At 48.3% G+C, this 141,871-nt stretch overlaps 5 protein-coding genes and 1 long non-coding RNA gene across 9 annotated transcripts in view; 2 read left to right on the top strand and 4 right to left on the bottom strand.

The window, feature by feature from the left end:
* Positions 1-756, bottom strand: part of LOC104332256 (transmembrane protein 182) — a 16,676-nt gene extending 15,920 nt beyond the window's left edge. The window contains exon 1 of the mRNA XM_009937653.2: positions 155-756. Within this exon, the coding sequence (XP_009935955.2) occupies positions 155-307 (153 nt within the window). The 5' untranslated portion in view covers positions 308-756. The remainder of the gene's footprint in view (positions 1-154) is intronic.
* Positions 757-7,916: 7,160 nt separating this feature from the next.
* LOC104332255 (sodium/hydrogen exchanger 2-like) lies at positions 7,917-38,407 on the bottom strand. The gene is made up of 13 exons (XM_075435407.1): positions 38,242-38,407; positions 36,307-36,770; positions 35,685-35,935; positions 30,731-30,948; positions 26,937-27,133; positions 22,109-22,198; positions 19,932-20,002; positions 18,659-18,823; positions 17,886-18,000; positions 16,455-16,589; positions 13,611-13,616; positions 12,018-12,081; positions 7,917-10,017 (listed from the first exon to the last, which is right to left on the bottom strand). The coding sequence occupies exons 1-13, from the start codon at positions 38,405-38,407 to the stop codon at positions 9,881-9,883; spliced, it is 2,079 nt and encodes a 692-aa protein (XP_075291522.1). The 3' UTR covers positions 7,917-9,880.
* A 12,426-nt stretch (positions 38,408-50,833) lies between these two features.
* Positions 50,834-56,480, bottom strand: LOC104332245 (TLR adapter interacting with SLC15A4 on the lysosome). Of its 2 annotated transcripts, none has more exons than XM_075435479.1 (3): positions 56,378-56,480; positions 54,349-54,410; positions 50,834-52,481 (listed from the first exon to the last, which is right to left on the bottom strand). In XM_075435479.1, the coding sequence occupies exon 3, from the start codon at positions 52,432-52,434 to the stop codon at positions 51,511-51,513; it is 924 nt and encodes a 307-aa protein (XP_075291594.1). In that variant the 5' UTR covers positions 52,435-52,481; positions 54,349-54,410; positions 56,378-56,480; the 3' UTR covers positions 50,834-51,510. The 2 variants fall into 2 exon arrangements, with proteins under 2 accessions (XP_075291594.1, XP_075291595.1); XM_075435480.1 differs by having other exon boundaries at positions 54,349-54,407.
* Positions 56,481-56,781: 301 nt separating this feature from the next.
* On the top strand, positions 56,782-57,440 carry LOC142363124 (uncharacterized). The gene is made up of 2 exons (XR_012765510.1): positions 56,782-56,851; positions 57,133-57,440. It is a non-coding gene; the product is annotated as an uncharacterized LOC142363124 (long non-coding RNA).
* A 2,286-nt stretch (positions 57,441-59,726) lies between these two features.
* Positions 59,727-100,226, bottom strand: SH3BGRL (SH3 domain binding glutamate rich protein like). Its single transcript, XM_075435438.1, has 4 exons — positions 100,083-100,226; positions 73,819-74,004; positions 70,487-70,567; positions 59,727-66,488 (listed from the first exon to the last, which is right to left on the bottom strand). The coding sequence occupies exons 1-4, from the start codon at positions 100,125-100,127 to the stop codon at positions 66,456-66,458; spliced, it is 345 nt and encodes a 114-aa protein (XP_075291553.1). The 5' UTR covers positions 100,128-100,226; the 3' UTR covers positions 59,727-66,455.
* Positions 100,227-112,111: 11,885 nt separating this feature from the next.
* Positions 112,112-122,437, top strand: HMGN5 (high mobility group nucleosome binding domain 5). 3 transcript variants are annotated; one of them, XM_075435753.1, is made up of 7 exons: positions 112,112-112,193; positions 113,019-113,073; positions 114,201-114,230; positions 115,224-115,253; positions 116,167-116,217; positions 120,294-120,437; positions 121,747-122,437. In XM_075435753.1, the coding sequence occupies exons 2-7, from the start codon at positions 113,059-113,061 to the stop codon at positions 121,792-121,794; spliced, it is 318 nt and encodes a 105-aa protein (XP_075291868.1). In that variant the 5' UTR covers positions 112,112-112,193; positions 113,019-113,058; the 3' UTR covers positions 121,795-122,437. The 3 variants fall into 3 exon arrangements, with proteins under 3 accessions (XP_075291868.1, XP_075291869.1, XP_075291867.1); XM_075435754.1 differs by lacking the exon at positions 112,112-112,193 and adding an exon at positions 112,338-112,410; XM_075435752.1 differs by lacking the exon at positions 112,112-112,193 and adding an exon at positions 112,810-112,828.
* Positions 122,438-141,871: the final 19,434 nt, after the last annotated feature.

The raw sequence follows: 141,871 nt of genomic DNA, 5'->3' as shown, positions 1-141,871 counted from the left end.
GATTTTGAGGTCAGCTCAGGCTGCCATTTGACATTAGCAGGTCACTTTCAATCAGCATAAATATTATCACAGATTCCAAACTTTAAAAATTTTAGACTTTTAAATACTTAAACAACTCGATTCTTCCGAAGCAAGATAAGATCTCAGCGTTTACCTGCCCGGTCCGCAGAGTGCTATTCCCACGCTCGAAGACGCCGCAGGTCTCGGTAGCTAGAAGCCAGTAATCCGTCCCAAAAGCAACGAGGAAGAGCAACACGCCGGTGCCGCCGAGGATCCCGGCTGCCAGGGCGGCCGCGCCAGCCTTCATGGGGCAGCAGGTAGGCAGCAGAATTGGAGATCAGGAAAGAAGAAAACCCCTGAAGTTTCCTGGATCAGTGGGAGAGAGGGACGAGAGAAGTGCTATTTTTGGACATGGGTAAGAATCTTCTCCTGGCTGGTGTGAGTTTCAGTGGGTGGTGGGAACAGGACTAATAAAAGCAGATGACCTGGTGTAACCAAACAGCTGTGGCATTAAGGAACATGACAAATAGCTATTGAGACGGAGCAGGAAGATTTCCAAATAAATACACGGCTGTTCGTTTCAGCAGAGCGGTGCGGAGATCCCTTAGCTTCTGCCAGTCAGGCAGTGTCTGTAGGTCACGATGCAGAACTGCCCAGGACACTCAGAGTCTTTAAAACCCCATTTGTGCCTGAGATTTGCAGAGAGGCTGTGCACGGCTTCAGCAGATCTGAACTCAAAAATCTTTGCCGTGTCACAGAGTCCACAGTTGCCGCAGCCATCGCTGTGAGATACGCGGTACAGAAGTGGCATTTCTGGATTATGCGTCTTTGCTTCAGCTCCTGTTTGCTCTGAACAAAACACCAATGTAGCTTTTACCCAGACTAACTCCAACAACATTAAAATATTGGCGGTGTCTCTTAAAATCTTGGTACTCTCAGAAGCGATGTGATCAACCCATACAAACACATTTAAATCAGCTGGGCGCACGGCATTAAATTCAGGCGTACATACCATGGTATCTGGAGTGTCTTGCTATGCCGTTGTAGAAGGATTTTCTCTCTCCTGCCACAGAAAAGCGGTCTGTATAGCATCCACACCCCTCCCACCGCCCGAGCCCGCTGTGGAAGAAGTGTCTCCTGGGGATGAGGGCATTCCTGCATGGAATTTCACTGCCATTTGGTTCCCAACGTTTTTGTCTTCTGCTGGAGCATCTGCTGTAGATCACTGCCAGGAACGGGACGCCAGACTAGCAAAACTATAATTTCTGTAGGGCAATAACTGTATTCCTGTGACATGCCAGGAGTCTGGGGGAGGAAATTTAAATTACAGCAAAAATTCAAGTTCTGATTTTCTAACCTCAGCCTAAGTCATGACCTGTTCCAAAAAAGGGGGTAGATGAAGATGTTGACTTCCTTATCCTACAGGATTTTGTGCTGCCAAATTAATTTCAGAATGAATTTAATAGTTAACTGTGAGCAGATGGGTATCTCAGAGAAACTGCACGCTGGTTAGGGAAACTGGAGAGGGTTGGGCAAAATTTTGACGACACTTCTAGCCAACTGTTGAGGCATATGGACTGATGAATATCCTCGCTCTTCTCCTATGTGCATGATAGACTTAAAATTATAATAATTTATTCTGTCCTTTGCATTTTTCTTTCTTAAATATTGCAAGCTAGGATAGCTTTTCAATAATACATTAGACCTCTCTTCCTCACTGTCACAGCGGCAGAGCTGGGTTTTTTAAGCTGATGGCAAGCACGTGAGGCATCCGATAGGACCCAGGAAAGAGGTCCCTGCCCAGAGGAGGCCCCACACTGACACGTGGAAAAAGGAAAGGTGGGCCACGTTGCTGACTTACCGTCATGCAAGGTCAAAACACTGCCACAGTCCCATTAGTTAGAGCTAGAGCGGGGCTGCAAGGGGCAAGAGCACAGGGAGGGCAGAAGGTGTTGCACCCAGCATGGTGGGACAGGCAGTAGGTGAACAAGGCAACAGGGAGCTGCAGCACATGGCCAGGAGGTTGTCTCAAAGGTTAGGTTTATATCTTGGTTGGTCTCTAAAATGAAAGAATGCTTTCTGACATGAGTATAACGAGATGAAAGTCCCGCGGCAGGGCTGAATGCTGCTCTCAGCAGGTAGAGACATCACTGCGTAGCCTGCAACAGGGAGCAGTGGATGTGCATCTGATGGGAGAGCTGCAGTACAAAGGCCATTTTCAGGGAAGTAAAAATATACATCATGTCTTTGGCCTGCTTAACCGTCCCTTTTCTTCCAAGTAAACTATTTTATTAGCTAAGGGAGAGAAGAAATCATTCTGACACCATGCAGCCTCCCACCACAAGCCTTGGTGTGCCCGTGGTGGAGCAGTGAGCAGCTCCGCTCCTCCCACGCTCTCTCAGCAATGCGACCTGCGAATTGAGCGGTCCTCAGCCCTGTAATCCAGCATGAATAAACACACACTGTCCCTCCTCGGACACTTACTCGTCCTCCTACATTTAGCTGCTGTCTCTGCTGGAAGCATTCCCTGCTACTGCAATGGGTTTGCAGGTAGGTGCTTGTGGCCAACCCTCCCATCACCTGCACTCATCCCATTCCTACACGTATTAACCCTCTCCTCCCAGCCCAACCCGGGCAGCCCAGCATATCCACTTTTTTTCCATAGTTTTGAAGTGCAGTAACATACAGAATCACAGAATGGTCGGGGTTGGCAGGGCCCTCTGTGGGTCACCCAGCCCAACCCCCTGCCCAAGCAGGGTCACCCAGAGCAGGCTGCACAGCACCGCGTCCAGGCGGGTCTGGAATATCTCCAGAGAAGGAGACTCCACAGCCTCCCTGGGCAGCCTGGGCCAGGGCTCCGTCACCCTCAGAGGGAAGAAGCTCTTCCTCATGTTCAGACGGCCACCTCATTACTTCACAGGCAACGTTTACTGCAACGAGATGACCTGTTTGCATTGAACATAAAATGGTTAATTAAATACAAAGAACAATATATTTATCAGCTAAATAATCTTCACTAAGTGTCCTTTCAATCAGTTGCCTAACTAACATGCAATACTGGTTAAACCTGCCTGAACAGGCAAGGAAAATCTGTCCCCACTTATCCTCGTGATCTCTATCTCAAAGCTGAACACGGCCGAACGGGGAGCCTTGGCAATGCTTGCAGCAGCTCAGTGAAGACAAGGGTTTGTGCACCAAAACTGAGGACTTTTTTTTGCAGAATGCACTGCGACTGCATAAAATTAAAATGCAAAGTGGGCACTCGTGTATTTTAAAAAAAGGGATTAATGCACACTTCCACATTTGTGTGTCTGCTTTTTAGTCAGCTGTATTTGGCATTGCTGTATTTATGCCAGTGTGCATTCACAAGTTAGCGCTGTTTGCCATTTGGAAGGTGTCCTCAGCAGTTCTCGGTCCCACTGGCAGAAAAACCCCAGCAGGGCTGCGGCAGAGCAGTGCTGGTGCCCAGAGCCTTGGCTCCTCGCGGGCTGGTATGTGCCCAGCCAAACGTTTTCCAAATTCTTCGGCTGTGGAACAGGAATTGAGTTTGCAAGGTCAAAATGACTCTCCGTGCAATGAGCTCTCCCTTCTCCTTGGCATAGTCCCAAGCAAGTGCTTATCACCATTAGGATCTGAAAAATTCCTGGGCACGAAGGACAATGAGAACGTGCTGGGGCACCGGCAGCTGCAGGGACATGATGGGAGCACCCAGGCTTGCTGGGGACAGCAAATGCACGCGATGGGGCTACAGCCCCCTTACACTCCCTTCTCTTCGGCTTGGTTATTTTCTTCATTTAGACATCAACTCCATTGTGTCCAGCCAGCCCAGAGGTGCCGGCACCTCACGCCAGCAGGATGTGGGGGCTACCAGAGGAGCAAAGTCCTTCAGCCCTGCTCAGCCCTCTGCAACCCCCTGGCTTCTCTATTTCCCCATTGCTCGGGGAAAAAATCAGATAAAACCAAAATTCTTATAATAGGAATGTTTTTTCACAAGACTTTCTAGTCTTACAAACTAGACTAGTAGAAAAACTGGTTCCTTTGCTCTTCAGAAAAAACATCTTTATTAAATACAATATTCCAACCCTTTCTGGTTTCAAAGCATAAATTAGCTTTCTGGTTTCCTTTTGTGCAAGTGTTTTGTTCATATAGATTTTATACAATGCAACAGCCAGCCTTGTTAATAGACAGGACACACATCTATACTAGAAGAAAGGGGGAAAAAAATGAAGAAATGGCAAGAAAGCCACCAATAAATCATTCCAGTCTCTCTCCCTTCCTCTGCAGTTAGAAAGGACTAGGGATTTTCTGATGAGCTAATCAGAAAATGTGGATCTTAAAAAGCAAATCAGTTTCCAGGAAGGGCTGGGGTGAGTAAGTCCATCTGGAAAAATTTGAAGAAAGGCATTTCTTAATTGTGAATGTTTCATTTCACCAAAGAAAAAGTTCTGTTCTGTAGGTCAAAACACCTTTTGCTATCTATCAAAGAATGACAGAACTTCTGTGTATAATTATATATTACATACATCTAAATTGAAGTAAAAAAATTTCTAAAATATTTTTTAAAATTATGATTAACTCATCCATATATTTTCACCTTATTGTTTCCTGGACTGCTTTATGACATTGCCTTTGCCTCTGAGCAATGTGTGGAAGCATTGCCCCTGTGGAAAAAGCTGTAGAGTGTGCTGGGGGATGGGACCAGTCATCCCAGACTGGTCCACAGCATCTTTTCATCACTAGCTGGTGCCTGAATTAATATAACACCCCTGGAGCACTACAGCAAGAGGCTTAGGACCCCCATCCTGGGAAAAAACTAAACAAAACCAAACCACAAAAAAGTAATGTCTTGCCACACCTTCTAAGCCTGTAGAAACTGGTGATGATGTTGGGTTGTCCTTTGTAGCTTGCCTTGGGATCTGTGGAGTGCTACACCAAAGCTCGGTAGGCGTATCAACTGAGCATCACCGTGATCCGTGCAGCAGTCAGACACAAATACCATTTAATTTACCAAGGAGAACGACCATCCCTTTCCTCCCTTACCTCTCCTGGTGCCAGTGGGGAGTTGCCTTCAGGTTCCTCTTGTCCAGAGAGATGCAACAAGGGTGCCACCACAGACAGCACGAGAACCGAGGTCTAAGGAAAGGGAAAGTCGTGTTCTGGGCGTTTTAGTGACCTTTCTTTCCTGATTGACCCTGATGATTTTTTTTGCCCTGAAGCTTTAAAACTGAAATTGTGGAACTCCCAGACAGACGTACTCTAGCAAGGAGCTGGGGCTAGGCAGCTCGGATTTTTTACAGAGTCAGTGTTTTACCTCTGGATTCACCAAAGACTCCATCAGCACAGTCTGAGTTCTCTTTTTGTGTTTTGAGACATGCTCGCATAAAAAAATATGTAGATTGAGCTATCTCATACTGAAAGTAGAGGATTTTTTTCTATTTTGTAAACAGATGCGATTTCAGGTCTGTTTTCAGTGACTTCTCCGAGTCCCTTTGGAGATCCACATACCTTTCTGCACTGGAGCTTACCCTGAAGCTCTGCCACGCTCTGAAAGATGCCCCACGTAGAGTTTCCCTCGGTAGGTGGGGTGAATACCTCTCACGCGTCTCTGCCTTTACTCTTGATCCCACAAACCTCAGAACGAGAAGAAACCAAGGAGAACAAAGCCATCCAGACCATGAGAAGTGCTACCAAGTTTGCCTTGGAAACGCCACCAGCATCCCCAGACAGTTTTGCAAAGAGCAGCCTCCCCCAGTACGAACTGCGTGGGAAGGGAGAGGAATAGATACCCGTATTGACATTTGCCCCTTTAATTCCACATTAAAATTATAATCACTCGTTCATCTCCATCACATGCTCCCTTTTCATTCCTACCGTCTCGAAGTCTCATGGAAGAAGCACATAAGCCTGGACGTTGAAAGATCCTTAACGTTTCTTGTGAGGTTGAATAACCCCAGCACTCGATGTCAGGAGAGAAGAAAGAGCTCAGTTTGTCTCACCGGCTTTTTACGTGTTGCCAGTACTTTCCAGGATAAAGCCATTAAAATCTCCTTAAGCAGTCATGAAATAAAATAAACAGCAGCATGATTTTCTGGTCAAAATAAAAATAAAAAAACCACCCACGTGCTGAACACAAATGCTTTGCAGAGTTGCTAGCGCAAGGGAGATTTATAGCCCGAGTTGTAAATGCGGCTGCTGGATCTACGCACCCAGACTTCTCTGAGGCAGTTTTGGGGCTCTCACTTTGCCATTCAGCGACTCCCCATCATTAGCAACTTTTGCCTATTTTAACCTGAACTTTCAAAAGGCTCCTGTAACCTTCCAGAGTGAGCACAGAGCAATAACTCTCTGAACTACTACAGGAATCAGACTGATGCAATTTATTTCCACAGAACCATGCAATATTCGATGATACACTGAATCTGTGTCTTTAACACTTTTTAAAGGACTAAAACCCTGCAAAGAATTAATTAGGCATGCTCTGAAGCCTGCGCATTTAACAGTTTTCCACTCGGTTGTAGAAATTCAAGACCACCAACACCAGATACTGGCAAAGATTATCAAAGGTATTCTGGGCTGGAATACAGACTAGTCGGAGGGCTGGACCACTCAGCAACTGGAAAATACTTCATGAAAGCTTTAGCTGTGCTATCATATTTTGTAAGGAAACTCGAAGAAAAAAATCCACAGTATCTAGAAGGTTAAATTTGGGGCAGAGTGACTCACTGGGAAAGTATGTGCTGCACAGAATATTGTCTTCTCTGCAGATCAAGCAAAATGTTGATACGGCAGGGAGGTATTTACAGTCCCAGCGCTGCAAGGCAGGGTTGAAAGGGATTAGTGGGCTGGAATCTGCGCAGGATCAGGCCATCCATGTGCACAGGGACACGGGGACGGCTGGAGCCACCAGCGAGCCAGGAACCTGCTGCAGCCACCAGCCACCGAGCCACACACCTGGAGCTGAGCAACCTCTGGAATTGCTAGAAGCTGGGAGATCCTGGTATCAAAATGTCTCATCTTGTGCTGAAGTGAGATGAAAACATACGGTTTCCAAAAAAGCGTAAGCAAAATGTTTCTTTTTTCCCACATCAGATAAAATTTCAGTTTCATTTTCTAGAAGTTGCTGATTTTTCCAACCATTTCTGTTGCCCACTACAGTATTACAAAGAAATCCCCACGTGCTGAAGTAGCCACCGTTTGAGAAGGTCCTCAGTAACCCAGAACAATGCGGAGAACTCCTTTTACATGATGGGAAACTCAAAACAGATCATTATTTAAGTACCCAATGCCAGAAGCATGACGGATGCTGTACAAGACAAAGATGGTACAAACATCTAGGTATTTCAGACAAAAGCAAGAGAGTTCAGAAGTGAAATGTAAAAAAAAAAAAAGGGAAAAAAGGAAAAAAAGAGAAAGAATTGGCCAAGGGATTCACAAAGTTTCTATCCTTGACTAAAAAAACTTGATTAAAATCACTTTGACAAGGAACTTGGTTTCCCTTTTTGCTCTCCAGCTACAGAACAAAAAGGAACCACCTTAGTAAATCTTCCTACAGCTATTTACTGTGCAGAATTTCAGTAGAAATTTTAAGTACTGTGGACATTAAATTGCAGGCAAACAGTGGACACTTCAGCCCCAGATAGCCAAGAACCTCCAGATTCAGGGTTTTTTTTTTCCTCTCACTTGTGTGCAACTGCTGACGCCCATGAACAGACCGTTTTTCTCACTACAATCGCCTGCCTTGCTCGCGATCCTGCGCTCGCTGACCGAGGGTTGCGCGGGGCAGAGCCGAACGCGCCGCTGATCAGAGCGGATCCGCCAGGCTGGCCGTGCTGGACCGACGACACGCGGAGGGACGCCTCTGCGTGTCACCAGCTACCGCTGACGTCATTGGGAGCCCGTTGGGGGTGCAAGGAGGTAATAACTCTTAGATGATCTCATCACGCAGCGTATTTAATTGAGATAGAAACGTAGTACATGTATATCAAAATCTTCAGAGATGGGCAGTTTTATAAACAAAGTGTAGCCAAATCCACACGACTACCGTGCAAGATGGATTAAACTAAGAAACAAACCAAAATTCTAATAAAGTAACTGAAGATGACAATGAACTTATACTAGTATCAATTAAAATGTACATATATGTATATACGCACATGAAACACCTAAGGCTAAAGGTCTAATTTTCATTTGCAATGAGGTGAATTTCCAGTGACAGGGCAGTGAAGAGTGGCCTTCAAGTCAAAATGAACCACATCAGCTTATGTCAGGACACCGTAGAGGAGTCTGTTCAAATGAAAATGGGTGGTGAAACAGGGGCTCAGGTTGCCCAGAGAAGCTGTGGCTGCCCCCTCCCTGGCAGTGCTCAAGGCCAGGCTGGATGGAGCTCTGAGCACCCTGGGCTGGTGGAAGATGTCCCTGCTCATGGCACAGGGTTGGAACCAGATGATCTTTAAGGTCCCTTCCAACCCAAACCCCAAACCATTCTATGATTCTATGATTGTAAAGCAAATACACATCATTTTGCGTCTTTAATTTAAAATGAAAGCCCCAGTGTACCAGGCTGTGGTCTCCTAATGCAGTATTTCTGCACACAGAAGATTGGCTCCAAAGTCCAAAAATATCATGGAGGGGAGTATGCAAGTTCCTACAGTTTCTTTTCCTTTTGTTTCAGAAACAGCCACTTGTTCAGATTAAATACTCTTGGATCCTTCAACGCAGAGGAAGGGAAAGAGTAAAAAGAAAAGGTCGCTGTCTGCAATGCTAAAACTTACCCTATCAGGTTCACCTAAGGACAAGAATTCAAAGGCTTGAACACTTACCTGGACCTTCAAAGAAAATTACCCGAATGTGGAGATACCCGTCTTCCTCAGTCCTATCCCCGGAGACTACCTGCATCTGCTCCGCAAAGGGGATCCCACCTTTCCTGGCAGAAGAGCTCCACAGCAGCCAGGTTTTGGGTCCCTCTTGCTGCCGCATCTTCTAAGGAGACACATTCCAACCTCCTCTGACCCTGCAGCTCTCAGCTATGGCAGCAGAGATCATCTGAGAGAGTCTCTGCAGGCTTGCTGCAGACAACCAGCCACAGCACAAGGCTTGATCACCTACTGAAGGGGTGGCATGCTCATCTCCTGGTATTGCCACCAGATTTGGAGCTTCCCCATTTTATTTTTTTGCAGTGAAGCATTCCTTCAATAGATTTTTAAAAATCAGTAGAAATATACTTTCCCCTTTTAATGCAGCTGTTATAAGTTTTAATGAAAAGAACTGTGTCTAGGTGTGGGACAGTCCCTCTGGTAAGACACAACGCCTTATTTAACTATACAATTTAACTTGGGACTTCACATGATCGATGTTCATAGTCAGGACCCATCAGTTCCTGAGGGGCAGAAGAGATCTTCTGCTGTTTCTGCTGCCTTTCCTGGTGACACGCTCCATCTCCTAATAAAACCCTCCTTGAGATGACAAAGTTTCTCCTAATGTATAATCTAAACGCTCCCTGCTGTTCAGTCTATCCCTGCTGACTAACGAGAAGATCTGATATCTCACCTTATTAAAAATCCTTTCTTGCAGCTGTAGACAGTTTCAGCAATTTCCCCAGACTGAGCAGACTAATTTCTCCTAGACATTTCTTAGAAATCCTCTCTCAGACGCTGCCTTGCATTGCTAGCGCTCAGCTGTGCATCTTTTCCCTTGGTGTCCATTAAAAACCCAGCGTTGTGCAACACGAGCACATGTTTAGATGCAAACCACTCGGGGTATTTTGCCCTGTCCACGCCGTCCTTTTCAATATGCATCTTATTTACATTATCTACACGTGTAGCAACCAGCCCTGAAACAGAGTCCGACCCCTCACGGGGAGCCAGCGGCATCACTCGTGCTTCTACATCTCCACAGTCAGCTCTTTCTCCGTTCCTTTCTTCTCCCCCCAGGCGGTACCGCTGGGCTGCGGCGGTGGGATGACGCACACCGACTTCGACCGGTTCCGCTCCACTTCCCGAACCTTTTCCGCGTTCCCCACTGCGGGAAGAGAAAGATACCGACTGGTACGAGAAATATTCTCCTTTGGGGGTCAACGGGAACGACAAAATACCGAGAGCTACTGCGGTGGCCGTTGGCTCACTGGGGAGGAGCTATTTCACTGCAAAGACCACTTCTCAATTATAAACAAAAATCAGTGTTTCAATGGAAGAAAGAGAGAAAAGAGACAATCTAAGCCCTATTTTGTACTTTGAAATATGTTACACATCTGGATCAATATCATCATTCTTTGTCAGTCCTCACCAGCAACATTGCAGAATGAAAACTCCTATCTGTGACTACCTGAAAACCGCTTTTCAAGATGCAGGTGTCCCGCTGGAGCACCTATAATTTCACATTGCCACATTACGTGATTTTTTGGGGGGGATGTACACGCAATCACGATGGAAGGGTTACACCCTCCTACAGCCCCGTCGCCAGGGTGTGTCGGCAGCCGCTGTGCTCACATTTTCCCTGGGGCAAAAAAAGAACCAAACCCAAACACCCAGAAACACTGCTTTTTATCACTTTGCTCACACTCACATTTTTCTTCAGGAAGAACACAGTTTAAACATTTATAATAAACTGTGGATTAAAATAGCTACATCCCCAGCAGATTCCCATGTTACGAACTCATGAACGCCACATTTGAGTTCCTTCCATCTACTCTTGCAAACCTGTAGTAAGGAACGTTTGCGCAGAGAAAGTGCCAGCTATTCTACAGCTCTTTCTTTAGCAAGCTTTTCTTTAATTGCTTAGAGAAAATGACAAAAGAAGAAATCATTAGAAATAGGACACAAAAAGATTGAAAGGAAACAATACTTTCTTGCTTCTTAAATATTTTTCCTGTACATATATAATGAAAAAATATTCTGTATGTTAACGTTAGACCCAACCCCTTCACCTAACCCAGGCCATACTTAGAGGAAACGCTATTTTCAGGATCAACACACGCTAAATCTTTTCAATCATCGCTTTTACAGACGTGATGGTGCTAAGAGGTGCTGTGCCAAGTATTGTAAAAATCCAGCGCTCAGCTTCCCACTGAGCACCTCATTGCAGTTCAGAAGCCAAAAGGACTCTGTCCTCTGTGTTTTGAAGGATGCCTTTTACAGTTTTGAGGAGCTGCATGTTGTGTGAGGCTTCACAGATACTGAACTTTTTTTTTAATTGTGAAATTAAATTAATTAAGCTTTCAGTCATCTAAAAACTGAGCTTGGGCTTATGAAAACACATGGTCTTGAGCAACTGATCATTCTGTGACAGATATTCAAAACAGACAGTGCTGCTAATGGGGCGCTCGAAACGCGTTTTAATAATACTTCGCCAGCGAAAAAAATAGACCTGAATTTTTGGAAAGCGTTCGGGCACAAGCTTCATGTTTCAAAGTATCATTCATTTTCATAAGGTTTTAGTTTATGCATTAGTGTCCCCACAGGCAGAATGATCTGTAGTTATTGCCAAAGAGCTTGGTGGAATACGAGGAACGGTACTAGTGTCAAACGCTTGCCCGGCTGGACACAGCAGACAAGAAAACTCCGTGTAAATTCACGCACCCTTCCGCAGCACGCACGGGAATAAGGAGATCAGGCACCTGGACTGGGACACACTGCTGCGGCTCCCAGCACCGCTGCCTGCCCCGGAGCAGCTTTCCGGAGCCCCTCCACTGCCAGCCGTGCAGCCCAGCATGCCACGAACCCTGTCTCCGGCGGGGCTGGGATGGAGCCCCGATGCCGGGAAGGCTCTCGGCTCTGCTTGCTCGCCCATCTAAGGAGCCCCGCTCCGACCCTGGGGCTGGGGCGATGCCCCTGGCTCCCTGCCTGCAACGCACAGCCCCGGTCATCAGCGGTGCAGCGGGGAGGGCAGGAGGCTCTGTCTCCCAAATCCCAGTGTGGCAACAGACACGCCGTGGGCCTCGGAGCATCGTCCCCATCACCCGCTGGGCCATCCCACGGGGAGGCTGGAAATCACCACCAGCACCCAGCAGCTTCCCAACTTACCTGAGCAGGAGCGGCAGAGCTTGGGCTGCGTGGAGTCGTCCTGCGACGAGTAGGGCTCATCCTTCTGTGATTAAGGAAGAAAAGTACTTTAATGCATTTATGAAGATTGCTCGCAAGCCTGTTAATGATGCTCCTGCTTCATAAACGAGCCGTTCGCAATCCCCAAGGACTCCGCTTCCATTTGTTTTACTTTTGCCAGGAAAAAAACCAAAAAGAACTTGCTAAAAATAGACCATATAGATGTCAGGAAACATCTACGGATCCTGACTTGTTTCGGGTGGGTGGAAGAGGTCTGACCTCTCCAGGAGTGACTCGGCAGGTAGGATGGGCAGGAGCAGCCCTGGAGCTGGGAGGACAGGAGGAGAAGCCCATCCCCAGGACAGGGACAGATCTCACCTTGGCTGTAGGCCAAGGAGGCAGGTAACGAGCTTGCACTAACGAGCTCCCTGTCCTTTCACTACAGTGCTAATCTCCACCCCTCAGGGGGAGGAAGAAAAAAACAAATATATATATATAAATCAGGTAGCACAATGCTGCCTGAATTGTTCGATGCTTCTGTAAACTGGGAATAAGTCTCTCGCGCAGCTGCGATTTGGCACCCCGGTCCAGAAACCCAGGCTGCCAAAATAACTCTGGACAACTCCCAGACTGGTTTTCTGTTTTGTTTCGGTTCGTTCTTCTCCCTCCCCTAATGAGGACCAATGCCCCCCATCCCTTGTTCGCACTTTTATTGACCATTTTAATAACAATGCCTTCTCGGTTCTAGCAGCAGCCCCCAGCTCCCTGGAAAGCCATTCCCAGGGGCGTTTAACGATTCTCAGAGCAGGCTCCATGAAAGGGCTCCGACATAATTACCAAAGGCCGTATGTCATTGACGCACACGGCTCACAGGCAGCTCCAAATAAGCTCCTTCTGGGGGAGCGCACTGGTGTTTTGGCAGCAGAAAAGAGGACCAAGTTGCCTGGCTACAGGTGCAAGGATTTTCTGGGTGCTCAGTGGTAAATAAAAGCTCTCCTGGGTCTCAGAAACCGCCCTGCCGGGGTACGCTGCATTGGATCCTTGCCGAAAATACGGCAAGCCCAAAATCCGGACAGCGTTCAGAGGCAGCGCGATGCACAGCTCCAGGAAGCAGCAGCCTTCGGCAGGAATTCTGTCCTCAGGCGGAGGAAGGCGAGCTTTCTGCTGGAAATAGATAGTCTTGGAGTTAATCCTCTGGGCTACAATTCAGATCTGAAGTCACCTCGTAAGTCTTGCCAACGTTTTTCTGCCTGGTGTAAATCATTTAACCTGCGCCGCTGGCTTGGGAGGGATGAGGATTGCTCTTTTCTTACTTCTTGTCTCTGCCATCCCTATTCACTCCCCAACCTTTCCTCGGAAGGGCCTTCTAACCCAGCCTAAGAGTCATCCCTCACTACTGCAAAAGCAAAGGTAGACCACCTAAGGCACCTAAAGCCACCCAGGTTAGAGAGAAGAGGTGTTTTGTCCTGCCTGAAGACTGGTGTTGGCCATGGACCAGTGCCTGTCCTGGCCAGGGCACTGGTTTCTCCGCACCAACTGTGGAAGGAGACAGGTTGTCCATCAGGTGAGAACAACTTCACTCTTGGCTTCCTCCCCAGCCTGGTAGAGACACAGACCTACAGAAAAACGCTCTTCCATACATACCTTCTTTTTGTGGTGACTGATACAGGGGGAAAAGACCAACCAGCACCTGATGAATCACAAGATTAATCTAACTGAGCTACATCAGCTTCATATTTTAATGACAAAGGACTAAGCAACTTCACTAAAAAAGAAAGATACCTACGCAGACAGTCAGCGAGCAGAAAAGCATTGTTTCTACTGAACCAAAGGGATATTTTTAATTATTCCCCCAGCTCATAACACCTAACCGATTGAATGTGTCGCCAAAACTTTCCCAACAGACCAGCAACGGAAGACGGCGCAGGCGTTTCCCCAGCACCGGAGGGTTTCCAGCAGCCCTTTGCTGAAGTTTGTGCCACAGTGCCTTGATTTCCAGCTGGCTTTGCAAACACAGTTGTAATGCTTCCATCTCGTGGTGAAACGCAGAACAGAAGAGTGTCTCGTTTTTTCTTGCTGACTCAAAACCTGTAAGGCCAAACCCTCCCCTTTTGGACTACGAAAGATGGAGTATGTGACAATTAGAAACTCTCAGACACTACCTAGCTATATTTTTCATTCATCTCTTTTTTGAACAGGAAAGTGCCTTTTGCTTGTCAATGTGGCATGAAACTAAACCTAAGTGGCTTAATTTTTTTTTCCCCAAAATTTAAAATACTGAGCTGTTTTTAAGGGGCTGAAATCTACTTTTTAGCAGAGCGTTCCTTCCTTCTGCTGACAAACTCTGCAATCTGTCCTCCTACAGCATGAAGTAACAGCGTTCACCCACCCTCTCACCTCATGTTAATATTCCAGGGCTCCAGCAGAACATTATCCCATCACTTTCAAGTATTGCCTTATTTCATTTCGCAGTAAAATGAGGCAGCTATCTAAAACATTAGCAGGTAAGATGCTGATCACAGAAAGAATGCCTGATTTCTCCTTGTGGGTGTGGAGGGAGGCTTCTTGGGCTTAGAACCATCCTTACAGACGTCACTGGAATTAGTTCTCCATGTTTAGACCTGCTTCATTTGGACTAGCACAAAGCAAAGGTAGCTGTTGCAAAGAGGTGCAATGAGCACCAACAAATGATTCCTACGAGACAGCAGCGCTCAGCATCAAATTGGCATTTTGCATAATCCATAGGAGCATTCCCCCCCCATAGGGCATCAGCCACCATCCACAAGTCAGTATAGAGACAGTGAATCCTACTGCTTTTGCAGTTGCCCCCCAGATGCTCTGTCCTCTGAAAGGCCAGCTGTAAGCATTCAAAGAAACAGGAGAAAGGTGTTAAATTTCCTACCAAACGCACCACAACACCCCATGGGAGCAGCAGTGAAGGGGAAAGCAGGAGCACAAGGGTTAACAATCAAATGTCCTCAAAGTAAGTGACGCCGTGCTCAAAATCAGCCCTAGTTTGATGTTGTTCTTTTGAAGTCTAATTATACCAAATGTTCTACGGGAACATGCCATGTTCTTGCCTATCTATTTTGAATTGTAAGTACCAATCAGCATGTAAATGATCAAATTAAATCTTTTAAGTTGTTTGCAAGAGCCGGAACACCTTTCTGTGAATGAAGGGCTGAGAAGCTGCAGCATTTGGTGCGTTACTGCTGTTCTCGGTGGGCTCTTTACTGACTGGCATTTGAACAAAGAAATCAGAGTGGAAGCAAGCCTGCAGCAGTCCCGAGTTCTCGTGCTGTCATGGAAAATTATGATCTAAATAAAGAAAAAATAAATTATTTCTTTTTAAAAGGTCATTCTGTTCTCCTTCGCGATGGAGTCTTGCTGCCCAGACTAGCGACCCCAGTCTGCACTGCGGACAGTGCTCCAGCTCAAGCCATCGAAACCTAAGATGCAGAGAAGTGCATCAAATTTAGAGATGGCCCAGCAACTACTGCTGCTGACCTGCGGGCGTGGGAGCAAGATACGAGGGGGCTTAGCTGCTTTTTCTCTAGCATAAGAGTTACAGAGGGTGGGAGGAACTGAAAAGACCAAGCCTGCTCCTTGTGCACCATGCCTGGACCATTTCATCTTTCCACAGGGAAACGTTTGCCCAGCTTCTCTTACTGATTTCCAAACAAGCCAGCAAAAGCCGTCACCAGCCACAGACATTGTATTTACCTTGTTTCTCCTCTAATTCAGAATATGAACCGATGTGGAGCTGCACCAGCAGCGAATTCAGACACAAAGTGGTTCTCCCAGGAATCCAGTATGCCAACACTTCCCTCTATTTTACATTCTTCAAGTTTGCCCAGAACCGTAGCTGCTTTTAAAAACAAAACACTCACCTCCAGAATAAATAAGAAAGCTCACAATAATGCTTCTGTCCTTTCAAAAGAGTTGGGGGGAAAAAAACACCAAACAGTTTCAAATATTTACCGTCCATCTGGACGGCTGACAATAGGTGAACCAAATTCCTGCCTTCGATGAATCTCTCTGAAAACATGGGAAAAACAGACCTCTGAATCTGCAGACTGAAGCCCAATTAATAACATTTGCTCAGTAAATAGCTTTCCTCGCACGGATGGAAGCCTGTGCTCACAAAGCACTGAATGGCGCTGCACCCACGATGGCTCGTTTGTTTGCCAGGAGTTGGGTTGGAGGTCCCCCCCCGCCCCCTCCTCTGGATTTCCTACTCACTGGAATGCAATTTAGGATCAAGACGCCTTTTTTTTAATGTGAGGCAACAAACTTTGTCTTTAAAAGGAAATACCATCAACAATAAACAGCACTATTCCTAGCACTTGCTCTACCTGCATGGGAAAAGCAGCCTGTGCTTGGTCTCCTCAGGTCCAAGCCTTCCCTGCTCCCTCTTACCTCCTTCCTGGAGCTGGCCGTGTCGCTTCCGCTCACTTCCACCCACAGGCCCTTGTGCCGGAGGATCAGGAACTCCTTGGCGTGCTCCACAGGCTCAGTCTCTCCGGGAAGGGTGTGCCTGTTGTACGCCGGCCCCTGCACGTTGCACCAGAGAGATTGCCGTTGGAGGTGGGACCATCCCCACCTCCACAGCAGCACCCCTTCACTAGTGTCTGCGCCTTCCAGGGTCCTTCACCCCCTGTAACCATCCTGCCTAGTTATGGGGGTAAACTGGTCCACCCAAGTATGAGAGGTGGGGATGGAGGGAAAGAGCCAGAGAAGGAAGATGGGACTCCAAATTCTGCTTCTTTGTGCAAAATTACCCAAGCGATCACTGAATGACAAGACTGAGGTGGTTCTCTATGAGTCCAGGTGACACAGCAACCTAGAGCAACCACTACGTTCGAGGTGTCTTCATCCTCAGCACCTCTGCCCAGTGCTCCAATATCAGCCCCACCTTCACACGTAAATCACGCAATCAACTGGAACTATAAATCCTGCTTCAAAGCTGTAAACCAAAGTTAAATCTCCCACTAACACCAGTGGGAGTTGGGATAACTCTGTCACTACAGGGGGTGAGGCTGGGCTTAGGCAGGAGTAAATGCAAACAGGAGGTACGCCTTCTTCATCCCATTCACCACTTGTACAGGTTTCCTCCCAGCCTCATCTACTTGCTTCTCTCGGCTCAGCAAGGGGACGGGAGGGGGTGGTTGAACCCTCTCTGTGCTGAGCTGCCCACACCAGCCGCATCCCCAAGGACTCTGGTTCGTGCATAATCCATAAAACAAAGGCTTAGGTGGATTTTGAGGATAAGGCTCCACGTATCACCATGTGAACAGCAAATACAACACACAGTCCAAGGTGCTGGGTAAAACCTCAGACTGATTATTCATGAGTTATTCGGTAAACAGCAAGTGGTTTCTGTGCTATTTACCAGTTGTACCAGTTTCACGGCAAAACCACCGAGCGGCTTTAAAACCCCTGCAGATTAATTCCCACTTGCAGCTCACTGACTGCGCTCTCTTCTACGGGAAAGAAATGCAATGTGAGCACAACCCCAGGAGCTGTTGCAACTGCTGGATCTGCTAACGTGATGCCTCAAGATCCACGTGCTCCTCCTTTCTCCTTTCTGGTTCTGGGTACTAACGCCTAAAATACCTCACGAAATTATAGGCTGACTGGGTGAACCTTTCAAAAGCTGTCACGCTGCAAACAGAAAAGTGCCACCGACTTGGAAACTGGATCTGGCTTCACACAGCCAACTATTCTCTGCTCACAAAGAGGCATCGTTAGTAATTCTGTAAATATTCACAACATCTGCTCAGGCTGTTAGGATAAATGAGACAACTTTTGTTATTGGACACCTAAAATACAAATTGAGGGCAGTTATACCGTTCTCCTTATTCGGTACAGGTTCCTTGCCAATATTTCCTGTATATTTTCCAGGACATCCGGATTCAGAGTATCCTCCAGTTTTTTGTCCGCTGTGACAGTCCTGTCGTTGTTGCTGCAAAGAAAACCGGAACCCCTTATTTCAGAAGATGCACAGCACAACTACCAGTGCATCCCCAGAGCCCAGCATTCACAGCAGCCCTTTCAGATCCCACCACCGGTGGACACGACCAAGAGCTAACCCTTGCAGATGGAGCTCACTGCAGAAGGAGTGCTTGGTGTTTGCCTCAGAGCTGTGCCATCCATGTGCTCCCCGGCAGATAAAAGAGCTGTGGTGGAGCAGAAACACGTGGGAAAGATGAGATGGCCATTCTGACACGCAAATATTTGACCCTGTTCTCCCTGCCGATGCTTATTCTTGCTGTTGGTCCCTCCAGTAGGCGTAATGGTGTAAAATCATCAAGAAATGGTGCAAGTGCCTCTTCCCCAGAGCACCGTTTCCATGTAACTCTGGGAGGGATACAGGTGAGCCTCCATGTGCAAGAACAGAAACTGCGCTCATCAATGCCAACAGATTGCTCATCTACCTGATCACTTTTAATACCCACCTACTAATCTTTAAATAGCTTTTACTTTGCCTTTGTCTAAGCTATGCTCCTTCTTCCCACGGGACAGCCCAGCAGGGAAGAGCAAAGAAGTTTACAAAAGCTTTTCATAACTGTTCCCCTCCGGTGGGAGGGTTGGGAGGAGCGACGGGAAAGGAGAGCACTTACAGCAAGGACGGGTGAGACGGGGCATGACCCAGCTGCCCCGCTTCTGCCAGCTCGATGGCGTGCTTCCGCTCCAGCTTCTCGTAGAGAAGCACGATACTTGATTTTGGCTGGTCGTATTCTCGAAGTAGGATCTTCTGCAGGTATTTGCTGTTGAAATACTCTAATCTGTTTGAGAACAAAAAAAGATGTGCTCAGCCTCCTCCCACGACTCCCCGGGACCTACACAGACCTGAGCAAGCCAGCAGGTTCATAGTCCACGACTGCCCCATATCCCATTACATTCCATTACCTTCTTTCCAGAAACCAATGGCCCCAGAGGTCGGTCCCTAATTATTTCTGCGCTACATTACATGAGCCAAGATATTAAAACTTTGCCAAATACAGCAAAACCTCCCCAAACTGCCAGATTTCTCATGAATTCTACTCTAAGTGCTACAAGTACATGCAGTAGCCTCAGGGGATGCAATCGATTTAAACACTTCCAGATTCTCTCTTGAGCCATCTCCTCTCGCTTTCGGCTCAAACGTGGCACAACATTTGGGAAAGGTCCAGCTGGTATCAAATACCGAGGCTCAAGTTTGGCTGCTGTTGGCTGTTCCCAAGCTTGCTCGCAAGCAGCCAGGACGCTCCTCGGCAGCAGCGATTCCCATACCCTCTAGTGGCACTTCCAAGCACTGGCATTCCTAAGGAAACCCCTGCCAGCTGCATCTGTGTCTGCACAGTCAAGGATTTAAACCTGGAAGATTGCTATTAGTATATTTTATGATATTTGTATTTATAAAAAAATAAATTCTCCTCTGTGTACAATCTACCAGTACTTAATGAAAACTGAGCACTTTGCTACAGAAATCTGTAGAGACCGTCTGTAATTTGTCAAGTCCACAATGAACAGTTGTCCCTCCAATTGCTGCAAGCACATATTTGTAATGTTAATTGTGCACACACGGGGTTGGGGTCCTCAGCTCCCACATGGCCGGAGGGCATGGCCCTTTCATTTCCAGCAGATTTCTTTGGACAAGAAGGGGCAAACACAATAGGAGAGAAGAAAGGAGTCTTTTTAGGGTGAAGCACAATGCGTGACCTGCAAGTGTGGGGAAGCGCCCCAAGAAACTGGTCTCACCTTGCACAAGGAAAAGCTACCCCTTTGTCACCTGGGTTGTGCCAGAAGGACAAACAAGGCTCAGCTGCCCACAGTGGAAACTCAGGGAATAGAAACCAGCCTGATTTTTTTTTTTCTACACATGTACACAGTTGTATTTTGGCAAATCCTTACTTGTCTTTCCAGTAATACTGTCCCCAGTGTCCAGATATATCTTCAATGCCAGCCAGCAAATGATCCAAGAACTAAACAGAGGAGAGGATTTTGTTATACACCGGTCGCATGTATTGCATACGTGATGAACTCAGTCAGCAAACCTCAAAAGCCAGCAGACAGAACAGGGGATGCTGTCAGGGTGGTACATAACGCCGGTAAACAAGGAGAGGGGATGTTGGCCTAATTCCCCATCCAGTCATCCACGCATATCCCTCGGTTCTGGAACACAGTGAGTGGTTTGGCTGCTTGCTTTCAGGTCTGTGCGAGCGAAGAATAACGACTGCGGGACGTGGATCTGCTCTTTGTGATATGTATAGGACGGTTGATGCACGTCCAATATGCAGGATATGCATGTCCTGCATATCGGGCCTTGATAAGCAGGAAACGCTCATATTGGGGTTTTTGAGGACGATTTGTCTCAGGAGATCAGCATCTTCAGGATACAGATCCAGATAACATAAATGATGCTTCAGCTTGAATAATAAATACCGCTTCCCCCCAGACACTTCCCAGGGAATGAAATCGTTGGCCAGATCTCGCCTTATACAAAAACATTACTATTGTTTAAAATCATATTAAAAATCCCAGACAGGTTGATTTTTCCACCTGGAAGTTATATCTCTAATTTCCCAAATTGTTTCCCCTCCTGCTGGCATCTCTGATCTGGGAGAGGTCTCCGCTGTACCGCGGGTCAATAGCCCTCCACACTCAGGTACCAATGTCCCTGGAGCTTCCTCCTCCAGCTCGAATTTTTTAAAAAAATATTTTCCGGGGGTTCAGAGACAGAAAAATTTCAGCACTGTTCACACAGCTCTGCAGCCCGGTACAAGTTTCGAGTCCTCACACTTGCTACGAGCAGCTGTGTGGTCTGAGGACCAACAAGCGACCCTCTACTGATCATCACTCTTGCAAGCAAGGGTCTCCCAACTACCCAGTCGGAGAAATAGACTTGAGGAAGAAAGCTGCTTCTGGCTTCTGCGTGCCTGGCTTCCAAACTATCTGCATTGTTACCTTCTCCACTTAATTGGTACCTCGCCATTTTCAGCTCAGATCTCCTAATAAACACATTTCCAGAGACGACTCACTATTCATACACTAACAAAAGAAGAAAGTCTTCTCTGTTCCTGATAGGAAAAGCCTCTTCAGCCTGTTGAACTGTTCTGTTCACCTCAGACAAAGCTCTGTAATACAACCTAATTGTGAGGATGCCAAACAGTTTTTATAAATGTCCTCAGAACTAATGTCTTCATTCCTAGCTACCCAAAAAGAAAACAAAAATATTCCTGCAGGAGCCATACCTACTGAAATGTGACTAGGCACAAGCAATTAGATTCAGAAAAATTATTTTACACTGGATGCCGGGCATCGCCTCATTAAAAACCCCAGGCCACAGCTCCCTATCAGGTTGCATGTCCCAGGCTGAAGGAGACCTGGCGCAAAGCCTCTCTGATGTGTTCCTCAGCGCACTGACAGCATTGCGGTGGGTTCCAGCCAAGCTTACCTCCAGCAATGCAAAGCCTCACCTAGGTGTGCAGAGTAACTTGCTTTCTCATGGAGTTGACTCACTCTCTGGAGAAGTCTTCTCGCAACTAAAAAGGCCAAAGTTTGGATGTCCAGAGCAAGGCAAACTAAATTCCACCTTTATGTTATGGTGACTTAGGCGATTCCTTCCAATACAGCATTTTCCTTACCCTCCCTTTTCTAAACTCTTTTGCAAAAATATCCAAACTGAGGATGGTGAAGTGACTGGTGAACATATGGAATATCCCAACTCTGAAAGCAATCAAGTCTCATTTGCTTTCTTCCACTCTTACCAGAGAAGCTGAAAAGTTGGCATTGGGTTCGAGTATAAACTTTCGGGTGCGTGATTATCTTTTCCTGTCGTGTTTGTGCACCACCTAATGCAACACCAGCCTGACTGAGATGGTGGCTGCTATTCCAATGCAAATAATAACCCATGGTTAGGAAGGTGTTTAGGACTGCAAACCTGGAAAGGGACTGACCTGCAGAGGATTCATGTAAAACTGCAGATCTGCAGAGTCCCTGGAGGCACACCACATTTCAGAAGGACCATACTGCTGTCAACAAAGCATATTGGAAAGCTTTGGCCATGTGTTGATGGATGCGTCACTTACCCGAATATGGATCTGCTCTCCCACTGTAGGAGCACTCTCTCTTTTCCTCTTGACAGCCAACAAGTCAACGAGAGGACGGATGGTCATTCCCTGCAGCATAATCACAAACACAAAAATCAGCCTTTCTTCACATCAAGCATTTTTAGTGTCAACAGCAGCTCACATACGGGCTTCGGAATGGGGGTAGTGGAGGTTGTGGAGTCTCCTTCTCCGGAGATATTCAAGACCCGCCTGGACAAGGTCCTGTGCAGCCTGCTGTAGGTGACCCTGCTTCAGCAGGAGGGTTGGACTACATGACCCACAGTGGTCCCTTCCAACCCCTACTATTCTGTGATTCTGTAGGCAGAGAGGAGAAATACTCCACTCTCCTCATCTGGCATCTCAAAGACCACAAAAAGACAACCAACAACTCCAAGGTCAAGCCTATGGTTTGCTATTGCTTGTAGCCTACCAGATGGAAAGGGGCTCGAAACATTCAAAGTTCTAACGTCTAAAACGATGATAGCCCTTGATACTTCACAGCATGCAGCCTCCTCCAGCATTTGTCTGCTAACTTTTTGAGTATTATGTGTCACAGATCATTACTCCAACAATCTTTGATGGCTAGCCAGTGGCTAAGTTTACTAATCAAAGTATCCACCTGGTGTGAAGGGTCAAAGGAAGAGTTCTAATGTCCTTTAAGCCTCGTGAGAGAACTTCTAAAATGCTGCTGTGGTGCATTTCTTAGTCTGACTTCAGTATGAAATGACTTTTCTAGGACATGTTTACAGCAAAAGTGATGGAGTGGTTGATGTTTATGACTTCTGAATGTCACAAATGCTGGCACGGAGGAGAGTTGAACACATTTTTAATTGCAGAAACAATTAATGTGTCATTTTAATAGCTAATAGCAATAAAAAAATGCATCGCTATTCCAAGTAAACAACATAAAACTCACAAATTCAGAAATAACAGATACTACAAAAATTAAGTAGAGACTATGCAGTTTGGTTTCTTGCCTTCACTGGATAATCAGCTGCATTTGTTTTCATTTTAAAGTCGCATTTTGGACTTTTGTGACAAGGAATCCCAAATTTAGAGGCACCTACATTCCTTTGGCCCTTCCTGACCTTGGGAACATCATGGGAATCCCATGTGTCATTCTCAGGCCACACATCAATTCACAACATGCCTGTAGGTCCCGTGTGATGCTCCTCCACCCACCAAGGATAACTCACCCAAAGTGCATCACCTGATGCTGACGGCTCTATCACGGCTCACACAAAGTTTTTCTACTGCCAGCGATCCAGCAGCTAACAGGTCAGTGTTACAAACAAAACCTCTTCACAATTATTATATTTGCTAACACTTTCACAGAAGACAGAGGCCAACAGGCTGAGAGAGTGAACTTCAGATGGAGAATGTGGTATTTCATTTTTAAACCACACCAAAAAGCGGAACAATGAGGGCTTTTTGTGACATTCCAGGGAATCCCACAGCTCCTTGGAGGACTTTCTGGTCTACATGGTGCATACCCAGGCCTGCTTGGAATCGCTGAGGACTTGACAATTGTTCAGTCAACCTTCTCAAAATCATTAACTGGGCTTCTTGTAGGAAGAGCCTTATGCAACTGAGTCAGAAAGACCAAAACAGACGAGTTCCCTGGGCTGTATAATGCACTGATAGACCCACGTATGGAGGAGCCAAAATGCTCATATGTTGGTGGCTAGTCTGTGTAGCACAAGGCTTTTCAAACAGCATGGTCACGATTTCCAAGAAAATTAAGTGGGTTTGTGCTCCAACAAGACTCATTGTTGGCCTTCACCAGCTTAAAAAGGCCCAGATCACCTCTCCCCTACTTTCTGTTCTACCTTACCAGAGACCCACACCCCCAAGTCTGTATTAAGATCACTGTGAATACAAAGAAAACTTCTTGCACAAAACAACAACAAAAAGTCTACCATCCATAGACGTTGTAGCCAATATTTCACTTGTCCTTTCCACCCAACATGACATGCACCACGAAGGATGCTGGGATATCAAAGGTATTCACTGCTCAATCCTGCATCCGTCGGTGTGGCTGACTAGAGAAGCTGTAGGTCACATTTGCAAACCCAGGGTTCTGAACGTTCACCTTTATACCTGCTTCTGTTATTTTTACCGATGTTTTCTGTGCTGAGCTACAGCAATATCCTTCTGGTTCAGCTTTTAAGCAAGTTTACTTTTCCTCCACCTCGTGGTGGCCTCAGCTATACAATACTGCAGGTATCTGGAGCCCAGGCAAAGTCTGTCTTTATAGACGCTATGTTCCTGCTGAATGGCTGAAGGTCAGGGGGTCGCCCCGCCGACACATACCCACGGGAGACCCTGTTTAACTCTCACCCTTTAGCATGGAGATGACATCACCAGCTGAGCTTTGAGGTTAAACAAAAGGCCTTTTCCCAGTCCTGGGAAGGATTTTCCGAAGCCTCTGCAGAATGGAGCTGCTGCCTTAGAACAACCTTTGTCTGAGACTCAAGAGCGTCTCTGCATGAGCGGACGTGCCTAGTGACCGTGTCTTTTCAATTTCTGACCCACATTTGCATGTTAAAACTTGTCAACCTCCACCTAACTACACTCCCCCCACCCCTGGCCCCTGCTCTCTCCTTTCAGTCTGAAACCTGTGTCTGGTCCAGCTGCCCTGCGGGACTCAGCTCCAAGCCCATCGGCACATCACACTTGTTGACTGTTTCATCAGCTTGTGGTGTGGATTAGGTGGACGTGGGGAAGCAGAGAGTCAACCCCAACCCTCTGCATTGCCCAAGTGCCCTACACCTGATGGGTTCAGATAGGAAGGAATTTGCTCTCTTGGGGTGATGCTCAGCCATGGGGCAGCTGTCACCATGACCCTCCACCTCCCAAAGCCCCCGCAGCTGCTCTGCTCCCTCCATCCGATGGCAGGAAGAGGGCAGCCCTGGGTCAGCAGCTCTGCATGGACCTCATGCCCTTGAAAGGAGCTCCCGGGGAGCTTTTCTGCATGGCTTCTTTCCCATCCCACTTGCTTCAGCCCTGTGGAGACCCACTCTTCACTTTTTGGGACAAAGCACACCAGATAGACATCAGCCTCGCTCACTTTGGGACCAGACAACCCCTAATTTTTCCACCACATCCTCCTTCAAACGTGACAGCGTTTGCCAGGTGAACTAAAGGGTGCATTTCAGAGAAGACCCAAGGGGACCCTCACCCGTACAGAGGTGCTGCTGGGCAGGGGAGAGAAGGGAGAACACCCCCAAGCCCCGCACTCGGCTGCAGCAGTGTGGTTACCACCAGATGTCACAGCCATGCTGAAAGCCTCTGCCTGCTCCTCCCCAGCAGGGTTTCACCGAGCTCCGGAGCACCTCACAGCCTCCGCCTAAGCCTCAGGGAGGGGAAACCCTTTTCCATCACACCCCTGGAGGGGTGCTAGTGAAGGGTCCATGAAAAATAAAAACATCGTATTAAGGAGAGCAGCATCAAGTTCTGCCCCTGCCCGTTGTGCAACTGCAGGCAGGGGTGGGATGGGGCACCTCCCGCCTGACCCCCTCAGCACCTCAAGCTGCAGGTGCTCCGGCAGCTTTTCTATGGGATTGGGCTTTGCAAAAACACCCACAGCAGAAATCAGTCTTTAAAAAGAAAAATGATGTAGTATATTTGTGCATTAAGCAGTAAACCCAACATGTCAGAGCAACCAGAGCTGCAAGGGCCCACCTCCCTCTCCTACCCTGGCAGCGGGGAGTTAACACGTCCACAGCCACCCCGTGACACGGGCAGGTTGCACTCACTTGCAGCAGCTTTCCCGCTGGCTAGGAAACAACCCCAAAATCACTGGGGCAGAAAGGGAAAGCAGGAAGCAACAGGGCTGAGGGATCAGTTACAAAAGAAAAATTAGAGGCAAATAAACCAAACGTGCTATGACTTTTCTATTTGTTTCTGATTTTTCTTGCTTTTATAACAAGCAACACACCCAGATTTTTCCAGGTGGAAGAGTTAAAGCAATCCTCTTCCTGCTGCATCATCGTAAAATAACTGCAGCTGCTTTGCTGCATGAATGTGAAAATATCTCAGATATATATACAAAATATTTTGATAAACAGCTAGTGACTGTTGCTGCTTCGGCTGTTGGATGCCCCAATAAAATACATCTCGCTCTCAGAAAATGGTAAGAATCCACTTCCTCAAAATTACACCCCTTTAAATTGTCCCACTTATGAACTATCAAAACTGAGACGACCAAACCATAAACCTCTCTTAAAATTCCTGCTGCCCACGCTCAGAGGGCTTGGAGTACCTCCAGTACCTTCCATCTTTTCACCTTTGGGATCAGGAAAATGGACCTTCGTTACTGCATGCCTCAGGCAGCATTTCATTTCATGACAAGGCCTACAAGAACAAGTGGTTCCTACCTTCCTCAAACAGCAAAGTAGTTGTAGAGGTTGATTTGTCTTGGCTTCGCTCTCACATAAAACATGTAAAAGCTCTGCTTCAGAGAGGAAACCTACGCCAGCATCATTCTTCCCAGTTTTCACCACTGCTGCCCCAATACAGATGGACCAGATCGAAGATGGGACGAGTTATCATGGAAAATGCTATAGCACAGGTTGTAAGTCAACAACTGCTAGACCACCTCATGAATGTGTGACATTCTCACAACTTCTCAGTAATCATTTTAAATTTTTATATGCCTAGCCACTCAAAAAGCTGAAAACCCAGGGAAAGTTTTTATGACTGGTAAATCCTTGTACCCATCTAAAGCTTTAGCACTGGTTATTTGTCTGGGAAAAAAATCCTGCCCCTTCTTTACATCTGCTGGTGACACCGAGATTGTGTTTACCTGCACAAACACAGTGAAGAGGATGACAACAGTCGTTGCTGCAATGAAGAGCTTCTTTCTGTGGAAGTTGGGAAGCAAGAAAACCAGAGAGAAACAAATGGCTCCTCGGAGACCTCCGTACGCTATAATGAACTGGTCTTTGCTGGTGATGGTGTTCACGTGAAATCTGTTCACAAAGAAAGTCAGCACAAGAACCCCTGAAAAGCAGGAAAGAAGAGAGGAGCACATCAAACAAAAAGAGCAGTTAGATAAAACTCATGATCCTATGATATATTTTTACAGTAAAACATCACTGAACTCATAAACCCCAATCATAGGAACTGGGCAGAACCCGAGGTGGTATATTCCCAACATGCCATGGGAGAAGGGCTTTTCTTCCAGCCTGGTCCAACAGGTTTGCATTCAGTTTGTCCAGACAAAAATTAATCCCTAATGAATTTCTGATTTGGAGGATTACAAACATCCTTGACTGGCAACACTCCTGGGAGTTTGTACAACGACACAGTTTTAGGTAGCTCATCTTGTAGCAAATTCTCTTGTTTTTAACTCAGCCTTGTGCTTATTGCAGCCCAGCTGGGAAACCAGAGTTTCCTTCAGCAGGACTCTGAACTCCATGGGGAGTTTTAGTGTCATCCCGCTCCCGTGGCAGCGGGTCCCCAGGATGTAGGTTTACCTGGTGGCTCGGTGTTATGCATCAGCTAAGGACTGAACAGACAATAACCATCGGCAGCATGGGATGTATTGGCACGTTTATTTTGACAGTAGTTAATTAAAGTTTCTAAGGCAATTCTATGGTCATGTGTCAGCCAAAACTTTACTTGTATAATGATACAGATCCAGATTCTGAGAACGAAATTGATATTTTAAATGATTTATTCTAACTGGTGATAACAAATTATTGAATTGCTTGGATTATAAACGCTCTCGATGCAAATCATCAGCAACAACTTAGCTACAAGTTACCCTCCAATTTCCTAAAGTTCCCAAGCAGTAGCTTGGAGAAGTAGCTATATTCTCCCTGCGTTAATGTTGTTTCTTCACAAATCTTTCGCTCAAAGATTTATACTGTCTGAATCTAAGGCTATGTAAGGTGACACAGCAATGGATGTAATTTACAGTCAGTTGCAAATAGATAAACAGACACAGAAAGGTACAAAAAGTTGGGCCTTAAATCAGTAAGCTGTGATCTTAATACCAATGTATGTAATAAACATCATCTTTCCTGAAGATTAATGGCCATTTTGAGAACTGATGACACAGACTGTCATTGACCTTTGCAGGAATTACCTGGATCCACATCACTATTACTTTTCTAAAGGGTGTTTGTAATAGAAATAAACTTCAGAAATAGTGCACTTGTACACACCAAACATCTTCCCACACATGTACAACTAAAAATATCTGAACTTTGATTGTACATCAGACCAGTTTGAAGAAAACAAAAAGCTGGGGATCTTCAGGAATAGGGAACTCAATTAACTGAACCTTGCAACACCTTCCCCAGTTCTGGAGCTCTGTGGAGCTGGTGCCCAGACCAGCAGATGTGGAGTACTTTGGTTTCAAGGTTCTCTAACTTTAAAAAAAAAAAGCATACCTCAGGTCACATCTGCAGCTGCCACAAAGCTCAGGCAGTGCTGATGATCAAAGGAACAAAATTTACTTGAGCGCATATCCTGGTTTTTGTCTTAATTTAATCCTTCCTCAAACTGGAGACCTTAGAGCAGCCTTCCAGTACCTGAAGGGGCCTACAAGAGAGCTGGAGAGGGGCTTTTTACAAGGGCACGGAGTGACAGGACAAGGGATAATGGCTTTGAACAGAGAGGGCAGATTTAGATTAGATGTAAGGAAAAAAATTCTTCACCATGAGGGTGGTGAGGCCCTGGCACAGTTTGCCCAGAGAAGCTGTGGGTGTCTCCTCCCTGTCCCTTGGATAACAGCAGAATACTGGTGCTGACAGGCACTTAAGGCATTTTGCTTTTCAGGTGACCTCTCCTGATCGGATGTGCAAGATGATTTTCAGCCCTAGTTTGTGTGTTCTTCTTTAATTCAAGAGGGATTTTGAAGGGAAAGAGGGTTTTCTTTCCTGGCTGCAGCACTGAGCCCTTCTCTGATAATGCGCGGCATCATTTGAGAATCCAATAGCAGAGCTGCATTTAGAGAGCCTGAGCATTTTTCAGCATGCTTTTGTAATGTTACTATGTTCCCTATGTCTTGAAATGAAGAATTTTTGAACTAAAAAGAGTCTAACTCACTCAGAAATTCTTTTCATCTGAGCAAATAGCTTAAGAGAAAACCACTTAATTGTAATAAAACATTTGAATGCATGCACAACTCATTAATAAGCATGTTTCCAAGTGCATTTATGGTGCACAGTTATGAAAACAAACCTTGGCATGTATTAACAGCTAATAAAACCCATCCTGCTACGTCGTGCTAATCATGGCCTATCCTATTTAAGCAATTTCTTGAAGTGTCTATCAAATTTGAGTGCGCTCTGTTCGACTCCGCGGTTTGTAAACATAAATCCTGTTGAATGCTTTTTAGCTCTCAAATTCTTTGCCAAAATGCGTGCTCTGTCCTATTTGCAGACATAGTTCATATCTAAAAACTCCCACAAATGAGAAGGCAGGCATTCCACACTCGGGTGACAGCAACTGCATGCTACAACGAAGCAATGGAGAATCAGCCTCGCTGATCACCAGCTCAGGCAGGATACAACTGGGGACAGCGGTACAACAGTCCATCCATTTTCCTGGTCATTTACAACACGTGAAAATGGGATCCCAGAGTATTCTGGGACCAGGACTTGGGTTTTCATCGGAACCAATCTCCAGAAGTGTATCTTTAGCCACAGTTATCAGGAGAGTGTTTTCATGCATAGCTCTCTTCCTCTTGCTAGCACTAAGTCTTGGTCACTTTTTGACGGTGAGGTTGCTCAAACACTGCAATAGGTTCCCATGGAGGCTGTAGAGTCTCTGTTCATAGAGATAATCAAAAGCCATCTGGACACAGCCCTGCCGAGCCAACCCTGCTTAAGCAGGGGGTTGGACCAGATGATCTCAGGAAGTCCCTGCTAATGTCAGTAATTCTCTGATGCTGTGCAATTTTGTCATTCTCTGTCCTTATCTGCAGTTCTTGAGTAGGAGCAGAAGCATCCTCACATTTTATGTCCCAGTTCTCACCTACCCAGCAGTAAGCTGGGTAGATGCTCTTCTGCAAAGCAGAGCAGCATCTTCAGGGACAGCCGATGGAAGGTTCCTCCAGTTTCCCATTTAAGGATGCTGCTGTACACACTTCTAATGACTTAAATCCCTTCAATCTCTGCAATTCAGAACATGCAGTCAGAGGCCCCACAGCTGTACACAGTGCTCTGATCCCATGCCATGTTCTTACAATCTCCTTTCTATTGTGGAGATACCAAGGGACTAAGATACACTGAAATGGAAGAGGAGATCATAGCAATCAAATAAGGGTGTAAGACAGAGGTATCGATAAAGTAGATGTCATGAGAATTTCTGTTTAGCACCAGTGCTGTCTACAACCAGAGCACAGAGTAGGAAATTGCAGTAAAATGCAAGACTTGCCATTGAGCAAGTGATGGATGAGCAGGGAAGCATCGGCTGGCATGTCCCACCTCAGTCCTCGCATTCACATCTGGGATAACCACACACACAGAGCCAGCAGGAAAGGATGACAGTGGGGGCAGGAGCATTCTCTCATTTAAAGAAATCACAGTTTTCACTCCCATAAATAATAATACATATAAAATAATAAAATCTGTAATTTCACCGTACCTAGTGCTCTCCAAATGAGGCAGAAAATGACAGTGAAGCAAATGTACGGCCAGTTCCACTCGTGATTTTCTCCAATGGTGGAAACTCCAAGAAAGATGAAGATGAGGGTATCGCTAACGCTGCTCCACATCTTCATGAAGTATTTGACTGTGGTGTGAGACTTCAGCGAGATGTTGGCCTCCACGTAACGTTTCATGCCCATGGCACAAGCAATGATGCTGAGAAAATGAAACAAGAAATTTTTCCACTTCAGCACACAAAATTGACACATTGTCATTTACAAAAAGATAGGCTTCATCAAGTCTTAGATGTTCGCAGACATCTCACTGGGTAGCAATTCGCTTCCCACGTCAGTCCGATAATACCAGGAGGACCACCAGGACAATAAGACAATACACAGGTTTGACCAGGCAGTCAGAATCTGTTTTTCAACAGATAAATGTTGACTGTGGGTTATTTATCACAGCCACACAGCAATACCTACATTTAACCACGCCAAACTCTTCCCATCACAACATACTGTTTTCAGCTCTTTAACTTTGCCAGACTCTCACCACCTGGACTGCAGTTTCATGCTTAGGAGCCCACATTACCTATTTTGCACAGATGGGAAAGACATTTGAGAGAATGGGAGGTTTGTTTCTCAGCATGAGGAATGTGGAAATAGGACTCCTGTAAGTTTGGTTGATATCTGGTCCCTGCAGCAGATTCTTGTAGGACTCTGAAGCAGCGCAGTTTGAGAGCAGCCTGAATACTGTAATTCTTCACTCAAGGGACCAAAGCTAACCTAAAGTTGGAGAAACTCAAGCATATGACATACCTGACACCGTGTATTTCTAAGTCTGTCCGGACTTGCACTGTGTATTATTTGGACGCAGATAGGAAGCCATTGACTCCATGCAACCAAGAGACAATAAAATGCTCGAGCACACTCATAAGGCTGCGCAACGAGCCAAGAAATGCTGTCACTCCAGTCGGAACATCTGATCTCCTCAGGTATCTCCTATCTGAGGTCACTTCAGAAGTGTGCGGCACCAATTAGAACTTCTGCCTTGCAGTTGTTCACAGATAATTGGTTCTCCACGTTACGTGTGGTTAGCCTAATTCATCAGCTTTTCAAATCAATACATTTTCAGGCCAGCAATCTTAGAAGGTCAAAACAACTGAGTGCTTAAAGTCAAAGCTACATTTTTTATATTTTAACCTGGACAGAAACACTTTGTTCTAAATATTGTACCAGCGATAGCAAAAGGGCTTTACATTTCCAAGATCTGCATTTCCACCGGTATTTGGTAAGGCCACCCACCTGGAGCTTTATTGCACTAAAAATTCCTTTCACAGGGGACATGACAGTCACTCTCTTTATATTACACACGCAGACAAGCCCGCAGAGCAGCAGATCCTCGGCTTGCAGAAGCACACCTAGGTCTGGCAGACTGACTTTAATCACCAGCTGGGACCAGGGCAGGTAACCGACCCACGTCGATACAAACAGGCGTTACGGTAGGTGGAGGCTGTCGCAAGCCGTTATGCATAATATATCAGCCAGAAACTATTCATAAACTAGCTGTGCGACTACTGCTTTGCAGTGAAAATACCACGTTTAACCCCAGAATTTCACAACGGAGAATCTTTGCATTATTTGGGCTTTGATGGAAAAAAAACAAAAAACCAAACCAGGATTGTCCGCTTGCCCCAGCGAAGGGGACAGGTTGCAAATGGGCAGAGCTGACTCTGCTGTGCTTGTGGCTTTACAACCTGTTTGAAGCCAAAGAACCCAATTTCCTCTGCCTCAGCTATTCATTTATTTCAGGAAGACAGTCGGCCACTGTGTTGCTGCTCCTCATCTGCACCGCTGCTAACGAAGCAGAGTAAGGGCCACTTTCCTCCTGGGTCATCAGCGAATCGCTGACACAACCCAGCATCTGCTGTTGGACCAAGATGAAGGAATGAACTACAGCTACGTTCATTTCTGCTCTACTTAAAGCACTAAGAAAACCAGCAACACTATGGGAAAACACTCACCAGACATTCAGCCAGAACAACAAATAAGGAGTTACAAGGAAAAACAAAACCCCCCCCCACTTTTTCAGATGAAGATGCACTTCCACCCACTGTGAGTTACTGATTACCAGGCTTTGCATTCAAACAAAAGAACCCCAAACAGGCACATTTCACTTTCTTTCATTTAAAAATAATTGTTATTTGTTTTTCCTCACTGCCATGCAAAACCCACACATTTTTTTGAAGAAGAAACAAACATTTGAGTTTGTCTGAAATTCAAACCTCAGGGAGAGGACTTGCAGTAAAGGCACAGGATGCAGCAGGTCACTCCGAAAAGCCACGATACTCTTACTGGGGAAAGAGCTCCCGTTTTACCCAGCAGCGCGAGACCAAGACTCCAATCCCTTTTTCATCTAAAGTTGTTTGAGTTCACATCTTTCACCTCTTCAGAAAATGTACCAATACTTAAAAATATTCTGAAATCAGTCTTTTTTGATTTATCCTTTTTAGACTGACCCTCTTTGTATAAAGCACTGAGCCAGGAAGAGTAAGAGGGATTGAACCACAGGCTAAAAAGAAAATAATAAATTCTTCTGTTTCTGTATCTGCCTCAATAAACAGGGGGTAAAATAGTTCCAGCTAGGAACTACGAAATCCAACAAATATTTACGAGCAAGTTACTTCCAGAGCCGTGGTTTGGGAACACTTCTTAGGAAAAGGATATGGGTTCACAGACAAGGAATAAACTCGACTCGTTCCATCACGGCTTAAGCAATAGACACTACCCCTGGGCAAGAGGAAAAAAAAAATAAAAAAAACAAAACTAAAAAACATTTGCAGAACCGTTTAGCAGATTGGGTTGCATTCACAGATTTTTTTTGGACTATGCAGAATTGATTTTCTTGGCAATCAAATTATTTTTCAAAGCAACAAACTGCCAAGATCTGCTTCTTATAACGCAGTATTCCCTGGTCACAAACGAATGAATTGTTTGAAATCAAGATATCTAAAAGAGGCATTTATAATTTGGCAATTATGAGACCAGCAGTGCAGGAATCAGCTGCCTCTGCAATTGTTTTGCTTTAGAAGCGATGCATTATTCAAAAGAATAGAAAATGGGTTCCATAATGCGTACAGGAGATTGTGATTGATAGAAGGAGACACCATTAGGACTGAATGTTTTCTGCTCCGTGATGATTATGCAGCATATTTATTTCACTCTTCTGTCTTACGCTCCTATAAATAGGCTTCCTCTTACCTATTCCCAGAGCTAGAATTGTTTGCAGTAATGCCAGAATATTGCTCCTATTAGCCATTACGAGAAAACAAAATCGGCAAGATATAGGAATGGTTTACATTCAAAAGAGTATCACTAATTTTAAAATAGATCTCCCAGATACTTCTGTGTCTAGCTGGCACCTGACTTAATGAAGATAAAAAGAAAAAAAAATTATTACCAGATTACGGTTGTTTACACCGTAGCTATCAATGCAGTCTCAGCGCACTTCACAGTCTGCTGGGACATATTACATAGTCAGTTTTGATCCTCAGCACCAGCTGACTTAGTTTAGGTAGGGGAACCAAACGCAACAGATATCAGCCCACAGAAACCAGAAGGGCTGAATCACTCCATTTTTCAGCTGTCTCTGCTTTCCAAGGCGAGCTTTCTTTCACCATTAGGATTATCAGATCTATTTTTTTCTCAGCAGCTGTTCCGCAAGTGAAATGCACGACGAGGTAAGCCCAAAGCTCAGGTAGCTCTCTAAGCTGAAGGATCTGGCCCCAAATTATTCATTTCACTGAAAGACCTACCCAGTAAAAAGAAAAATTAATTAACTGTACTATCTATAAATTACAATTTGTGACAGACAATTTACAGAAACCACCAGCTTCTCTTTGCTGATCCGATAGGTTGCATGGGAATACAGGAGACGGTAACGGGTACGGCGCGGGACTCGGCTGCGGGGCACAGGCAGCCCTCGGCTGCCCCGTGTTGCCATGCCCTCGCTGCACAAAAGCTGCACGGAGAAAGCCCTTCAGTGCCCTAAAGTGGTTTTTAGGCTGAAGACTGTATAGGACTGACTGTGCTGGAGCAAATCACAAGCAGTTTGGGTTTAGTACCTTTGACACCTCGATCTCCGACAACTGTGGTCGAAATTGGTCAGCAGATTTCCAGTGTTACTGGAGACAGAGAGACGATGGATGAGACCCTCACTCAGGAGACCTGACAAACTCATGAGTTGTGTCTGAGCTTCTTCTGGTGTTAAGTCTGCATCTCCAAAGCAGAGGTTTCCATCAGAGCCCTCCACTCCCAAACTGCAGGAATATTTCCAGGCTTCTCCTCCGTAGGGGATACACAACTCCCACCCCATCACTCTACTCTGTCAGCGTAAGGTCTGCCTCAGCCCACCTTTGGGTCCATCACCCAAAGCTAGCTGGTAGTAGGGCACGCAGAACAGGAGGGTATTAGAACAGACGTGCTGTAAACCGAGACCAAATTTTCCGAGGAGTTAATTAAATCCTCCTTGCAGCTTTTCAAATGTTAGTTTTGACTGGGCCACACATGGAATATTACAAAATATGCCAAGAAAGCTTTTTCTGGCTCTGCCAAACCCACTAGACATCTCACTGCTTGAATGTTCAGGGTTTCCAAATGAAAAACATGGAGCTCAAACATTCCTCAGTAACCTACACAGACCGACCAGCTGTCCAAAGCCTGCCCAGCAGCGGTCACCTGGATCGCCTGCGACTTGCAGCTATTACCATTGACGTGTAATTGCCTAACACACAAAACGGGGTTACACCTCTCAGCTCTTCCACAGGCATTCGTACTCGCTGGTCGCTGCCGAGTCCCAACTAAGCAAACTTACGTTAAAATATGTTCTGACACTTTTCAGTAAATACAGCCAAAAAGCTTTCCCGGACAGATGAGACGCTGGGCCACACTTACGCCACGATCCCCGAAAGGTGAAACATTTCGGCGGTGAGGTAGGAAAGGTAGCTGTAGAGGAAGACAAAGAGCGGTTCGATGACACGGATATCCTTGGTGAATCGCGTCGTAAAGGCGGCGGTCATCCCAAAAATGAGACCTACTAAAACTCCTCCCAGCCCAACCACAAAGAATTGTCCAACTCCCGCAAAAACATCCACACTTTTGATGGCTGGCATTTCACAGAAAGATCGAAATAGCTTGTAGAGCACCTGGGTGAAAAATGGAAGAGAAAAACAGTCGTTAACAAGATATTCACCAGACACGGCCTTGATGTGGCCATGACATTAAAATATCCTGCTGAGATTTCTGCCAGTGTAGGGTCAGCATCCTGCTCTGGAGGGCAGGCGCCCAACGGGGGAGTGTTGTGCCTCTCGCATCCATTTCTGTCTCCAGACGTACAGTCAAAGAGCTGTTCACCTGAAAGCTTCTCAGGACCTTAGGTCAGAGAAGTGGACCAGGAGTCCTCTGCTAGAAGCAGCTGGTGATACCTTTTCCCTCTACAGAGCTCACATCCCACCTCTCAGCACCAGCCCATCCTTCCTCTGAACATTAAATACTCTGAATAAACGTTAGTCCTTACCACCGTCACCGCGTCGTTCAGGAGAGACTCGCCGAAGACCAAAATGTGCAGCTTCTCGTTGACGTGTATCTCTTCAAAGACCGCTAACACCGCCACGGGATCCACGGCGGCGATCAGGCTGCCAAACAGGAGGTTGTGGAGCAACGACACATCCTGCAGCCGAAAGGCTTTCACCTGGCAGATCCCGTAGAGGGAAAAACCGATCCCAAACACGTTCCATATCGTGCCCACAACCGCGTAGAGGAGGATAGTGCCGATGTTCTCAAAAAAGGGACGGCTGGGCATGAAGTACCCGGCATCAAGGACGATGGGTGGCAGCAGGTAGAGGAAAAAGATGTCGCTGTCCATAACAGGGGGTGACTTGTCGTTTAAGCCGTAGATGATTCCCCCCATGATGAGTCCTACGAATATCAGCAAACAGCTTTCGGGAACGACAGCAGGCAGCTTGTTATATAGATGAAACCCTGGAAGGGGATGAATAGGAAAAAAAAATAAAAACGTATTATCTCATCAGCCCAGACTGGCTGAAGAGCACCAGAGCCCAACCCTCGTTGGGGTCGGGAAGCTCCCCGTGCTCCCACCTTTGGCAGTCAACGCTTTGGAGGAGCAGTAACAACTGCACACAATTACGGTGAAGTCGCTCAATCAGAAATTGCCGAGAAAATCTGAAAGGTTACTGACAATACCAAGATTTCTGAAATTACTGTTGGTTCCGACTGCATTTCATCACAGCATAAGGTTAAAGATATATTTTTAGGAAATACACAAATAGGAAAAACCTAAATAAGCTGCATAAATAAAAAGGTATTTGGAATTATTTATGATATAATCTAGTTAGCACCCTGTCTTCAGCACTAATGTAAATGGCCACTGCTAATTTTAAACAGAATGAAGATTCTATACATTTAGAAAAAAAGCACAAAAAGCATTCTTACTAATCATGAATGGTGCCACTTTTAATATTATTTAATCATTAACATTTAAAGCTAAAGGCAACATCGAAAATCATGTAATCAAGCCAGCCTTGTGCACACTCAATGTTAGAGAGAAATGCTGACAGCCACTGCAAGTACTTGAGGTGAGTTATTAAAAGAAAAATATTTGAAACAAACCTAACTGGAATAGGAATAATAATTTTAAAACCCCTGTGACCATTATTATTTCTTCACACATGCAAATAAAGTAGCAATCTCATCATATAATATGCAAAATAGCAAAACAAAAAGACCATTTCCATCTGCAAGAAATCCTGATCTAGAAGAATCTGAGACTTCTCCCTTCTGAGGAAAAAAATAAAATAAAAAGTGCTATAAAATAACTTTTATAGCAGTGATTTAACAGAATTGATCAGATTTCCCAGTGGGAAAAAAAATGCCCAGTTTTGCAGGGGAGAAAAAAAAAGATCGGTCCAAGTCATACAAGATATAATTTCTAGGTGTCGTAATACAGACAATCTCCTTGATGCAGGGAGGTTTTGGTTTAGGATGTTTAACACCCTGCACACAGACCGAGTTATTCCTCGTGGCTGGCCAGATGCAGCACCCTTTTTTCAGGCCAAGGATTCATCTGAAGATGTAGATGTCACTGGACAACCAGCACGTAGCGTAGCTGGCAAGCTAACAGCGACGAACGCACACCTCGGTGCGTGCTACAGTTAAATAAAATTCCTGGAAACCCTGACAGTTTTCCCACTAATAGCAACACCATGCACTGGTGTGACTTTCTAGGTGGAAAACCATTATTTCCAACCTAAAATGAGACCTGGTAGTGATTTTCCGTGCATGCAGTATGTCTGGCACACAAGATGTGCATCCTTCGGACTTGGCATGTTATCTCAGGCTCCAAGATTGGAGAAGACGTGAAGGAAAGGCCACCTCTGCCCACAGCATCCCCACGGGGAACCCCATCCTTCTTCGCCCTCTCAAAATGCCTTACCTATCTTGGCCAAGGATGCAAGCATGATCCAGAGTGTGATCTCAAAGGGGACTTGAACATGCTGATAATCCAGCGAGAAAAACGCGTGCTCTGAGGATTCGTTGCCCTGGGCCTCCTCAGCAGCCCAGCTGATGTTCTCCGAGACCACGTCCTGCAGCAGCGGCATCGGTCGGGAGCCCTGCAGGGCTCTGACCCTGGTGGCTTGGAGGACGGAGGAGAGCAAGGACCCAGCTAGGACAGCAGCTGCAGCTTTGCCCACTGGCCTCTGCCCCTCCATTTGCCTGGGAAGCCGCCTGCCTTGGGGATTTGGCCGCTGGCTGCTCCTGGCCGGTAGCTCCAGGCAAGTGATTGGGAGCGCTGCTGGAGACACCGGAGCTCGGCTCGCCCTCGTTGTGTGGGTTGCTGCAAAGAGAGAAGCGACTGCCCTGCCTCACCCTGACTCTCCTCCCCGATCCATCAGCTTCCAGCCACGAGATGCTGCGGGAGAATCGCACCCGTTGGCACCACGTGCCCGAACAGGCAGAGGCTCCTCCTGCAGATGCTTCCGTGAAGAAACGCCTCCTGCACCCTTCGACCAACCGCACATCTGTGCGCACCCGAAGAAGAGACGAGCTGCATTCTAGTCCTAAATCATGACATATTTTGGCTTCTTGGAGGAGAAAAACCAAAATCACAGCCAGGCTTTGATGGAGCAGATCCCACTCAGAACAGCCCCATCCAGAAATGGACCCATCTTCCAGCAGGCTTCACGGGATTTCTCATCCATAGCCCAGTGCGTGCAGAGAGAACGCACAGCGGTAACGTTATTGATCACGCAGCTTCCACTTGGTAAATCGAGCAGAGCAACCAGCTTTCCTCTGCCAAGTACAGAGCTGCAGCCGTGCGCTGGGTGGGTCACCTGCGCCAGGAGAACGAGCTTCTTGCTTCAAAGCTTCTCCCTCTGATAAGCACTAACAGGAAAAGTTCTCTTCATCTCTTCACTACTTGAAAACAGCACTGAAAAGTGAGTGAGCTTGCTTGGAAAAGTTGGAGAGACAAAAATTTATTTGTAACAGTGTTAGACATAATACAGAGGAAAAAACCATATTGGGCCACATCTCTCCACTGTGGAGTTTCATTGATGTTTCAACAGGGATGAATTTGGTCCAGAGAACACAAGTCATTAAAATACAGAGGCCTCGGGCTGTCGCTCGACTGGTCGATGGCCTGTTAGTTTCTCTCCAGCTGCCCCAATGACGCCAAACCCAGGCTGCCAACAGCAAGCTGGTGACCCTCTGCTCTGCTGCACAGTCAGCACCCAGCACCACGCAGACACAGACCCGGGGTGCCTCAGTGCCACGCGAGCTCCCTATTTCTGAGCTGATCTGTACAGAAGGAGGAGGACAAACTCTGGGTGACAGGAAAGACGCAGGGATATCCTCCGAGTGACTTCCTTCTACTTTACCACGGTTAATTTGAATTTATAGTATGACTCTACCACGCTTGCTGGCTTTAAAGCAAAACAACACTCCTGCCATTAGAGCTGTCTTCTACCGAATTAAGTTTTTTAAACCTGGTGCCACTTCTCCATTTGTATATTCTTAAAAAATAAACAAAACTGCAGGGCGGACACTGGGAGGACAGAAATCCCACAAGATTTTCCTCTGTCTGTTTTCCATTGTTCACTTCCAGAGGATCTGGGGTAGGGAGGAGAGGAGCAGGCGAGGAGATGGGATCCCTTGTTACTCTGAAGGACAGAGAACACAGTGCTCTTAACAGCAATTAAGAAGTAATTAAGAAATTACTTAGCCAGAGCTAAGAGCAGTGGAAGCAGTTCTGAGCCTGGGCTCGCAAGCCAAGCCATTTTATTTCCTCTTCTTGCTGAAATATTTGGTGCTGAATTTGGGAGTTTGAAGACTCGTTCCGTTTGGTGCCATGGAAAAGCAGGTTTGCCAGCCTCCCAGTCATTGCCCTCCACCCCCAGACCATCCAGTCTGATTTTTGCTATTTTTGGGAAAACGGCTGTTAGCATTCGCTTATATTTAGCCAAAAACGAAATGTTTGCATCTTGGAGGGAAAAAGACCTGCAGCGTGGAGCTCGACAGCGCTGTCTGGAAGTGTTTTTGTGCATAGAATCAATATCTATTTGATAATGGAACCAGAAAAAAACAGAGCTGGGACTGCATCTGAGGAAGGTCAGCGGAGAGCAGAACATTAAAATATGCTCCAGTTTTCAAATAAAGCTAATGCATAACCAGGACCTTAAGGACAAAAAGATAACACTGGCATCTTCACCTTAACTTCTCACTAAGCATCTCTGAACAGAGCAAAACACCCCGCGGTGTGAAGAAAAAGATACAAAACGTTAACAGAGGGGAAAAGGGCCGGAGCCGGGACCCCGCGCAGGCTTCGTAACGGCACCGTCTCGCTGGATTCCGCTCTGCTCCTTCTGCCACGACGACACAGCACGCAGGTGGGTCTGGGTGAGCCAGCCTGCATCCCACCAAGCTTCGGGCACCTCCTTGGAAGCTCCACTGCCCTTCTCCGCTCATTTACTGGCTGGCTGTACCCAGGCCTCTGCAAGGATAAGGGAAGATTCTTTGCAAATATTTCGGATATCATATTTCATTAGTGAGAGCCTTCGAGTTTGCTTTCAGGATTTTGAAACTCCTCATTTTTCTGTGTGGCACTGTTTTACCCTGAAGTTCTATATAAATCAGCCCGTTCCTTCCCTTAAATTCGTATATCATTATGTACTAAATAAATGAAAAGACAAAGACGAAATGTTTTTCCAAAGTTCTATGATAACTGAATACGCGTTGTTCCTCTGGTAATGGCTATTGATGTTATCGATCCACTTCTTGATGCCAGTCCCATTTGATCCTATGTGTATCGACGTGCTTTCACCTTTTTCTAACATCATGTGCTTTCCCACATTTTTAGGTTTCGGGGCTAGATTCTGATCCCCATAGCTGCATTGATGGGCAGCTTGCTCCTGCTGGAATGAAGAAGACTACAAGAAGAACACAGTATTGTGCAATATGGTAACAGTGACCAGAATTCAGGCCCCTGCAATGAAAATGTGATGTTAAATTAACTGTGTTAACTCATTATACTCTTTTATCAATGGCAACAAATTATTTTTCTTACTTTCAGAGCGAAAGGAAGGACATGAAATCTTTTCTCTTACCTTCCTGATGTGTAATTACTTCTAAATATACTCTAACTTACACCTCCTCTTTTTTGCTATGAAAGCCTGTATCATTTAATGAAAAAATAACAGATACAGCTCTCCAACAAAAGCCGTGGGGGACACGCAGAAAAGCTCCAGTAAAGTCACCCGGCCACTCCATCCAATCAGCTTGTTGTGAAAAGCTGAAATAATCGTTAATGATGTCTATACTTGGCATGCAAACATGATTTTTCCCACTAATATCAGAGCAGCCATTTGTTTACATGCATCGTCTAAAATTTGAAGGAGAAAGCCACTCTCACCTACGAATGTGCAAAATCTGGGTTTCCCCCATCAGAATGGAAATTGCTCGTATTTTCCATGTATAATCACCTTATTGTTCAGCTTCTCCTCATTGTCTGCATTTTCCATTACATTTTAATAGGCGCAGTGAAGACTGTGCATAAAATACCGCTGCTCTTTCTGAAGAAGCCGTGACAGAAGAGTACATATTCCCAGCCATACGCAAGCCTGCAGGCAAACACAGACAACATGTCAAGCAGACGGGCAGTTTAGCAAGAAGCTTTCATCGGAATGGAAATTAAGACCAAGCCCCTCCTCACGCTTCCCTTGCCGGGAAGGTTCGCACTTGCAGCTCAGCTGGACAGCAGGAATGGAAAACCCCTTAAATGTCAAAGCCGTAGCGGGGTTTTCTCAAGATATCGCAGGCCGCGGACGTCTTGCGAAACCACCTCTGCGTTGCAGAGAGCTGGGTGAACCGATGAGCTGCTCAGTTCCTGGGCACCCCACGGAGCCCGGGCAAGAGCGTAGATTTGATTTAACATCAGGAACTTCATTCAAAAATCTGGTTTTAACAAGAATTTGAACAAAATTACTCTGAGCGTATTTCAGTATTAGTAAGAAATGAGTAAAGAAGAATAAATCTAAGGAAGGTGGCATCCTCTTCGCCCGCGCTCTCCCTCTTCGTCAGGAAGCCGCAGACGATGCGTACAACGCTCGATGGAAAATTTGCGGTTCATTGCTTAACATTTCGCCAACTTGAAAATGGCAGATTTATCACCGACACCTCGCCTAAATGGAAAGAGTTCAAATAATCCCTCTCGCGTCGATATTGGGAAGATCCAGAAGATCCATACTCTCCTCGCCTTGCCCCTACTCGTTCTCCATTCAGGTTCCCCACGGTTTCCATCCCGCTCTCATCGCAAGCCCAGCAACCCGGTCCCGCTCCCGGCCACGCCGCGTTCAGGCAGCAGACGTGCCAGCTGACCGCATCACGGCTTTGCATTTCACACCTGCCTAATTAACACAGGCTTAACAAACTCCCATAGGGCAATTCCAGGCCGAGTACCACGTTCATCATTCCTGCACTGACTTCTGTTTGGATTCTGCTTTTGTCAATCACAGCTTCAGCATTCTGAGCAATTGCTTAAATCATTTGTAAACTAAATGACCTTTAATATTTTTCTTCATCATTATAACCAGAGAAGCCTGTAACTGGGGCCTTAACAAAACAACTGATACTTGTCCTTTTTGGTAATCTCAACACTATTTTTCTGATTTAAGCTCCAAACTTAATTCCAAGAGACACACCCAGAACTCCCACAATTGCAAATCAAATTCGTATTCGAGTGGTGATATGAGATTTCTTCCATTAAATAATATTTTTAATACTCATTACTTTCTATGTGATCAAAGCCCTTAAATCTGCACAAAAACATCTCCAGGTCGCGGTGCTGTCTGGTGGGTCAGTCGGAGAGACCCAGAGGCTGAGTCCAACCAGAGGAGTCAGCCGTGCCATGGAAGCTGTTCCTCATAAGCAGGACCCCAGACCAACAGGACTTCCAAGGAGCCTTCAAGCCCTGAGAACACAGCTGCAGGGTTTTCCTGCTCTGGCCCTGAGCCTCACACATAAGCAGACTGGCAGGCATTTCACAGCACGAGGAACAACCACCCGCAGGAACCTGCCCAGGTAGGACAAGCATGGGTCATGGCCCTGGGTCACGGCAATGTTCGCACAAAGCTCCATCCTTTCTCCAGCTGTGGTCTGGCTGCTGGGAAGGGCGAGGGATATCAGCTGCTTCCCCTCCATTGCTGCTTTCCCTCACGCTCACACCAAGCCTCGGCTATGGGGGAGGGTGGAAGAAATTCTTCTCCTTCACCATTTTCTGCCAGTTTACCCAACTCTTCCTGCCCCCTGACCAAACTGCTAACCACCCACCGGGAAAACACACGAGCCTGGGCAGACCGAATGCTGAACATGACTTGTCATGGTGCACTGTCACGATAGTTACAGAATCACAGAATGGTAGGGGTTGGAAGGGACCTCTGTGCACCATTCAGTCCAACCCCCTGCCCAAGCAGGGTCACCCAGAGCAGGCTGCACAGCACCGCATCCAGACGGTTCTTGAATATCTCCAGAGAAGGAGACTCCACAGCCTCCCTGGGCAGCCTGGGCCAGGGCTCCGTCACCCTCACAGGGAAGAAGTTCTTCCTCCTGTTCAGATGGAACTTCCCAGGCTTCAGTTTGTGCCCATTGCCCCTTGTCCTGTCGCTGGGCACCACTGGAAAGAGTCTGGCCCCATCCTCCTGACACCCACCCTTAAATTAGGTAATTAAGTTCCCTTAAGTTCACCGTTAAGTTCTGTAATCCCAAAACAAAGCAAGAGCCAGAGAGGAAAACGTGCCCTGGGAATCAGCACGAGGACAGCAAGCAAAGGGCAGTGCCACCTGCACTAAGCCTTATGACCGTAAATATCTTGTAATAAAGCTGTAGTAGATCCAACATACACGAACACAGTAATTCTTCACCTCAGACAGGGGTGTGAGCAGGTGCTGCCTCCTGAAGTCTGTATAATTACTAGTAATATCATGGATATTTTAATTCAGGGATTTCAACTCAGTGTGGAGCTCAGTGCCCACGTATTGGCTCGCTGAGCGCCTCGCTGCTCTCTGGACACCCCACGCTGGTCCCACGCACTGCGGCGTACCCCGAGGCAGGCTGGAGATGCGCTGCCGGGAGATGTCTGCTCGCTCCAACGTCCTCTACCCGCTGAGCGCAGCCTTCGGTTTCTTTCTGTGGAATAAATACACACAGGTGGCTACGCCCTAGGCTGTATCTGTTACACAAAAACATTCAATAAATCTGTCCAACTGCCATTTTACCGCGATGGCGTCGCCTGCGATCGGCCTGGGCTTTATGTTCAACAGCCGGGCGCGAGCGGTGCGTGGTTAGCAAGGGGGAAGGCAGTTGTGCCAGCTTCCCTTCCGAGCACGTGAACACCACGGCTGGAAATATCCACATATATTCTCCTACAGCCCAACTTGCACAATTTTTGTGTATGCAACATTAAAGTTTTCACTTTCTATTCCAGGAAAGGCTTTTTGTAATTCAGCCTACAGGAAAGAGGAAGAAGCACGAACAGAATCTGTTAATTTAAAACCTTAAGCCAAGATTTTTTTCAAAATTAGTTTGCAGATATGTTCCCTCTTCAAGCCAAGATTTTTTTCAAAATTAGTTTGCAGATATGTTCCCTCTTCCATCAAGTTCATGAACGTTATTAATTTGAAACAAAGTGATATAGTTTATGTACACAAAAAGAGTGAGAGTGGGTGCAAGTGGGTTTTCTCAGACTCTTCTGCCTTAACTTCTGTTACATCTCAGAGTAGCAACTTGTTTTTGAAACGCCAGCTTTCTATGGGTGAGCAACGGACAGGGCAGGTAAACGAGCGGTCAGCGCGTCTTACAAATCTGGCGTGGGAAAGCAGAAGTGCGTAGTCACTACAAACAGGGAATAAGAACAAAAAGTAGCAACACAGCAGATTAAGAAATTGCATTATTGCACAAAACAAGAAACTTTGAGCATTGAGGACCTCTAAACAGTAAGTCAGAGCTTACCTGTCACGTCAGCAGCATTCTGTGGGTGCATTGCTGCGACAGGGGACTCCAAGCACACGCTGCGCCCTAGGAAATGGGGCTTCCTACAGCTGGGCACGGCAGGACCGAAGGGTTCGCAGAAAAGCCTAATATAAAAGCACAAGACGTGAATTAAAGCCAGACCGTGTGCCTTAATGCACAGCAAAGAACTTCAGCTTCGATGAACAAAACCCCACGTTCACAGCAAAGCTGGGGTTCCCACCCCACGTAACCAGCAGAGGGGAATCAAAGCCAGCAGCCCTCTTCGGGGTTAGTTCAGCGGCAGTGACGCTACCAAAATCAACTTCCCAGCGCTGCTGACGGACGGAGCAAGCAGAGTTTCAGAGCTCAGAGCCACGTATTTCAATTTTACATAACTGGAGCCATATTTCAGGATGATGCTCTTTCTACTTACCCCCACCGAGAAGCAGCATTAACAAGACATGGAAACCGCCTGTGAGTCTTGGGGGCTCTTCTGCAGCTGGTTTTGAAGACACAGCTCTCCTGGCCTCCTGCAGTTGTCATTCACCAGGTGAAGGTCCTCAGCCCCTTGCTCACCCATCTTTCCACACTTAAACATCACCAGATAAAGGCCCAGGATAAGTGGCAAGACACCAGCTTGTTTCCAAGAAACAGCAGCTTCACAGGGTCCTAACAGCAGTGCTGTATTTTTCTCCCTGAAAAAGAGCCCCAAACCAGCATCCCAAGCAAAATAAAGACCCGAGAGAGCTGCTCCACACGAGAGCCCCAGCACGATCTGTGCAGATTTCAGTAACTCGGCTCCAGCCAGCCCTGCTGCCGACTGACACCCAGATTTCCCCCAGCTTGCTCCACCGCCTCGGATATTCCTCCAGCTTCTCTGCCTCCCCCAGAGCACAGCCCTCAAGCAAAGGGGGGAGACCTGCAACCCCTACGTGGGACGGGATGGGAGGAGGAGGAAGGTCTTCAGCCTCTTGGGATTCACAGGTCAATACCAAACGCTGTTATTCCCACCTCGAAGCCTGCAGGCAGCCAGGAGGTAGCACGTGGCAGTGGCAGAGTTCATTAGCAGCCGGGCGCTCATTTACCAAGCAGCTGCTGAACCACACGGTTCATTTATGTTCTCAGGAGACTGATGTGGTTACCACATATAAATTAACTCAAAGGAGATGAAGGCAGGAATTAAGTGGTGAGGCTGTTCTGGTTAAAAAAAAAAAAAAGAAAGTTAGGTTAATTAAAATAAAACAGCTAAATTTTGGAAACCTGTATGTAAAACAGGAGCAAAGCAGAAAAAATAAATCAGAATTGAAGTTTCATGTATCAGTAGTGGAGAGAAAGCTGGATTACCATAATCCTAGATTGTAACCTGCAGAATATAAGAACACCAACTGATGGAAGCTGTTACTTTGCACACCTGGGCATCTTTTTTTACAGGAAATAAACCTCCTTCCACTGAGAGGTGCACTTAGATTTATTTGCAAAACGGCTGTAAACCTCTGGAAATCCTGAACTACAAGGTACTAAAGGAAACCACTACGAGATATCATCATCTGACCATTCAATAAATATCAGAAGAGGTTGTTAGTGTTGATCTGGCATGTCCAAACCCCTCTTACACACCCAGGTAAGTTAGGTCACCATCTACAGGGGCTGATTTCCCACCACTGGCAACAGGTGACAGCCTGGAAAATAACAGCTCAACTACAGGTCTCGGTTAGTTGGGCAGACTTAACTGCAGAGCCCAGCTTACTCCAGGGCCCCGGTCCCAGTCCCTGACGAACGTTTCTCTGTGGGAACACGGAATTAGAACTGGAAATGAAAGCAAAAAATCCCTGCCAGTTATTTCTCCTCCAATTTCAGATTTTCTGGCACATGGATAAGCATCACTGCCAGCCAGAATTTGGCCTTATGTGTCTGACCTGTAAAATACAGCACTGCTTTCGTTTGTAATAAAATACATCTGCTGGCCTTCAGCAGCCTGGAGAAGCACACCTTTTAAGCAATTTTCCCCCCATAATTTGAGTTCACTGAGCCATTTTTCCTGCTAGCGAAAATGGGCATAGCTCCAGGACAGCTGATGAGTTTTACTCACTTATATTCAGAATGGGACTCGGTATCTTTCAAACATAAAATAAATCCAAAGCATGTCATGGATTGAAACACGTCAATTAAAATAAAATTAAACTAAAATATAGTTTCTAAGTGAACAATAAACCTATTTGTCTCATCTTTCCAGAAATGATCAGATTTTCCCCCTAAAATGTATTCTGCAGCAACACTGCAGATATCTTTCTTCTTACAAAGAGAAGTGAATTTTGACAAGTTATTTAAATTTTGGATTAAACCACAGTAGCAAATACCAGGTGGAAAAAGTACAGAGATGATACCTTACCATGGGCAGAACTGCACAGCATCAATAACCAAATATACTCTGCAGTGCTTGACATTAACAACGCGCGTTTATCTCCACCTTCACTTGCACTGCTAAAACATGCATGACTGGGCTAAGTAGCTGCATAAATTAGATGAAAATTCATTTCTCTTTCCCTCCTCTAAACTGTGCATTCATTTAAATTCTAAAAGGTAAGTCAACTTACCTTTTTTTAATGTGCTTCTTGCATTTTGTTTTCATCCTAGCTATCGTCGTCTGCATGTATGATAAAACTCAAAAACGGGCTCTGAACCCAGGCCTGAAAAGGTGTGGGATGGACACAGCTTCACAGCAACCTCGGACTCTGCCAGATACAGAATATTCATTTCCACGTCGTCTTCTGCCACTCCTTTTCCTTAAAGCCGATGGGAGAAGCAGGTCCATCAGGGTTTCTCCCACCGTAGCAGCTGATGGTGCCCAACAGCTTCTGTTCACAGCAACACCGAAACCACAGTTAACACCTAGGGCTCAGGGTCCGAGGTTAGCAGGAGAACAGGGCTCCTCCAGCACATTCCCCAGGGCTGGGAAGGACAGAAAAACAAACAGAGTCTGGCCCTCAGCTTTAAACTCTGACTTTCACGCTTCCTGAGGAAGAACCTTATGCAATTAACTTCTTTCAAGACTTTGATTTGAACTATAAATACATCCCAGGGGAAATCAAAGGCTAGACTGAGGCAGGACAAATGCCATGGAGCACTTTTTTCCTACAATTAATTGCAAACCCTTTGGTACCTGATGTGCTTTGGAATGTATTTCCTCTCACCCTCAGTTAACTTATTGTCTGCACCTCTGCCGAGGAAGATTTCACAGTGCTGTCCGCTCTGCACTCCTCCAGGATTTAATGAAGTCACTTGGCCTCTTCCAAACGACTCCTGACTTGATTTTTGAATGTTGAGAAGGGGATTAACGAGACACACGTGGAATTAGGGCACTGCATAGTAAAAGCAAAGCTTCCTTTCCTATCACCCTCTCTGAAAACAGGGACCAGCGTCAGTATCGCTTGTACTCCTTGCACCACTAAGGTCAATGGCATTTCTGATCAGGCAAGGAACGTTCACTGAGGTCTTGGACATGCACAAGTCCAACTGTATGTATTTATTTGCTACATACTCGGCAGGAATTATCTTTGCCTGTCATTTTAATCAGGAAGGAGACGTTCTTGCTTTGGCCACCCAGATCACTTCTCCTGCAAGAGCAGACTATTCTCAGCTCTGCCAGTCACCAAACTACAGCAATCTCTCTTCTCTTTCATCCATCTGAAAACACTCATCCTACCACAACGCTGTCACGGAAACATCTATACCCAAGACAGAATACTGCCTACAAAAATAACACAGAAGATTGAAATTTGGGCACTCAGAATGAGGAACAACGAGCAGGAATGGGATTTTCAAAGGCAGCTAAGGGAAATGACAAGCCAGCTTTCCAGGCAATTCAGGAGGAGCAGAGTGCCCATCTTCCTACAGCTCCAAGACCAAAGCGTATAAAAAGGCTGGGAAACACCTCCAAATCAGGGGTATTCACTCTGCTCAGATGCTTACATAGGCTCACTCCATCTATCAGACTGAGTAGCCTTGTCAGCCAACTATTTGTTTTGAGTTTATTTCAGATCTTTGAGGTTTGATCTCAAATTTCAGTATACACACCGCATTAAACCCACGTGCTGGCATGTGTGTGCGTGCTAGACGTTACGCACGAGATCCACTGAGCCGGGCACTTTTAAGTTCCACCAATCCTAAACAACACTGCAAGGCATCAGCAAAGGTTCGAAATCTTCAGACACGTGAAAGTTTTGCAGTTCCCTTTCCATTATGCACGCTGCTATATTTAGCAGACTTTGACACCACATCCTCCTCCTCCAAAAGAAGCCCCATACCACGAAGGCGCAGTCTTTACATAGGTACAGCTTCTTAAGGGTCCACTGCACTTCCTTCCTGAAAATTTCCTTCTCTGTATAGGCCAAACCAGGTACAATTTTAATTCTAAGCCCCTTCTTACAGTTTCTACCACAGTAAATGCAGCTAATTAACAAGCTAGATTACTTGCATTCAGAGCTTCAAGATGAACCCCCTCAGTTCAGATCGTCTCAGTGTTCCGAGGCACTCTTTCAAGCCTAACGCTATTTTCATTACAAATGCCAGCTCAGGGACGATTTTAAAAGCAGCCCAACAACTAAAGATACTGATTTAGAAAAAAAAAAAACCACACACACATACAAGCAAAAAAAACACCCCAACAAAACCCAACAAACAACTTCGATCCCTTCAAAGGACTGATCAGATGTCAAGGTCCTTGATTTACAAACACAAGTATGATTGCTTTGATGTATTATTACCTATAGATCACAAGATCCCTCATTCTCTTACAGGGTTGACAAAGATTTTAAAAATGCACATTATGCATCAAAGTTTGAGAGATGCACCTCAGACACAGAAGGTTTTGGCTTATAGTAGTTGTTTCATGGCAAGTTTCCCTGAGAAGCTCTGCTTTATAACTTCCTACGCACTGGGTGGCATCAGAACTAGATAAAAGTGATTTTACTAGCACGCTAGTGCGCATTTTGGAAGCTTACAATTGTATAAGTACAGTTTGTTGCTAGATTTTGGAGTTGGGTTTCATGATTGCAAACCCAGAACTGCAGGTGTGTCAAGCCGTACTCCGTCACATCACTAGTAAAGAGGTTCCCCTACTAGAAGCAAACCTCTGCAGACCAGGCCACAGTCTCATCCATTCGCCGTTTCACAAGGCTGACACAGTGGTTAATTTCCAGTGGAAACAGTTCTTGACAAGAAGTAACAGCAAAGGAAGCAAACAGCTTTGAAAGCTAAATAAAAACATTCCCATATCAAAACCTGCATTTAAATTTCCAAACCAAGCTGAAGAAAGCTTGCACTAACTTTTCAGGAATGCTGCAGTCAGAGCTTGCTGGGCTTGCAGGTGCTTCGCTCCCAAGCAAATAAAAGCAGAGTCTGTTTACTAAACATACAAACAGAACAAAAAATAATAATATACTGACAGAAGGCTGTGTGGATTTCATCGAAGAGAAAAGGATTTATTTAAAAGAACACTTTTTTTAACAGAAAAGTAAATACTTCCATAATCTCAATCAACTATTTCCTATTCCAACCATATTTTCATTGAAACATCCTCCACCCACGCAGTACAAACGTATATATGCGATAAGATCAGTGCCTTGATTCATGCTTCATGTTGATGCATTTCCTATTTATGATAATATATGTAACATAATCCAGAGTCCTCAACATCTCTACCTGCTGACAGGCCTTTCAAAGCAAAGCTGTTTTTTTCAGCCACTGATCAAGCTTTACAGGAGCAGAATTTGAACCTGAATGTCCAAAACTTGGGCTTCAACTATACAGCCTAATCCACAGACATCTTGACCCTTTTACTTACTGGCTGGATCAGTCTTGTAGATCAAAGTTCTACCAGCAGACAGCTTCACTGATTTTTCTTGCAGGAGTAAGTCCAATGGTACATGTGTACAATTACTCATACAGCCAGAGTCTTAGGAAGAGGACACAGACATTATAAAAATATGGCTGACTAGCATTTAAGAGAAATTAATTTCAAATTCTGCATTACAAGAAAGAAAACAGTGACCTTTACTTCCTCTGCTAACAAAGTATGCTTTAAGTGTCAAAATATTTATTTGACAAAGTCTTTGTTGTGTAAATATTTTCATTTCCCAACCTTACCCTTAGAGTGAAATATTTGTAGCTGAAGAGGTGAATACGATTTGGACAAGTAGATCAGTCAGGATGTAAACTGCACCCTGCAGCTCTTTTTCCTGCATGCTGGGTTCGAGATTTGTAAGTTTGGAGTACTAAATTCAGAGCTATTTCTGTTGGTAGTGTTGTGCAAACTAAGCCAGGCTAAAGAGTGCAAGAGCACTTCTCTGGCTTTTGCTGTTTCTATATTCTGCTCCTGGGATATCTGGAAGCTTAACTGATCCAGGTTGTTCCTTATGAAACTGCAAGTGAGGAGGTTTGTTACAGAACCACATCTGGTCAAGTTTTCCTCCAAAACCTGTTTATAGAGCTCTGTCAGTTTTGTTTCCATGTACTTGTTGAGCATGGAGTTGGAGAGAGGCTCCTCACAGAGCATGATGCTCCGTTCTCCAGCTTCATCCCTGGACAGGGACATTGCACTCGGCTTTTTGGGCTGCTCGCACAGAGGGGACTGACCTAGGGGAATATCAGTGGACAGGAGAACAGGGCCATCAGGAAGTTCATCACACATGTGGTCCAAAACGCAGCCGGAATCACAGGTATGGTCCCCCACACGGTCTCCCCCAATCTGCAAGTCGGGGTAGTTTTGGTAAATGCTGTTGCAGGACCAGGATGTGTACAAATCCATCTGCTCGGTGTTCTGTTCTCTTCTGGGGATGTACAAAGCGGGTGAGACAGTTCCTTTAACAAGCACTTTCTCATCTTTTGCAGGTACCTCTTTTACGGATCTCCGTTGAGGACAACTCCTGTGTTCCATTTTGCTGCTTTCAGCAGAGATCTCACTTTGTTTCCCATGTCCATCAGCAAAGCCTTGAATTTTTGGGTTGTCTACAAGTTTCTGTCTCCAGATTCCCTCTTTATCCTTTTTGGATGCATGAGATTTGCGAGGCTTATCTTGATGATAGCTTGCTTTATATACGAGGCTAGTCAGGATGCCTTCTGCCAACATGACGACAAGCGTGAGCAACAGCCTAATCACCAGGGTTCCATGCAGCCCTGCGAGTGAAAACAAGACAGGTAGAGTACCTCAAACTTCTCTGGACAAAGAGGAATAATAATAAAAAATGAACAACGCACTTTTTACGTAAAGACTGATTTTTTTTTCCTCTAGAATATTTATTGTTAGTAAAGAGTAAACCGCATGCTTTTCTACAATTTTAACCTCTATCATGCAAACAAAATTCATTCAGAAGATACAGGAAGGGCATTAACCGGGTTTATCTGTAGTGTCACTTCTCTTCTGCGGTGTGGCTAGTTGAGATAGATCATACTTACGAGCTGCAAAAAATCAGCAAAACCATTTTACTTACCTATCTCACTACCATCAGTTGCAAATCAACTTTCTTCCATTGAAAGACAACAATTTCTAAGAACTAGAAATTCTAAGAACTAAAGATGTGACATAGGAAGGAAATCAAGATCAAGTTTAGACTTAGAGGTTGATTCCAAACTGGCCTGAGCCCTTCCATGAGATGCCCAGGAGCTTCAAAAGATGCTGATAGTTCAAGTATAAAACTGCATCCAAAATGCAGGTCACATACACAACTGTCTTTCAGAGTTCCTCCTAATGATGATTTTAAAGGATATAATTAGTTAATTTGTCTTCCCCAATAGTGAAGTGATGAGTAATATGTTTGTGTATCTATAGGCTCTACAGCTTTACTCAATACACACAAATAATTAAAATCTAGCCAATATGCCTCAGAATAATCTACCACATCTAATGAGTATCGTTCCTTTTCAACTCAGCTACTGCTAAAATCAATGGGAATCTTTCCATTTAGAGCCAAGTCTGACCTAAACTCACTAAGGAAAAGATCACTACTGCTCCTCTTAAGGAGGAATGGGAAAGATGAACCCAAGAAAATCCCTCTGTTCTTCAAATGTCTTTTTAATCTCCACATATTTCAAGCGCCTTCACACATCTCTACTGTGCTCGTGGTTTGCAATAGGGAGGAGAGGCAAGGGATGAGGCAGTTTTGTTGAAGATTACGTAGTAAGTCCCCAAAGAACATGACATACTGGCATGCTGTTTGAAATACACCAAAAACTCTATGCATATCACAGATGATTAAAGCTCAAGGCTTTTCACAGAGCTGGCAGTTTGCATCAGTAGCAAGTCACCAGATAGCTCTCCACACAAACAAAACCGCTGCAGATTTAAAATGATGTCTGATGTATTAACCCAAAGATCCTCCTCACTCTACTCATTCACTTCCAGCAGCGACCAAACCATTACTCTGGCTTATCTGTTCTTCAATGAAACTTGATGCACTGGGTCACTTCTTTTTAATCCCAGGCCTCATTCCAGAAAGCTACTCCATAACTCAAATTACTTGAGAGATGTGTAAATTTCAGAGGGAAGTCAGAAATTTTCATTGCCACAGTACAATCATTTGCTTTTTTCAGCTTGAATGGCACTGTTCCCCCCTCCCCCCAAAGCTGCAGGTACCCCTGGAACTGAGACACACCCACACGTGAGAACCAAGCAGACACAAAAGGCAGCACACCATGCCTCCTCCTGGTTACATTAGCATTACTATTTACTCTTACCACATACCTATTTACTAAGTGCCATTTTTGAAAGCCACAAGAGCACTTGGCAGCCTAAATCTTGCCGAATGTCAATGGAGTTTGGAATGCTGCGTGCCTCATTTGCTTCTGAAAAACAGGACACAGCTACCCAGATCCTTACACGCTTAAGAATTTTGATGTATTGCTTTGAAAACGCTCATAGTGCTAGTGTGGAGCTAAAATACTGTGATCTTAGCAAAACTGCTCTCCTTCACATAAAGTAAATGGTGCCTGCATTCTGAAACAAAGCATAAGGGGAAAAAAAAGGGCACAAAAAGCCCGCACTTACCAGTCCAAGCTGGGTAAGAGAGGTGGATAATCACATCGCCCAGAACTCTCCCAGTACAGCTGCTGCAAGAGAACAGATTCTTACATGCTCTTTCTTCACTGCTGTCTGCGTGGAAAAAAACCTGACACACACATGACTTAGTTCCCCTTTTTTTCTTTTTAATACAGAAGTCTAAAAGAGGATGTTAAAAAAGTGAATTGAGATGTTTGACTGCAGTGCAATGCTGATGAGTTGCTAACTGCCATAATACATCATTTAAAAACAAAGACTACTAAAGGATCAGGGTGCCTGTACTTCACCAGGCTGTTCGAAACCGAATTCCACCAAACACTTCCATCTACAGAATTTCAGTTTTGTTCTGCCATCCACCTGACTTAGAGACGATGCTATTTACACCATTTCCCCCTCTGAAACAAACAACTAAATTTATAGTCTCGTGACCTTCTTCTGGTGGCAAAGACATTGACAACTTCATTTCATCAAGATTTTGACGAAATATCACTTACCTACAAAAGGCAAATATAAGAATCTGCAGTCTGAAAGCAGTAGCCATCAGATGGCTGCAAACAGTCTTGCTGCTCACTGACCAAATCCACTTTCTCTGGACTTAAAAATGACCCCTGCCTCAGCGGCATGGCAGAGGGGCCCCTGACGGTGTTTTCAGTGTGTGCTTCTCAGAGGCTGAAACTGAGCTCATCCACTGAGCCACTCCACATAGACAGTTTGAAGAGTTTTCTGTTGCTGCCTTTTCTAAATCTCCTTTTGCTCAGAAGGTTAAACAGCAAACAAATCAGAAGCTGAATCTCATCCAAGTACTAGACAATAGCTCTTAAATACATTGTTCAGTGTAAGGATAGGAGCAAGACACAGATGTAAAATACAACTAGAGTGTAAAGCTGACATTACAGCAACGTCTTGATTGCAACCCATCATTCAACGTATTTTGGCAGCAATGATGCACCTTAGAGATGAATTCACATAAGGTTTGAACAACCTACAACCATATAGGTCCAATGAAGGCTCTTTAAAATTGTTCCTCTTCCCTCCCTACCACCTGTATTTCACAAAACACTTCAGGTTTTATGGAGACAGAATGAAAGTTATTTTCATTCCCACTGAATTTACACAAAACTCATTGCTTATTGAAAGGCTGTTTAAAATGACTTTATTTTTAAGCATCTTGCATAACTATTTCCTGCCATGGTAGATGCGGTTCTGACTCCAGAGCTTACTCCTGCCCCCAGTCTCGGGGGGGACCCAACCTCAGAGGAAATTGGGCAGTTCCAACTCCAAGTAGGTAAAACCTGGCCTCCTTCACTGGGCTTGCAATTCGTGCCAGCTGCAGCTGCACTTTTTGCACAGCAGTTTCAGCACAACACAAAAGTAACAGAGACGGAGAGGAAGAAATAGAGTCAGGTAATTAGTCTTGAGTGACTAAAAACAAATCACCTTTCATTTCAGTTGTACTGAGGTACCAAAAGCATCAATATCCAAGGGAGTTAGTAGATTTGTATCAATAAGATCTCACCTTCTATATTTACAAAAATAAAGCAAGACAGAACCAAAGCTATTTCAGAAGCTGAAAACAGACTGCAGTCAGGAGAAACGGTCAGCAAGACATCTGAATCCTAAGGCTAACCTTCAAGCGGAATTCATAAAGAAAGAAAAATAAATGTGACTGCATCATTCATCTACAGAAGAAAATGAGTAACGCAGCATTGCACATCACCATACACAGTTATCATATGGCATTAACTACAGCAGCATGCAGAAAAAAGTCCGTTATTTCAGCCCAAACTATGCATTTTATGCGCATATGCAGGTGACATAGAAGCTGACTGTATTAGCTGGGGTTTTTTTCCCCAAGCACAGCTGCAGCAAGGCTCCCTCTTCCCGCCTCAGCAGCATTTTCACGCCCTCGACCCCCCGGGGCCCGCCAGCTCCCCCTCGCTCGGCAGCCCCGGCCCACCTCCCCCCCGCGGCCATGCCCCGCGGCCCAGGGGTTCCTCGGCGGGGAGGCTCCACGTACCTGGGGTCACCGAAGGGCTCCTTCGACAGCAAGGAGCCAAGTCCCACCGCACGGCGGGGGGAGAGGGCGGAGCACAGGCAACCGGGGAGGCCCGGCCCGGCCCCTCGGAGGGCTCAGGTGCTCGGGGCCGAACCCCGGCTCTGAGGGGAGCGAGGGACAGCCGGGGCTCGGAGGAGGCGGCGAGGCCATGCCGGAAGGGGTGCGTGGCTGCCAGCGCGCCTCACGCTGAGCAGGGCTACCCAAAGCCGGTCAGGACCACCCACGGCACCACCGCCGCCTCAGCGCGGGTAGGCCTAAACACCGGAGGGGGCGGGTCTTCACGCTGATTGACAAGAGCAGCGGCCAATGGGAAGGGCGCGGCAGGCTCGCCAGCGTCGCTGCGTGGCGGTCGGTTGCCGCGGCAACGGCACGAGGCGTTGGGAGGTGAGGGGCGGCGGGCGCCATGACAGGGCCGGCTCCGGCGGCCCCGGGCGGGTGAGCGGGGCCGGGCGAGGGGCAGAGGCGGGCGGCAGAGGCGGGCGGCAGGCGTTAGCGGGCTGCGGGGCGAGCCGCTCGGCCTGCCGGGCAGTCAGGAGCTGGCGGTGGGTGCGGCGGGGGAAGGGCGGACCCCGCGGCCGGGCCCGGGCCCGTCCCGCCCCTGCCCTGTCCTGACGGCGGGCTGCGGCTGAGGGGAAGGGGGCCGAGCCGGTGGTCGAGCGTCCGTGGGCAGTTCACAGTATATTAATCATGCTGCTCTTTTCCTTTTTTTTTTGGAGGATTTCGAGTTGTTACGCCGAGCAAGTGAAGATGAAGATGTCTGCAGGTTCCTGCAGATGTCTCCAGGTTCCTGCAGATGTCTTCACCCTGGCACTCGATACTGCATGAATGCAACAGACTAAATACACGGTGTTCGCACGCTCGGAACACGCAGGGGACGGCGCTCGCCTCCTGCAGTAAGACAGGAGACACTAAGACAATTCCTACTTCGTCACCTTAAATGGGCTTTTAGAATCACATTTCCCAAAGCTCCAAAAGTTTACCAATACAGTTCAAGATTGCTAATAATAAACTTTTCAATCTAAAATATTCTACCAAGATCACATGATATGGATGCATGCTACTGCAGGAAACTCACTAAAAGATAATCACTTGGTAATTCTTTACTTGTAGAGTGGGATTATTTTGTGTAGGTACCTGACCTGTTCAGATGGGCTTCATGCATCAGCTTTTTTCTGTGCCCAGTGTAACCCATTTCCAGAACGAGCACAGATGCTGTCAGCATCTCTGCAAGAAAGGGTGAAAAAGGGAACGTGGGAGAAATGCTGTGCCAGTGCTGCGGTCTGGAATGGGCTGCGTGGACATAAGCAATGAGTAAATGCGTTCCTTTTCCCCTTACACCTTGATTCAGCTCGACATCAGAGTCTGGGGACATGTGAAGGCAGAATGCCTCTCTCTAGGCAGTACCGTACCTGCCTTCCCACTGCTGTTATTTACATTTACACAAAAAAATCCTGAAAAAGCAAGACTGGCAAAAGAGGAAAACACTGAGTCAGGAAATCGTAGTGGCTTGTTTTTGGGGAATGAGTTGTCTCCGTTTCTTTTTAAATTGGCTATTAAAATTCTCTTACCATAATGGGGAAAGCGCAGAAGAGATGACGTCTGATGAAGTTCTTAACACAGGTTACTGATCAGTCTGAATCTATTATGTTAATGGCTTTAAATTAGTGTTTTGAAAAAAAAAATTCATTATGTTGTTCTTGGTAAGTCTTATTTCTTGCATTTCTCAAATTGTGGGCCCACGTGCACGGGACTAGCTAATACCTTTTTCTCATGTTAAAAAAAAAAGAAGAGAAAATCAAGACACAGAACAGATCTTTATATACAGTGTGTGTATATATATATATGTGTAGACATACATCCAGTCTCTTCCCAGTCAGTGAGCTGCTCAGGAGCCACTCGTTTACTCCCCTGCGTCTGCTGATTGCAGCTCTACCTCAAGCCAACCCATCCTGGGCTTCGTCTTTGTGAAGCTGACCTGACCCCACTCTGGATGAAGACTCCTCAATAAGGGTCTGGCAGGCCCCTGCCTCCACTGTGCACACCTCCAGTTTGTATTGCAGGACACTCCTGGTATTGGAAACACGAGCTGAATGATACAATCAGACTTTGCAGAGTTTTCCATGACATACAGATTGAGACGTGAATGAAACCCCACATTCATTGGTAGAAAAGTTTATTATTACAGTGCACACCACTGTGGCCTGAAACAGCAAGTTCAGTAAACGTTCTGTGCACACATGAAGTTTGTTTTTTTAAACAGATTTTTGAAAACTCTTTGCATTGAGCTTTACAGTAGTGAATAACTACCACAGTTTGGTATTTGAAGAGTTTTTATGAACAAAGAGGAAAACCAGAGATCTTTCTGGGTTATACAAGCGAAGTGTATACACAGGGAAAGTAAATGGGGTTCATTGTAATTCGAAATGGCACCAGAAGTCCCTTTATCTTACATTATGGACCATTTTTTAAGATACTGAAGAAGGGCAAGTAAGTGAGAGAAGCAGTGAACACCATTAAAAGACATCAGTGTACCTGACGGGTCTCGGCTGGGCTTTAGTTGTTTAGACAGAAAAGAGTCGATCCTACGAACGGCAAGCAAGCAGCCTTCTCGCAAGCCACTCTCAAGAACGAAGTTACCCGTTTCCTTCAGAGGATGTGAACTCAAGTCTGGGATTTGGGCAAATCCTAGTGTGGTTTAGGGGCTGAGAATGCATCTTCTGTAGCTCGACAGAAGATCTTGGAGGTGGTACAAGCCTTCAGCGTGTGAAGCGTAAAAGAATTTACCTGCTGGATCTACCAGGCAAATAGCAGAGAAGATAAAAATGAATAGGTTTAGTTTAAAAATTTATCCTACACCGCCCTCTGGCAACACAAATATTAAATAACCTGGTTCCCCTGCCATGAGCAGCACAAAGCTAATTAATTACACGTTGCAAAGAAAGCAACTGAGACTGCTTGGCAAGCTCCACGGGCGCAGGGGGAAGGAGATCTGCCCTGTCCGCTGTCGGTTTGTAACTGCCACGGGGACAGAGCGGCAAGGCGGGCGAGTCAGGAAGCGTGTTCCGCGCTCTCCCAAACCCCCCGCAGCCCCCAGACCGCTCGGTGGGGGTGTTCCTAAGTCATTAAAACCCTCTCGTTGCAACAGGCGAGAGATCCAACCCAACAGAGCTGGGGTGAGCGGCGGCGGGTGTGTTACGCTCACCTGGTCGTGCAGACCCTGCGCTTTTAAAATAAACATTTGGAAACTCCACTTCTTCCAACTTACGGGACCACTTCAAACCGTGAACAAAACACGCAAACCAATCAGCCGTGTGAGAAAGCATTCTAAAACAACTTTATTGGAATGATACAGGAATGGTTAATATACAGGTTAAATCCTCAGTGCCTGCCTTCTACATAGGAAAGAGGGAAGAAATGAACAAATTCCATTCCCGCGCCCATCGTTAACCCAACACAGGTATGGCAAGCAGAAGAAGCGCACGTAGGCAACGCACTCCTAGCGCTCCTGAATTCATGCAAGGTATCAGCTGCACCAAAATGAATGCGAGTTTTCCACGCAGTCCCACAACAAAGAGGCATTCTGGGTGTTTTTCAGTTTGCCTTGGTGCCTCGTTCCCCAGACAAAGCAGGAATTCAGCCCGTCTAACGGAGCTTTCTTGGGAATGCTGATACGGCTTGAACGCTACCAGATGGCACGGGTGCGGGACCAGACGAGGGAAGTGACTTCGCTTTCTGAAACTGGGCAATTTTCTTGACCGTCAGAAACAGAGCTTGACCTCATTTCAGAATGTTTTGGGTCACTGAACTGACAGAATTTGGCAGCGACTTTCAATTACAGTTTCTCCAAAATAAGGACTCTAATTCACAAAACTTAGACCACACTCCCCTGACACAGGAAACACAGCAAACTGGCATGAGCACAGTGACTTTTGTGTCAGATTCCACTTTCTTCACAAGGCGTCACGTAGGAGTCTTACACACTTTCTCAAAAACTTGACCGCTAGTTTAGACGTAGGGAAAGATTATGCCAATATTAAGAAAGAAAAGTCACCTCGGTTCAGAAAGATAAAAACACAGTGAACAACAAAAATCGGACACTGGATATAAAACGTAACCTGACTTCCATCCCCAAAAGATGTGAAATAAATTTCACAAGATGGCATTAATTACTGATAAAGCTTATTAATGAGAAAGCACAAATGTGGGTGTTAATCTGGAAGGTAAGGCAACACTAATCCCCCCCATGCCTTCTGACACTGTGCTTGCCTTTGTAAGGACGAGCTTCCAACGGCCTCCCAGGCTCCCCAATCAGAGAAGAATAAACATCAATTAAGTATCATTTTAACTAACTTGGTCCCGTGGCAGATCCTGTGGGAGCTTCGTCCCGAGCTCTCTCGAAGCAGAGCTGCTCTCCAAGCGCAGCAGGCAGCCGCATGGCTCTCTTAACACATGTTCACAAAATCATCAGTTGTAGTGAACGGGACAAAAAAAACCAACCCCAAAAATGGTGGTGAGGGAAGTACTTCATGACTGCACTTCAGAACATCTTTGTAAACTAAGTTTTTACTTTTATCCTGTTCCTAATTTCAGACTTCAAAACTATGAGCTGTAAGCAGTTTCAGAAAGTATTTAAAAAAGAAAACGTATTTGAAAAGCCCCTCACAGCATGAGTGTGCTGGCAGTGGTAAGCTGCAGCCTCTTGCTGATCTGCGCCGCCTGTTCCCCTGTTTCCAGAAAGCCCGGACAGTCCCAACGTGCGTGTGCAGCGCCCTCAGAGTGATCCTCCAACTACGGCAAGGGCTTATTACCTTACTGTCGTTTGACGCTTTGGGGGAATAAGTACATTATGTGGTGCAAAATGTGTTTTAAATTACCCACACACTTTTAAAACCCGATTCTTATCCTTCGGGGCACTTGGAATTGTTTTTATTTTTGTGGAATATGGCCAAAAACCACAGGCTATCTCATGAGCACTGGGAGAACAGACAGGTTAACATCGCGTGCGGTGAATTCACCAACAGCAGACACTCGTGGTGTCCGACCCCCGCCCAGCCCTCGCAGCAGCTCCAGCCCCAGCGCTGCGCTGCAGCGAACGCTGCTGGCGCGAAAGCACAAAGCGCTTTGCTGTACGGAGATCAGCTCCAAAAAGACGCAAACCTAGTTAAGCAGGCCCTCTGCCTGTGGTTTGCGGTTTGCTTTTGGATCACAGCTGCTCGTAATTGCACACAGGTAAAGCAACTTTATAAAAGCTGTTTTTAGGACAGAACTAGTTGAGGATCTCACTCGCGTGGTGAGATCTGCCCGGGCAGTGACGCCTGACCATAGGACACCGCCAGTTGCCTTCTTTGCAGCCACGAGTGCTGTGTCGTTCTTGTTCTTGTTACTATTAGAGATGTGCTTTTATCCATGAATATTTGAATAAAGTCAGTTGTGTCAGACCTAATCTAACAAGCATTAGTGAATACTTGGATGCCTAATAAAACATACATATATTGGTAATCCTGTTACCTGTCAAGGTGCACAAGACCTCTGGACCTAAGGAATAACAGGCGAAGGCAGGTGGCGAGTTACTTCGTGCTCATGGGGTGGTCAGGAGGCGTCCAGACAAAATGGAGCCAGCAGCGGGAAACAGAAATCCTGGGACCTCTGTCCCAAGGCAGGATGGGCCTTTAACTGAAATGCTTAAACAAGAATGTGGAGGCGTCTGTCACAACCCTTTCATGCAAGGAGAGGGGAATATTTTATTTTTGCCCCTACAGGGAAACATAAAACTATACTTTCCTGGTGATAAATATCCATGATGGGTATGAGTGACAGTTATGGATCGTTTGTTAGGACTGGGAGACATTAATGGTGTCAATTTAATAGACCAAAAGGGACAAATGTGGACTTCTGGACTTAAATCTCATCAAATTAAAGTTAGCACCTTTAAAGCTTTGGGAGGCTTGCCCCGATCTCATGCAGTGAACCAGAAACTGTATTCATTATCCACTGCAGCTCTTTGCAGAATCTTGAGGGAAGATTGGGCTTCAGCTAAGGAAATCGGAGATGAAGTTATTAAGCATTCAGAGGAAACTGGTACGGAAGTCCCAGAACAAAAACGACAGGGACCAAGGACTGACATTACATTCTTGGGTATTAAGTGGACCCAAGATGGGGAACAAATACCAGAAAAGGTATTATTGACATGGAGAAATTACAGAATCCAACTCATGTTAAGGAATTACAGGCTTTACTGGGAACTCTTTGTTCCTGGAGGAGACGTACCCCAGGGTTCCCCGTTGCAGCGTGGCCGCTGTAGGACTGCTCGGAAAGCCAGCAGCGCGGCAGCGGGGATCAGCTCGGCAAGCCAGCCTGTCCGAGTTCGCAGCAGCAGTTCAGCAATTTGCAGTCTTGGGATTGGCTCCCCATGGTCCTACAGAAGGGCACCGGGAATCTTCTGAACATGGAAGTACGGGAGGATTGTGGCAAGAGAAGAGGCCTGTGTTATCTGACTCCTGTGCTTGGAAGCAAACTGAGGGAAAAAACACGCATTTAGAGAAAGGATTGCGTGCTTTGGAATATGCACTGCAGGTTGGTCTTAGCGCTTACACCACACAAAAGATTTCTTTAGTGGGACCTTCGAAATTATTAACATGGTTAAGGGAAGGCGGAGAGATCACTCAGAAGTTAACTATATATAAGACCACTACTGCCATAATAACAAATGGCAGATTTAATGAAGACAGAGAAAGATAGAGGTAGACAAAACTAACCCTCAGACTGGAAATGTCAAGATCTCTTCTGTTGAAAACTGTGAAAAACTGCATTCTCCATTTGAAGCAGCACGTCCTTATTCCAAGGAGGCAGGAGAGCAGCCACGTGTGTGGTTTATCGAGGCGAGTTCTGAGAGAGTAAAAGGACAGTGGAAGCACAGGACAGCTGGAACAGAAATTAGAACAGGGAGACAGGCAGTTACAGGGGGACGGTTCTGCTCAGCCAGGGGAACCGACGGCCCTTGCTGTGGTCCCAGAGGACGGGCTAAGCATACACATACCGATTCCTATGGGGCTGTAAAGGGGGTTTGGAGTGGGCTCCGTTCTGGGAGACGAAAAGCTTTGTAATGAATGTGGCAGTTAAATATGCTAAGACCAGAATGGCTACCAGATTAGAATCCTTTGTGTACTAAACGAGCCAGGGGAAAATGGGCTACGCAGCAAACAGACCACACTGGTCCCCTTACAGGGCAGTTTAAATACATTTTCGTAGCAGTTGAAATCTGTAAAGGCTTAGGATTTATTTTTCCTTGCTGCTGAGCTACAGCAGTAAGTACCACAGAATCACAGAATGGTCGGGGTTGGAAGGGACCTCTGTGGATCCCCCAGCCCAACCCCCTGCCGAAGCAGGGTCACCCAGAGCAGGCTGCACAGGACCTTGTCCAGGCCTTGAATACCTCCAGAGAAGGAGACATACACACTTTTACAGCAATTGTTACCGCATTATCCTAAACCAAGAGAAATACAATCTGATAATGGGGGACATTCTAAAGATAATCAGGTGGCACAGTGGGCATGGGAACAAGGCATAAAATGGGTATTTCACATTCCCTGTTATCCTTGGGCTTCAGGAATGGCTGAACAGTTTAATGGTTTATTAAAAAGGCAACTGAAACTCCACCTCTCATTACAGAGTGTGGAAGCGGTACGTCTCCTGCATTTCAAGTTGTAGAGACTTCAAATACTACCCAACACTACATCAGTCTAAATTTTATGGGTTTAAATTTGTGCGACGCCCACTTACGCTGCCTTGGAGTATGGCTGTTGTGTGGCTACGACGGGACATGTCCAATACTGCAGCAAAAGGTCAACAAAACTGTGTATCAGACCTGACAGACGAAGATGAAGAACTGCTACTCCTGGCTCTGGACCCTGATCTTTCTGACTGCAACCATTGGCAGGCTGATGCCTGCGATGCAGAGATGTTCTCTGAACCTCCAGCGCTCTCCTCGAGTTCCCCGGACTCAGGATTCGTTGGACAATGTAGTGCTACAGGCAACGGACCATTCTCACCAGCTCCTCGACACGGCCATGCCAGGTTCGTGGCAAACGCGTCTCACCGCTCCCATAGCCGCATCACAACAAACGCTGGGGGGTAACACTGACCCCGACCACTCCCCACACGGAACTCCTGCTCCAGGGCGCAGACGTACCAGTTGGAGAGCGGAAGATGGATCAGGCGACGAATTTACCTTCGTCATACTCTGAAATTAGTGGGACAGGTACACATCGGTGGTGAATCTCTAACGTCCCTGTGGAAAATGGGTGTTACCAGTGACGCTGCGGGAGGGGATCTGTACATATCGAGTGGGTAAATTCTTGTCTTGTTTGTGATTATCACGGCCAACTTGCATTATATGATAACTCGGGCTGGGCTGCCGACTGTATTAATGTAGCATCGTTTAATAATTCTTATGGTCTATATAGCTGCCAACAATCACCAGAAATTCAGGATAAGGGTGAAAATTGGATCATTAATATCACTGCCACCTATCCTAATGTATCCGTCTGTGCTCCTAGTCCAGTATAATGGCCTGTGTTTCCTTATCTTAGTAATGAGCTAACTGGTCAGAATCAGACAGGCATTCGGAAACCCCACTGGGTTTCTCCAAAATCTCCAGGGGGGACATATTTTCCTTTTAACCAGACTTGGATACCATACAACTGCAGCTCAGGACCTGAATTTCTGAATCCGACTCATGAAACCATTACGTTCTGGGGGTCCCAGAGCATGGCCAATTCGATCACTGTATACTGGACACATCATTTTATGGACATCAGTCTGGTGTTGTACCTATACCCACAGGAAACAGCTGGGGGGAAGCGAGGCGGCAGCGGAGGAATCTGGGGATTATTCTAACCCAGATCCACCCTCGACAGCCCGAACCTTTAGCAACGCACAGCCCCTCAGGGCAGTCGGGTTATGAAAACATTTCAAGAGATTTGCAATTCCTGTAATAGCTTCGTGATATGGCAATAACAACATAAAAAAAGTTTTTAAACCTTCAAAAAAAAGTCTTGCTTTATTACAATAGTTCTTGCTCTTCAAACATTTCCTCATTTGAAAAAATACTATATGAATCTAATGACTACTTGAACATGCAATAAGATGCCTAACGCTATAAGCAGTGTGAACTGGTATTTTTGTAGAGAAATACATTAAAGGCTTTCACCCTTACACAGGTAAGGAAATGCCATTTCTGGCCATTTTGGCTTATTTGCAACATTGCCTGGGAATTAGCGCATACTGCACTGAGGTGCACGGAATCTTGCACACAGATGTGTAACCAAGTCGTGCTTAGGCAGCTGTGTGATGGAATTGCCAGTGGAAAGGCTGTCCATTGCCCAAATCCCCTTTTCTTTGTCAAAAGAGCCCACACGGATCACTTAAATGAGAAATACATGGCATTATTTTGTTTTATCATCTGTACAGTGTGTTACAATACAAATCTTAAATACCCATTCTACAAAAGAACAAACACAACTTTCAAAAGTGACTACAATGGCTATACTACACGATACCACCTACAATTTCATCTGAAACCAGAAAAGACGCCGAAAAATTACTGTGTAATTCAATAACATTTTTGAGGCAACTCAGGCACTAAAGTTAGTATCTGACAAGGTTTTAGATGCTGTTTTCCGTATTTTAAATAGTTGGATCTCTAGGTATAACCCCCTCTGCATTATTAGTACTAAAGTAGTTTCTTTGAGTTTACACAAAATGGACGAATTGCCAAGACAGTTTAAACTACGTGAAAATCATTCAAGTCTGATTGCTTCAGTTTCCTACGTTTCCAACTTTGTAATAACACACTCTGTGCTCTCTACCTTTACGTTCACGTTCTCACCTTGTGTTCAGATTTGTATTATGTATGGTGAATGCTGCAAGCACCAATCAAATGTTAGAAATCACATCTACATTTCTTGAAGCAGAGACAATTGTACTATTTTATAAAAAGCCATGGAAATTCCCTTTACAGAACATTTAAGGCAGTTGAAATTCACGCTTGCTGCTTTGCCAGTGCTTCAGCTTCCTGAAACGACAGAACAGAAACACACACATTAGTACCTTATAAAAGGCGAGAACTCATGTACCTGTGTTAGCACATGGCGTAACAAAAGCTGCAGCAATACGTTAGGAAGAAGTGAGCAGCACTGAACCCAGCTCAAGAAAAGTCCCCACTGCCTGTGACGACATTATAAAACAAGTCCCGTACCGTGCTGGCTTTAACTCCAATTCTGAGCGAGCTCAAGTAGGACCTGCAGGAATATTCCAACCTCTGGCCAAGACCAGTTTTGACCATAAAAGTTTAAAACAAAAGAAGACAGATAAGAGTTATTCCCCATTTCACATCAGGACACAAGAACTATCTAGAGATCAAAGACTATCTGAAGAACTATGGTTAAATGGAAAAAGAATTCTTAATTAATTTAGCTTTTGCCTTCTAGAAGGGCGATCAGAGCAGCCTGCGAGTCCTTAGCCACAGCTGGGAGCTGCTCCAGCACAAAAGCCATCGGTGCGCTCCGTCCCGGGGCTGGCAGCAGGTCTGTCCTGGCACCGGCACTGCCCAGTAATCCCAGCTCCCGCCCCAGGGGAAGCGAGCCAGCGGGGACGTGCTCCCTGGGAACCGCTCTCTCCAGGCCAGGGCTCCCAACCCACACCTCTTCGAGGGACCTTCAGCTACACGGAAACATTCCTGTGAAGCTTCCGAGATGAAGGAACAGCTGAAGCAGTTTAGCAGACATCCCAGCTGAGCTCAACCAACTCTCAGTATGTTTCAGAAGGAACATTAGAAAACAACAGCCTGCAATTTTCAGTCTTCTTTCAGCCTTTGCAAGGTGGTCACAAATGGGAACAGAATGACAACCGAAGAAGTACAAAAGGAATTTTTTTCTGAAGATGGTTTCTACAAGTGTACTTTTGACTGAAGTTTAATTTAATTACCTGTTAGCAGCAACATGGCCTACAAGAGATGAGCAGTGGCAGTGCTCTCACTGCAGCACTTCCGGGCGGACAGCGTGGTTTTCTTCGAGGAAAAAGCTCGACATCTGCTAAACTCAACTTTTATGTAATGGAGTTGTTTGCTTTGGTGACTGTGCAGAAACACTGAAGATAACAGACTCCACAATATCACTGTTAACATGAGCCAGTATGCCAAACAAAGAAAAAACAAGAGGAGGAACGACTAAGCAGGGCATTTCCCAGAAGCCTAAGACTCGTAAGAGCGGGGACGCAGTGGGTGACCCCAGCCCGCGGAGCAGGAAGTACCACGCATATCTCCGTTATCTTGGACACGGGGGATCGCCTGGGTTTTCCTGGCTACCTGCCCAAGCGCCTCGCGTCGTGCTGCCTCTTGACTCGGGGGCGTGGGAACAGCCCGGCTCGGGTCCGCCGCGCTCCCGGGCTGCGCTCTGCTCTGCTGGCCGCACCGCACAGGTCAGGGAGCGGAGCTGGGACGTCACCGCGCAGCCACGCTCCTTGTCGAAGGGCATCCGATCAGTTCGCGGCAGAAGAGGCGGGTGAAAAACGAAGGAAAGATTAAAAAGAACTACAAAGCCTGGTGGAAAAAAAGGATGTTTGATACTCTCTAAAAGACAAGTGGTTCTTTGAACGGTAACAAAGAGGAGATGGCTCCCTTGGCTTTGTAACAACTCCATTAGCCAGTCGTGGGCACTACAGAAGTGGCATCTAGCTCTTTGGGATTTTGCCAGAAAATGGAGGACAAAGCACTTCTCTTCAAAACAGGCAGTGGTAAGCTGGAGAGGTGTTTCTCTCAGCTCCAGGAAAGGAGGTACAAATAACTCGGAGAACATGCTAACCTATTTGTCTTGAAAGTCAAACTCCACTTCCTTGGGCGCGGTCCTGCGAGGCACCTGGCTCAGCTTCTCAGATCTGACACTATCCCTCTGCCATCCTGCTCTGTATTTCTCCCTTGAGGCCCCTTACTGAGCATGCTCTCAGTCCTTAAATAACTAATCACAGCCTTTAACTGAGGAAATCCTCTCTCTTTAAAACCTCTGTTGCTTGAAGTGAGGACGCTTCAACTGGATGCCGATGTTTCCCAGGGTTTGTAGGTCCATTTGTGCCCAAAGCACAAACCAAAGCACCAGCGCTCAGTAAATAATTACTTGCATTTCCCATGCTCCCTTCTGAGCCCTTCTTGTTTAGCATTAATATTGGAACTTTGCGTTCAGAGCCAAACAACTTTCCAAATCTCTCACGATGACACTTAACGGAGGTTTGCTGTCAAGGGCCTCTCTTGCAACAGCACACAGCTTGCTCTCAGGCTCCTTCCATTTTATGTCGCAAAAAACGCAGACGCAATGTCATTACCCTACACAGTATCATACCCACGCTGCACGCAGCTATGCTGTAAATGCCAATTTCAGCATCTACAAATCAGTTTCTGCCTGCTGCTGAGGAGAAATCAGCTTGATCTGACATCATGTAATTGTGGGACGGATACCAAAAGTCAGACCAACAGCAGAATGCTCTGGGTTCAAGGTCACCTGCGCAAAGGTTATCTTCATCAGCTCAAATGCACCTCCCCATGCTGTAGCGAGCAACAGGAAAATCCAGCGGAGTACAAATGCATTCCGTTTCTCCTTTTTAAAACTCACCTTCTCCTCAGGTGAGGACAGAATGAGAGCAACTAACAGCCGTGCAGACTGCTTCTGCGATCTGGCAGGTTGAGCAAGCGGCGATGTTCACAGACGTTACAGAGACAGATGACCTGATTCGTTACGGCAGGAACTCCTCTCCAGTACCACCGCACTTCCCAGACCTCGGCCGTGAGGGGACACGCACGGGCTTTCCTGCGTCCCGTGGGCTCCCGGCTGCCTTCGCACCCCTTGGCTCCATCCTGCCTGCTCTTTTGTGCAGCACTGTGCAGATGTTCCAAGAAGCTTGAATAAGACCTACGTGACTATCGGACTGTGTGCAGCTGGCCTCCCGACGCCAGCGACGCAGGACGCGGGGGCACGTATCGCAGGTTTTGCTCTCTGCGCTTCTCTGTACAAGGCAGAGTTTTTCCTCGCGACACCATTCACGTTAGCGGAGCGACCGCTAGAAAATCGTTTGGCTCCCAAAACTGTTTCAATCTGACCCGTAACTTGTAAAGCTTAATACCGATGGACCTTTAAAATTAGGTCTCTTCGTGATGTGCACAGCATGACCTTCAACTCTTACATGAATACAGTTGAAAGGAAATAGCGTGTTTATTCACTGGAACAAGAATTCTGGAAGTGACCTGGAGGATCCTGCTGCTGTCAAGTGAAACGTATAAAGCAGGCTTGTCCTATCCTATCAAAATCAAAAGGAGAATTCCAGCCCATTGCATCCGCAAAGCAGCAACCCAGTTTGTAATTGCCAAAGGAAAACAAGGCTTCAGATAACAAGCTGGAGGAAAAAATTGCTCTGAAGCAAGACCACGTTATTTCAAAAACAGTGATTCTGGTCTCCAGGTATTTTCTATTACAAAAGTCTCATCAAAACTTCACATGAATTAAGTTTTTTCACTGAACTGAAATAATCCTTTGGTTTCGTGACACTTTTTTTCATCTAGATTTCTTGTGCATTCTTCAGTGCAAATATTAACACTCTTTCACTTGTTCCCATAGTGTACGACAAAAAAAAAATCCAGTGGTAAGAGACAATTATTACTAGTGAAGAACTTGAACCAGCTCTTCTTTCCAAAGCAACAAAAGCTTTTCCATTAACTTAGGAACGAGCAGGGTGGCTCTGCAGCAAGGATACCAGAAGAGCATCTGTACTGAACACTGAGCTTTTCTGGAAGGAGGGGCAGGAAGATGCCTCCGGGGAGCACAGCATCCTCCAAATAAACCAGCACATAACAACAGCGTGTTGCTGTGATGCTGAAGCCTGAAAGTTAGTCTCTGGAGACTGAGTATCAGACCAGCAGGTAGATTTCCTGGGGCAACCACAGAACACGTAAAAGATCCTACTACGAGCAGAGAAGAACAAGGTGTAAAACACAGGTTGTGACTTACTGTGAGCAACGTACACACCTACCTTTGAACCAGGCGGCGCAGTCAAGCCGAGAAAGGCATATACCGCGTTGTTCTCTCGAGCTTCAAAGAAAGCTTCGTAGTCCTTCGCCACGGGAGTCAGGGACGGGGGTGGAAACCAAAGACAGAAGTATGAATGGTCAGAAATAGTGGCAGCTCAGTTTGGTGTGCTACCCAACCCGCACCGAGCAAACTGCTTCCTGTGGCCGAAAGCAGAATTCGGAGCGTCCCCTCAGATGTTTATCACTAGCACTGATACCACAGAAACGGTACTGTCTGAAAAGTGACAAGCTGGAATTTCAGTATCTGCAGCACCAAGAGGCTGCTGCTCCCAGAGGGACAGCCTCCATAGCAAGGTAGTTGTCATCACCTGCCTGGCACGGACGTCCCTCCCGCAGGAGCGGGCTGAGCCCATACAGAAACACTGACGTCCCAAGACGTCATTGCTAATTACCGATTAGTCCTGGCAACTATGGACATTAACTCTTAAACCTGTTGAAAGTTAAATTTAAACCTGTACACCGAGAGTACATCCTTTCCCATCGAGTCTCCCATTAATGATTAGTCTATGCCAATGAAGGAAAGCAGGTGGGTGGCACTGTGCGTTGTACTCGCAGTGCACGACCGCTGCTCTAAATACACACCCAGCCACTGCCCAGGGAAATGAAGGTAAAAACAGTGAAATAATAGAAGAAATACCAATGCTTCCTTCTCTGCCCTTTTTTGTGTTTGAGGCAGAATGCAGTGCTGTATGGAGCACAAACAACACAGCTTGCTTGTCTGCTAAGTTAGGAAAGAGCAAGCACACAGGCCCCAGGGTGGCTCAGCGACAGCAGTTGCCAAACGCCGACCAAACGAACCCAGAAGCTTTGTGCAAGTCACTGCTGTCCGAGTTACCACATACCTCCCTCACTCCCATTTCCAAACCCAGCACACATCTGTCCTGTGACTTTCCTTCTCTCCCTCTTTAACTGCAGCAACAGTACCGGGTTCCTCCAGCTTTACTGGGGAATGTTTTGATGCAGGAGTCCTGGCTGAGATACCCAAGGCAAGGCAGCAGCTCCGAGCAGGCTCAATCTCGGGCTGAAGTCACAGAGAGAGCTGCCATTAAGGGCATGCTGCTTTGCATGCCTGTCTTAGGCAAAAGCCTAAGAAACAGCAAATGCTGTTAGAAAATAGCGCTGTGTTCAGAGCAGGAGCAGCTCTCGGAAGAGGCTGCTGCAGCTGGAATAGAAGAAAGTGCAGGGAACAGAGGATTCCAACAGCCTAGAGATCAAGGATGTCAAATTATTGTACGAGTAGCATTCGGGTGCTAGTTTGACAAAAACGTGTACGATTGTGTTACATCCTCCCTGAAGCCCTTCTGTGGACAGCGCTGGGGCTGCCTGATGACAAAGGGGCTGTTGATGCTGCTAGCGCACAGCCTGGCAGTCTGCCTCGCAGCATCGACCAGGACAGGAATGCCGGTGGCTAAGGAGCAGGGTTCGTGCCAACGTGCACGGCCTCGCCACTTACAGCCTCTCCGCGGCGCACAGGCCAACAAAAGCCATTTGGCTCATTCCTCCGCCAGCTCTGCTGCATCAGATGAAACAAACAGGGAAGTTCATGCTCGAGAGGGATCAGATAAAGACATAAAGAGGTTCAAGTACGGGGGCACAGAATTAACTTTTACCTTCCTGAAAGTTAAACTGCAGTAACTTGAATCCAGCTACACAAATTGACCAAACTTCAAAAGTTCAAAGTGGTATCAACCAAAATTTTGGAGATGAACCCACAGCAAGGACTAATCTGAAGCATCTACACCCCTCTCCCCCAAACTACTGTGCACAGAACTGTCACGGGCTGCAGCTGGGGATACATCAGAAGCACCTCTGATAAGCAAGCACCCCGATCTAGGTGCGTGCAGCTTTTTCTCTCCCTGTCCCCCAGCACTGTGCAGCAAAGCCCTGTTCCGCTGCACGGCTACAGCAACGCACCAGAAATCTGGCAACATTTCACTGAAAAGGACAACTGCGCAGCGGTCTGCTGGCATCCCCAAAGCTCTGGTACACCAAGGGAGAGGGGCGATACTGTCGCAACGGGACTTCCTCCTGCTACAGAAATATTTGCCTCTTTTTGTTGGTTGGTTGGTTTCTTTTTCAAGACAGACAACTGAACAGGGATTGATTTTCCACGCTTCGTGACCAGCCCCTTCTCAGCTTTCAGCTGCAGACAGCTATTGATCGGTACATTTGTCGCTCCAAACCAATCTTTCTCCATGTCACAACCAGAGTCAGTAGCATTTTAGAGAGCCCAGTGGTACATCAGCTTACTGTGGACATTATTTCAAGTTCTGCTTTTGTTACAAGCAAGGGAAGTTCCTGGCACGTTGAGAATAATTCCTTTCAGTAGCCACAGAATCGCCTCGCAAAGGTCCAGAACCGGCAGGTTCTGACTTGCAGACTTTGCAGGTCAGAACCAGACTGCAAAACAGCTTGGAAACCAACACACAGCACCAGAGGAATGCATGCTGTGAGCTCTTTTCAGAACACATTAAGTTTTAAAAATGAAATTAACAGCTAATCTAATAATCATTCAAGCATGGCCTGCTGAGCAGAAGTGCTGCAGGGCAACTTACTTTTGATCAAGCATTAAAATAATTACAAGCAGGAATTGTATCTGCAACATGAGTTTTAACCTGTTCAAGGCACTGGAGTACGTGGACCGCAACAGCCTTCACTTTGCAAGCGGTACACAAAAACGGACCCCAAGAAGGATCAAAAATCTAATTTATGACCACGGCAGACATGGCTTCCTATGAGCACTTATTTTGGAAGATGAACAGACTACAGAGTGACCTGGGATCCACACATATTGGCAAACCCCTCGTCGACAGAACAGCTCTCCGAACTCGCTACGCAACATCAGGCTGGTGCAACAGCGCCAGATTTCTGAGAAGTGTTGGCTCACAGTCCTGGGGAACATGAGAATTAACAAACCTGTAAACTTTCAGAGCCATAAGAAGGGGAAAAACCCACAGGGAAAAAAAAAAGTATATACACACTGCAAGGTAGTGGTAGGCTCATTCCAGTAAGTAGCACAACGATCTGAGAATCAGGAGATCCAAATTTTAATCTCTCCTCTACGGCAGAATGGGAATATTCAAGAATCAATTATTATTAACAGCCCAAGAGGAGGGGTAAACATCTAACACCTCCCACGCCCTTCGGAGCTGGCACGCTTGAACATACAGCTGGCCAAGTCCTTTCTTGCTGATCACAACAGCACAGCACAGACTATGGCAGCGAGTAAGAGGGGTGGGACGAGCAGAGCTGGAGGCCTGGAGCCCTGCCTTACCCCGAGGTAGCGGCTGTCGTTGAAGAGCCGGGGCGGCAGCGGGTTCCCGCTTGCTGGCCGGCTGTCTTCAGGGACGTTCTCCCGCATCCATTTCCGATTCTCCTCATTGGCGGCGATATCCTTTTCCTCAAATTCGATTTTGTTGGCTTCCAAGAAACCTAACACATCTTGTTGCTGCTTTTTAATCTGTCACAAAAGAGGGAGGGAGGGAGAGAAAGCAAGCAAAATCAGTCAAACGATTTTTTCTGCTGCTGATTATGCAGTTCCAGGGTTCAATGCAGAAACAAGGGGGTGCAAAACAGGTTGAAAACAGAAGCGGTAAGAAAATTCTTAGAATATAAAAGTATCTTCTAAAGAGCCGTATCTGAGCCTTGACTTGGCTCCTACAGAACTGAACAGGCTGAAGTCTAAAGACACTGTCCCCACACACGTGTGAGCGCTGTGAACCTTACAGCTCTCCAACCAAAAGCAGAGGCGCACGCAGTCCCCTTGCAGAGGCTGTGCTCTCCGGGCCTCACCATGAATTTGGGGGAACGTTGTTTTTTCAGGTGCGGTGCAGTTTGCTGGAGGGACGTCTGAGATAAAACCTGCTTCCTCCGTGCCCCTGGAAGCACAGGCTGAACCTCCCCTTCCCAGAGCCCAGGTTTTGTCCTCCTCACGTAGGCTACACACCTCGCTGTGGGGGCTTCCCGACAGAGACCTCATCGAGTCGTCATCAACAAGTAAGATCCCAAAGCAACTTTGGCTCATGTTTCTTTGGACAAAAAAAAACAACCCACCACCCTCTTCTGCTCTGCTGCGGGTTTCAGTGGCGGCAAGTCCGGTCTCTGGGCGAGCTGCGACCCCACAGCCCCCGTCCTTGCTCGTCTCGGGGGGCTGACTGCACAGGCTGGGTGAGATCCCCCACCTGACGCAGCCCGTCCTCTGTGTACTCACCCAGCACCCAAGTGAGAAGCAGGATCTGTGCGGCAAAGACTGTGCTGGCTATTTATGGGAAAGGTGGTTTTTATTACTGTCATAGATGAACGATTGGCTTGCAGAGATGTTCTGCTTATGCTCTGTTCTTCCTCTGCATGACTTTACCACCATAAAGAAAATTATAACCATGTGCATCCTGGCAAACAATTAAAAAAAAGGGATTTAATAGGAAATTTGTTCTCTTCAAATGATTCCCTTCACTACAAAACCAGTTCAAGGCCTGCCTTTAACCTAATTAGCTCAGTGCAACAAAAGCAGCGCCTCATACAGATGTTGGACTGCTGCTAATTCAGGTCAGCCACCCGCCTCCCCCGGCAGCCTCTCCATATACGGCGAAGGGAAAACAGGCAGCTCCCGGCGCCGAGGCCAGGGCACAGCCAGCCGAGAGCCAAATACGGTGCCTGCGGCCCGGCTCGCGCAGCCACGGGGCTGGACCCAGAGCTGGAGCGAGGGTGCCGGGCTTTCGTGTAAAAAAAGTGCCCTGGAAGGTGCGGTTTGGGAGCGCAGAGCCCGGCGTCCCCGAAGAGGGGACGGCCATGCCTCGGCAGCCTTTAAGCATCCATTGGCTCGTTCTTAAGCAGCTCCTCTGGAGCCATCGCTGCTGGCTGTGCGATGATTTGTGGCAGGGAACCAGTCCAGGTTAAACTAGATCTTGGGTGGGGTGGTTTGTTTTCAAAAACCCTGGACAGACAGATCTCCCTCTGCGTCGAGCTCAGCCTGGTGCAAAGGGAGCAAGCCTGCTCTCCCGACGGAGATAAATCGTGCTCCCAGCTCCAGCGGGGAAGCCGCCTGCCCAGGGCTGCGAGAGCCAACGTAATTCCTCCTAATATGTCGGCAAACTCAATTAGCAAGTACCCTTGTACCCTCAAACAGCAGAATCTTGCTGGGCACTAGCTAATTTCCATCATGGCTAAAAATAAATAAAAATGGACAAGTTAATACCACCCTGAGGAAATAATTCATGTCACAGGCTGTACAGAAGAACATTTCTCAGCAGACTCGAATCCACTGGTAAGAGATTTCTTCGCCCGCCTTTAATAACAGGGGTCACAGCAGGAGGGAGCAGTCAGGGGAAGTTTTTCTCCCTCATGCCATACAGCTCAGAGAAAAAAACCAAAAGCCAGCACTTCCTTTGTGAACTATTCTGTAGGACTAAAATAAGGGAAAGGTCTTTGTAATTGTAAACTCCTCTACCAGTGGTCAGTATCTAAGGCAACAGACTGACCAGAGAATAAGTGGAAATTTGCTTCCTCAAGTCAGTTATATTTTCATTAACCATTTTCCCACCATTTGTAAATTACAGATCCAGCTAGTTTTCATTAGTCTCAGGTCCCTAACTTGTCCAAAAGCTGCTGCTTAGTGAGAATATACTTTGACATGTCTCAGATTTTTAAGAAAAAAGAAAACTAAGATTTTTTCCCAATCTACTATTAAACTATACATTCTGCTACATAAAAGAAGAGCTCTAAGCTTGACAGTAATTAGCATTTTGACCTCCTGAGAAGTCTCTTCATTTTAAAAATTATTTTTACTATTAGATTGCCTCCTAGCCATGCACACATCCTCACATTCCTCACGGTATCGCAGCTCGGTCTCGCCGTGCAACCCCTTCACAGGCAGACTCCGCACGTCCAGTCCTTCCACACAGAATCACAGGTTGGAAAAGACCTCTAAGATCACGAAGTCCAACCATCCACCCAACACCACCATTGCTACTAAACCGTGTCCTGACGTGCCACATCTACACGTTTTTTAAACACCTCCAGTCTGATGGGGCTTGACTATCTCAGCCGTTAAGATGCCTCTTCAACATGAAGAAAATGCCTCTGGTCACCCTATGTTGCCATTATTTCATACGACGACATAAACAGAGTTTCCTTTTAGAGATATGTACGCGAAACATCCCTCTGTACACTGCCACATTGCCTGGTTTGCTCCCAGGTTCATGGAGCAAGGACAGCAGACAACCCTCTCTGCTTGTTTATGAAGAGCTAGCAAAGCTGGAAATGCATTTTTTCTGCTAGAAAAGGCACCATGTGGAAGGCAAGCACGGCAGTTTGGTCTCTGTGCCGCTCTCAGCCTGTCTGTGGCCAAAGGAGTTAACTCTCTGAAGAACTGTAAAGAAAAGCAAGAAGCTGGTGTTGATGCCTGAGTAATATTAGTTTGAAACTCTACTTTTCTGGCCAAAGAAAAAAAACAAGTCAGAAGATTAAGAGGCAACGTCTTCCTCCAGCTCCTACCGCCCGCGGTGACAAGCACTTACACGAGAGCATTAAACGCTCCAGAGAAACATGGCACCAACCGCTGGGCAGAGCAGACACCGAGCTGCCACGCTGCATTGTTTGATGGGATTTTATTTAAAAAACTTCTATTAATCTCAGGCACTGGAATACCACGGGAAGTGCCTAAAATAGAGCAAGAGACGCCTGCTGCCGCATTTTGTCTTACTCGAAAGGACATATGCTCTCCTCAGGACGAGAGCCTGGAAGATGGTTCCTGCTGCCCATGTTTGGGAAGGAGTGAGGAGCCTTTCTTCAGGATGCGCCTGTCAACGTGCAGCACTCGCTTCCCAAGAAAAGCTCTCCCCGTTGCCTAACCGGGCACGGACACCAGCCAGTGCCTTTCCAGATACCGCACCTTGCCCTACGCAAACAGCCGTCACGTCTAAAGTAATCTTGGCCGGCTCGCTGCAGCGAACCGCAGTTTGCAAACACAAAAATCCGTATTTATACCGAGTGCTCCTGGCACATTTTGTGGGGCAGGGAGTGCCAGCGGAGAGCCGGGACCGTGCGTCCAGTCAGCGCAGGAGCGGCACCGCTGCGGCAGGGTCCCGAGGCCGGGGTCCGGCACTGGTGAGGAGAGGCACAGAACAACGACGGAGAAATCACGGACCGGGACGCGCAGCTCGGGACGGGGCAAAGCCCAGGGGTGGAGGTGGGATGGGGACAGAGGGAGGGAAGGAGGAGGGCTGGGGTGGGAGCGGCAGAAGTCAGTGCTGCCGAGAGGAGAGGAATGGCAGTGTTCCTGCCAGAGCTCCCCGCTGCCCTGTGCGGGGAAATCACTAACGCCCTTGAGACAGGCAGTTGTGCTCACAGCTGGCTTCACCCCCCGCCCCAAGAGCACGTGCCTGCTTTTTCAGCCTGAACACACCGACTCGCGCTTCTCGGGGCATTCTTGGGGGGAAAAACAGCCAAAATTACTTAGGTGAGTGGAAAAGTTACACTTTTTGCTGAGGTCCCTAAGGCAATGCTGAAAGGAAACACTGAACCAAATGTATCGTTTTTCACTTGGTTTTGGCTTTTACTGTCTGTTCCAAAGACAGGAATAGCTTTACGGCAGGAATAGCTTTTTGCTTGGAGGTTAAGCAAAGTCTCACCACCAACCTATAATCTTCTGCGTACAAAATCTGCACAAGCAGCATTAGAAACTCGTGCTTCGCAGCCACCTTTTTTTTTTTTTTTTTTTTAAGATACCCTTGTGTATCAAGGTTCTCTTGCTTTCCAGGTACAAGCCAGCCATGAAACATTAAGTTTTCAACAGAGCAAGCGCATAGAGGAACGTTACGGAAATGAATAGTTCAGGATTATTGCCCCTCACCTGAATACACATCAGAAGTTAAATTTACTGTTCTAAGATCTAACTCACACTGGCAGATGATGTCAGCAACACAAGAGAAACCACGTCAAAGCCAAGAGTAGAGAAGGGTGACATCTTCCAACAAACTGCACTCCCTCAAAAAAGGAGCTTTAACCCTAAAGTGGGGGAAAGGAAACAGTTGTTTTAAACACTTAATTGAAATGAACTTCAAAGAAGTTTGTCTTATTTGGTATACAGAGGCATACACAGGACAAAAGAATAGTCTAGTCTGCGCTGCTGGCCAAGAGGGGTTTTGGGGTTTAAGTCTTGTTATTTTTTCAGTTTATAAATAAACTCCTTGTTGGACAATAGACATGTTTTGGAAATCTATTTATGGACTACTGGGACCAGAAGTAAGTTTAAAGTTTGAGCGCTGCTGTTTTGATCCCACAACAAACTTCCCCGTGCCGACAACGCAGCGGCAGCTCTGCCGTTCTGGCACTCGGCATGGGGTGTTCTGTGGGTCCTGCGTCGCGACCTCCACGCAGGGAAAAAACCCACAGATTTCCTCCCCCCACACACAAAAGATGCGACTAAATGGCTCACACACTGTTGTGAGGATTTAAAAGAACTTTAAAGAGATTTCCTATGGAGTTTGCAGCCATGGTTCTATCATCACTTCTAGCATCCAGCTCTGGCTGAACACGCGGCCTGAGCTGCCGCTCCCAGCCAGCCCCAGGACAACAGAGAAGCAACACCTTACAGCAGAACCAGGTCTCACACACTTCTCCATTTAGTTTAAAGACAAAACCAGCTTTACCAGGGTTTTTACCAATTCACATTCCAGCTTTACCAGGGTTCTAGATAAGAAAAAGCAACTACACCTGTAAAGCGGCTGAATTTTAAGCCACTGGCGATTTTAAACAACCTCTGTCATGGTTGGGGGGGCAATTTTTTAAATAACAGGGGAAATCTGCTTCATGCAGAACAGTGAAAAAGTTCAAACCCCCAGATGATGCTACTGTTTGTAGCCAGACGTGTAACCATCGGTTCTTCAAACGGTTCAGTACCTTTTGAAGGTTGATAAGCTCAAATTTAAACGGCGAACGGGAAAAGTGCAGAGGAAGAAATCTTCAGCAAAGCCCAGCGGCAGCCAGCAGCACCGTCCTTTCGCTCACTGCGGCCCAGGTGAAAACACCCAGAAAGTGGTTTTCTTTGGAGGGAGCGGGGCAGCACGAGGAATGCGGTGCTGCTGCCAAGACAAATCAACTTGCCGAGCTGCGCACCATGACTTCAGGGCTTGACCACCTCTGCTGCTCTGGTTGGCCAGCACCAGCAGCAACTCACAGCCACTTTTTGGAAATAAAAAAAAGTAGAGTTCTTTTTTTCACATTTCTTATCTAATTTCTAAAATGATAGCGTCTCCCTCATGCGAGGTGCTAATGCAGAAGCTAATACTTGCAAATTAGCTGCAAAATGCTTATAATTTCACCTCCCAGTATAACATAATTTGTAGGAATTAAACAGCAGGGCAGCTCAGCTACGCATTTAAATGTCACCGATTCCTGACAGCCCCCCAGGCTTGCTCTCCACCCCCCGGGCACTACAGCGGCACTCCCTTCAGAGACAAAACACCTCCGAGCAGGCTTGGGCCTGGCTTCCATCAGTTTTCTCTGGTTTTACCGTAATATTCAAGGAGCCAGTTTTTTGTATAAAGCGTTTTCGTTGGTTTTATTCGTATGAACAAGCCAGATCCTTCCTCCCCTGTACTAGCTTAAAATCCAGAGGTACCAGCTCTGGTGCTGCTGGTGGTCACCATCCACTGTAAACGGGGGTCAAAGGGTGGGAAACTCGTAGGCCCCTCCAGCGATGACCTGCTTGATCAGAGCTTTGCAGGATCTCCGAGGCGTCTGAGGCGTCTCCTGGCAATCCGTGTCTCACACTACCGCCTGGTAGAACATCTACCTATTTTTAGGTCTGGGCAATTATCATTACAGAACTCAAACCACTTCTTTGTTCTGGCTATTTTAAGCTGAGCATTACACGTAGCAATGTCATCATTCTTTCTCCCAGTGCTTGGTTTCTGGTCTGTAAGGAATGCGACTGAGGATAAATACAGCAAAACCACCATGAACTTATGCGACCTAAATCAAACAGAGGAGGCTGGAAAAGCTCACGCTGTACTTGTGTGGCTTTTCTTGCAGAAATTCGGCAGCGTCCAGATGGGCTCCATATGTGCTCACTCTCTCCCTCCAGGGCCCTCTGGGAAAGCCCATGGCATATCAACACGCATCCCGCACCGCTGCTACAGCAGCCCTCTCTTGATGAGGTTTGCCCCCAGCAGCACAGAAGTTGTTTATTTGGACATGGTTCCCGCCACACGCCAGCCTGAGACCCAGGGCTGGAAGGAACGGGCTCCGGCTCGCCGTGAGAGCAGCAACCCAATTCCCATTTCTCACGTGTGGTTCTGGAAGACACTTTTTAAAAGCAGGCAACAATCCTGGGGTGAAAGGAAGCAAAACCACCATTCAGAGCACAGCTGGGGGAAAAATCCAGGCTAGTGAAAGCTTTTTGCAACCTAACTCGGAGGTTGCATCAGGTCTGGAAGCACACAGTCTGCTGCAAAGGGGCATTATCCAGGCATGAGGTACCACACCGCAGATCAGATTTTGCAGCACAAGCCTAGAGTATAGCTAGAACAAAGGACAAAGTCTGTACTGCTCAAAACAAGACCACAACTTGCTCTAGAATCTGTACAAAGTTACATAAATGGAAAAGCTGATTCGTGGGAACAACAATAAAAGCTTCTCTTACGGATTATAATGCCACTGTAAGTGCATTCATCCAATAACCCAAGGCCTAAAAACTTGTTAAATCCCACACCAACAAAACCCAAGCCAAAAGATCCTAGTGCATTCAACAAGTTTTTTCCTACCAGAAGAAGCAAACACAAAAGTTAATGTCACCTCCATGCGCTAACATCCTGGGGATCAGGATTCTCAATGGAGCCCAAGCCCCTTACGGACCCAGCTCCCACTCACTTTTATTTACTCTTTGGCACAAACTGCAAAGACCACAAAATCCCCAGCCGGAGTCTGACTTTCAGTCCCCTCACCGCTTTGCAAAGTGCAGCCAGTAACGCAGGCCTGGCTCCTCTGCTCGGTACAGCCCAGTAAAGCCGCCTGCTGAGCGGGTTCCTAACCCCTGCGTCGCTGACTGGCGACTGAAGTTCAAGGAATGAGTAAGAAAAATAAGAAACCTTTTCTCTATTGCTCCAAAGCAAAGAGTAAAGTAATACAACCATCATTTGGAAGATACTAATTTAGAAAACTGATCTCAGCCTAATTCTGTTCCGAAGCACAGGAGAACACTAAATATGGGATCTCAGGCATGCACTTACGCTGTGAAGCAGTGTCGGGAGTCGAAGTAACCCACGCAGGCTCACTGTTCCAGGACAGCTCGCTTCGGCCCGTGCTCGGCACCCAGCTGGAGGGTGCCTCGGCACTGTGTACGTATGAACATGCCCCGTGCACGCCTCAGCGCTGGGACAGCACACACTGAGTCTGCTCAAGGCAAGGAAATTTGCGCCTTGGAAAGTACGATACACATTTAGTAAAGGTAATGGTGTAAATACCGCCAGCGCCTGGTTTCCCTCACCAGTGGATGCAGGCGGGACAGCGTCACTTCCCCCCCAAGAGAGATCCAGATGGGCACCCAGTGTCAGGGGTGTGAACACAGTGCTGTGGAAGGCAGCAATGGTTGTGCAAAGCAACTGCTCAGAAACAGGATCCAAAGGCTCTTTACAGTTACACCACATGGTGATGTGGAGTATTTGATCCTCGGTACCTACAAAAGTAGACACTCACTAGCAAAACTCGAGGCTGGAGCACATTAAGCCACCCCTCAATCGTGTTGTGGGCATAATCACACGAGCAGTTGACCAAAGCAAATCTGTAAGAAGTTCACCTTTGTTAGTGTTGCGTGATATGAAATGTCAAAAATATTCAGACTCGAACGGCATCGACTCTTTCATTTAAATGTACACAGGATCCAAGCTTCATGCTGCAGCAGGATTTTTGAATGTCAACAGCTTTCTATCAGACACGCAACACGGCCAATTCTACCAAAGCTCTATCACAGTCAAATTCTAGTAAGAAAGATACTAAAAGGCCATAAATAGGTCAGAACCGACTTGCTGCATTGCATCAAATGTCTGCTTAGCTACTTTCCTCCAGCAGTGGCCAAAAGCAGATTCCTTTACCCATTAGTCAAGTATGAGGACAAGTGACATTCCCTTACTTCTATCTTCTCAGCTTCTGGCAAACAGCAGTAGCAGCACTGCCTAATGAAGGCTTGATTACTTTTTAATGAGTTTTAAGTTTACTTTCTATGAAGGCACCTTAAGGATCAACATGTATTATCACAGCTTAAGTCAAATTCTTCTCTTAACAAACAACATCCAAGCACTGCAGGAGTGTGTGTGTGGGGTGAAACCATTCATCTTTTCATACCTGCTTGTCAAGGACTACTGTGGTGCTACCAGGTTTCTAACACTGAACATCTTATCATCGGCAACACCTGAAGACCTGTATAAAAGTACCATTTAATAAACCTCAGATTTTGTCCCAGCACATGAAAATGGTGCTCCACCAACTGAAAACCCACCTCTTTTCCCACCAAAGCCACCCAATTCAGAAGCAAATCTTTCTTCTGGCTGCAAGAGAAAGGAGGGTGACACTGTGCATTCCCCTTTAACCCTCCTCCTTACTGGCTGCTCCCCAGTATTTTTTTTTCAGTCTCTCATCTAGCATCTCCTGGCCCGCCAAGGTTCACGTACCATACGGGCAGCATCCTGCCCAAGAGTCCAGCTCAGCCACCAGCCTGCCAGCTGGATGCACAAGACTCACAAGAGTGTTTTGGATGGCTGTGCAGATCAGACACAACATGCCTTTAGTCAGGAGATCTGTGTTCTCACCAAAAAAAGAAATTAAATATCCCTCTACTGTCTGCTTTAGATGCTTCTATCAATTCTGTACAGTGCTTAAAAAGAGTCATTACTGCCAAATCCAAGTTATGCAGAAGTCAGGATGCCAACGCTCTTCTCCATGGCAGTCATGGCCTGTTAAAAGACTAGAAGCAATACAAAAAATTATTTCAAGGTTTTATCACAAATACGCCTTAACTCATTCTGCTACAATAAACATACATGTCTCGTGTTTTAAGCAAAGGTTTTCCCTAGTTACTTGTGGCTCCTCAGCTGGGAACACATTCAGAGCTCATCCTGCAGCAAGGAGCAACACGGTTAAAAAAGAGAACTCCAATACAAAGGAGTTAATTGACTGTCGTGATCTGGTTCATGTAACCAAAGACAGTCACTCCAAGTGTGCTCATCTCTGCCCTTTGCTTATAAGCCTCGTGCCCAACACACTGAGTTATACTGACAATCCGGTTATTAGTTGTGGGAAAAAGAACCACTACACATTATACAACTCCAAAGTGATCTCTTTCTCAAACCAAGAGCAAAAAATACAGATCTCTCTGTAGTCCACATCATGGTTCTCGGTAACCTGGATTTACTAAATCCTGCACGACACTACTTTTCAATCGGCTGGTAAGTGGCACTCCTGCAGAAGGCTTGACATCTGGCCAGTGACTGATACTAGTGACTGAAGGGCAGCAACTAAAAAACCTTGGCTGTGCCATATGTCTGAACAGCTCCCACTCCCCACCATGCAGTTCAGACAGTTACCATAAATTATCTGGATTTTTAAACTGTGATGTTCTTGGCACACCGACGCCTCCGAGCACTTGCCTGCACTGGCTGATGTACAGCGCCTGTGAGGACCACCAGTCACCTCTCCAAACACAGACCCCTCCATACATCAAGAGATTAGCTTTTTGTTTGTTTGGGTTTTCCCTTTTTTAAAAAAAAAAAAAAAGTTACGTGAAAAGTGACAGGAATGCCCAGCTAGATTATTTATCTGCATTTCAAAAACAAACAATCCCCATACAGCCGAAACTTCCATTTTCAGGGATTTTAACGCAAGATTTTAACATTAAAAATCGCTTTTCATCTTCAACCGAAAACCCAAGACGTTTGGTCGTGGGATGGCAGCCAGCCTTTTTACGCTCTGTATTTCTGAGCACATGAAACACAAGATCTCTGGCAGTTGGGCAAGGAAGGTGTGAAAACCCAGGAAGTGGCAAGAAGGGGCTGGCAGCACCAGAGGCACCAAACCTCACCGAGCACATGCTTTTTGTAGACAACCGAACAGCCTGAACACAGAAAAACACTGAATGCAAATGAAGTTTCCGACTGCCGAACACCGGGCGAGGTGTTTCAGATCCGGAGAGGTGTCAGACTTACTTGCCCTCTCCCGAAAGGAAGGATCTGCACTTGATTTAAAACAGGGGGGACGCCTGACTGCCGCTCAGCTCTGCTCACACTGGGCTTCGGGCCCCTGTGCGCCGGCAGGAGCGATGAGCAGCACAATGCTCCCCTCCCTTCACGTGATTTCTGCAAACAGCCCCACCAGGAGTCCTGTTTGATTAAGGATGGACTTTGCACTGGAAGCAGCCTCGTGTCTCTGGGTACGGGCTGGCAGCAGCGTGCAACTCAGATGCCCAGAGCCCTCCAGCATCCAAAACCTGCCCGTTCTCGTGCAGGGGCTCTGCCCAGGCTGCTCCCAGACCTCACCTCCTCAGCGCCGGGTCTGGGGATGGCGATCCAGGAGGGACTGCTGGGGAAGCACGGCTCATCGCTGGGACTGTATACATTTGACCTGCATAAATCAGGGTTATGGAAAGACACCGTCTCCTTGAACCCCAAAGCCTTGTGCCCAAGCACATATTCGCCCCTCCTTGCCCCAGCATATGCCTTGGTGTGGCTACGTGGAGGTCTGAGCTGGAGAAACTCTTCCAGTCGCACAGCAGTCGTGTTTCGGAGGGCCTCACCCCAGCTCACCGTGCTGACATGCAGATACCTGTGCTGTCATGATGAAAGGCATGGGGCAGGGAAGGGAACCAGCCTGGGGTTGCAGGACTGCCGCTCCCAGCAGCAATACCGACTGAAAGCATGTATCGAACCGTGGCCTCAAGCCATTCCCATCTCAGGCCTTTGCTCCAGTCAGTAAAAAGAAGGATTTACAACTGCAAATACTCACGTATCAGGATTTTTCCTAGTTTCCTTTGTGACTAGACTACTGAAGTTAGCCAAAATAAATGTATCTTGCAAAACCAAGCTTCTAAACCTAAGCCTCCCCTTATCTTGCTTTAGATGGGAATGTAAAGAAATGGTGATGTATGGCAAAGGCATAGCTTTAGCCACACGCACCGACACCGCCCACGAACCATCGCGGCACCCGGAACCGTCACAATCAAAAGGAAAATACCCCCACTACTATACAAAATAAATTGACCCTTGGCAATTTTCTAAGTCACTTTTGTGGCATTTAACTTTCATAAGCCTGAAAACTGCTTGTCTGGTCCAAAACCAACAGAGAAACAGCTTCCTACTGCAGGAATACAGGCTCCATTATCTCGGTTATCCGTTAACAAAGCATCAGCAGCAGCAGAATATGAACTCCTCATTTGCTGCGCCCAGTTGTTTCCTGCAGCAGACTTGGGGCTTGGCAGGCTGCTTTTCCATGGACATCTAACATGCACCTAGTCACAGCATCCAAACTCTGCGCAGCGTTCAACAAAAACAAACAGATCTGCTCCCCCCAAAACCCAGCATAAAACTGACTTAACTCCTGAACACCACAAACACGAGAGCGGCAGAAAAAGCAGATACAGGAACCCAATGCACATTTGCACTACCCTGCAGCCAACACCAGGCTTCCAAAACTACCTGCGAGAAGGAAGCACAAACTTCAGCGCCTGCTTAACAAAAACTGCCCCAGGGTCTGGAATGAACTCGTGGTGTATCAGCCAGTGCATCTCCAGCACACCACTTATCTGAACAAGGTTTATGGCTGGCAGAAAAGTAGAAATCTATCAACAAACCTGTTGTCACATCTTCTGAATTTTCCCTCATCAATCATTACTGCGTCCAGCTCTGGAGCCCCCAGCGTAAGAAGGACGTGGATGTGTTGGAGCGGGGCAGAGGAGGGCCACGAAGATGATCCGAGGGCTGGAGCACCTCTGCTACGAGGACAGGCTGAGGGAGCTGGGGCTGTTCAGCCTGGAGAAGACAAGGCTGCGGGGTGACCTTAGAGCAGCTGCCAGTGCCTGGAGGGGCCGACAGGAAGGATGGAGAGGGGCTTTCACAAGGGTGCGCAGTGATAGCACAAGGGGGAACGGCTCTAAACTAAGAGAGGGCAGATTTAGATTAGATATTAGGAAGAAATTCTTCCCCATGAGGGATGTGAAACACTAGCCCAGGTTGCCCAGAGAAGCTGTGGCTGCCCCCTCCCTGGCAGTGTTCAAGGCCAGGTTGGATGGAGCTCTGAGCACCCTGGGCTGGTGGAAGATGTCCCTGCTCATGGCGGGGGGGTTGGAACCAGACGATCTTTAAGGTCCCTTCCAACCCAAACCATTCTGTGATGCTATGATTTCTGACATTCACAGAGTTAGCTGTCTGGCGCAACTCAGGCAGAACAGCAGAGAACTGCAAGCTTCCAGAAACCTCGTGTAACACTCGTACACCGACAAAGCCTTCCAAGTCAGTGCTGGTACTCAGTGTCTGTACCTGGTCCACCCTGACAGGGAGGAGGATGTCCTCCCACCACCATCGGATCCGGGAGCAGCCCCACAGCCACCCATCAGCCAGCACATGGGATCTCTGCCACCACTCCACGTTCCCCCTTCCCAGCAGTGCCGGCTGGGGTAGCCATGACAGAAGTGTGGTTTGTGCTCACCCCCTCCTTCAGCCCTGGGATGCTCCATGGGCAACTCGGAGAGGAGCTGAGCAGAGGGCAGCCTCCAGCAACAGCCTCTTCTCCTGGCACGACTGCTCAGGGTATTGCCAGTGCCTCTACAGCCTCTCTTATCTTAGGTACTCTCTTATCTGAGGCACGAAACAGTCTTGGGAAATGGGAGCTTCTGCTATGCGGAAGAAAAAAAATGTTCTTAAGTCTAAGCTACCTCTGTCACAGAGTCCTTGAACAATTCCAAATGCACTCTTCGCCTCTCAGAGCTTCCTCTCCTACGCTGTTAGTTGGCAGGAATAATTGTTTTTTTCATATCACTGTTTATTTACTTTGTTATTTGGGTTAGGGATCATTCCTGGCTGTTTCTACAAACAGTATCAAATACACCACAGCCCAGCTTTATAGACAGGCTTTATGCACTGACTACAACGCCATTTATCGCCAACAAGATAATCAGGCTCAGTATCACATGAGATGCAGAAAACTCTCTATAACTTGACATATTCCTAGATATTCAGAAGTTCTCAACATGGCTGAGAAAAACAGCGGAAAAGGCATTGAGGGTGCCACTGAAAACCTGACTACTTGATCCAGAAGCTTTAAAAAGGGCTTTAGTCTTCAAAGTTCGGACCTCACCACTGTTGTCAGGTTCTGAATCTGTTTTTTTCAGCCAGGCTCTCTCTGAAAGCCAGAAGAATTATTCCTGCTTTATCTTCTTTTTCACAGAGGGCTCCAGGACAGGTCTTAGCAGTCCACGCAATGTCAGCAGCAACTGCACTCCATGAAAACTGCCGGCCATTGCATTACATCAGTTAAAACAGTGCAGGTCTCACCTCGTTCCGCCCCAAAACTCCAGTCTCCGCGGTCTGCACAGCACTCGGCGCGTGTTTGCTGGGGAAGAGAGCCTTAGATCAACACGCACCACAGACAGCGGAGGGCTACAGTCTGGGGGCTTTAGTGGAACAGCTGCTACCATCATTAATTTTCAGAATCTGTGGATTTATGCTGGCTTTATGCTGGCGATGAGGAGCCCTGGATGGCAAAGAAAGTAGAGAGGAAAAACATTTTTTGTTTCGTTCGTCTGAGGAGAGCTGAACTCTTGTTAGGAAAGGAGTTAAACGCACAGACAAGTATTGCAGCAGGCCCTTGCGGTCTGCAGTAAAAAAAGGGTTTATTTCCTGTATGGTTAGCACACAGACTGACAAGACTAAAAGTTTACAGCGCTAATTGTTGTTTCACTGCCTGTATACTGCCAGGTATTTGTTATCTTTAAATAAAAAACTACCTTAAGAAGAAATATAACATGACCTCAGGGATCATATGCTAAATCCAGGTGCTTCTGATCTGTATTACTTTCTGTCTTTGAATAACTCGTATACCAGAGACATTATTTAGCAAAAGAGATTTTTTGACAACTGCTATTCTAAAACTAAGCCAAACAAATTTTTCAGAAGACAGCTTTTTTCCCCTCAACTAAAATACCTAAATATCAAAATACAAAGGAAGAGGGGAGTAAGAGAAAAGCTACAGATGAAACGCAAGTTTTCCTCCTCTTTCCAAAAGAGTCAGGCTGTACGGAGATAGAACAGCAGGTCAGTAGAGCCACACCCAAGCACCCCGGAGACGAAGGGTTTAGCAGATGACAGGCTGTATCCGCACCAGCTTTCTGACAGGTTAATTTGCCTGGGTAACATTTCAAGTGCATATCATCCTGGGGGCCCCAGATCTCCTCTTTATTTTAGCACAGACTTGGACAAAATATTCTAACTTCAGAAACTGTGTCTTTAAGTGGAGGGGATAAATAAAAAGCTGACAGAACTGGCCACACTGCAGTTCTGAATACTTTCAGTAGCTGAAGCAATACAGGAGTTGGCAAACTTCTGCTTGCTATAGCCAGGAAGGCCAACGCCTGCGGGTTTGCTCTCACGAGGACTTCTCAGGAGATATCATGAAGTCCCTCTTTACAGGAATGTTTAGAAATGGAGCCTTTTCCAACACTGTAAGGTCCTTCCCGTCAGCAAGCTATTCTCATGCACTGCAACACCGCAGCCCAAAGGGAAGGGCTGCCTTCGACCCCAGACCAAGGGCACTAATCCAGATGCTGCCCAGGGCTGGGCGGCAGGCACGACCACCGACACAGTCACGACCTGGAGGCCACTTTGCAACCCCCCATTGTCTTCTCTAAGTTTTTTAGACCACTCTTGTCACCGTGGTATCTGCTGCCTCCCCCCCCAACCACAAACTTCCTTCTGCCTCTGTGCAAGCTAGCATCTGCTTACCACGATCAGAAACTAAGATCAACACACACTGCATTTTATTTTTTCAAAGATTAAGTCCCCCGGCTGTTTATTTGCTGTAGGATGGAGTTCTCCAGGCCTGGGCGAGCAGCCAAAATAGCTTCATTCCCCTGACGTTCTTCAGTCTCAGCCCAATGCTCGACGGCTGGCAGTGTGAGGTGATGGCTGTCCTAACGCCTTCCAAGCTGCTAATTTTGGTCCCAAACCATTCAATGGAAGACATAGCTGCCTGTCCAGCTGCTCCTCGTTTATACAGGTGTAAATTCCTGGAAGGAATATTCCCTGAGACAGCTTCATGGATGTACTTTGATCTTTTCACAGCATGCACAGCTCAAACCTCAGTCCTCCGCAGGTGAAACGGAGGCTCTCACAGCTACCTCCTGGTACATTTTAAAATGGTGAAAGGGAACAGAAATCAAGAAAAAGACTGCTCAAGTACAAAGCTTTCACGGACTTCGCCACCAGAACCATGATACTCGCTTATCTGCATTACAGGGTAGAAAGGAATTTCCAGTTCTTAATCAGGATTATCAGGTGACTAACAAGAAAGTTTGCAAACCTGCCCCTTTTTATCTTTTTATTTCTATTCACATCTATTGTATTTCCTGCCTAGCGAAGAAACAAAACAAAACAACAAACTCACTCCTACATCTATTGCCTATAAGTCAGCTTCACTTGAACTTCATTTCTACCCACGTCCAGTAAGAATGTTTTGGGATGTATTTTTAATTAATTCACTCAGCTTTTCTGCCCCTCACCCATTTTGCCAGTTGCTCTGCAGCTGCTGCTCCGGCTGCGTACGTTTGCAACATGTGCACAGGAATGATCCTGGATAAACGGCAGTAGGTATTTCCTGAGGAGTAGAATCTTGTCCTGCTGTAACCCATGGCAAAACTCCCAGCGACAGCAGCACAGCCAAAGGTTGATCCCATGAGATGAATACAGATGTGCTGTTTAAACCTGCCTGGAAACTATTGCTGTCATAAAAATGTGGTTTTATGTGAGAACTATTATTATTTTCCCCAGAGGCTGCCTGTTTTCTGTCTACACTGGGCTTTGCCAGTTTGTTCTGACCTATGCCTAAGGCAGGAGGGGCTTCGGATACACCTATCTTACTGCTGAGGTCTAAACCGGATGTATGTCAGCGTCTGCTGTTCATGCTGCAAAACCCTGTTGTTTCGGGAATCACCTGCTGCCCACATCACCAAACGCCGATGTTCTGTATTGCAAGCAACGCGGAGATTGCGACCGGCGACGAGACACACGAAGAACAACGGTGTTCACTCCTGCGAGCTCTCACTCACATCTCCCTGGCTGCCCAAGAGCCCAGGAAAACAGCGTGACATTTCCACTTTGATTAATGGAAACCTTTCCCCAGTCACAGCCGAGCACAACGCCCCGCGCCGGGCAAAGAGGCTGCTATCACCTGGCAGAGCTCGCCTCGGGCTGACTCTCCCGGTCACTAACACCCCAGTCCCAACCCGGAGCCCACGGTGCATTTCATTACATGCGAAACAGAACCTCTCACGGCAAGTCTGCCCTACGCAAAGTCTTACTCCGTGTCCAAACCTTGAGATTTCAGTGTTTATCTCTCAACAGAAAGTTCTGAGCCTGCCAGCAGCTACTGCATAACAAATAGCTTCAAACAACATTTCTTACAGCCTTGTGCTCAGCTCCTGAACTGAACTGCCGTTGTTCAGAAGGAAACCAAAAGAATTATCACTAACTTCTTGGGTTTTTTTTCTCCCATCTCTGGTTTCTAAGATATAGGGGACAAATACAGTTAAAAGTTCCTCTCATTTCTAGTCCCTCACAGCATCTCAGAGTTTGCAAAGCAGACAGGGTAAGACTTCAGTCGCATTGGTATGTCTGAATGTAAAACAGATACAGAATCTGTTTACATTTCAGAGGAAATGCCTAGTTACACCTGACTGCCCAGAGCCGCCTAATGCTTCCACAACTGCAGGCGTTTGTAATAACCACCAAATTACAAACCAACACATCCCAAACACACACATGTACTCTTTTCCATCAAACCTTTTTCCTGGACAACGTGTTCTTAATTAAATGCAAACTATTAACGCAATTTGGGAGAAGAGCCAACTTCATCCCACAACAGAAGAACAGCTTTATTGGGTTACATCCAACACTCGCCTACCCCAGTGCTCTGCCTCCACCGGCCACAGATCCCAGGGAAGAGCACGCCAACAGACTGAGCGCAGAGGGCTACACCACATTCGACTTTCCCAGACTCCAATAATCTGCAGTTTTGAGTCAGAGGTGTAGTAATTATGTTTAATAGCTCTTAATAGACTTTCCCCCTTCATTTGTCTCACTGCTTCCTGTGTCCATGCAATTATTGCCATACGCCACGTTCTCTGAAGTACTGGAATAATGGAGATTAAACTATGTGTCATCAAACACAGTGCTTCATTTATTCTGAACCTGCCACCTGCCAGTCTCACTGGTTCTCCCCAAGTTGTTGCACTAGGAGAAGTTATGAATAATCACTTCCTATTTGTTCTCCCATGTCCGACATGATTTTATCACTTTTCATACTTTTTCAGCTCTTTCTCCGCTGCAGAATTCTACCTTATTTGGTTACTCCTCGTACAGCGTGAACCTCAACCTCCCTGGCATCCATGCTAACTTTTTCATATCGTTTGAAGACAACTGTTCCAGTCTACTATAGATACAGACACGCCACAGATTTATACAGTAGTATTGGTTTTTTTCCTTTGCTCTCTCCCATCCTAAAAATTCCTGACATTTTGCTTGCTTTTATGACTGCTAACATGGTATTTTTGTAGAAATTACCTAGTACAGCTCGAAGACCTCTCTGCTAAACAGTATCGGTTAGTTTAGACTTCATTCTTGCACAGGACGATGATTGTTTCTTCCCACCTTCCCACCCGGGACGGGTACAGGAGGCTGCTCTCACACTGTGCAACATCACCAACAGCCCTGTCACCGCACTCTTCCTCTGCATTGTTTAGGGTACAGCACAGGTCTCTGTAGGATCTCCTCATAAGTTCTGCATATTACAAAAGCTGCCTATGTATTCCAAAGTCTTGATTGTTATCTGGTTTATATAACCGGTGTGGAATCAATTATGTAAGCCAAAAAGGAAAAAAAAAAATTAAAAAATCCTTCCCTCTTATCCCACAGCAGCTCAGATTCTTTATGAAAAAAAGATTTTTAACCTGACCAAAGCTTGCCCAAAATTTTCTGGAAGTCCAGGGATTCAATATGAAGTGATCACCCTTATTCGCGTGCTCAGTGCCTGCTGCAGGTAACTCAGCTGTGAGGCACAGCTGCCTTCTCTGACAGTGTATTGATCCTGACAGTGTATTGATCCTGACAGTGTATCGATTCTGACAGTGTATTGATCCTGACAGTGTATTGATCCTGACAGTGTATTGATTCTTCCCCCTGTTCCGTCCCTGTCCACGTGCCTGCTGGGAACAAGTCTAACAAAGAGTAACATCCATTTGCCCAGCACAGGAAGATAACTTGTAGCTTCCAGATTTCCCTGAGATGCTTTTTTAAACCACTGCTGCCTTTGGCTCCTTTCTTCACTCCGACACCACAGCGATTCAAACAGTAAGTCCCTCGACAGGTAATAGTTAAAATTTTACGCTTGAGCGCCTTCAGAATTTAACGCAAAGCAGTATTCACGCACGGAAAAAGAGCCCCGATAAAACTAAACTTCAGATAGCTAATTAAGGAATCAGATCACCACATCCACGTCTCGCAGGGGAAATTCAGCCCAGCAGGAAGAGGTTGTAAGCCAGGATACGAAGGCCACTTCAGCTGTATCCAGACAGCACTAACTTTCATCCATCCGCAGTTTGGTGTTAACCCTTCACGTTTTCTTCTGGTGGCTCAAACCTCAGTCTCACTTTACTGCCTTCTGAATTTCAGAGAACAGGTCTTAACAGTCAGCTGGAGGGGCTGTCCTGGAAGTAGATAGGCACTACAGTTAAAACTCTTTCAGGCTTAATTACATACCTGACCAGCCAAAGTACTTCAAACTTAATCATAAACTGAAGGTGTCCCCTGAATATGGCTGGGGTTAAACAAATTTTGTTAACATCGTATTTTCATGTTTGAGTAGAAACATTCTGGAACAGATACTATTGATCAAAGTTGTGGATTTGGTTCGGGTTCCCAGATCACTGGTTAGTGCTGGGAGCTAAGATCAGCAGTTCCAGGGTAGCAGCTCAAGTGCTGGGGAGCAAAAACAGCTACATAGGGCCGAGCTCATCTATCTCTGGCAACGACCATGACACGTCCTCAGCTCTTCTTTTTATCATATACAGGAATCCTTAAGCTCTGTTTGAGCTTGAACAGCTGAAATCCATCAATGTTTGTTTAGTTCCATTTGTCTCCTCTCTCCCCAATCCCTCCTCTTCTGGGAGGAACAGCAATAACCTTACAGAGACTCTTGTTTTTGGCATCTTCTGCTCGTTACACGCATGCCAATTCACTGACTTCTACAGGAATGTTCCAAGTGTAACTTTAATGCCTCAGGACAAGAAAAGCTCCTTGCTCAACTTCACAAATATTTATTAAAAAAGCACAAGTGCTTAGCACTGACATGACGCTGTATGGATTGTATGTCAAGAAATGCTGAGGTTCAGGGTTCCAGCAAAGCCAGTGCAAGCTGACAGCATAAAGTTCTTCCCAAAGTCAGCCTTTTCTCCCCAAACAGTCCATGAGAAAGACATAATCCTGACGCATCATCTCAAAATAAAGGCTGTCATACCTGCAAATACAATCTACAGATATTCTCAGCAAAAAGCCTTTCCCAGCCTTAACTGGGGAGTATAGTTTCCCATCTTTCTCATGCTGTCAGAAAACTGCTTTTATTTAAGCACAGTAGCACGGTTTTTATTTTGATATATTGAAACTATTGCAACAACCGCAGTCAATTTAATCTCTGGCTCTATTAAATATTTCAGTGTAATATTTTAAGAAAAATATTTGACTTATCTAGAGTTTGGAACAATGGCTTTAAACAAAACCCACGAGGCAGATGGAACACATCCTAGCTAACTGCCTCGCTAGATTCGCGTTACGTATTTTGTCTTCCACCCTTCAGTTTGGTTAACAGTGGGTATCCAAGAAAGTACTTCATGTGCATTATGTTTACACAACAGACGGGTTTAAGAATCAATACCAAGCCTACCAACAAGTCAGATCTCACCCACAGCATATAAACTGCATGAGCCAAGTATCACAAAAATATATATACACTTGTGAGATTGTTTCTAAAACTATAGATGCAGCTTATTCTTCCCATAACACATGGTTTTACCTAAACTTGCATTGTATTTCAAGACTGTTTCTAAAAGATTCGCATCAGCGTATTCTTCTCGTGTTAACTGCAGTGAGAGGCAGCACCATTCGGGGCTGAAGGAAGTTCATTAGCAGCTCCAGAACGTCTGCTGCCACTGCTCGGGGCTTCCAGGACGACAAACGTGACCGCACGCATCCGGGCTTTGACAACACATTTGCAACCTTGAACGCGACCGCAGAACAAAGCACACTTCCTACATGCACCGACAAAGACGCCGGGCGCGAAGAACCACCCCGCTGTAGCTGCATTTGCCCTCCGCAAGCCCCCGCACAGGGCCACCCCCTGCTCCGGCCCTGCACCGCCCGGGTGTTCACACAGCAAAGCCCCAGCCGCTCGGAAACCCGAAGGCAGCCACACAGCACAGAAACACAAAGCAAGCACAGGAAAAAGACCCTAGAGGGATGTAAATGCAAAATATGATTTTTTTTTGCACAATCTCCATCTCGCCACGTATTACATCACTGGGATTGCTTCAGAAGGATGAGGCAGCTTCACCTAAAGCCCAGAGTTGTTGAGCAGGGACACGAGCTGGTGGCTGCACCCAACTCTGCTCGTTTCCAGCCGCTCTTATCCAAAACTGTGTTCCCTCAACTGCAACCCGTAACGCTCCAGAGAGCACCTGCCACTGGCCATATATCCCCAGCAGCACCAGACTGCACTCCTGTGCCTTACTGGGTTGCGCTACGTGGGGGAAAAGCAAAGAGTACTTGGGAGCAAATGTTTGCTCTCCAGACCACGAGCCACTTTGCTCTTCATTTCCTGGTGGGTGGGGAGGAGAAGACCTAGATCTTTTCCCAAGCAAGAAAACAATACAAGAAAAACATGAAACCCCCCCACATCCCTAGATTTGTGAATGGAAAAATAAACTAAAATTTCCTTTCCTCTCTAAAACCATCCCTAAACAGCAGGTCTCATGTGTAACATGGGACTCCGACACCGATTCTGGAGATGATCTCTTTCTTTTGTCATGTCTGCATTCGCTGTAGGAGGCGAGGAAGGAAAACCACCCACGCAGCCACCAAAGCAAGTGAGGGGGGAGAGCCTGGAGAGACGGAAGCGCGGGCTGTAGACCACAAACACGAAGTTCCTGGCTCTGAGGAGCGGTCTGGACACCAGGGCTTCAGGGCAGCAGCTTCCAGGGCCCACAGCGCTGGCAGCGGCACGTGGGAGAGCTCAGCCCACCGTCTCTCTTCACTGCCATAGCCACAGCCTCCAGGTTTCATCCATCCTCCTGGAGCTTGTAAGGGGAGGTCAAATGAACGAACACAATTCTCTCGGACAAAGTCCGTAGTCAAGGCCAGTGCAGTTGTTGGCAACAAATGCATACTTGTAAGACCGAGAAGAATTTAAACAGCTGGCTCCTTTCCACACGAGATCAATAAAACTGGTAATCCAGCTGCCTCCAGGAAGACGCACACAAGTGCTTCTGGCGCTGCAGGAAAGCCAGAGCAATCTCTTACCCAAAAAAAACAACAAAATACCTAAACGCCAATGGAGGAAATCACAGACTGGACTTGTGCAATTCAGCTTCTTCCCTCCTGCAATTCAGCTTCTTCCCTCCTTGTATCCTTTTTCTTGCAGGAGCAAGAGTCTAATTACTCTTTGGCCTCTCCTCATTTCGTTTCTTGAATTACTTGAACAGAAGTCTACAGTCAAATCACTCTCACAGCCTGCACAGTCCCTGCTCGAGTCAACGCTTGGGTGCTGCTGAATGCGGCATCTGCGCCTGCCATTTCACGTTTGTAGCCTCCAACACTGTCTCACATGAAGTGGCACTGTTCGCTTCAACTGTACGTCACGCAGAACGACTCCTGGACAGAAGCTAGGCACACATACTCCTGCGTTTGGTGTCTAGAGCTCATCTTCATCACTACAGTCCCCCGTGCGTCCCTGCCCCAGCCCACGACTCACCAGTACAACATTCACACTGAGAAAGATGAAAGGGCAACTTCCCATACGAGACTTCCAAACACAGCAGGAAACTGGTGCTGAAACTCTTGCATTACGATTCCTGGAGTGAAATTCAAATAGGAGGCCAGACCAAGACTGCAATCATCATATTTTGGCCAAGCCCTTAATTATAAACTCCCAGTATATTCAGTTATCTCTGCTTATGAGAACCATGGCAATGAACCACCTCAAACCAAAGCCACCTCTACCTTTACCTTTACCACACAGAGCATAAAGCAAACCCCATGATCGAGTACAAACACAGGACTTTGCAACCCATGAAACACACCAAAGATAACACCGAGCACTAACTCCTTGTGCTGCAAAACCCGACAAGGGCCCTTGCCCAGACTCTGACACATAGACACGGGAATGAAGCGAACTTCACCAGAAATCCCTTGAAACATACTGGTAAAACGCCTTTGCTTAGACCTCAGCTTCACGCGGTATTTTTTCCTTACACATACTACTGAATATAAACTTTATGGAGAACGGTGCCTTGGGGAAACATTTTATACTCTATGATGTGGCAAATTATACTGCATAGCAAAGTATGACTTTGCCAATAAAAGACCACAAAATTTGGGCACCCTCCAAGACTTACAGCCCCAGGCCATGAGGTGTGAAGCAACCTCAACCCCTTTTCCCTTCAGTGGGAGAAGATGCTTTCCCGAGCCTCACAAAACCTTTGCCAACTTACAGAAATGGGGCAGCCGTGTTCCAGGAAGGAGGAGATTTTATGCTTACCTCTGTTTTGCTTCCACCCAAGCAAATTAGCCTTTTAAAAACCAAAATAACACAGTGCTGGGCGTCGCTGACAGTACAAAGCCGACGAAGCAGGAGTGAGAGCCCTTACAGGGCTGACACTAGCCAGTTCAGTTACTTTGCTGGAAACAGCTTTGACTCTGTTCCATCTCTCTGTGGCAACCTCCTCTGATGTGGATTTTCCATTCCCCGAGTGGATTATTCCAAATTCAGCACCCGGAAAGGCTCCTCAAGTCCTCCAAGCAAAGCCTGTCTCACCAACAGCTTAAGACCCACAAAAATGACTCATTCCCATCGAGCACATTTCCCTCCGGACAGGTGCCACTCTGTCTCACTTTAGGTTGAAACATCAATTAAAATTCTTACACTAGAAAGAAAACAGCCACGCGGTGAGGTACTCGGCGGACCCCTGCCAACAGAAACACCCTCGGTGTACTCAGTAAACCGAGAACGTGCAAGCCCTGCTCCCGCAAGATTACTTGAGCTGCAGTTTAGACACAGGCATGAGTGTGTATATATATATAAATCTGTATAAATGTATAAAACTGGAAATTATGTGCATCTTACGCTCAAATTCCACAAAAACAGACTACGCCAACGCCATACTCAAATTCCACAGCCAAGGACGCACAAAGGAGCCTAAAAGGCAGCAGTAACTCAGAACTGAGCCTTGTAACGTGTACAATCCACACAGGGACGAGACGGCATCACAAAAAACACTAGGCTGACAATTAAAAACCTAATTTAAAAACAGCAAAACATAGTCAGGATTGAGATCAGTGGTTGCTTAGTATCACCACACAGACAGAAATCAATAACTGCCATTACGAGGTCACTGATAAAAATCTATAGCAACTGAATCAGTCAACTTGAAACCTATTAGCAGCTGTATCAGAAAGAAGGAAACACTTTTTCAATCTGCTAACGACAGCTTCTTTCCTTCGAGATGATCATTTTGTATAAACCCAGCAGAAATCCCTGTGGATCCCCCCTCCCCCCAACAAACAAACTACTCGGGATTTCAAGACACTCTCCAGATCAGCATCGGATAATCACCTGCTTTTCACAATCACCACCGGCACGTCGATGCCAGCACTGACATCAAGATTAAGAAAAATGACACGGGAAGCGAGCGACAGCAGGGACACCCGAGGCACATGCTCCTGTGCCATCTGCACTCCATCACTACAGGGCTCAGCCTCTGTCATTAGAGCTAAACGAGGGGTTGCAGCATCACAGCCCGCAACGGCAAAGCCTACCAACGCGGGGCTTTATCTGCTGAAGACCGCAGATCAGTCACCGCCATCAACCAGAGGAGGAGAATTCAGCGAGGGCTTTTTTGACCTTCTGTACATCACCGACCTCTGAAAGTTTGGGAACCCGCACCTGAAGCGCACAGCCTGACAGCGGCACGAAAGGTCAGCCCAGAGCCGCAGCTCAGTCTCTTCATCTGCCGGCAGTAAAAGTCACTGATCATTAACTGCAATAGCTGGCATTTTCTCAGCCTCTGGAATTTTGCAGCTCTTCACCACACTGACACTAAAGTGCGACAAAATCCCCTGGATTTTAGACTCGGAGCATCTTTCACGTGTATAAACTGAAATCGGAAGATCCTGAGGATGCTGCCGCTCTGAGCTACATCCAAACCTAGGCACAAGCCCTCAATGTTTTTGTTTGGCTGTTTATTTTCCTTCTGAAAAATACAGTCTTCTGACCGAACTCTGCCTACACCACGCTGGGGCCATACGGAGCGAAACCCGGTGTTCCCGCAGGGCAAGCGACCACGGCTCCTCGGGCAGCAGCCGCAGACGCCTGCCACCGCTCACCAGCCGACCTAAGAGGAACAAACTCACCCAAACCGAACGGTGACACAATCAGTGACACAATTTAGAAACAAACTTCAAGAACAACTACAAAAAAACCCCCAAGACTGTTGGCTTTGCCTCCCCAGCGCGGGACGCGGGGTGCGACAGCGTGCCACCGGCTCACGCCAACCCGGCCGCGGGCGTGGGAGCCAGAACCCACCCCGCCAGCCGCGAGAATCACCAAGGAAAGGACATTTTCTCCTCGATGGCCAAGCTGCAGCACAAACGCTTCTCCCGACGAGTGCTGGATGCCCGGCTGCCTCAGCTTCTCCTCACGCTGCCCGGCTAGAGGCGGGCGAGGGGAGCTGAGGGGGCTGAGGGGAGATGAGGGGAGATAAGGGGAGATGAGGGAGATGAGGGGGGATGAGGGAGATGCGGGGGGATGAGGGGGGATGAGGGGGTATGAGGGGAGATGAGGGGAGATGAGGGGGGATGAGGGGGTATGAGGGGAGATGAGGGGAGATGAGGGGGGATGAGGGGGGATGAGGGGGGATGACGGGGGATGACGGGGGATGAGGGGGGGAGATGAGGGGAGTTGAGGGGAGTTGAGGGGAGCCCGCACCCGCCCCGGTCCCCCGCCCCGTACAACTTTCCTTACCGCCGTGGAGCCGGAGGAGGAGGCGATGTAGACCTTGATGACCATGCTGGGAGCTGGCGAGGCGGTGGGGTGCGGAGCCGGGCGGGTGGGTGGGTGGGTGTGTGCGGGCGGCACGGCGAGGCGCGGGCTGGGGCTGGGGCTCGGGCTGGGGCTGGGGCGGCGGCGGCGGCGGGAGGGCGGGAGGGATGGAGGCGGCGGGAGGCCTCGCCCCGCCTCGCCGCGCTCGCTGGGCTGCCGGCCCCCCGGAAGAGGGAAAAATGTTTTTTTTTTTTTCAAAAAAAAAAAAAAGGGAAGAAAGAAAGGGGCGAGGCGACTTCTCGACGAACCACGCGAGACGTGCGGGGGAGGGGGGGCCATGGCGGCGGGAAGCCCCGCTGAGGCGGCGCGGGGGTCCGGGCGGGGCCGCCGCCGCCTGAGGGAGGGAGGGAGGCAGGCAGGGACGGGCGGGGGTGAGGAGCGGCGGGGCGAACACCCCCCCCTCATCCCGCCATGGCTGCCGCCTCCTCCCCTACCGCCACGGCCGTCCCCCCCGCCCGCCATCGCCTCCCCTCACGCCGGGGCTGCCCCGCTCCTCGCCTCGGTGGCGGGGGGAGCGCCGGGCCGCGCCGGGGGGCTGCAGCCGGGCACCGCGGAGGGGCGGCGGGAGAAGCTTGGCGTGGGCAGCCGCTGCTGGGCAATGATACTTAGAATTAACGATTTCCTTTTGGAAATGTGTTCCAGCGTGAAAGTTACTGCCCAGGCGATGCGTCGGCCGTGCCCGAAGACAGGCCGCGTGGGCATCGGGTCGAGTTCTTCACCTTCTCGTCATCACCGCATCGCGCACGCAAATGAAGCGGCCAAGAGGGGTGCTGGGCCCCCTGCCTCCCTTTCCTCGGCGGCTCGTGGCCGTGCAGTGGCCGGGGGCTTCGGGCTCTGCTCGGCGGGTGCAGGGTGCTGGGGCTGCGCCGAAGGGCGACGGCCAGCTGTCATGGACCGCGGCGGCGCCGGGTGGGTTAATGAGGGCCGACGGACGAGGCCTGGAAGAGTTCTTAATTGTTACAGCCATGGTGAGACGTTATTTAGGGAAATTTATATTCAGCACCTGTCTGCCACTTGCCTCTGGTACTCCAAATATCACCTTATATATATTTCATTGTACGTTCTGATAGCAACTTCAGAGAAAACGGGAAATACCGACGGTGATAAACACAGCGAGCTGAAATTGTACCACCTACAAGCGAAGATGAAAGAAAGATGTTTGTTCTGCTCTTGGCAAAAAGGGGGGAGGTATTTCTGAAATGGTTTTTCCAAACAAAACAAGCCTTCCCGTTTTGAATTATCAGGTGCTTTTTCTAACCGCAGACATGAATTTTAAAAAAGCCTGCTGAATTAAAAAGTCTGTTGAATTAAGTCACCTATATTCATGTTACAGATTTGCCAATAGTAAAAGGAAGGAGAACTATTTTGAGGGTGACATGCTTCATTTTTATATTACTTACGGTACGTATCTGAAAAAGATTTCTTTGAGACTGTCATGAGATTTATGTATGTTCTGAAAAAGCAATAAGCCAAAATTTATTTAGGAGGATGGTACCCAATAAAAATTTCCTGGTTTGGGGAATTTCAACATGTAATAAAAATGAACGGTGTGCTGTTTAATCTCTTTAAAACAAACAGAGTGAAGTCCAGGAGATTAAAATTCTTCAAGAAATGTTTCTTCAGATGTGTTTGTACAGCCCCCTTCGCAGCTGCGTGAGAAATGCACTGGCAATTCCCGTTTCCCCCGGCGCACCAGGCTATGTGCCAGTCTGCAGCCTGACTTGGGGCAAGGAACACTACGGGCAGAAACAGCAGCTTATCAGAAAGAACAAAAAAATGCAGGTGGAGCCCGGGATAGAAGGGTTTGCTTGAACTTTGGGCTCGCTTGTCGTCCTGCTGGCCTGCCGCCTGCTCTCTGGCTAGCTCTCCTCTTGCCTTCGGCTCCTCGGAGTTGAAATTCATCTGGAGTGAGCTGCACTGTGCCTTTCTGCCTACTAAAAAAACTGGTGTAATCATTACTCTCAAAAGTGCACTTTAGAAGGCATTTTATCGTCATGAAAGAAGATTTATTAAGAGCAACATATGAATTGAGTATTATTGAAACGACTCACTTCTCTTGACTCATAATAGTAAATTTTCTACTCCATTGGCAGAAAAGCACAATGTTTTCTATTCCCCAGCTACTTGTGTAACATCCATGGTATTATTTTTGTTTTCACTATTAAACAGTTGTGAAGTGTTTAATTACCCTTCTCAAGGTAGACCAAAATCTCAAACAAAATTAACAAATTGATATTCTGCCTCGAAGAGGAAAATCTGCTGTTCTCGTGCAGCCAACAAAGTCATGCGTATGTAGTACCTAGCGATGCTTGCTGTCGCCTCGATTCCTCCGTGCGCTTGCTGTAGCGTGTGTTTGCACAAGGCCATCTTGCCAGGCTGCGTCTTTGATTGCTGTCACTGGAAGGAAAGCGAAACGGTTGAATTTTGGCTTGGATTATTTTATATATTACGCAGCAGCAATACGGAGGAAGTGGCAGCGCTGGCACTGACTTCAGCGGCAGCAGGAACGTAAGTGCTCCCCGATGCGGAGCCCAATGGTTCGCCCACCCCAGAGCCACCTGGGGATTTCAGATAAAAATGTTGACAGGGATGGCAGAGATCCTCTCGCTTTTTTCTTAAACCACAGGCAAAGATGGGGGCTTCTGAGTACTGGCAGATGAAGCCATTTAAAAAAAAAAGAAACGTAGTAGAATCTCACAATGAAAGACATTACAGTAATCAACGGCAAAATGGTGTTCTCTAGACCCCTCCCGGTGAGGAGTCTGGAGAACAAGACTTATGAGGAGTGGCTGAGGGAACTGGGGCTGTTTAGCCTGGAGGAGGCTGAGGGGGGACCTTCTCGCTCTCTACAACTACCTGAGAAAAGGGTGTAGTGAGGCAGGTGTTGGTCTCTTCTCCCAGGTAACCAGTGATAGGATGAGAGGCAATGGCCTCAAGCTGCGTCAGGGGAGGTTTAGATTGGATATGAGGAAAAAATTCTTTACTGAAAGAGCGGTCAGGCGTTGGACCAGGCTGCCCAGGGCAGTGGTGGAGTCCCCAGCCCTGGAGGGGTTCAAAAAATGTGTGGGTGTGGCACTTGGGGACATGGTTTAGTAGGAATGGTGGTGTTGGGTGGATGGTTGATGGTCTTAGAGGTCTTTTCCAACCTGTGATTCTATGATTCTATGAAAATCTCTCTTATACAAAAGGTCAGGAAGCGCGCGGGTTCCAAATGCTCCAAGGCTTCTTCGCAGCCATGGAGAGCAATCCCTCCAGAATCCTGCTGCACAGATTTGGCAGGTAATGTGAGACTGTGCCGGGCTCCCCTCTCTGACCGTGCTTGCACTGTTACTAGAGCAGGTGATTCGCGTCTGTCCGAACTCCTGACATGGAGGAAGGTGTGATGGGGAGGAAATGTCAGCTCAGCGTTCTCCATAGCAAATGAGAAATCTACTCGTTGTTCCCAGTCCCGGCCTGCCAGGCTCACCAGTGATGGGAGCCGAAGGCAAACTGCGACTCGGAGCACGTCGCCTACTGTCACCCAGGCTCTGCCAGAGCCTCATCCCGTGGCCGCCTGCACCGGCGCGCTGCTGATTTACGGCTCCGCTGCTCCCACGTGCTCATGGAAGGGTGTGGGGAGCCCAGGAAACCTGCTTCTCCTCCTCCTCCCTCTCCTGGTCTGGGAACAGAGCAAGGCCATGGCTCCTGTTCTCGCATGTCATCATGCAACACACGTGGAGGCTGCACAGGACGTGCCGCTCGGCATCACTGCCTTCTGCCTGTCCAACCCCTCTGCGACGGAAGAGCTAAAATCCCTCGTGGCACACAGGCGCGAACCTCTGCAACGTCAACCGCGACGTCACCGTCTGCTCCTGGAGCAATGCCTGCAGCAACGCAGGTTCGAGCAGGCTGCGCGCCGCACACCCTCAGCATCCTCACGGAGAGTGCGGCAGGGCAGAGCAGGCCCTGGGCAGGCAGGGCAGGCCCCAGCGGGGCAGAGCAGGCCCAGGGTGGGCAGAGCAGGCCCGTCGCAGGCAGAGCAGGCCCAGGGCGGGGCAGAGCAGGCCCCGACGGGGCAGAGCAGGCCCAGGGCAGGGTGAAGCAGGCCCGGAGCGGGCAGAGCAGGCCCGTGGCAGGGCAGAGCAGGCCCAGGACAGGGCAGAGCAGGCCCCGGGCCCCTCGGGAGACGGCGGCCCGACCGCGAAGGCAGCTCCGCGTGGCGTGGGGGCAGCCCGCGCCCCGCCGCGCGGCCCCCGCGCGCCCCCTGCTGGCCTGCGGCGCGCCCCGGCCAGGGTCAGGGGGAAGAGGAGGAGGAGGGGGGGAGGCTGAGGAAGCTTCCCTTGGGGCCACAGAGCACGGCTCACGCCGGGGCAGTGTCCTGGGTGCGGGGGATGCAGACGGTGACCTCCAGTGGGATCCCAGACCGTAACCTCCAGCAGGATCCCAGACCGTAACCTCCAGTGGGATCCCAGACCGTAACCTCCAGCGGGATCCCAGACCGTAACCTCCAGCAGGATCCCAGACCGTAACCTCCAGTGGGATCCCAGACCGTAACCTCCAGCGGGATCCCAGACCATAACCTCCAGCGGGATCCTAGACTGTAACCTCCAGCGGGATCCCAGACCGTAACCTCCAGCGGGATCCTAGACCGTAACCTCCAGCGGGATCCCAGACCGTAACCTCCAGCGGGATCCCAGACCATAACCTCCAGCGGGATCCTAGACCGTAACCTCCAGCTGCCAGGTGAGGCCACTCTTGACAGCACCACCCGCTCTGCCGGCGCTGGGAATCTGCAGCCGGACCCGAGATCCTGCTCCGGCTCCCTGCTGCTGCCAGCAGAGCCAGCTGGGCTGCCACGCCGTCACTGACAGCAGCAGCACGGGGCTCGGCCACAGCAGCCGGCGCGGGGATTGTCACCGTTCCCTGCCCCTGACACCTCCCCGTCCCTCTGCTGACTTCTGTCCAGAGAGGGGCTGGCTGTGCATGACTCCCCGCTTCGGGTTTAATCTCGCCTTTTCCTCGTGCTCTGGACCGGCTGTTTGTCACGCCGGCCCCAGCTAGCCCTGGCTCCGACAAGCCCTGCGCCGGCTCCCGAAGTGCACTCAGTTACCCTGAAGCACCTGAGGGAAGTACACGGAAGGGGATACTACGGATACCAGGATTTCAGCCAGAACAACAGGAACAGTCACTCTCTTCATGCCGTGCTAGGCCAGTTTGTCCAGCTGGGCGCTCTCGGAGGGCTGCTGCCCTGAAAGGCAGGAGACAGAATCCAGCGGTCTGCCAGCACCCTCGCCTCGTCCCTGGCTCCTGCTGACTCAGGACCCGGGCTGGACAGAACACCTTTTTGTGCTCTGAACGCCTTCCCTGAGCCCGTCCAGCGAGTTCCTGCTTGCTGTGAGCTCAGGGCAAGCTGAAAGAAGGGGAAGTGGAGCTGCAGATCCGTGTGCGATGCCTGCTGTGTCACTGTTTGAAGTTTTTACATACTTGGTGACAGCCCGTGCATTCGCAGTTGCAGAGGCCCTGGGGTTTCCCAGGACCAGGTCAGCTGCGGTGAAAGGGCCCGCTCACAGGCTTGCTCTCCCTCTTCCCTTTCGTGTTCTGGGCATCTTCAAACGGCTGTTGGAAAGACTTGTTAAAAAAATAAAAGCGCTAAAGGTTGTGTGGCTTCATAAAACTTTGCCGTGCTTACTTGGTCACAACGCTCTGCGGTGCTGAGCCTCCCTGGGGACGGATTTCGAAACCTGGCGGCGGCAGCCCTCTCCTCGGGCTTTGCGTGGAAGCAGTTTTCAAGGAAGGACGACGCGCTTCTGCGGGTGCGGTGGGGACCATCTGGCAATGGTTAGGTTGTTATTATTCGCTTTGTTGATTTATTCTAACCCTTACCGATGCCTCCGCGCGAGGCAGATCCTCAGGCAAGCTTGTGAGTTCCTGCCTGGGAACTTCCCCAGCCTCCTCCACAATAAGCGCCGATGTAAAAACTCATTTGGGTTCTCTGCGCCAACATTGTCTTTTCTGCGTGTTCCTTTTATATCTCAATAGCCGATTCGTTCTAGAAAACGCCTTTCAGGCTTCCTGCTCCTGACGAGCCTGAAAAATGACTTACTATGCTTTTTAAGTTTTTTTGCAAGTAGTGTGTCAAACTCTGGTCTTGACACAACGGTTTTGACATTCCACTTGTTCATGATCTTTTCTGTTTTCCTCATTAGAACACAAGTCCAGCTTTTTGAAGGATGCCATCTCGCTTCCGATAGCCTCCCATGTCCTGCCTTTTAGCCACATTTGATTCCTTTTAGCCATTTTTTAACCATGCTTGATCCTTCTATCCACTTTTTTGACAGGTGCTATGCATGTGTTCCACGCTTCCAATGTGATGTCTTTCAGTGGGCTCCATGCTGCATAAAAACCTTTTACTCTTTTATCTACCCCTTTCAGCTTTTTTTCCAAGCAGCCTTCTCAGTGTTACAGAGTTCTCCTTTCCAAAATTAAGAACAGGGGATTTCTTTGGCTTTCATTGCTCTGATCAGAGTGGTGACTCTTAAGCATGTAACGGTCACTGCTTCAAAGAATGGTTAGTTAGGTCCTGTTCTCTGCCCTCAACCAAATCGAGAGCTGCTTCTCCTTTCATGGCTTCCCTGAGCAGCTGCGCCAGAAGAAGTCATTAACAGTGTCTAACCTTCACCCTCAGACAGAACAGCTATGCGGTCGACATCGAGACGCTGGACATTGCCCACTGCAGTTGTGTGTTCTGCCCTTGCCGCCTCCCTCCTCTTCATCATCTCTGTTAAGTCAGCTGATGGAGTTAATCCTGTGTTATAGGGATTTCCACTTACTTCTATGTCGAGAAGTCACCAAACCTGTTAATAATCGCCCTTGTGTTAGGTGAGGAACTATATTTTCAGGTTCATAATGCCAGATTGCACATCTGTCCGGGAACGGCATGCAGCAGACCCCGCAGGTGCCTGCTTTTCTCTGCTGACCATAGAGGGAGTCCAGGCAACTAACTCCAATGTAAGCGTCTGCTTTTGGATAGATGAATCCTGCTTGTAGGCCCCTGGAAGTTGTCCTCATTTTGCAGATTATATTATTTATGCATCCCGGTCCGGCATTTGCATTTTCTGCCCCTGTGTGGTATCCCTCTGACCCTGCTCCCAGGCTCGATTCCAGGCAGTTTTGGGGACAGGACTCCACGCAGTGCTTCATGCAAGGCCAGGAACCGGCAACACTTCACCCACACATGTGACTCCTGCCGCTCTTCAGACCTGCCTTTCCCTTCTCAGGCGCTCTACCATCACTGGTATTTTTGAAGAGAGAGAATTGTTACCGTAACGGCAGTCATCATGCGTTGGAGACCTGTACAGCAGTGCGCGCCACGTGAGAATTGTGGAGGAAAAGGCCAGTAACAGACAGTGCTGGCAACTGACCAGCTGACGAAACTACCCATTTTCCTTTTGTGCTTTTTCTGGCTTCATTTTAGTAGCAGCCTGAGTTTTGACTGCTTTTCCAAATTACATCTTCTTTTAAAGAACCAAAACTGGAAGAAAGCAATAACTAAAAGACAAACTTGCTGCTGACAGTCAGCTTGTCTGACTGCAATGGATTGAAATTTCTTTCTTAAGGAAAGGCTGCGTTTACTTCGGTGCTTGCAGTCATCCCCTTTACTGTTGAGGACTATCTAGGAAGCTGCAGCTACGCCAAAAGATTTTGCTGAAGTAAAGAAAACAAACAGACTCAACGAGAATTCTAACCCAACCAACAGACTTACACCCTCATGTTTCCAAATTAATAAGCGCTACATGTTTCATTGCAATCAATAGCAAATTTAATACATAAATCTTTACCTAGGACAAACCACAAAATTTCCCAGGACAAACTACAAAATTAACCAAGCACAAACATCTTCTGTAGATCGATAATCCACTCATCCCCAAAGCTGTAAAAAACAAGGCCAGCGGACACTTTAAAAGCCAGGTACATAACATGAGAACAGGTTTGGTGATATTTTGCCACAAAACAATGTATGCATTAATATTACTTGTCACACGTGCCATGACTATGAGCGCATACAGAATCCTAATTTCCCTTGCCTCCGAATTCGTGGTCATGGGGCTGTTGCAGTTATGCAAACCAGGCTGGGAGCTGAGTGTGTGCAGAGCCCATGTCGTGCTTGCTTCTGGTTTAACAGAGGTGGTCACGGCAGGCGTCAGCAGGGTAGTCAGGGCAGCTTCACCACGCCACCGCCACACTGTCAGCACCTGCGGCTGCATCTCTTCCACCCCTCTGATTCCAGAGGCAGCGGTGGTGAGGAACGGCATCATCCCTGGGCCTTCAGTAAGACCGAGCCTTTATGCATTAGAGACAGACGAATCAGGGAATAAAATGCCTCGGGTCTGAACAGCACGACCAGGAGAGCTGCAAGACTACTGTGATCCCGTGATCTAAAGGAATCTCCTAATGTTCAAAACCAACATGAATTTTAGCACAGAGGAATGAGAAAACAACATATTATCTAACAGCCCGTTTGGGGAAGGCTCGAAGTCAGTCACCCAGGAGTGACTTTGATGTATTTTGCCTTTATTCAGGAATATCTTAATCTGCTTCAGTTCAAGAAGGTGATCTAGGAAAACATTCATCAAGTCCTGCAGGTCTTCGCTGACATCAGGAGCAGGCTCTCCTCCTCTGCAGGCTGCTCCTGCCTTGGGCAATGGCAGGAAAATCTACATGAGATATTGGGAACCGGCAGACATCTGCAGAACCATCTGATGTTGAAGATGTGGTTACCAGCACCTTGGAGGATGCTGGAGAGGTGTAGATCCCCGAGATGCCTGGTTAATGGACACAGAGCAGCCAGGAGTAAAGACCACCGGGGTATCAAAATCGAGTTGACTGAGTCTTGCCCTATTTTGCAAAGATTAGGGGGCAAAAACTGAACCCAGTTGCCATAGTTTCAGTCTGAAAGTCTTTTCAAGCACTTGGGTTGTCTCTAAGTTCCCAATTTTCTAAATATTACTCAACACTTGAGCATTGCTCTGTAAGTTTAGCGTGGGCCATTCAGAGTGCTGGCTGTGTTGGTCAGTTTTGTTTTGACACAGATGTTACTGTTTGTAGGCTGGATGTTTTTACCTCCAGAGTCAATAACCTAGTTACAGAAGCAGAATTAAAATTTTAGCATGAAGTTTTCTCATGGAAACAGTAGCACAAAAAAGATTAATTTCTGGTTTGTTGCTTTGATTTACCCTTGACATTGTCCCGTGATATCATATCATAAATTCAGATTTAGGTCTTTTTGTACTGAATAAAAAGTGCCAGTTTTGGCAAAAACGCCATAGAAGACCATGTGGTTCAAGCCAAATAAACTTACTCTCCTGGGCTGAACTTACCAAAAAGGTTTAACCGGTTAGCTTTGTACCGGCAGTCTGTGTTCCAGATCAGTTCATGCCACTCTAACACATCCTCAGATCCTTTTTGTCTTTTCACGCCCGATGCAAAGCTACCGTACAGCCACGGAGCTCCCGTGACCTCCATACCGTGTGCGGTGACCAACGTCATAGTGAGCCTGCTCCCTGTCCGGGTCGGATTCGTGCTACTGCGTGGAGCCATGGTCTCCTCTGCTTGAACACTGAGAGGGAACAGCAAGGACGGACGGTCTTCATCGCATGGCCAGTGCTTCTTTTACCAGCCGCTTGGCTTGGTCACAGGTAAACATACAGTTGCTTCTGCCATTTAGAAGAAAATTCAACCAGCCATGGCCACCTCCCCACTGAGCTGACAGGTGACTTCCTGTTCTTTCCAGTTCTTATTGCATAAAGGAATATTTAATTGCTCCTTCCACTTGGCCTGAAGGAAGGGCGTTTAGAATATCCATAGGCTACAACCAGGTCTGTCATTTTCTATAGGTCTGCAGAGTAACAGCCATTCACACTTCCAGTGTAACAGCATTGTATCTATTTATAGTTTATCATATCTATCCAGAGGCAAGTGATTTTCTAACTAATGACTATTAAGGTCGGTCTGTGGTTTAATGAGCATTTTTAGAAGAGTCAAAATGTTTCAAAAAAATATAAAGGTGAAAAAGAAGGCATAGCGAATATAATGCAAAAATTAGTAGTGAATTTTAAATCTGTGCTTAATTTCCAGTGCAGATTTTGATCCAAGCTTTCAACCAAATTGCCCATCGTGCAAGTTGTTCAGGAGAAAATGTTCACAGAGTCTTCAACAAATTCCCATTCCTTTTCCACAAATGTACAAAGACTTCTCATAGAATACAGAAAGAGTGAAACAATAGCTGCAGGGAGACAGGCGAAACCTTTCAACGCAACTGACAAAAGCAACTGAAGCACAAACCTCGGTGGTAAGGGAGAACTTCTGTTATCGGACACAGACTCTTGAAAAAAGACCAAGAGCTCTTGAAATGTGTTTCAGACAATTTTCAGTTCAGAAGATGGAGAAAACTATCGGAAACGCTATTTATAATCTTGGTTAATACAAGAGAGCTTGAAGGTGGCATGATTTACAGGTCATGAGAGAGAAAGAAACCCATGGACATAGGAACACGTTCTATTTATACACATTGCAAGTAAGAGCAAAACAAAAGAAAATCTTATTACTGACAGAAAAGGAGAACAAATAAAGCAAGGCATATACACATAAAAAAAAGCTGTGCCTTCTTTGCTTCAGCCTTCAGATAAAAGGAATTGCCACCACTTACTAAACACAACCTTTTAAAGAAGATGGCAGCAACAGGTAGCAGCAGGGAGGAACAGACTAAGTTGCATTTCGGTTATGTGGTTATGACGAGGTCGGCAGTGCCTGGGAAATGCACTTCCCAGTATTTAGGACGCCAGTCTTGAATAATTGGTGTGTATCTACAAAAAAAATCATGGCGTGTGATGGTTCTACATTGACTGGAGGAAGGGGGAGAAAGTTGGACCCGTGGATGGAAACCTGCTCAGCGTAACTCAAAATCCAGGAAGATAACAAACTATCGACATGCGATCACTTTGAGGCAACGTAAAAAGGGACAAATCAAAAAGTCGCCATGAATTTGTCAAGAATAGGGGGAACAGCTGTTCAGAGAGCAGCACTGAAAGGGATCCGGGGATTACAGGGGATCAGAAGAAGAATCTGAACCAACACGGTGATGCTGTTGCTAAGTTGGCAAATGCCATGCCGAGATAGGTTCCCTAAGTAACCTCATGATTGGAGATAGGTGCAAGGAGGAATGCAAGAAGGAAAGCAAGGAGTCTGGAGCAGCCCAAGAATGAATGACAAAAGGTTTAGACGGCCTATGAGATCATGAGACCTATGAGAATTTAGTCTAGAAACGTGACCTTTAAGGGAGAATATGATAATATTACATGAAATGATACGGTATCTAAAATCTCAGTGTAAACTGATGCTTATTAATTGCTCTATCTGCTAGGTGCTGGGCAAAGAAACTCAAATTCACAAAGTACAGTTTAGATGCCGGGCAAAAACTTTGTGGTTTGAAGGACAGTCGAGTGCTGAAACGGGCCACCTAGGAAGACCGCAGAATCGCCCTTATTGAAATCGTGCCGTGAAAAGCCTCACTAGTCAGCAGGGTATTAAGCAGGTATTCCTTATTATGGCGAATAAAAGTGAATCAGTAGGTTTTCAGGAAGAGATTAGACTGGCTGTCGGCAAGAACAGTCCCACATGAGAGCAGAGGTGACTGCTGCATGTCTTAGTTGCAAAGCGCTTTGGTCCTAAAGGCAGCATTAATGCACACCTTGTGCCTTCCCCAAAGAAACACACCAAACAGATGGCGGAAACCCTGACAGCAACTGCAGTTGGTTAGGATGGAAATTTTCCTTAAACCACGCAGAAGCCTTTACGGCCTACCTCACAGGCCCAGCTCCAGGAGAGAGCTCAACAGGCTGTAGCTACGATCTAACAAGACCGAACGGCAACTAAGGAGCCAAACCAGCTCCCGACCCCTCCTGCCCGGCCGCCGCCCGGCCCCGCAGGCCGTGACGCCCGCTGCTCACCCCGCGGGGCCGGGCAGGACAAAGGCCACAGCCGCCCCCGCCGCCTGAGGTAACGGGGGGGGGGGGCGGATTGAGGGCCCTTTCCAACAGGTACCGCCAAGGCGGGAGGAGACGGCGGCAGCCCCGATCCCCCCGCCTCGGGCCCCGGCCTCTGCCGCCCACCGCCCCCGGCTGCCACCCCCGCGGCATGGCGGCTTCCCCCCCCCCCCCGCCGGGAGGCCCGGAGCCGCCGCCGAGGCGGCCATGTTGTCGTCCTGCGGCCTGTGGTAACTTTCGGGGAAGTTTCTTTCCCGGCCTCTGGGGGGAAGGAGGGGAAGGGGGGGGGGGGGGGGGGGCTGGCGAGGAAACCCGCGGCCGCCGGAGCAGGACGCGGCGTGGGCGGAGGGGCCGGGGGAGGCGACGGGCTGGGGGGCCGCCCGCGCTCCGCTCCCCGCCCGCGGGCCGCGCCGGGGCGGACGGCGGCGCCGTATTCACCGCGCGATTTAGGCCGGCTCGGCTGCGCAGACAGCGTAGAGCCGCCGTCCCTCCGTCTGCGAGCGTCCCCGGCGCCGCGGCCGCCGCCCCGCCTCCCCCGCGCGCGGCCCCGCCTCCCGGGGCCGCTGCCCGCGCTGCCATTGGCCGCCGCGGCCGTCACTCGGCGGCTGGGCCCATCTCGCGCTCCCCATTCATGCAGTTTGGTTGCGTGTTGGTGTATTTTACTGTTTGCAATAAAGAGGGGGGGATTTTTTTTTGTTCAGTTTCTGCTGCAATTAACTCTTGGTCCCTTATACATCTTTCTTTTTTTTTTCTTTTTTTTTTTTTGCAATTTCGCAGAACGGTCGAAACAGTTGTTTTTTTTTGGCGGTTGCATTTATTTTCTTTTTTTTTTTTATAGACACCTATACGTTTTGCAATCAACTACTAAGGTAGCAACTATGCCCAAAAGAAAGGTAAGTACGAAAAAAAACCAACAAACCAGAAAAAAAAAAGAATAAAAAATAGGGGAGACAGGCGGGGGAGAGGGAGAGGAGCGTTGGCAAAAAAATTACCTGTAAAATGTTTTTGGGTGTTTTTTTTTTTTTGCGCGCGCGTGTATGGATGCGGAGTTTTTTCTTTTTTTTTTTTTTTTTTTGCATTTTTAATTTTTTTATCTGTTGTTCCTAAAGCGGAGCTGGGAGCGGAGGGGGTTTAGGGGCTGCCGGGCTGGGCGCAGGGGGAAGACCCCCCCCCTTCCCCTTCACAGCCCCCCAGCGCCGGGAGTTCCCGATCCGGGCTGCTCGGCGGGGAAGGAGAAGGCGGCTCGGAGCGGCCGTGTCTCCATGCTGGATTCCCAACAGCCATGGTGCCGCTTTGCCGCTGCCCCTCTGGAGAAGGCGGGCGGGCACCCGGGGCTCTGCCGCTCACCCCCCCCCCCCCCTCAAAAAACCACCAACCTCCCCCCCCACCCCACGCTCCCAACCCTCCCGGCCACCTCCGGGGGCATTTTAGGGTGGATCGAGCCATTCCCCGAGAGGATTTGAGCCTAAACGGTGCCTCTTTTCTCCTACGTTTGCCTTTGTTCTCTCTCTCTTTTTTTTTTTTTTTTTTTTCGCCTTTCCCTTTCCCTCCTCCTCTCCCACTTCTTGTCATACCAGATGGTTGTGCAATGGTGATTCGGTGCCATTAGGCGGCGCAGAATTTGAAAAGCGGCCTTTGGAAGGAAAAGCTGGGGGGGGGGGGAGGGAAAAAAAAAAAAAAGAAATTTGTACCAGCGGAATTACGAACTTTGGGTCGAGGGTACCACAGCGGGTGTCGTGCTCCCCCCCCCATCCCGCCTCACCGCGGTTGAGGCCCTCGCTCGCCGCCATTATCCTTGCGAGGGGCCGGCGACGACCTTGTTGTGTGTGAGGTAATTTGGCGGGAACTTTTTAAACGCGAGGACGCCTCGGCGCGGTGACGTGCGGGGGGGGGGGCGCCCCGAGGCGTTGTGGGAGTTGTAGTCCTGAGGGAGGAGGGGGGCGCTGCGGCCTCCCATCGCGCTCCCGTCCCGCTCCTGCCTTTCCCGCCTTCTCACCTCGGTCTCTCGCTTCCCTTGCAGGCTCCAGTGGAAGGCGAGGTGAAGGAGGAGGTAAGGGCTGCTTCCCCGGCACCGGTTCCTCTATAAAATATCGCTGAGGTTCCCACATAAATGACAAGGCGTGGGGTCTGCGGCCAGGGTTCCCTGCCCCTTTACTCTACTCTCGTGAGACCCCACCTGGAGTCCTGTGTCCAACTCTGGAGCCCCCAGCGTAAGAAGGATGTGGATGTGTTGGAGCGGGGCCAGAGCAGGGCCACGAAGATGATCCGAGGGCTGGAGCACCTCTGCTACGAGGACAGGCTGAGGGAGCTGGGGCTGTTCAGCCTGGAGAAGAGAAGGCTGCGGGGTGACCTTAGAGCAGCTGCCAGTGCCTGAAGGGGCCGACAGGAAGGATGGAGAGGGGCTTTCACAAGGGTGTGTAGGGATAGGACAAGGGGGAACGGCTCTAAACTAAAAGAGGGCAGATTTAGATGAGATATTAGGAAGAAATTCTTCCCCATGAGGGTGGTGAAACACTGGCCCAGGCTGCCCAGAGAAGCTGTGGCTGCCCCCTCCCTGGCAGTGCTCAAGGCCAGGTTGGATGGAGCTCTGAGCACCCTGGGCTGGTGGAAGATGTCCCTGCTCATGGCAGGGGGGTTGGAACCAGACGATCTTTAAGGTCCCTTCCAACCCAAACCAGTCTGTGATTCTAGGGTTCGTGGTGCCCATCTTTGGGCCGTCGCCTGAGGTGGGTGCTGGGTGTCGCGACTGTGCCCCACTTACAGACAGCACCTCGGCGACAGAGCCTCTGTGGTGTGGCTCCTGGAAGTAAAGAAACTTGCTAGCTTGCTGCCGCAGTAGCGGGGTAAAACGTGGCGGTGTAGAGCAAGGACTGTTAAACAAAGCTGCGCTTTCGGGAAGCTGTCGCTGTAATGCCTGTAATTTCATAAATTCCTAGAGTTCGCACGGGGCTTCGTGGCGTGGGGTGTGTGTTGTGTTGCTCTGGGTATCAGTTCTGAGAAAACACACTCTGTGAACTTTAGTGACACGTCTTTCTTTGCGCAGCCAAAGAGAAGGTCGGCAAGACTATCCGCTGTAAGTATCTTTACTTTTCTAATATGGCATTGTTGGATACTAAGTTCTAGAGAAACTATTATTTTTCCCCACCAGCATTGTGAAAGGCACGATTAGAGTGTCGCGATATTTAAAATTCCTATTCTGTGTTTCCAGTCCTTGAGTATCGCCACAGGACAGGCTTGCTTTCAGACGCTTCAGGTGCGATACGACGTCTGTGTTAGTTAGCATCCCATCTGGACACAGGAGTATCCAGAGTCAGGGAGTATTGATTTCAAGATGCATTTGTTCTCTGTAGGTCTTCCCCGTACAAATACCTGCTCGTAGCTCCTTAAATTAACTGCGCTCTCCTTATACTTGTAATTTGCCCATTGATTTTGCGGGCCCAACTATTGGGTAAACTAAGACCTAGAGGGTGTAAATCTCGGTCACGCAGTCAGGTTCGGCCCAAAGTCACAGCCTTAACCAGGCTCTTGGCATCCTTTTCTGCAGGTGCTGAGGGCACTTAGCCCTTTTTTAAGCCATCTCGGACATGCCAAGTGGATAATGGTTGCTGTTTAAAAAGGAAAGTACTTAATTTTAGTGAAAGCTAAGATGTGTGCTCATACATAGAGTTATGTCCAAATGTACCTTTGATTTTTGATGACCCCTTGCCTTCACAGCAGACAGGAACACCCAGCCATAGTAATGATCCGCTTGCTACTGCTGTTGGCCTCTGTACCATGACCACTGTAACATAACATACATGAGGAAACGTGGGTTTGGATAACGAAGGGTACTGATGTGTCTCTGCCATTTACTCCTGTGTACTGCAGAGTGAAGCAGACAGCTCAAAACTTATTTTTTGTTTGAATAGTTTTCAAGAGCTACCAACATATTGCTGAAACAGGTGTAGCATTCATCTGACTCTGATTCTTACGTGTGTTTTGTACAGAAACCTGCTCCGCCTAAACCGGAGCCAAAGCCCAAAAAGGCAGCACCTAAGGTAAGTGAGATCTCTTGGGCTGAAGCTGTGCTTTTCTTTCTCAAGGTGTTTGGGGGGGGGGGGCATGCGAAATCCACAACTGACCCATTTTGTTTTTTCATAATTTTCTTTAACGATTTTATTAAATATATATTATTGAAGGTATTAAGTTATATTATAAAATCATTAATGATGTGAGTTAAAAGCACGTGAAAGATGTAAAGATAATTTTATCTGATTCCTAGGGAAGGAGTGTGGTGACCTGAACAGATCTTACATCAGTTGTGGTGAGGCTTTACTGCTTGCCTTGCAAGGCCATGCTAAAGTTTCCTACAATGCCTGGTTGGGAAAACGATGCTTTGAATAGAGATCAGAGGCTCAATTAGAGAAGGCATTGAAAATCATGGTTTTAATTACAGTTTCTTACTATGTTTTCATGCAGAGGCACTCTTTGCAGTTGGTTATCAGTTGATCGAATTTTAATCGCTGGAGATGAAGTTCTACATGCCTGCTTCTCTAAGCTGGATATTTTTGGAAATGTCAAAAATATCGGCATATCTGACAGTATAGTTAAAAAAAGAAACTATTTAAGGCTCCCTTTTGCTTTGGAGCAACAGTTTGAAATTTAAAAGGGGACAGTGCTGCAATCCACGAGGTATTTTGTTGTACCCCCCTCCTATCACAGACTTCCCCAGTGGTCACAGTTGGCAGTGCTTTTTTCAGATCTATCAGGAAATATTCACATTGTATTAGGAGTTTGCAGCTGGGGAAAAAAACCAGCAACAACAAAACTTTAGTGTTCTTTTTAACCTGTTCCCATCATACATTTTCCATTGCGGTTTTGGACGGTCGTATGGGCAAAGCATGGGTGTGAGAGATGCGTTGGTTACAGAAGGGGATGACGGGCTGGCAACCAGGGACCCTTTTCTGGACAGTTACAAGGCCTTGCCATTGCGTATGGCACAGCAGACTCCCAGATGACGAAAACTGTTCTGCCTCCCGGTCCTGCTATGTGAAGCAGCAGAAATGTCACAAGAAATGGCCAAGAAGGAGAACCCCACTTCTTGTTTCGGGGACCCCACATCTCTGCTCTGTAATTGCGATGGTGTGCCGAGCAAATCTTACACATCTGTGTCTTGATCGTGCAGCCGGGTTTCTAGATCCCATTCCGGAGTGGCGAGGGAACCTAGGCACCCTGCTGCCCTGCATTCCTGTGGTGCCAGCGGCTGGCACGCTCTGGATCGCATCTCCCCCTGAGCCGCTGGTCCCCGGGAAGAGCAGAGCCCGCCGCTGGTGGTTGCTTTTCCAGCCCGAGAGGCAGAGAGCTGCCTTGGGGATCTGCAAGTCCAGGGTTCAGCCTCTGCTGGTGACCCATGCAGAGGTCAGTGCGGCTGTATACGATGCACGTTGTTGGTATTTTCTTTTGTGTCTTTTTCAAGTTCGCCTTTTTTATTTTTATGGAAACATCTTACACACAAAAGCTACGTTAACTGAAGTTGAAAAGTTTCAGAACTAAGCGTGAAGAAGTTAAGGACTGTGAGTGATTGGCAAAACATGGTTTGGTCCCTTTCTGCGCAAGCTGTGCGGTGCGGTCTCCCTCCAGGGTCACTTTGTTCTGCTGGGAGTGGTGCCTGGATGGTTGCTGCACACCCTGGCTGGCCCCAGTTGGACTGGGAAGGGGTTGCTCCTCTTGCTTCAGAGGTGCTGGTTTGGAGCCAGGACATTTGAGCTGCGTTTTTATCTCCCTTGAGCGCCTAATTACCGGATCAATATCTGTGTGAAGGGGAATGTAGTAAGAATTGTGCAGGCATCTTTAGTTCTCGTTGAGCCCAAATGCTTAACTTTGCAGCCTTCGGGTTCTTTGAATGTTTTTTGTGTCTCAGAACAGGTTACATTGAATGTTGTTGACGTTTGTGTCTCAGAACACCTTTTAAACTTAATCCGTATAGAAAACATAGAGCTGGGGAAAAAAGTGAAACACTTTATAAAATGCGTGACCTTATTGCTGAATTGATGTTGCCATCTGTATGGAAAAATTATTCAGGAAAATTGATACAATGGTATTAGCTCAGAACTAGAAACTTGGAGATGGAAAAATAGGAGTATCTCCTTGGCTATTTTTTTTCCTGGACTCGCTGGCTTGTGGAAGGGGGCGTGATCCCTTACAGAACAGTCGTTAGCTTGTCCCCAGAAGCCAGGGATCTTGCAGAGTGGAGCAGAGACCCCAGGATCCTCACTCACAGCCGCGTGCTGAGGGACACCTTCTCTCCGGTCAGAGTCCAGCCTCGGAAGTCAGTTTCTGTGGATGCTCCTCAAGTGCTTTCTTAAGAGAGGCTTTACCGGCAAAGGGTGGGCTACAGAGAATTACAGTTTTAGCTCCGTTACTACTTTATTGTCTTTTTTTCATGGGGTGGGGAAAAAGATACCCTTCTTCACACAACCCCGAGTCTTTAAAAATCCTTTATGGCTTACATTGGGAGAGCAAGTGACCAACATGCCTCTGCTCGTGAGTCTGGAGCATACTGGTACTGCTGGAGGAACCCTTTGCAGTGGACTACTTATGTGTGCTTCAGAGGTCTGATGAGGTCTGTTGAAGTGACAGAGAGCAAACCGGTGCCATAGCAGTACCACAATTCTAAATCTTACTGCCAAACAGCGCCAGAATACTTGCGTGCTGATATTACTGTGATATTTGTCTTTCTTCTGCCTCTCTTGAAAGTTGGGGGACTATTCAGCCAATGAAGGGGAAAAAGAGTGAGCGGAGACGTTCTCTTCTCTTTCTTCCTCTGGTGATGCTCTTCCTGCTCTCAGAGAGAGCCACCACATATCTCTGATAGGTGAGTCCCCGGAGAGGCTTCTTGAGAGTGGGCACAGCCCAGGAGAAGGGGACTCCTAACACCCTAACGTAGCAGAGTTTCTCAGGTGGGCTGAAATCCCTCAGCAAGGTCACGCCGGGGACTGGGAGGTTAGAGAGGGAAGACACCCTTGCCCATTTGAGTGCTACTAACCCCCTGTCTGAGATTTCCTGTGTTGTTAGAAGATTTGGTGTTAATTCTGGTGAATTTTCCAATCATCAGTATACTGAAGAATCAGGTGACTTTGCCTCTTAAGCTCCGTATCTGAGTTTACCCTTAGCAAGCAGCTCATTTTTAATGTGGATTAATTTTGTACACCAATAAGTGAGGTGTTGAAATAAGAAAGTATACATTTTGTAACTTCTGGTTGCTGAGACAGCTCCATCTTCTGAGTAGAGACAGAGAGAGAGAGATTTTCGGTAATTATCTGTTTATCTTGACTTACCTGTTGAGTAGTAATTTTGCAGATATTTATGGCTCCTTTGTGGAACTAGGTTAATCAAGTGAGGAACTCGGCTAGTTTGCTTGGTGCAGTTACTTATTGGCAGCAAGAGGCAGGTCCTCAGAAGCGAAACTAATGAGAGTCGTGCTTGTGTTGGGGTCGGGATGTGACCTTGCCCTATAGCAAACCATTACTGCACAAGCTGTAGCATCAAGTTTTGTTTTGATTTAGCCTGATCCACATATAAGAAACACGCTTGAATAATAAATGCAAACTTCTCGTCATTATTGAAGTGCTGAAGTTGAGCCCCCAACTTGTCTATCACTCCAATGGTTTATTATAGAAAGGAATATTTCTGGCAGGGAAGGGGGAAAGTCCTTTGACTACAGCTTTGTTACAGTTTTCTAAATGGGCATTAATAGCACATCTGAAGTGTTCTGGTATTGCCACTAGTTGTACATGTTCTTTTTGTTCTGTGGTATGCCTTTCAGCAGCACAGCAGAAATACAGGCCAGTTCAACTCCCAACATTTTTTAGCTAATTTAATTGAATGCCTATTTAAAATTGGAATTCTTTTAACCCCAGCCATGGCTGCTTTTGTATTACGTGCTTCCCAGTAGCACATTCAGGACAGAACAGGAGAGCACTTCTCCGTAGAAACTTTCGTCTTGGCTCTGTCACTAGGAAGTTCAGCGTGTAGAAGCAGGTTGTGTCGACACTTCTAGAGCTGAGAACGTGCTCGTGCAGATGTGCAAGGTGCAAATCGGCGTTTACCGTATCGTGGTCTGTTTTCTTAACAGAAAGAAAAGGCAGCAAATGATAAAAAGGAGGACAAAAAGGCAGCAACAAAAGGGAAGAAAGGAGCCAAAGGCAAAGACGAAACTAAACAAGAGGATGCTAAAGAAGAAAACCACTCTGAAAACGGAGATACCAAAACTAATGAGGTACTTTAGCTACAGTAAACGTGAGAATAAACACAGATGTATGGGTAATACATCTGCAGGAGCTAACGATCGGGCCTCCTTGTCAGAAGGCGGTGGGTGTCACTGCCGTCCTGTAAAGACAGACCAGCTGCAGTCTCTGCACAGGGCAGCTCCCGGGGAGAGCCTGAAAGGATAGCGCTCTCCTGCAAACTCATTCCTGCTATGCGGTAGAGCCCTTCCACAGGTGGCCTGTGCTGTCGTAGTGTCCCCCTCAGGGCTGGCACAAGAGCGATGCAGAATGTTGGGGGAACAAATAGAGCTCAGTAAGATTGCTGTCCAACCCTGAGCTGACTTTGCCTATCCTCTCTGGACCGCTGGATCGCCTCTTCTGCTCAGCACAGGTTGGTGCTGTGCCAGAAATCTGGTTTTAAGTTTTACACAATTCTTTAAAGCAATTCTTCGCCTCAGAACGATTCAACAAGAGATCTGCAAAATAAACTTGGTCTTGTCTCTTGATCTGCAAGCCTCTTTCTTACAGGTTCTTACTGTATCAGCTACTTACCTAAGAGCTGCCGTTTGCTAGGAGTAGCCACAAGCTTCCGTCAGCTCCTGACGGCCTTTTCCTGGCAGATTTCTTGCTGACAGTAGAAGCGCAACCTTTGCTGCGGGCTGCCTGTGCCCCTGTAGGCACAGACTAGCCTGTTGGGTTCTCTGTGGCTTTTGGTTTACCGTCATCTCTCTTCATGTGTCGAGTATCATTGTCCAGTTAACGGGTCGTTTATTCTTCCATTTTGAAAACTAATTCGGGAGCTTCTTTGCTAAAAAATTAATATGGGGCTGATGTACTTCAAAGGGTCTTTGGCAAGAGCTTTGCAATTTTGATATGTTGACTTAAAAAGTAATAGCAGACATTTTTATAGAAAACAGGTGAGAACCAATTTCCCCGAAGCTTGGACAGCAGACAAATATTGCAGTTTTATGTGTAATTCTTACTCTTCCCTCTGACTTAGAGAGATGAGGACTTGAACTTTCCCGAGCATGCGGTTGATCCTAATCTGAAATACGTTCTAAAGGCCTGCCTCTTTGGAGGCCCTTCACATTCCAGAATTAACTCGATAATTAATTAATACTCACCCATGTTTTAATTTTTAGAATGATCAGCTGACATGTTGTTGTTTTGATACTTTCTGTAGTAGCTGTGCGTTCTTGTCTATCTGCACAAAATGTTGTCCATGTGTGTGCTAGCAAACTAGTCTCTCTGATGCTTGTTTGAATGGAATCCGATTAGCGTTACAAATAATATTTTTATTCTTCCCAAACACTTTTATAGGCACCAGCTGCTGAAGCATCTGATGATAAGGAAGCCAAGTCCGAGTAATGTTAACCCTGCCCTATATCTCCATCATTTGGTATCCGTACCTCCATGCTGTATTGTTAACAGAGAGGAATATTTTTATCAACTATTTTATAAATGCAGGTTTTTTTAGCATGAATTTAATTATGGAACATCTTCATCTCGGTTACTTGGGAATTAAATCCCTAACAAACAAAACAAAACAAACAAAAAAAATCATTGTTTTTAAATTTTGTGATTGTAATAGTTTGTATGGTACATGGAAAGAATAAGTGGTGGTAGCTTTTGACTTCTGTCAGTGTGTCCCTTTTTGTGTAAGTCATGCTTACAGACTTCAGATTTTAATTTTTCCCTTGTATGTGTTGTATGGTTTCTTAAAGTGGGGAGGTCTCAAAACAAATAACCGTGTTAAACATTCCAGTGGTTCTGTGGGTTGCTTTTATAAAGAAGGTGAGCTATTTTCATGAAAAAAAGAAGAGCTGGAAATCTGTTGTTTCCCAAATGTAATTTTATTTTGTCAGTTTTGAAAAAAAATAAATAAATAAAAGTGTAATCATGTTTTTAAATGAAATACAAACATTTCTTTTAAAAGGGCAGGTTGGTTGTATGTACCCACTGTTAGGAATTTTGCTGGATTTATCTTAATAAAAAAGACTCCTCAAAAGCTGATTGTGGTTTGTTGCTTGTGCTGCAGACGTACTGCTGGAAAGCTGCCGAATTCCACAAGAGTTGCAGTGGCGCAGGGCTTCAGGCTGAGAGAACCTGCAGAGCTGGGGAGCTCTGGGCCGTAGCACGACGGGGGCTTGAGCCCCTCTCTTCTTCAGCCATGTAAAAAACCAAAAAAAGAGACTTTACGGGCCAGCCTCTCGGCGGCCGAAGTGGGAGTAGATGGTTTCAGAGGAAGCGTGCTGGCAGCCAGGAACTCCGGCCAGCGCTTCCGGATGAAGGCTGGCCCGGTAGACTCTGGCACTTGCTCAGGTGAACGTGGGGGACTTGGTGTTGCCTTCAGCGTGATAGATGACGTCACGCGTTCTGAAGGGTATCGTCTGGCTTGCTTGCATGTGCCTGTTAATTGATCATGATTTAGGGGAGGGTGCTTTCCTCTTAGAAACACTGCAGAAGCTTGGAGACTCCCCCGTCGACACCGAACCCTTTGTAGTATCAGAGAGTTCTCTGTTGATGTAGGAACATTCGCAGTCCTGGTTAAACTCCATACTTCCATTACCGTTGTTTATTGTTTTCTTCTTTAAACACATATTACTTACGTGAACATTACTTACTTGGAATGTTTTCTTGGACGCAGTTCGCGTCTCCTAGCGTGATGACGTGTGCGTACAGAAATGCTTTCTGCTAATGCAAGCTTCTTGATTCTGGGGAATGACAGCTAGTCCAGACAGCGCTTATCTGGGGGCTTAGTATTGGTTTTACTCAGCCTCAGTTTTGTTGCTACAGCTATTCTATGCGACTTTATCAAGGATGCTTCAAATTTTCCTCTTAAAGCCTCTTTTTATATAAAGTCTCTTCATACTGGTGACCAAACACATTATATATTTAATACCAAGAAAAATGTCTGCAATGCAGAAACCTTATCTTCTGCATTAAACTGTTTCACAGCCCAGAAATGTGAAAATCCAAGAGCTTGCATATTTTATCCTGTATCCAGAACCTAACCCGGCCCCTCTAGGCGTAGCGTCTTGTATTAAATGCGTGTTTCAGGAGCCGTACCCAGGGCACTGGCTATTAGGTGATGTTTAATGCGGATTTAATTCTCAAGGTCTAAAGCACCGGGGGTTTTTCTTCCTGCTGCACCACCTTTTGCTCAGTAGAACTGCTCGATAAAAGCATCAGGGTTAATGAGCTAGATCCTCCTCCGCAGTAAGCGCGAGCGAGTGTTGAGGGGCCTTTCCCCTTGCAGTACACTCCCCCAGCCCAGCACGGCCTTGGTACGTTGCTTTTCGGGCGCGCTCCGTAGCCTGTCCTGCAGTGACAACTGACGGAGAGGAGTAGCCGGAATCCCTTGCCTGGTGGAAGTGTGGTGAGATGTGGGCAAAACCAGGGAGGTTCTGAAAGTCCCGGTTTGAAGACGATCCAACAATAGTTCAAATGTCACCCTGACACTTTTACATGTGCAAATTCCTGAATTTAGCCTGCTTTTGAATAAGAAAAGATGGCCAACAAGCACAGCAGCGTGCTTTGGACACATGGCACGACCTTTTTTACGGTCTGACCGAATGCTGCTTGAAGTCGATGAGAAATACCAACGGGCCCGCACTGCTTCAGGGAGAAACTGCGTATTGCAATGAAGTGTTTTACACCTGCGTATTCCCCCCGCCCCTGGTGGTTTCTCTAAAAGGGCTTAAAATGGCAAATCTGGTTCTGCAGCGAAGGTGAGCTCCTTCTCCAGAGCTTGGTACCGTTGAACCATTTCCCTTTGGCTTTAGGCTCCAGTCACTGAGCGGTTCGAGCATTTTTATTTAAAAATAGCAGAAGACACTATAAATATGGTTGATATTTTCTTCTTAGCAAAGGGCTCACCCGTACGGCAAGGTGTAGTCAGCCCGTCGTACGCTAGCTGAGGTCGCTCTGTATGTCAAGTCACGTTTCTCCGTTTCAATACGGAGGTTGTTGCACAGAAACGTACAATTGAGCGTTTGGTTTTGTTTATTCCTTCCTCTTCTAGTGCCAGGGCGAGAGTTGTTCTTCATTCTATAACTGTTGTTAGATTCCTGTTTTAAATAACTACAGAAAATTGCTTCAGAGCTTTTCAGACAAGCCGCCTCGCTCCGATTCGTAACTTTTCTGCGCAGTGGGGTACTGAGGGGGTTGCACAACCGAACGGCTTGCCTGCCTTCTGCCAGGTCCTCCTCGTCGGCTGGTCCTGATGTCTAGGCACCGCGTCAAAGGCTGGCTCCCTGGCAGCTGGCACGCCGCGCCGGGTGTTTGGTCGTCCGAAAAGCCGAGGTTTCGGGCTGGCTGTTCAGCGCTGCGCTGGGGGCAAGCAGCACGTCTTTGCCTGTTCCGGTGCCGATTAGGGAAGATCGGTAGAACTGCTAGGCAGGCAAAGTCGGCTGCGGGAGTTTGATTGTCGTTATTAATCATAACGATTAAGGACCTTAGAAGATGCGAACAGATTGATGAGTCCAAAGATAGTGATGGTTCCGAGGTGGCATAATGGCATTTTTAGCTAGGGGAAGAGATTTAAAGGGAGGTCGGCAGCAGTTTGTGATGGTGAGGTGCCCGCGTAGCTCGTCGGTTGTTGGGCAAGGTACGTGTCCAGCTGTTGGCTTGGCTTTTGCAGTGAAACCTGGTGCAAGGAGGCAATACTGATGTTGTTCCTTGCTAAGCAGGAACCCTGCAAATCGCGAAGTCTTCCATGCAGAGAAAACGGCCGTGTGGAGGTGCGTACGGTCTGTGGGTACGTCCCGCTGCGCCGAGGAGCGTTGGGCATTTGAGCAACCAGTGCCAGGCGCAGACGGTGTTGCGGTGTCGAGAGGACAGGAGGGTGGTTTGGGTGGGAACCAGTGGCTGGGGCCACGTTTTCCTGTCCAAACAGAAGCACTGGAAGGTACAGCTGTAGAGTCAAGGTCAATACAGCGCGATGACAGCGAACAGCGACCCAGTTTTGGGTGCAACACTGGAGGGGTTGCGTTAATGCTTCAGACCTGTCTTACTGCTGAGGAGGTTCGTCATCATGATTGTATTTGGGAGCAATCGTGGGGCAAAGCAAGGCTCTTCACTGGGATTTCTGTTTTGTCGTTCTTTCCAGCCTTGGTGCATTAATATGACTCATGCCAGAACTTTTGGTGCAGGCTTCTGGCGCAGCACGGGGCTGAGGTGACTTCAGGGTGCTGTTCAAGTTTAAGAGCAAGCATGGAGACTTCCCATTCCTCACAACAACGCATGTTCTCACAGCATCTTCAACAGAACTCGGGCGAGCATTGAGCTCACACGAGGAAGAACTTCTTCCCACTGAGGGTGACGGAGCCCTGGCCCAGGCTGCCCAGGGAGGCTGTGGTGTCTCCTTCTCTGGAGATATTCCAGCCCCGCCTGGACGCGGTGCTGTGCAGCCTGATCTGGGTGACCCTGCTTGGGCAGGGGGTTGGGCTGGGTGACCCACAGAGGTCCCTTCCAACCCCGACCGTTCTGTGATTCTGTGATTCTGTGAAGCATTTGCTTATTGCTTTTTCAGAACAACGAAAGGCTTAGAAAAACACTGCTCACCGTCCTGGAAAGCGAGGGCTGGAGTGGAAGGAGGCACCTCGCGACTTCTTCCTGGTGTCCATCGTCAGCAGTGTGCTTGAGCAGCACAGGGGGAGCAATGGGAGGAAGCGTGGCTGCCATCAACAAGCAGAAAACGAAAATTGCAATGAGGTGCTTGGGATTTGAAAAAAAACACGTTTAAAATGGGGGGAAAGGAAAAAACCCACAACCCGGCCGAAGCACATAGAAGGCTGGCTTTTGTAGGCACCTCCTGCATCCACCTTTGCTCCTCTGAAGGAAGTGACTGCACACAACGCCCAGAAAATCCGGCAGGTCTGATTTTCAGACCAAGATCGACTTCCCTGGTAGTTCATGGAGTTACGTTGGTGTTAATCTGATGGAGCAGGAAGAAAATTGAATCCCCCGAACAGAAACGGATGGCTCTTCTTTCCGATGTCCCCGTGGCGATGTTCCTTCCCCGTGCAGCTGGTGTGGGAGCCCCTGCTCTGAAACCTCACGCCCTGGATGGGCTCCAGAGAGCCGAGAACACCCCCCGGGCCCCACCGCGATGTGGCTTTCGAGGAGCCCCACTTGTTTTGGGAGAACAGTATCGACATGGCTTCTGGCCAGAGACTGTCCCTGTGCCCGAAAGAGAGGGGAACTGGCCACAAGCGAGCGCGGAGCTGGGTGACAGAAGCCACCGGTGTCTCGTTTGGCCACCGTCCCCTGCTTTTGATGGAGCGTGATTAGGATTGGGCTTGGGGCGACTCGAGGAGGGGACGGGGAGAGGACAACTGTGCTGCTCCCACAGCCTTCGCCTGCCCCGATTTCGCTACCTCTGCCAACGCTGCTGGAAGAGGACGGCGAGGGGCTGGCGGGAGAGGGTCTCGGAGGAACGGAACACGGCCTTCCCGCTGTGGCACCGGCAAGGGACTCGCTCGACACGTGTCAAATGGAAGTATGTCAGTGATGTCCAAATGCATTAGCGCGGGTTTCAGACTGACACAACACCTGAAAGCAGTGGAAGGGAGAAGGTGCTCGCGTGATGTAAAGGGAACAGAATCGCGGCTGAGAAAGCTCGGTTTCTGAAAGAGCGGAAATGGGATTGACACCGTAAAGCTCTCAAAGGCATGCTAATACGATTGGACACATCTTAAACGTTTCCAGATGTTCTTAAAAAAAGGGGGGGAAGCAGAAATAACAGAGGCAAAAATGCTGTATTGAAACCTAAAAATAGAGCGGTCAAGATTTAAACCAGGTTCGTCTCACTGGAAATGGGAAGTTTGTCTCTCCAGAGGGGAGCCCGGCTTCGTTCCTCTCCCCGGCCAGGCTCCCTGGCACGGCGATGAGCCCCAGGCCCCCTCTGGAGCAGAAGTGAGGGGCGTGCAGTGCGGAGGCCGTCCCAGAGAGGTGCAGGCTCTCCGGCTGGGGAGTTTCCAAAGAATTGTCCCAAATTGGAAACGCCTCGCAGTGCCGAGGCCGAAGCCGCTTCTCCCTCCGAGCGTCGGCGTCCGCAGCGCGCAGCCGGCCGGTGTCCGTGCCCACCGCGCTCCCGCGGCGCGGGTTTTTGGTGGGCGTTTTGGCGTGGCTCCCTCCCGGCCAAGCGAGGTGCGTTGCTGTGGTCAGGGGTGTAGGGGAGCACAAGCCTGGAATTCGCACTCGGAGCTGCTTGTGAGCTACCCGAGAGCCGAAATCCAGAAGAATCGCCGGGGTTTTGTTTGTTTGACATGAACAACTTGGGGAGGGGGTGGAAGTACGTTTCTTGGAGCTAAAACCAGATGTGAGACCTCTTGGCCTCAAAGCTTTCTGGTTCTCTGCTGTCTGGTTTCCCCCCCCCCGCCCCAGTAAGATGAAAGAAGCTGCAGAGAAGGTTTAGATGGCGGCAACGCTCGGCTTTCCCCCTGGCGACAAGGATGCTGGCAGATGCCGCTCTGCAAAGCCACAAATGATCTTTTTTGTCTTATGGGGGGCTGCCGTTCCCCTGGTCTTGTAGTTAGAGGGAGGTGGTCACTAAACCTAGGACCGAGCCCCAGCTTTCCAGCTGGGCTGAAAGTTTGCTGCTTTTGATCTTTTCTTTCGTCTCGCCGGAGAGGGGCCGGCCGCAGCTACGTCGCCAAGTCGCCGTGCCGTTGTGCACGGAGAGCATCGTCTCTGCTGAGGAGGGAGAGGCTGGAGCGGCCGCTCCGAGAGGATCCCGCAGGACCTGCCTTCCCCTGCGGCCGCCTCCTCGAAGTCTTTCCGTGGTGCAAACGGACGTTGGCAAATCTGGGCCGAGCTTTCCCTGCTCCGGTCTCGCCACGCACGCTGTTACAGCCCGGGCGTATCAACGCAGGAGTAAACTCTGACTTCCCTGCTCTGCGTTTGTGCCTGTGTAGCCCAGCGGGGTCCACCTCTATACCTGGACCATTACCCTGGGAGTAATTAAAATAATTAACAAGTGTAATTAACTGTTGGAGGGTAAAGGAGAGTTTTAGGACATTATATCAGCAACAATTAAATAAATTACCCTTTTTGTCTTGCAAAGAACCGGCGGACCGTGGGGGGGGAGAAAGGAGGAGGGAGATGTGTAGACTCATGCAGGGGCACGGAGAAAGTGAATAGGGGTCGGTGGCTCTTGTGTTGGAAGACAAAGCAAACAAAGGGGCACCAAATGAAATTACCAAGCGGCAGATGCAAAACGACCGTACTTCGCACAATGTGTAATGAAGCCGCGGGACTCGTCGCCCAGATGGATCCCCGAAATCCTAACGGGTTAGTAAGTGATTAGGCAAACTCTTGGGAGACGACCAAGGTTTGCTTGGCGCTGCCCTTAGCTGCTGTTGCGTAGGCTGGCGTTGAGATTAGATATTAGATTAATAGATTAGATGTTAGGAAAAATTTCTTTACTGAAAGAGTGGTTAGACGTTGGAACAGGCTGCCCAGGGAGGTGGTGGAGTCCCCATCCCTGGAGGGGTTCGAAAAGCGTGTAGATGCGGCACTTTGGGATGTTGGCATGGTGGTGTTGGGTGTATAGTTGGACCTGATGATCTTAGAGGTCTTTTCCAACCCATGATTCTATGGTTCTATGATTCTATGAGGTGACAGCCACTGCTGGGCTGGAGGAAGGTGGTCCAGACACCCAGCTCTCACTGCTGCTTGATTTGGGCTCATGAAATACTTCAACACCTTTTTGGCCCATCTTGACTATAAATCCTTCTAGCTTCATTTGGTGCTGTAGGCTCTAGGTGGTGGTCACGTCTGAATATTCCCATCCAACCGCACTGCAAGCGTAGCTGGATCGTCGAGGAGGACCCTGAGACTCCGAGGTTGATCAGCGGGTTGGGGGTGACGGCACCGTGAGCAGGAGCTCGTACTGCGGCTCCCCACACCGCTGCCACGGCGGCAGTGTGCTTGGCAGCGTGTCACCGGCGAGGCTGCTCCACGGGGTTGGGTGACGTGGTGGCAGGACCCGTGTCCCAGCTCCCGCTGCAGAAACACCCGAGCTCTCCGGGGTGACCAGCACTCCTCCCCGCCTGCCCGGCAGCCTCTTCGGCGCGGAAGCTTGGGCTCTGCGTGTCCCCATCCTCCTGTCCCCACGGTCAGGGCTGCCAGCCTGCTTTCCCTCGGGATGCAGCGGGACCGTGATGGGGATGGTGGCTCGTGCCAGCCCTGTAGTGGAGAAGAAGCAGGCGTGGACTCTTGTTTGGTTGTGCATGTCCTACTTACTAAAGTGTGTGAGCTTGGAGGAAAAGCTGGAGCACCTCTCCTACGAGGACAGGCTGAGGGAGCTGGGGCTGTTCAGCCTGGAGAAGAGAAGGCTCCAGGGTGACCTTAGAGCAGCTGCCAGTACCTGAAGGGGCCGACAGGAAGGATGGAGAGGGGCTTTTCACAAGGGTGTGTAGGGATAGGACAAGGGAGAACGGCTCTAAACTAAAAGAGGGCAGATTTAACTGAGATATTCGGAAGAAATTCTTCCCCATGAGGGTGGTGAAACATGGGCCCAGGTTGCCCGGAGCAGCTGTGGCTGCCCCCTCCCTGGCAGTGCTCAAGGCCAGGTTGGATGGAGCTCTGAGCACCCTGGGCTGGTGGAAGATGTCCCTGCTCATGGCAGGGGGGTTGGAACCAGATGAGCTTCAAGGTCCCTTCCAACCCTTTCCATGCTATGATTCTATGAAAAGAAACAGCAGTTTGTAGAAATCCAAGTGGACAGGAAGATGAGGTCCTGCAGTCAACAGAAGTTTCTCCATCAGGTTTAGTAAGGTGAGGATTTCATTCTCTAAAGCTTTGTGTAAATTCAATGTGCTGGGTCAATGGTGATAGTTCTTATAGGTGAGGAGATCTAGGGAAAACCAGGCCAGCTGCCCAGTGGGGCAGCAGGGTCCTCCACGGGGGATATGGAAGCTAAAGCATAGCACAGCCCTGCTGGGGCCCCGCTCTTCTTCCGGAGGTTTTCCACCCGTAAACTGAAATCCAACTGGGATCATACGGGATCATCCTACATCTACCGGTTCTGCTTCGGATGTGCCCGTTCGGCTCAGCTGCCTTTTTTGCTTGAAATCTAATCCCTCGGAGATGGTCCAGGTCTTGTCAATAGATGTGTTTTCTTTTACTTTCTTCCTTGGACTTTTGGGTCAGTGGGAACGGACAGCATCGAGGCAGAGGACTCGGTCCTGCCCTGGCTGGTGAAACCGCGGCAGCGCCGTGCCCTCTGCCAGCGCCGGGGCTCTGTTCCTGGCCACACAGCCATTACAGCACTCGCTAGCTTGTTTTTTGTAGCATTCGTCTTCTAGGATTTGCATAAAAGACAATTCCTGAATAAAACAGACCGGCCATGCAGGGCTAGAAGAGAGAAACGTAAGAAAAAAGGCTGTTGTGAAAAGGTCTCTCGCACACCCAGCCGTGCTGCCTTGTGTATCACGGGAAATTCCTCCGTCTGCTGGGAAAACAGGGTCAGACACATTCGAAGAAGAGACTATAACTCATCTTTAATTAGATATTTATTGCAAAGATCCCTGTCTTGCAGGTGCCAACTTGCCAAGCTGCCCTTTGATCTTGGGAGGCAGCTTTGTCCCGTTCTTCAGAGAAGGAGCCTCTGCTTTCGCGTCCGCAGTGAACACTCGGGGCACACACGAGCGTGCGAGCCCTCGGCTCCGTCGCTGGAGATTCGCAGTCTGGTGTCGGGGCATTCAATGCCGTAATTAACGGGGTTTCTTGCCCCAAGAAGAGCCCGAGGTTGCATAAACTGGGCTGGAAACGATCTGCGCTGAAATACCGTGGGAACACGGGGTCCTGCAAGAGCAGCCTGATGAAACCCAGAGCAGTGAGCGCCGGGGTCCCGCTGCTGTGACCAAACGGCCGTCGAATTCCTGCTCAACTCCGCGAGCCCGGCGGTGAATTCGGGGCGGACGGCTGCCGAGAGCCAGCTCCGACCCGCCGCCGCCGTCCGCACGGGCACGGCGGGGAAACGACCGGTTCGAAGGCGCCGGGGGACGCGTGCCGGTGGCTGGAAGACGTCTGGCTTGTGGTGCTCGCAGCAGGGCCCCGCGGTTGCTGGCGTGCGGCGGGCAGCTCCCGGGGACGGCGTGGCCGTGGCCACGGCGCCAATCGATCGGTTCAAATGGGTCTGTGAAGGCATCTCAGCAGCTCATTTCCTAAAAGCCAAATGCACTTTATGGAGCGGACAGTAATTGCTCCGTATGTCTTTTACAGCCCGTGGGGTAAACACTGGACAGCCGTCGGCGCGAGCTGGCTTCGAGCCGTCGCAGGGCATCGGGCGAGGAATGCGTGCTGTGGAAGCTCCCCGGTGTGCGCGCGGTGGGGTCTGCGGGGCTGAGACACCTCGTTTCAGCTCTTTTCAGTGGTGCCCAGTGACAGGACAAGGGGCAACGGGCACAAACTGAGGCACAGGAAGTTCCGTCTGATCATGAGGAAGAACTTCTTCCCTCTGAGGGTGACGGAGCACTGGCCCAGGCTGCCCAGGGAGGCTGTGGAGTCTCCTTCTCTGGAGATATTCAAGACCCGCCTGGACAAGGTCCTGTGCAGCCTGCTGTAGGTGACCCTGCTTCGGTAGGGGTGTTGGACTGGGTGACCCACAGAGGTCCCTTCCAACCCCTACTATTCTGTGATTCTGTGATTCTGTGATTCTGTTTCCAGCGGCTCCGGTTCTGCCACGGGGTTTGTGCCGGGGACGGAGCCGGCCGGGAGGGATGTGCCCGTTTCGGGGGGCTGCAGGGGCCTCGTCCCGGGGAGCCGCTGGCTCCGGCACTCACTGATCATTTTCCATCGAACTTATCACAGAATCACAGAATCACAGCATGGTCGGGGTTGGAAGGGCCCTCTGTGGGTCACCCAGTCCAACCCCCTGCCCAAGCAGGGTCACCCAGAGCAGGCTGCACAGGACCTTGTCCAGGCGGGTCTGGAATATCTCCAGAGAAGGAGACTCCACAGCCTCCCTGGGCAGCCTGGGCCAGGGCTCCGTCACCCTCAGAGGGAAGAAGTTCTTCCTCATGTTCAGAAGGAACTTCCTATACCCTTATCTGGGCAGATTCTTTGTTGGGGCAAAACAAATCGCCTTTTCCATTTCCCCTCCCGTGCTGCAGAGCATCACGTTTCGTGTTCCCTGCTTGGCCTCGGCTCATCCCATCAGGAGCATCAGCGCTGCGGGGACGTCAGACCCCCGCCTCCCCAGCCACAGGGGCTCCCAGCCCTGGTCCCATCCCCAGCCCGGTCCCTAACGCCCCGCTGCGACTTCCCCTCGCTCCCTGCCGCTGGCACCCGTCCCCCTCCCCAGCTGGGACCCGAGCTGGGACGCCCAGCGCCGGCAGCAGAGTGTCCCAGCCTCGGCATCCCGGGACGTCCCTGGGAGAGCAGCAACGTGCAGCCCTGCAGCAGCAGTGTGGGTCACCGATGACATTTTATCTATAGTTATATATATATATTCCAGTATAAATAACAAAAATACATTGTATATAAATACATTAGAAAATATATATATAATGTGGTTGTAGGTCACATTTTTAAGAAGAGAAGCGACTCCGTGGTGGGTGCTGGAAGCCCTGCGGGATGCTGATGTCCCACACCCCCCCGTGCCCCCCGCGTCCCCCCCGTGCCGGGCTCCTCTCCCCGGCGAGGGCGGTCATTGGGTCTGGTCATCGCCCGGCTCGAGCCCTGGACTCACCGTCTCGCTTCAAAACCACCGGCCCGAGCGCGTCCTGGTGATCGCTGGCACCAGGAACCTGACGAGTTTCGTCGAAAGCTGGGCCGATTCTAGGGTGGAAGTTTTTATTTGTTGCAGCCCTGGCTGACAAAGCCCATGACATCATCCGCTTGGAAGCGAAATTCTCTGCAGCTGCTTGTGTGGCGCGAGGGGTTCTGCTTCAAAAAGAAGATGGATTTTTGTTCCTTTCTTTCAGGGCAATTTTCCCCCCAATTGCTGGAAAACTGTGTGCTAAAAGGCTTAAAAAGCGGAAAGGAAAAGGGCAGCGCGCAGCAGTTTGAACCATTCATTTTTTTTTTCTCATTATTTCCTTTCCAAAGACCTGGGGGGGGGGAATAGCCCCATTACCCCGCGCATCCAGCGCGCCCAGCCAGGCGTGAAAAGCAACGCCAGTGTCATGGCAATGGCAGATGGCACGAAGCGGGAGGGAGCGCTCCGTCCCCGACCTCCGGACGGGCCGCGCTCCTAATTAGCTCTGGAGCAGGGAGTAATTAAACCCGGAGGTAAGGCAAGTGATTAATTTTCCTCGGCGGGCGCTTGCAGGGCAGAGCGGGAGGGGATGGGGCGCGGGAGTGGGGCTGCTCCGGGTCCAGCTCTGGGCTCCCCAGTTCAAGAAAGATGAAGAGCTACTGGAGAGAGTCCAGCAGAGGGCTACAAGGATGGTGAGGGGACTGGAGCATCTCCCCTACGAGGAGAGGTTGAGGGAACTGGGCTTGTTCAGCCTGGAGAAGAGAAGGCTGCGAGGGGACCTTATAAATACCTACAAATATCTGCAGGGTGGGTGTCAGGAGGATGGGGCCAAGCTCTTTTCAGTGGTGCCCAGTGACAGGACAAGGGGCAATGGGCACAAACTGAGGCACAGGAAGTTCCGTCTGAACATGAGGAAGAACTTCTTCACTCTGAGGGTGACGGAGCACTGGAACAGGCTGCCCAGGGAGGTTGTAGAGTCTCCTTCTCTGGAGATATTCCAGACCCGCCTGGACGCGGTGCTGTGCAGCCTGCTCTGGGTGACCCTGCTTGGGCAGGGGGGTTAGACTAGATGACCCACAGAGGTCCCTTCCAACCCCTACGATTCTGTGATTCTGTGATTCTGTGATTCTGTGCCCGACGGAGCCGGTGCTGGGAAATCGTTTCCATCCCAGCTGAGCCCTCCTGCGCACAGATACGCCGTCTTCTCCGAGTGACCGCAGGCTGCGTGAGCCGACATAAACGCGGCGTTGCCGGGAAATGCCGACGGCGAGGAGAGAGGCAGCGCTGGGACTCGGTGCCGACGACATTAAAACGTGACACGCTCAGCTACTCGGCGTTGCGACGGCACCTACCTGCCCAGTGCCCTGACTCGAACCAGCCCAGTGTCAGGCCGACGTTTCCTTCCCGCCGCCTCCGCTGTTGCGGAGCGTTTTCTCCTGCTAGATAACCTCCTTTCTTTTAATCCACTTTCCTTGGTTTGCCATGAAGGAAGCGGCTGGAAGTAAATTCTTTTTGTTGCTGTCAAAACGGGTGCAAAGCTCTCACAGAGCGAGATTTATAGGGTAAAACGCGCACGCAGTGCTATGAAAAAGAGACTTCAGCTCTTGATTCGCTGGAGTCGAAAAACAGCTCCGGGGAAAATCCAGAACTGGGTAGCTGCGGGTCGCTGGACATCGCCCCGGCTTTTAGACTTCACCTGGAAAAATGCAGTTCGGGAGAGCAGGGCCCTGCTCCCGTGGGGCTGGGGGTCCCCTGCCCGCCGTTGGGCTGCTCCGGCCTGCGTTCCGCTCGGAGCCGAGCCCGGAGCCGGCGAGCGGCAGGGCCGTCACGCGCGTCCCCCTCCGGCTCGCAGCGAGGGGGGCTCTGAGCTCAGCTCTGCTCATCCCGCCCGGGCACCTGCACCCCGGCAGCTCCCACAGCCCTCCCCTCCCCACCTGGCCCTCAGCCCTCCCAGGGTCCCTCCCCGGGACCCGCAGCATCCCCACATCCCACAGCATCCCTGGGACACACATCATCCCCACATCCCACAGCATCCCTGCATCCCACAGCATCCCTGCATCCCACAGCATCCCCGCATCCTGCAGCATCCCCGCGTCCCGCAGCATCCCTGGGACACACATCATCTCCACGTCCCACAGCATCCCTGCATCCCACAGCATCCCCACATCCTGCAGCATCCCCACATCCCACAGCATCCCTGGGACACACATCATCCCTGCATCCCGCAGCATCCCTGCATCCCACAGCATTCCCAGGACCCGCAGCATCCCCACATCCCACAGCATCCTCGCGTCCCACAGCATCCCTGGGGCACACATCATCCTTGCATCCCGCAGCATCCTCAGGGCATCCCCGCATCCCGCAGCATCCCTGCATCCCACAGCATCCCCGCATCCCAGGGCATCGCACAGATTGGTCCCCGTGTCCCAGGGGGCCAGGCAGAGCCACTGCCCCCCATCACGGTGACCCCAAAGCAGGGCAGACAACCGAAGTGATCCCACGCCCAGCCCCTGCCAGGCCCAGCAAAGCAGTCTGACAGCTTTCTACGATGGCATGGCCGGCTGGGTCGATGAGGGGGGAGCCGTGGATGTTGTCTACCTTGGCTTCAGCAAGGCTTTTGACGCTGTCTCCCATAACGTCCTCCAAGGGAAGCTCAGGAAGTGTGGGCTGGATGAACGGTCGGTGAAGTGGATAGAGAACTGGCTGAATGGCAGAGCTCGGAGGGTTGTCAGCAGCGGGGCTGAGTCTGGTTGGAGGCCGGTAACTAGTGGTGTCCCTCAGGGGTCAGGACTCGGCCCAGTCTTGTTCAACTTCTTCATCAGTGACCTGGATGAAGAGTTAGAGTGTACCCTCAGCAAGTTTGCTGATGACACAGAGCTGGGAGGAGTGGTGGACACACCAGGAGGCTGTGCTGCCATTCAGCATGACCTGGACAGGCTGGAGAGGTGGGCAGAGAGGAACCTGATGAGGTTCAACAAGGGCAAGTGCAGGGTCCTGCCCCTGGGGAGGAACAACCCCAGGCACCAGTACAGGCTGGGGCTGACCTGCTGGAGAGCAGCTCTGTGGAGAGGGACTGGGAGTGCTGGGGGATGACAGGGTGACCGTGAGCCAGCAGCGTGCCCTGGCTGCCCAGAAGGCCGATAGGATACTGGGGTGCATGAGGAGGAGTGTGGCCAGCAGGTCGAGGGAGGTTCTCCTCCCCCTCTACACTGTCCTGGGGAGGCCCCATCTGCAGTGCTGTGTCCAGTGCTGGGCTCCCCAGTTCAAGAAAGATGAGGAGCTACTGGAGAGAGTCCAGCGCAGGGCTACGAGGATGATGAGGGGACTGGAGCATCTCTGCTATGAGGAGAGGCTGAGGGAGCTGGGCTTGTTCAGCCTGGAGAAGAGAAGGCTGTGGGGGGACCTTAGAAATGCTTACAAATATCTGCAGGGTGGGGGTCAGGAGGACGGGGCCAGACTCTTTCAAGTGGTGCACAGCGACAGGACAAGGGGCAACGGGCACAAACTGGAGCAGAGGAAGCTCCAGCTGAAGATGAGGAAGAACTTCTTCCCTCTGAGGGTGACGGAGCCCTGGCCCAGGCTGCCCAGGGAGGCTGTGGAGTCTCCTTCTCTGGAGATATTCCAGCCCCGCCTGGACGCGGTGCTGTGCAGCCTGCTCTGGGTGACCCTGCTTGGGCAAGGGGTTGGGCTGGGTGACCCACAGAGGGCCCTTCCAACCCCGACCATTCTGTGATTCTGTGATTCTGTGAAAATCACCCACATCCCAAGCGAGGGGATCTCCTACCCCAGCCTGGGGGGGTAAGGCAGGCCAAAAGGCCGGCACAGGTCAGTAGTGGGTTTGCTCTCGTCCTGGCGTTCTTCCAGCCCAGACCAACGCGCTGTTCCTGTTCACCGCACAGTGACGACCGAAGCCTTTACCCATCTCCCGCAGAAAGATGCTCATCTGCACAGCCCTTGGTTCCTCTGGGGATGGCCGGGTCTCACACCCAGCCCCACTCTGCGAGGGGGCCGAGCCGAGGGGGGACCCCGCTCTCCCCTTAACGTGAAGCTGCAGGGCAGGTGGAGCATCGGGGGACTGCAAACCACCCAGCGGTCAGCACTGGTGGCATCCCTTGGGGACCTTCTTGTAGTGATGGACATCTGCTTGCGTTCGCTTTCATTTCATTGCTGACAGAAATGGAAATTTTTTGGTTTTATATCTGCAACAGCATCTGGTGATAGGTCAAGAGTTCAGGAAGCCAAAAAAGAGTATTAAAAAAATAGGATCTTTCTTTAGCGGTTCCCTGAGCACGTAAGGTTGCTTTCCAATGCACATTTTATTTTAAGGTGAGTTATTTTGTTGCTATAGTAATATTCTTCAGGTTTTGAACGTTTTGGTGTTCTTCCAGGCTAGACTTGTCACAAACAGGCAGCGTCCCACGGCCCTGCCCGGGGAGCGGCTTCCCACGGCTCTTCAGCTCCGGTCCGCACGGCGAAGCAGCGCTGCGCTCTGCTCGGGCACGGCGGGGGCACGGGACCCCGGGCAGTCGGGGGGACGGCGGCCACGGCAAAACTCACGCGAAAAAAATCTTCCCCTGCTGATTTCTTCTCCTTTCTCCCCAGCCCGTGCAAAAAGACTTTGAGAAGGTCAAAGATAACGCAGTGGCTTTACTAATTAGCACTTATTAACAATGTGGTGCAGTTGCGCTCCGCACGCAGGCAAGAACAAACCCGTGTTTGCCCCAAAGAGCTTAAAATCTCTGTAAATCTTCTTTGCAGCTGCACAGGAGTCTCGTTTCTTTACCCCAAGCCTAACAAATTTATTTCATCACGAAGAGAACTGCACTGCTTTCAACACGAGGGTCTGTAACGACGTTAAGAGCGATGCAGAGAAACAGGGATTCCCTGGTAAGGAAATCTTTCTGTGGTCATTTGGGTGAAACGGGTTCTGTGAATGTATTGGAAATCAATATTTGATTCTATATATTTATATAACAAATATTCAAACAAATCATATAATTCAGATGTTAAAATAATTAAATTGGAAATGCTTTCTTGGCAATAATTCGTTTAATTAAAGCAGGCACAGTGTGCCACGCATTAGCCTAAAACCCGTCACGTGAGTGCCAGGGACACACGTGCGACTGAGAGCCTGGGCGCTTGTGCCACGCCACAGCCAAAACAGCTCCAGCAAAGCAGTTTTAAAGGTTTGTTTGCTCGTTTAATTTTGAATAAACCCTTTCCAGATTAAGAAATCAAGGCTACACGCACGTAGAAGACCTGAGCGCCGCGTAAGCCTTCCAGAGACCGATGCGTCTGGGTAAATCCAGCACGGATTAAAGCAAAGCTTTCGTCGCACGAACCCTCCCCGAAGGGAGCCGGACGCTCGCGAGGCCGCTGGCGCTGGGAGAGGGAGGGAGCCGGGCCAGCGGGCAGCAGCCAACGCGCGCCGAAGCCGGGCAGAGCGGGGCGGTCCGGCGGCGTGGAGGCAACGGCGCGCAGCTCTGCCGCGCTTCTCTTCCGCGGAGGGAATCGCCGAGGCAGAGCCATGCCGGCAGCGCCGGAGCCGCCGCGGTTCTCCGGCTCCCTGATGGAAAACCCTCAGAAACACAACAGCAGCCTGGCACAAAGCCGCAGCCTTCACAACGAGTTTCTTTGCTTTTGTCGGCCCGAGCGAAGCCCGTTGTGTTGCGTTCACTCCCTGTTTTGTATTCAGATTTCTGACGCCTTTGACTGGGGGAAGGGTGGAAGGGGCAACCCCTTTAATTCGATAATCCCCCTAAGCCTCGCTAAACGCAGTCACTGCGGGCTGCGTCTGTGAATTTTACAGCGGTGTTTTGGGTGGCCGCAGCGTCACACTGGAAAACGTCCCATCATTTATTTTGCAGCTATTCACGGGAAACGGCTCCCAGCGCCGGGCAGCCCGTTCATTAAACCCATGTTGTCAAACGAAACGAACTCTGTCGCCCCAGGCGTGGCTGGAGCTCAGGGCTGCCGTACCGATTCCTGGGCGAGGTAGCTCAGAGCCTGGGTGCAAATTGCCAGAATTGATATTAAACCTTCCATTTTCGCAGTCGGCAAAAAAAATCTCCTTTTAGGCTGAGGCGGCAGGTGGGGCTGCAGGGAGCAAAGCCAGACCCCCAGCTTGGGGACGCCTGCGTACCCCCGGGACGGCGCTGGTGACGGGTCCTGCCCCCCAACGCGCCCGTGCCCCACGGCGTTCGCTGTCGGGGTGGACGGGATCAAGGCGCTGCAGGAGGAACGGTCCAGCAAGAGTTGTTGTCATGTTGCTTTCTTCTCCCACCAGCGAGGCAGTGCTGCAGCGTGGGTTGTTTTTCCACGTGCTCATAAGAAAGACCAGAAGAGATTCTTAATGACCACGGGAGCATCTCATGGGCCTCCGTTCTCCTTAAACTCCTCCGCCGGTGCTCAGCTCCCGGCATTTCTCTGATGTTTGCTCGAACCTGATGCATTCAGCTGGCAGTGAATAAAAAACCTGTGCCAAGAGGTTAGCGTCGCTCTCGATGGGGTTTTTCGATGCCCCTTTGACGGGTGCACTGTACCTCCCAAGGAAACGTGCCCTGGCTGTTCAAGAAGCGTCTTGGAAAGAGTCGCAGCAAAGAGAAAATGCACAGACACAAGGGCAGTGGGGGGCTGGTATCGTCAACAGGCAGCAGCAACACAGTCAAGGGGGGAAGAAGGGTTTGGAAGAAAGGTCAAGGTCTGGAAGATGTTACCCGGAGCAAACTAAGTCACCCAAACGTGAGGAAGGAGCAAAGAAAGGAGAAGATTAAGAGACTGAGGTCTACTAGACTGCCACAGAAACAGAACAGAGAGAAGTGTCCAGAGAGACGCCAGAAAACACGCGGAGAGAAGAGGATCCTCAACAGCAAAATGGCAGGATCCTTCAGACTTCATGAACTGCCCAAGAGTGTGGCGGGATGGTTGGACTCGATGATCTTCGAGGTTTTTCCAACCTATGATTTATGATTCTATGATTAAACGGGAGATGCTTTTTTTCACCTCTGCAGTCTGTGCAATCGCCTTCCGTGCTTACCTCACTATAACCCAGCGATCAGCACGAAACACCTCAGGAAATCAAAGGCCGATGATGGAATTCTGCCTTCTGGGCAACCGTTTGCCTCTACGTCTTCACCTCACGTCTGCTGGCCTGGCCTGTTATTTTCCACCAGGTACCAGCCCAGCACTCTGCCACGCAGACCTCGGGGACTTCGCAAACTCCAACGAAAAGCTCTTTTTATCGGTGTAAAAGAAACAAACGGGAGCAGCCGAAAGGGCAAGTACTTGCAGGTGTTGAGAAACACTTCACCGGAGATCAAATTAAATTAGTCCTTCTGTCAAGGAAAGCGTTAAGGGACCTTCCAAGAATGTAAGTCATCTCCAAATGGAGATGACAGAGAAAACATAGTCTGCCAAGCTGTATCACAAGACCTATTAAGTTAAAAAAAAAAAATTTAAAAAGGGAGATTCTGAAAATCAGTCTCCTGAAGACATCAGAGAGAAGACTTTTCCCAAAGGCATGAAGCTGGAAGGCTACAGGGGAATGTATGCGTTCACTAAATGATGGAAGCACGAGCACTAAATGAAATTCCTGGGTCACTGTTTAGTGCAGACGAATTTTGGGATGTTCCCATGTTAAAGCCTTTCTTTATGAGGGATAAGATAGAGAAGTCAGCTCAAGCTGAAGATCACTAGAAGAGGCTTTAAACTCAATAAATAAAAATAACGGGAACAAAATTCCCGTATGGGACAGCATTTTGAGACTTCCAGAAAAGTGCTCAAATACAAAGTTGTCAGGCTACTTAACCCCAGTTTGAGACCCCTTGCCTAAGTCAGGCCTGAGATTTAAGGACCAGAATGACAAATGAAATCAAACTTTGATGGGTGCAAAATCATGCAAATCACTACAAACACACAGGAACGGGCTCTGACCTACTATTGCTCGACGAGGAGATGCAGGCATCGCTGCGCTTGACATTTTCACAGAGCTACACGCAGCGCTCAGAGGCAGTGGGAAGGCAAACAGACCATAAGGAATTACCAGGGAGGACACGGAGAACAAACAAAAGCCAGCGTTGCGATGGCCCTGCACGAGCCCGTGGTGTGCCCACGTGTTTCAGCCCTCTCTTCGCAGGATGGGTACCCAGAAAAGGTGGAGGAAGACAAGGGGAGGGAGTAGCGGTCTGCAAAAATTGCCTTGTGGGGTTGAACGGAGTAGGGCTTTCTTCTCTGGAAGAAATGCCTGAAAGACAGTGTGACAGGGGTACATAAAGAGCATGGTGAAGGGGTACGGCTGCGCCTCGGTTTGGGTTCGGTTTCGTCTCCTTGGTGTTACTGCACGACTCACAGAGCCTGTTCCATTTTCCTCATCATCAAACAGGAGCATCGGTTGCATCAGTGACTTACAAAGTTCATCATAAACTCACACTCCTGTGGGCAAACTTCTACAAGACAGATTTCTAATCCATCACCTCATGCAGTAATTCATCCTTAATTCCTATTTTTTTATAAGACTGTATTTAAAAAATATTAATAAGCTTACTTACAATGTCTCCGTAGAATCATAGAACTGTTTACATTGGAGAAGACCTTCGAGATCATTGAGTCCAACCACTACAGAATCACAGAATGTTAGGGGTTGGAAGGGACCTCTGGGTCATCCAGTCCGTTCCACCACCGACCCATGTCCCTAAGTGCCCCATCTACACGTCTTTTAAATAACTCCAGGGATGGTGC

This window comes from Opisthocomus hoazin, chromosome 14, assembly GCF_030867145.1.
Source record: "Opisthocomus hoazin isolate bOpiHoa1 chromosome 14, bOpiHoa1.hap1, whole genome shotgun sequence".
Taxonomy (NCBI): domain Eukaryota; kingdom Metazoa; phylum Chordata; class Aves; order Opisthocomiformes; family Opisthocomidae; genus Opisthocomus; species Opisthocomus hoazin.
The sequence above is the reverse complement of the archived record's forward strand: the minus strand, read 5'-3'. Positions and strand labels throughout refer to the sequence as shown.

What these genes read in the sequence shown, in the direction of transcription:
- LOC104332255 (XM_075435407.1), bottom strand. Translation starts at nt 38,407, where the DNA reads ATGCCGCTGCTGCAGGACGTGGTCTCGGAGAACATCAGCTGGGCTGCT. An exon ending in TGAACGACGCGGTGACGGTG is followed by an intron (nt 35,936 to 36,306) that starts GTAAGGACTAAC and finishes TTTTTCACCCAG; the next exon opens with GTGCTCTACAAGCTATTTCG. An exon ending in CCGTCTCACCCGTCCTTGCT is followed by an intron (nt 18,001 to 18,658) that starts GTAAGTGCTCTC and finishes TTTTCTTTGCAG; the next exon opens with CAACAACGACAGGACTGTCA.
- LOC104332245 (XM_075435479.1), bottom strand. Translation starts at nt 52,434, where the DNA reads ATGTTGGCAGAAGGCATCCTGACTAGCCTCGTATATAAAGCAAGCTAT.
- SH3BGRL (XM_075435438.1), bottom strand. Translation starts at nt 100,127, where the DNA reads ATGGTCATCAAGGTCTACATCGCCTCCTCCTCCGGCTCCACGGCG. An exon ending in ACGACAGCCGCTACCTCGGG is followed by an intron (nt 70,568 to 73,818) that starts GTAAGGCAGGGC and finishes CCCGTGGCGAAG; the next exon opens with GACTACGAAGCTTTCTTTGA. An exon ending in CTGCGCCGCCTGGTTCAAAG is followed by an intron (nt 66,489 to 70,486) that starts GTAGGTGTGTAC and finishes CTGTCGTTTCAG; the next exon opens with GAAGCTGAAGCACTGGCAAA.
- HMGN5 (XM_075435752.1), top strand. An exon ending in AAGGCGAGGTGAAGGAGGAG is followed by an intron (nt 114,231 to 115,223) that starts GTAAGGGCTGCT and finishes TTCTTTGCGCAG; the next exon opens with CCAAAGAGAAGGTCGGCAAG. An exon ending in GGTCGGCAAGACTATCCGCT is followed by an intron (nt 115,254 to 116,166) that starts GTAAGTATCTTT and finishes TGTTTTGTACAG; the next exon opens with AAACCTGCTCCGCCTAAACC.